This window comes from Elgaria multicarinata, chromosome 2, assembly GCF_023053635.1.
Source record: "Elgaria multicarinata webbii isolate HBS135686 ecotype San Diego chromosome 2, rElgMul1.1.pri, whole genome shotgun sequence".
In the NCBI taxonomy this organism is placed as follows: domain Eukaryota; kingdom Metazoa; phylum Chordata; class Lepidosauria; order Squamata; family Anguidae; genus Elgaria; species Elgaria multicarinata.
In genome coordinates this window covers 175,794,309-175,938,487 of record NC_086172.1, presented here as the reverse complement: position 1 = coordinate 175,938,487, position 144,179 = coordinate 175,794,309, and the positions used below count along the sequence as shown (strand labels likewise).

General features: G+C 43.2%; 1 protein-coding gene across 1 annotated transcript; it reads right to left on the bottom strand.

The window, feature by feature from the left end:
• Positions 1-30,511: 30,511 nt before the first annotated feature.
• PELI2 (pellino E3 ubiquitin protein ligase family member 2) lies at positions 30,512-130,192 on the bottom strand. Its single transcript, XM_063118206.1, has 6 exons — positions 129,843-130,192; positions 89,298-89,427; positions 50,934-51,035; positions 45,660-45,857; positions 43,539-43,727; positions 30,512-40,102 (listed from the first exon to the last, which is right to left on the bottom strand). The coding sequence occupies exons 1-6, from the start codon at positions 129,917-129,919 to the stop codon at positions 39,536-39,538; spliced, it is 1,263 nt and encodes a 420-aa protein (XP_062974276.1). The 5' UTR covers positions 129,920-130,192; the 3' UTR covers positions 30,512-39,535.
• Positions 130,193-144,179: the final 13,987 nt, after the last annotated feature.

Here is a 144,179-nt window from a genome sequence, read left to right as displayed (position 1 = left end):
ACAGCTGTGTAGACATCCATTGTTAGGGGACTGTTCTACTTTTTGTAACATTTAAAAATCATCTTCATCATAAAAAAAAATAGTTCTGTAGAAGAGATTCAACTTTTGTCACTTGGTAAATGATGGCTGAGGTCATCAGAGGGGATGCTTCATGGACCTATGATCCAAGTGGAGTCCACCAGGAGAAGAGCCTTCAGTGTGGTGGCCCCCTTCCTATGGAATCCCCTGCCTTAGGTGACCATATGAAAAGGAGGACAGGGCTCCTGTATCTTTAATAGTTGCATAGAAAAGGGAATTTCAGCAGGTGTCATTTGTATATATGGGGAACCTGGTGAAATCCCCTCTTCATCACAACAGTTAAAGCTGCAGGAGCTATACTAGAGTGACCAGATTTAAAAGAGGGCAGGGCACCTGCAGCTTTAACAGTTGTGATGAAGAGGAAACTTCACCAGGTTCTCCATGTATACAAATGACACCTCCTGAAATTCCCTTTTCAATACAACTGTTAAAGATACAGGAGCCCTGTCCTCCTTTTCATATGGCCACCCTAACATTGATGCCCATGACCCCCATGTTGGAGACCCCCAGGTCTACGTGTTTTAGGGAGGGGGAGATTTGTCTTCCATCAATATTGCTAGTTGCTAACCCCCTGGTGGGGGGGGGGGAATCAAGTCCGAGAAGATCCATCATACTCCGAATAGCTATGCTCCAGGGACTGAATCCTTGATGCCGCAACATAGGATGCTTTTACCCTGCAGTTCTCAGTTTTCTGCCTACATCTCAGCTCACTGGAATTGAGCCTGTTTGCTATTATTCTTTAATCCAGCAAGGTGGCAGCAGCCCATGTGCTGGAGTTTTGTGTGTGTGTGTGTCCTGAAAATGCTCCATGCATTGCAGAGGCTGCAGAACTACTTCCCTGCGAGCTTATTCAATGTTACCTTTTCAGAATGGAAAAAAAAAAACTCAGTGAAAATGGTGGGGAGAGAAATCCCATCACGTTCCTCAAGGGATCATGAGTGGCAGGAACGCTGTATAAAAAGCCCCCTTCCAATACGTAAGACATCATTAATAAATCAGTGGCGGGGAGATGGATCACAATTTGGTCACAGATGAAAGACGCCCATCAACATCTCTCTCTTTCTCTCTCTCTCAACTTATTAACAAATAAGGGCCCTGGATCAGGCATACTAATGCCCGGAATAACGACGCCCTGAGACCGATTAAAGCATAAATCAATTTTGTAAATGGATTTGGCCCCCTCCTTGAAATGTCAGGAGAGACTCACATTTTTTCCTTTGCTGCCAGTTGCTGCTCTATTCCTGTTGCAGAGAGAAGGTGGGAGCATGTAGGCTCCCGTATTTGAGGCAGTAAGCCTGTGTGCACCAGCTGGGGAACATGGGTGGGAGGGTGCTGTTGCACCATGTCCTGCTTTGTGGGTCCCTGTGCGAACAGAGTGCTGGACGAGATGGACCCTCAGTCTGATCCAGCATCAGGGCCCTTCTTATGTTCTTAACTGAGCACTGTGGTGCTTTGAGATGTACCAGCTGCGCGCACCAAACTGTCCAAGTTAAGTCCAAGCTACTGACGGCTCGTCTGAGCAGCACCGACCTACGTTTCTGCTGGGAACTTGCTGAAGATGCCGTGTCAGGGATCTCCATTGATTGGCGTCGCTCCACATTGTGCGACGGCCACATATATTTTTAAATTTTCATTTAATTGGAGTTATCAAGCACACCTCATCTCAAGACCTTGGGACACGGATTTATTCTACCTTATCACTGAGTGCCGACACAAGCCTGAATAAAAAGCACCTTGCATCACTTCTGGGAGACCCACGCTAGATTTCCATTACTGCTTTACAGCGGTATTGAAGTGCACTGATAACTGTAGGGGCACACGACGCATTCCACATAACGAATTCATTGTGTTATTTCCTGCTTTTTATTCCACATTATCAAAAATACCGGAACAAATCTTATCGTGTGTCCTATGAGGTATAACTGTGCAAGAGGGATATAGCATTGCAATGATGGGAGTGTAATGATTTGACACTCGGGTGACCACATGGAAAGGAGGACTGGGCTCCTGTATCTTTAACAATTGTATTGAAAGGGAATTTCAGCAGGTGTCATTTGTAGGCATGCAGCACCTGGTGAAATTCCCTCTTCATCACAACAGTGAAAGCTGCAGGAGCCCTGGACTCCTGAATGATACAAAAGAGGGCAGGGCTCCTGCAGGTTTAACTGTTGTGATGAAGAGGGAATTTCATCAGGTTCTCCATATATACAAAGGACACCTGCTGAAATTCCCTTTTCAATACAACTGTTAAAGATACAGGAGCCCTGTCCTCTTTTTCATATGGTCACCCTACCTTAGCTAGACCTAAGGATTATCCCAGGCAAATGGAGGGGTCATCCCTGCCTGCTCCCGGGATCCCCTGTGTGTCATTTGGATGCACAGGGATGATCCCAGGGCAATCCTGGGATATAGGCCTGGTCTAGCCATGGCCCATGGCTTAAGTTATTTATCTGTGGAGCAAGATCTAGAAAGACGCACCACTGCACTTTAAAATTTCCCATGCCAGGCCTGCCCCAGATTCCAAGTTGTGTTTCCCACTCGAGCGGGGGCTACTTTTCTCTCTCCTTTTTCTTTCTCTCGCTTCAATGATGTGTTGGGCGTAACGCTTTAGAATGACGCATGTAGGTGTATAGGCAGCGGAGGCTGGTGGCTCCAATGTCAGTGGGGTGGTGAATCCGCTCCGAGTTTCAGTCAGAACCAGTCAGAACTCTAAAGGAGCTTCTCCAAGCTGTGGAAGCACCTTAGAGAACCCCTTAAGAATTCTGGCTGGTTCTGACTAAAAGCCTGAGGGGATTCGCAGCCCCACTGACATCGGGGCCACCAGCCTCCACTGTGTATAGGGCTCCTTCAATCAAGCACTGTGCAAAACAGTGTTCCCAGTCATGTGGAGGAGCCCTACACAAGAACATATATATGTGCAGAATCTCCTTTCACACGTATACTTGGGGATACTTGGCTCAGCGATACTACAAACGAGAAGGATCTAGGAATTGTTGTAGATCGCAAGCTGAATATGAGCCAACAGTGCGATATGGCTGCAAGAAAGGCAAATGCTATTTGGGGCTGCATTAATAGAAGTATAGTTTCCAAATCGCGTGAGGTACTGGTTCCTCGCTATTCGGCCCTGGTTAGGCCTCATCTAGAGTATTGCGTCCAGTTCTGGGCTCCACAATTCGAGAAGGACGCAGACAAGCTGGAGCGTGTTCAGAGGAGGGCAACCAGGATGATCAGGGGTCTGGAAACAAAGCCCTATGAGGAGAGACTGAAAGAACTGGGCATGTTTAGCCTGGAGAAGAGAAGATTGAGGGGAGACATGAGAGCACTCTTCAAAGACTTAAAAGGTTGTCACACAGAGGAAGGCCAGGATCTCTTCTCGATCATCTCAGAGTGCAGGACACGGAATAACGGGCTCAAGTTAAAGGAAGCCAGATTCCAGCTGGACATCAGGAAAAACTTCCTGACTGTTAGAGCAGTACGACAATGGAACCAGTTACCTAGGGAGGTCGTGGGCTCTCCCACACTAGAGGCCTTCAAGAGGCAGCTGGACAACCATCTGTCAGGGATGCTTTCGGGTGGATTCCTGCATTGAGAAGGGGGTTGGACTCAATGGCCTTGTAGGCCCCTTCCAACTCTGCTATTCTATGATTCTATGATTGTAATGCCCAGTGCACAACTGCTGCGGAATGAGGAGCTAGCAGGTGTGACACACACACACACACGTTCATTGAATATATGTGGGTGGTTCTTTGAACACCCCTTGAAAGAAGTCTGAATTGTTTTATGGTTACCTTTTATGGATTTTATCACTTCGACACAAGCGACTTTGGATGACAGTTTTGGAGAGGAATGACAAAAAAGACAAGACAAGACAAGGAACGTTCAACAAATAAATTGCTTAATTAGCAGCTTTGCAAGGTTAAGAATTATAATTTGGCTAGTGGCAAAGGAAATGTCCCCCAACCCTAAAATCAAGGACTGGGGGAGAAAGCTTCAGACCACAGGAGAAGGTTTTCATCCCATTCCCCTCCCTCCGCACCCCCAACCCCCATGCGTGCACACCTTCTCCTGCTTCCACATCTTCTACCCTGAACACTGACATTCCAAGGTCTCTTTTTTGGGGATTCTGCCAGCATTTTATAGGCCTGCAAACGGGGAGTGCAGCTTGCCGTCACCCCCTCTGTCGAAGAGGAGCTGCAGACATGCCTGTTTGAGCTGAGATTACCTGTTTGTGTGTTATATTATTCGCTGGAGCAAAAACTAATTATTTGGTTCGCTTGCAATGTCGTTCCCGGAGAGGCTAACGCTTAGACAATTACTTCATGAAATCCAAGAGCCTCGAAATTCAGGAGAAAACTGTGGGGTGGCGGGGGTGGGTGGGTGGGCTTGCTCTGCAGCGTTCCTTATTTCTAAAGCAGCTCATCTCCTACATAAGATAAGGCAAAGGGAGAAGCTTTAGAAATAACACACACGAACACACACTATTTTATATCACACGCGCACTGTTTTATTTTAGAATCATAGAATAGTAGACTTGGAAGGGGCCTCTAAGGCCATCGAGTCCAAACCCCTTCTCAGTGCCGGAATCTACATTAAAGAATGTTTGACAGGTAGCTGTCCAGCTGCATCTTGAAGGTCTCCAGTGTGGGAGAACCCACGACTTCCCTAGGTCATTGGTTCCATTTTTGTACTGCTCTAACATGAATTAATAATAATAATAAATTTATTTTTTGCCCGCCTCTCCATTTTGATTGAGGTGGGGAACAATTATAAACAATAAAATACATAATAATTAGAACATAATATACATTGTTAAAAACAACCTAAAAAACATCCTAAAAACATTTTAAAAACATCCTAAAATTCCACTGGGTAGGCCTGCCAGAAGAGATCAGTCTTTATAGCTTTCTTGAATGCTAGTAGACTGTTAAGTTGATGAGACTCCTCCGGCAGGCCGTTCCACAGTCTGGGAGCAGCAGAAGAGAAGGTTCTCTGGATAGCAGTTGCCCTCCTCTGTACCCCCTCTGGCTCGTCTGCATCCTTCTTGAAGTGTGGAGCCCAGAACTGGACGCAGCACTCTAGATGAGGCCTAACCAGCGCTGAATGGAGGGGAACCAGTACCCCACGCCATTTGGAAGCTATACTTCTATTAATGCAGCCCAAAATAGCATTTGCTTTTTTTGCAGCCATATCACACTGTTGGTTCATATTCAGCTTGTAATCTACAACAATTCCAAAATCCTTCTCGTTTGTAGTATTGCTGAGCCAAGTATCCCCCATCTTGTAACTGTGCCTTTGGTTTCTATTTCCTTGATGTAGAACTTGGCATTTATCACTATTAAATTTCATTCTGTTGTTTTCAGCCCAGCACTCCAGCCTATCAAGATCACTTTGAAGTTTGTTTCTGTCTTCCAGGGCATTATATAGAGTGAACCACAATAGTTTTTCAGTCTGGGGGTGGGTGGGGGGGTGCCCAAGACCAGCCTTCCCCAACCTGGGCTAGATTTTATTTATTTATTTAATCGTTCATTTCATTTCATTTCTACTCTGCCCAATAGCCGAAGCTGTCTGGGCAGTCCACAAAAATTAAATCCACAAGATGCAGCATCAAATATAAAATACTAGCTCGACTTGCACAGACCATCTGCGTGCTAGTACTTTATTGCTCAGTATCATACTCTTCTAGCTTTTCTGCAGAGGCCCGTAAAAGACAGGCATGAGGCCAACCAGGAGTCCATTGGTTGTCCATTGGCTGACCGGGAGTCCATTGGACTCCCCCCTCTCTCAGCCACTCCACCCTGTTCCCTCCCTGCCCCTGCACATCATTCCCCCACCCCGAGCTCCAATTGAGGTCTTAAAGGGGAAAGTGGGTCATTCGTGGACATTATAGAAAAGGCCCCAAATGGAGTGGATGGTGGTGGTGCAGAATGAAATCCTTTCCCCTCCTCCACTCCAATCGGGTTCTTTAAGGTGGCGGGGGAATAACGTACTTTCTGCAGGACTCAGAAAGCTGCTTCCTCCCACACACACACTAGGTGTCCTCTTTTTTGGTTTCCCAAATATGGTCACCCTACCTTCAAGAGGCAGCTGGACAACCATCTGTCAGGGATGCTTTAGGGTGGATTCCTGCATTGAGCAGGGGTTTGGACTCGATGGCCTTATAGGCCCCTTCCAACTCTGCTATTCTATGAAATTCCCTCTTCATCACAACAATTGAAGGTGCAGGAGCTATACTAGAGTGACCAGATTTAAAAGAGGGCAGGGCACCTGCAGCTTTAACTGGTGTGATGAAGAGGAAATCCCACCAGGTTCCCCATATATACAAATGACACCTGCTGAAATTCCCTTTTCAATACAACTGTTAAAGATACAGGAGCCCTGTCCTCTTTTTCATATGGTCACCCTACTGCACATAGAAGAGTAGCACCCCAAGGAGAAGGCTCAGCTAGAGCTGACTTGCTAGTTTTCCATGTGAAGAGTGTTCAGTCCTGTGTACTCCCACCTGCAGCTCAAAGTGATACAGCCCAGACATATGTTTACTACCACAGTGAGAATTGGGCCTTCCTCACAGGACTGCTGTGATAATATTTGTGAAGCGTTTGAAACACTTAAAATGCATCCTATAAATGCTGTTTTCTGATGGTTCTATGGCTTTATAAATTTTAAAAAGCTTGCCAACAATAATCATCACACACACACACATACAAACCCAGGCTTTCTTCAGTATTCGATTGTGACCCTAAATCCATCTCCCAGTTTAGCACTTTCACAGATGGATAGATTTTAACAGCACACACAGAACGGCATCCCCTCTGAAGGGAAAATGTTTGATAAATCCTCATTCTCATAGATTAACAAGACAATGTGGAACTAGGCAGTCGGGTGAAAATTGCAGCACCCTGACCATGGACCTATCTTCACGGCGCCAGGTAGGTACCACGTTTCCCCAAAACCTTCCACTTTCGCTCCTGCAGGGTTGCTCAGGGATTATGGTGGTCATCCGCCACTCCACCATCCCTCCAAAAGAGACAAGAAAAAATGTTGAGTGAGGAGGAGGAGGATCATAGAATCATAGAATCATAGAATAGTAGAGTTGGAAGGGACCTATAAGGCCATCGAGTCCAACCCCCTGCTCAATGCAGGAATCCACCCTAAAGCATCCCTGACAGGTGGTTGTCCAGCTGCCTCTTGAATGCCTCTAGTGTGGGAGAGCCCACAACCTCCCTAGGTAGCTGATTCCACCGTCGCACTGCTCTAACAGTCAGGAAGTTTTTCCTGATGTCCAGCCGGAATCTGGCTTCCTTTAACTTGAGCCCGTTATTCCGTGTCCTGCACTCTGGGAGGATCGAGAAGAGATCCTGGCCCTCCTCTGTGTGACAACCTTTTAAGTCTTTGAAGAGTGCTCTCATGCCTCCCCTCAATCTTCTCTTCTCCAGGCTAAACATGCCCAGTTCTTTCAGTCTCTCTTCATAGGGCTTTGTTTCTAGACCTCTGATCATCCTGGTTGCCCTCCTCTGAACCCGCTCCAGCTTGTCTTCGTCCTTCTTGAATTGTGGAGCCCAGAATTGGACGCAATACTCTAGATGAGGCCTAACCAGGGCTGAATAAAAAGGAGCCAGTACCTCACGTGATTTGGAAGCTATACTTCTATTAATGCAGCCCAAAATAGCATTTGCCTTTCTTGCAGCCATATCGCACTGTTGGAGGAGGAGGAGGAGGAGGAGGAGGAGGAGGAGGAGGAGGAGGAGGCAGCTTGGGGGAAGAAAATAATTTATTTCCCCTAATCTCTTCTCCTCATGGCAAGGCAGCACAGGGCGTTCCGCCGGCCATTCCACTCACCAGCCAGCCGCCTGCCCTGGTGGAGGGTGACCAATCGGGGTCACCATCCGTGGGGAACGCCCCCAGAGCAGCTACGGAGCAAGGACAGACAGGCGGAAGAGCCATGCTGCCCTCGCTCTGGCTGGAAAAGTCGGGCTAAGTCCCCAACTTTTTAGCTGCTTATCTTCAGCTCTTTTCCCCGGGGTGGCTTCGAATCTGTGACTGCGTCATCTAACCGCCACTGCAGAGCCATCCGGGGGCAAGGAAGCCATTCAGAGCCATCCGGGGGCAAGGAAGACGTCAAGGCAGCCCACATATCTCGGTAAGCACATTGGCAGCAAGAGCAAAGTGATTCTTTGGCTGGTCACTCTTTGGGGTCGCTTTAATCCAGAGATGGCAGCCCCCGCTTGGCTCACAGAAGGCAATTGGCGTAGAATGCAATTTCCCCGGCCACTCGGTCAGAGCTCCTGACTGTTGAGCGCCGTGTCCGTGGTGCCCTTCCCTCCAAATTAGCTCATCCCCCCCCCCCCCCCGAGCTGCAGGGCTTAAAAGCAATTGCTTCTCAGCAGCTGAAGATGCAGCTAATCAACCAGGGCAGGTGATGAAAGAGAGAGGAAGGATCCTGACATCAATCAAAACTTGAGGATGTATCAGATGGTTGGAGATGGACCATTTCTTAGAATCCAATCTCAAGAGCTGCACCGGTTCACTCTGCAAGTCAAACACTGGGGGAAACGTTGCCGTCTTTCGCCAGAGCACCTCTTTCACGCGTTCCCATGCATCCTGTGATTTCTCTACCCTTGATTATTCCACACCCTGGGGGTGGTTCGCACATCCATGTTCATCAAGTGATGACTGTGATGGCTTGGTCTAATTTGGGAAGCTCTAACACCGCAAACAGAGCTCACATTCCACCTGGCAGGACTTGACGGCTTTTCAGTTGAGTCAGGTCACACATCCGGACGGCTGTCAGCAAGCCTACCGTAGGCGTGTCTGATGGATCCATCCGGTGGATAGAGCTCACCCACCCCCTGGACTTTGGCTCCCATCCCCATGAGCTGGCCTGACTCCATCTACATTGAGTGCAGGGCAGGTCGTGGACTTTCCCTGTTAGTTTTACATAAATAGAAACTTGGACAAAATACAGCTGCAATTTGCACAAATTCTATTTATACATTTTTATTTTAAATGTAGACAAAGTGCTCAGATTTTGGGGGAAACTCACAGCTCTAGATCTAAGGTCACAACCAAGGCAGCTGGACGAAACTTGGCCCAATCCAGTTCCAGTTTGGATTCAGGGTTCGGGCCAGAAGCCGTGTATAGCCCTACCAACTATGGAATACTTGACTCTTAAGATTTCTGTAAGTAGAGGGCTATTAGTGTGGGTGCCTTCAGGTGATCATAGAATCATAGAATCATAGAATAGCAGAGTTGGAAGGGGCCTACAAGGCCATTGAGTCCAACTCCGTGCTCCATGCAGGAATCCACCTTCAAGCATCCCTGACAGATGGTTGTCCAGCTGCCTCTTGAAGGCCTCTAGTGTGGGAGAGCCCACAACCTCCCTAGGTAACTGATTCCATTGTCGTACTGTTCTAACAGTCAGGAAGTTTTTTCTGATGTCCAGCTGGAATCTGGCTTCCTTTAACTTGAGTCCATTATTCCATGTCCTGCACTCTGGGAGGATCAAGAAGAGATCCTGGCCCTCCTCTGTGTGACAACCTTTTAAGTATTCGAAGAGTGCTATCATGTCTCCCCTCAATCTTTTCTTCTCCAGGCTAAACATGCCCAGTTCTTTCAGTCTCTCTTCATAGGACTTTGTTTCCAGACCCCTGATCATCCTGGTTGCCCTCCTCTGAACATGCTCCAGCTTGTCTGCGTCCTTCTTGAATTGTGGAACCCAGAATTGGACGCAATACTCTAGATGAGGCCTAACCAGGCATAGGTGATGGGCGGAGATGACTCATCTTCCTTTCTCCCTCTAGACCAGGGGAGCAGGTGAGAGAGGTCTGCAGGTGCAGCAGAAGTTCAATCTACTAGAAATGAATCTGAAAAGGGGACAGAAAGTTGACTTTGTGCTCTGTAGGCACAATGGTCTACCCTAGACATCTGATAGGGAGCAGGTATCAGTTGGAGTGCCAATGCTGTGACCCCGCCCCATTTTATGTTCAACCTGTATATATGTAAGGGGGTTCATCTTATATCGCAGAAACCCCCCTAAAGCTCCAGGAACCACGTTCTAAGCAAATTGAACCCTAGGGGAGCGCTGGAATTTCTCACTGCTCGGAACTGGGGTTCACCAGCACAACACAACTATTTCTCCATCCTTCCTCTTTGAGGAAATGAGAAATTCATTCAAGCCTGTTTATTTGTATTCAGGCCATCCTCTTCCCCCGCCCCCAAAAGGTGATTGGTGCTTTCACATATTCATTATGATCAGGCATTTTTGCCAGCGAAGGACGACGGTGACCATCTGTTGGGTGGCTGGGATTACACACAAAGGTATGTGACTCTTGGTTCCATCTTCATCCTTCCTACTCGGCCTAATCTGTTGGAGGAGGGCTCCTTCAACAGATCTCAAGCCTTGATACTTGAGGAAGAGCCTCTCCCTATATATGCCTGCCCGAGACTTAAGATCTGATGGAGGAGCCCTTCTTTGTACCCCACCAACACAAGACATACACTATGGTGGGACATGAGAGAGGGCTTTTTCTGTGGTGGCACCCCGGCTGTGGAATGCCCTCCCCCTGGAGGCCCGACTGGTGCCAACGCTGACTTTATTCCGGCGCCAAGTAAAAACATGGCTTTTTAACAACGCCTTTAATGGTTAAATTTACCAAGCTCACACATTGTTTTAACTGATTTAATTGTTTTTACTGCTTTGAAATTCTATATTGGTTTTAGCTTGATTAATGGTTTGATTTGTTTTTAGCTGTGTATATTTATTGTTTTATATTGTATGATATTATCTGTACGCTGCCCTGAGATCCTAGTGATATAGGGTGGGTTACACATGTTTTAAATAAATAAATAGTAATAGCCAGCCAATTTACAATAGGTATTTTCTCCTTGTCCTTTGCATCTGACTATCTAAGTCCAAAGGAAAGCGGGGTACCACCAAAATCATCTTCCTTTAGTTTAAAGAATTTTTGGTCTCTCTTAAGTTATTCATGACGCTTGTTCAAGGATGGATTATATTATTATTATTATTATTATTATTATTATTATTATTATTATTATTATTATTATTTCTTACCCGCCTCTCCATTTTGATTGAGGTGGGGGGAAAGGAAAGGAACCTCTCATGCAAGCACTGAGTCATTACTGACTCTTGGAGGGATGCCAGCTTTCGCTGACGTTTTCTTGGCAGGCCTTATAGAGGGGTGGTTTGCCGTTGCCTTCCCCGGCCGTTATTCCTTTCCCCCCAGCTAACTGGGTACTCATTTTACCGACCTCGGGAGGATGGAAGGCTGAGTCGACCCGAGCCGGCTGCCTGAAACCAGCTTCCGCTGGGATCGAACTCGAGCCGTGGGGAGAGTTTCAGCTGCAGAAACTGCTGCTTTACGAATTAAGAACGTAATATACATTGTTAAAACATCCTAAAACCATCCTTTAAAAAGGCAGTTCCAGTCTTTCATCATGCACCAGAATGCTCACATGTTCTGCGTATTGGTGACGCTGCTTTAAAAAGAAAAGGAAAGCAAGAAAAGCCAAGGATTTGTATGATATTGGTTCTTTAATTGCCTTAGCGACACCAATCAATTCTTAACCTGACATCAATTCTACCGCAGTCTGTAACAGAACTCTTGATGAGGGGATGTACAATAACCTAGGCCAGGAAGTCAATCGCTTATCAGACACTCTAATCAACGTGAACATGCTGAGATCTGTGGCAAGGTCACGTCTACCGCAATTTTCATTCATGCTCAGCTGCTCCCTCCCTGGATACTCTGAATGTGTTAATTAACACCAGCCTCTTTTTTTACCCCCTTGCTAATTATTTGATGCAACCTATCCTACCTTATGACTGACAGATTTCAAACCTTTTTTCCTCTACGCACTGATAAAAAGTGGTGGTGGGATGGGCAGGGAGACATCCATGATTTCATGACATCTTTTAAACTAGGGTGACCATATGAAAAGGAGGACAGGGCCCTTTAGCAGTTGTATTGAAAAGGAAATTTCAGCAGGTGTCATTTGTATATATGGGGAACCTGGTGAAATTTCCTCTTCATAACAGTTAAAACTGCAGGAGCCCTGCAGTTTCATATGGGTGACCATATGAAAAGGAGGACAGGGCTCTTATATCTTTAACAGTTGCATAGAAAAGGGAATTTTAGCATGTATCATTTGTATATATGGAGAACCTGGTGAAATTCCTCCTTCATCACAACAGTTAAAGGTGCAGGAGCTATACTAGAGTGACCAGATACAAAAGAGGGCAGGGCTCCTGCAGCTTTAACTGTTGTGATGAAGAGGGAATTTCACCAGGTGCTGCATAGAGCCCACATAACACCGGTCTTAAAGGAACTGCACTGGCTGCCTATACGCTTCTGGAAGGAATTCAAGGTGCTGGTAATGACGTTTAAAGCCCTAAATGGCTTGGGACCTCGATACTTGAGAGAGCGCCTCTCCTTATATATGCCTGCCTGAGACTTGAGATCTGTTGGAGGAGCCCTTCTCTGCATCCCACCAATGCAACATATAAGTTATGATGGGACAAGGGAGAGGGCCTTCTCTGTGGTGGCCCCCCGACTGTGGAATGCCCTCCCCTTGGAGGCCTGATTGGCGCCAACATTGATTTCATTTTGATGCCAAGTAAAAACATGGCTTTTTAACAAAGCCTTTGATGGTTAAACTCACTGGCACATTGTTTTAACTGTTTTAACTTCATCAGGACTCGATGGCCTTGTAGGTCCCTTCCAACTCTGCTATTCTATGATTCTATTGCTTTTAAATGATATATTGTTTTAACTTGGATTATGGTTTAATTTGTTTTTAACTGTGTATATTTATTGTTTTATACTGTATGTTTTTATCTGTATGCCACCCTGAGATCTTAGTGATATAGGGTGGGATATAAATATTTTAAATAAATAAATAAATAAATAAATAATGCATACCAATGACGCCTGCTGAAATTCCCTTTTCTATGCAACTGTTAAAGATACAGGAGCCCTGTCCTCCTTTCCATAGGGTCGCCCTATTTAAACGCCTCCTGAAAACACATCTTTTTACGCAGGCTTTCCCTGGGCTGTAACTGCTGCTGGATTTATTTTGGTTTTACAGGGCATTTTTTTAATGTTGAAAGCTTTATATTATGCTTAGTTCTGCTGTGTTTTGTGGTTTAACTGTGAAGAGCCTAGAGGGCTTTGGCAATTGGGCAGTGTAAAAATGTAATAAATAAATATTTCTGACTGAAGGGGCTCATTTCTAAGATCTTTGTGGGCAAAGCTCCACCTGAAATGCAAACTTGATTCATATTCTTACTGCTGTTAATAGAACGGTGGTAATTCTGCTGTTATCAGAATGTTCCACCCTATTTGTGGGCAGAGAAATTGTGGCCAGGGGAAGGAGACATTCTCCAAGAGAAGGAGAAATTATCAAACCGTTTCTCGGAGGTGGAGCTTACAACTAGCAGTGGTTGTAGGACGACTTCTTTCTTTTTTCCTCAGGGATTTTGGTTTTTTGTGCTGCCGCTGCAAGTGGCAACATCAGCAGATGTGTGGGCAGCCTGGTCACCATCTTCCATTCTTCACCATGACCCATACTTGGGGTCATTCAAGGGCATTGTGGGAGGTTGGGGGTGGTGGAGACGGCCACCACAAAAATGGTGGAGAAAATTAGGCAGTGGCCAAGAGAGTAATGTGTACTTTTTCTTTCTGTTCTGCATTTCCCTATTGCTTTGTAGCCTCCCAGGCTGCCCACACTTTCTGATCCCAAAAAAGCCCTATGGGAGGAATGTCTTCCCTGGACTTAAATTGTAGCATAGTGAGTGACAGACAGCAGTGAAAGACAGCAACCTTGGAGACATTCCTTGGCCATCTCAGAAGTAAAGTAAGCACAAGAACACCGAACCCAAATTCTAAAATTGAATGAGACTGGTCAGGGGGGAAATGCAGAAGAGACTTTCAGCACAGAAGAGCTGTTCTGGAATGGTCCAGGATGGGGCAGATGTCCTCCTTCACTGGCGTAGAGGATTTCCACCATCACCGAGGTGCATATATCTACTGCTTGTGGTGCTCCTGCCAATGAGAGGCCAGAGTGTTCCAGGGGCAGATGGGATCATAGTATCATAGAATAGTAGGGTTAGAAGGGGCCTATAAGGCCATCGAGTCCAACTGCCTAGAGACCTTCAGCTATTGGGTGGTATAAGAATGCAATAAATAAACAAACAAACAAACCCCCTGCTCAGTGCAACAATCCACCTCAAAGCATCCCTGACATATGACTGTCCAGCTGCCTCTTGAAGGCCACTAATGTGGGAGAGCCCACAGCCTCCCTAGGTCATTGGTTCCATTGTTGTACTGCTCTAACAGTCGGGAAGTTTTTCCTGATGTCCAGCCGGAATCTGGCTTCCTTTAACTTGAGGCCGTTATTCCGTGTCCTGCACTCTGGGAGGATCAAGAAGAGATCCTGGCCCTCCTCTGGGTGACAACCTTTTAAGTATTTGAAGAGTGCTCTCATGTCTCCCCTCAATCTTCTCTTCTCCAGGCTCAATATGCCCAGTTCTTTCAGTCTGGGAGGTGACTTTCTATCCCCTAGATCCCAAGCACTTCTGAACCCCTGTGGGGGGTGGTTTCAATGGGGAAGGAGGTATTTCAAAAAGATTCACCACCAGCCACCACAAAAAAGGTATGCCAGGAAGGCAAAACTTTTGTAAGTGGGGGAAGATGTAATTGATATGTAATTTATTATAACATTTATATCCCGCCTTTTTCTTCTTGCAAAGAACCCAAGGTGGCTTACATGGTCCTCCTCCACTCCATTTTATCCCCACAACAACCCTGTGAGATAGGCTAGGCTGAGATCACCCCCTGAGCTTTATAGCCAAGCAGGGACTAGAACCCATGTTCCAGTCCAACACTCTAACCACTGCACCACACTGTAGATTAGATGGAACAGAATCATGACCACAAAGTCACAATTTATTCCATGGGATTAAAGGCTATATATAAATATCCTGTTCTTCCCCCAAGGAGATGGCTAACAATGGTCATTACAGCCTTCCCCAACCTACAGATGTTTTGGACTTCAACTCCTATCAGCCCCAGCTACCATGGCTACTAGTTAGGAATGCTAGGATGTGTCATTCAAAACACCTGGAGAGTACTAGATTGGGGAAAGTAGGATAATGTAATAGAATTTCTATGTTTAGAAGCTCTTGTGCCTCTTCAAAACATCTGCCAGCTGCCGTGTCTAGCTTGGGTCAAGATTCCCAGGGGAACTGATCTGAAGCACTTGCACTTACAAGAAGGGCAGGGCAAAGTCAAGTCCGATGAAGTTGAGTCAAGTCGGGCTATGCAGGATAACAAGGCAAGATCAGATGTGGCAGAGTCTGTCAGGACCTTGGACAGATTAGTGCTGCCTAAAACTCACTCAAGAGGAGCTGTTGTCTCAGCAACATGCAGAAGTCTTCTCAGGCTTTTATGAAAGCTGGCTGGTCTGGGCCTGCTGGTAACTCTGCTCCCTCTGAGGGGTGGCCTCTCTCTTAGAATGTAAGCCTATGCGGCAGGGTCTTGCTATTTACTGTTTTACTCTGTACAGCACCATGTACATTGATGGTGCTATATAAATAAATAAATAAATAATAATAATAATAATAATAATAATAATAATAATAATAATAATTAAAGGGCCATTGCTTGATTATGCAGCTTCTGGCTCCTCTGGTATGGGGATGATAAGGTCTGAGTCTGAGAAGTCTGGACTGGAAGTCTGGACTGGAAGATCCTGGGGTAACAGACAATGTCTCACTGCATGATGCCTCCTGCACCTTGGAGTCCTCCTCTGAGCCAGACCACGGGGTGGGGTGGGGGTGGAATAGAGGCCACAGGACATGACACTGTTGGGGAAAATGAAGAGGGAAGGCCATCCCATCCCAGATCTGCCTGAAAGCTTTGCAGGAGCATCTGGCTTGGACAAGATAATGGCAGACTAGATGGACTATGGACTACTCCCATGCCACCATTCTGAAGTTTATGCAACACATGACCCTGTAGAGTATTATGCATCATTCATGTTAGGGCCGGTACAAGCAGCTCTGCCGTCTGCAAATCCTGAAATGAACGGTGCACGCAGCCTGGCCTCGGGTGGGATTAACCCAAAGCAAACACTCTGTGGAGGGCAACGTTATGATGTGATCCGCAGACCACTTCGGGCTCATAAATGGCCTCTGCCTCATTGGCGTCCATGCAAGCAAACAAACTGGGCCCCCTTCACCGGGCTTGAAGATCGCTGCCTGGAGGCTCCTAAGTCACACAAATCTATCCCGAATGCCTCAGAGTCCATTTCGCATTCTTCTTGCTTCAGTTTTATTGCTGGAAATATTTATATCAGGCATAAAGAATCACGAAGAGGTGGCAATAAGGGGAGGGGGGGAAGCTATTAAATGCAGAAGCAAGGGACCCTTCGGTTCCTTGCATGAGTAATTTTATGCTTCATGTGCGGGTTTTTCTCCAAGGAGAAGGAGGAAGAATGGAGCATAACCGGGGGGGGGGGGGGGGGGAGAGACAGAGAGAGAAACAAGACATGGCATCAGGCTACTGAACAACCTGTTCTATAGTGGGCAGCAATAGCTATAGAAACAAAGCCGAAACAAAGCTCGTGCCAATTTTTCACAAACTTTTGGGGCGATGTCAAAAAAGACCCCACTCCCATTTTCAGTGACATTTTGGTACTCCTTTCAGAAGTATTTGTTTATTAATTGACATTCCCCCAAAATTCTTAACTAGGGACATAAGGATCAGACCAAAGGGCTACCTAGTCCAACATCCTCTTTCCCACATGGCCAGCCAGATGCCCCAATAGGAAGCCCACAAGCAGGACATGACAGCAATAGCACTAGAGTGACCCTATGGAAAGGAGGACCGGGCTCCTGTATCTTTCACAGTTGTAGAGAAAAGGGGATTTTCAGCAGGTGTCCTTTGTATGCCCGCAGCACCTGGTGACATTCCCCCTTCAGCACAACAGTTAAAGCTGCAGGAGCTATACTAGAGTGATGAAATACAAAAGAGGGCAGGGCTCCTGCAGCTTTCACTGTCGTGAGGAAGAGGGAATGCCACCAGGTGGTGTGGGCATACAAAGGACACCTGCTGAAATTCCTTTTTCTATCCAACTGTTAAAGATACAGGAGCCCTGTCCGCCTTTCCATAGGGTCTCCCTAAATAGCACCCTTCCACCCATGATCCTCAGCAGCTGGCATACATAGGCAACATGCCTCTAATGCTGGAGGTAACGCACATACAGTCATCAGGGCTAGTAGCCATGGATCGCCTTATCATCCATGAATGTGTCTAATCCCCTTTTATAGCCAACGACATTGGCAGCCGTCATTACATCTTCTGCAAGCCAACATCACAGTTTTAACTACGTGGCGTGTGAAGAAGTGCATCCTTTTGTCCTCCTCGAATCTTCTACCACTCAACTTCATTGGATGACACCCACACCCCAGCTTGTAGTATTATGAGAGAGGGAGAGAGAAAAAAACCTTCTCCCTATTCTTTTTCTCCATACCGTGGCTAATTTTCTAAATCCCAGTTACACTCACCACCACCATAGTCACCCTTTTTCTAAACTAAAATGTTCCGATCACGTCACCATAGCTTCGCATCTCTTTGCTCGGACGAGATGCCATTCGGGGTCTCTTTCCACCCGTCATTTCCAAGCCACAGCCCCACGTTTTCCTTTTGCATCCAACGTACTTAGAAACAACGAGGCTCGCCTGGCACCAACACTGTTATCTTTCAGGCGCCAGTTCAAGACTTTTCTCTTCTCTCAGGCATTTAACACCATTGAACAACGAACGCTAAGTTGTTGTGTGTTTTTTAACGGACCCCAGAACTGTTGTTTAAATGGATTTGTTGTTTATTCATTCAGTTGCTTCCGACTCTTCGTGACTTCATGGACCAGCCCACGCCAGAGCTTTCTGTCGGCCGTTGCCACCCCTAGCTCCCCCAAGGTCAAGTCTGTCACCTCCAGAATATCATCCATCCATCTTGCCCTTGGTCGGCCCCTCTTCCTTTTGTCTTCCACTTTCCCTAGCATCAGCCTCTTCTCCAGGGCATCCTGTCTTCTCATTATGTGGCCAAAGTACTTCAGTTTTGCCTTTAATACCATTCCCTCAAGTGAGGGAATGGTATTAAAGTGGCTTTATTTCCTGGAGTATGGACTGGTTTGATCTTCTTGCAGTCCAAGGCACTCTCAGAATTTTCCTCCAACACCACTGTTGCTTTTGATGGTTTTAATTTTTATATATATTTTTAATGTTTACTGTTTTTAACTTTTGTAAACTGCCCAGAGAGCTTCGGCTGTGGGGCGGTATATAGATGTAATAAATAAATAAATAAACTGGCCTCTTCTTTCTTTGTTTCTTTTTTCCCTTTGGCAGTTCCTATCATCTTGTCACTACTGGTGTCTCCCCTGTGTCAGAGGGAGCATGTGTGTTAAAGGCCCTTTCTACACCGAAGGGTGTAGAGGGCTGGAGACTGGGCAATCCCGGACTTACCTACTTCCGGGATCATCACATTGTGTCTACACAGCCATGTGACATCCTGGATGGGAGGTTAAAAAAAAAAGCCCCGACCCGGCTCCCCACCGCACCCCCGATGGCCCTGGACTCCCCCTGTCCTGGCTCCTTTCCTCTGATGACCCCCGCTACTCACAGGGAGGAGGAAAGAAGCCAGGAAGGGCGGCCACACACCTCCCACAGTCTCGGGATGAGTACTTATCCCTGGGAAAACCCGTGCTCATGTGTCGTCGTCCCCCGCCCCCGGGAGTCCCTGTGCATCATTTGGATGCACAGTGACCAGCCCGGATTTTCAGGCTGGCGTAAAAACTAGGGTGACCATATGACCGGATTTGCCCGGATTTGCCTGGGTTTTTGATGACAAATCCGGGAGGGAGAGGGGAAATCCCCCAAAGAGCAAAAATGCTTATAACTCCGTCATTTTTTAAGATAAAGCCATGAAACTTGGCACGATGGTAGCTCTTAGGAAGGGCTTTAGTTATACCAAATTTGAAATAGATCCGTTCATCCATTGATTTTTTTAGGAATTCTTTAAAAATTGAGTTTTTAAAATTATTTTTAAAATTGTCATTTTTAAAGATAAAGAGCTGAAAGTTGGCACCATGATAGCTTTTAGGTAGACCTTTAGCCATACCAAATTTGAAACAGATCTGTTCATCCATTGATTTTTAGGAATTTTTCAAAAATTTGAGGATTTAATTTTTTTAAAAAAAAAATGTTATTTTTAAAGATAAAGAGATGAAATGGCACCATGATTGCTCTTAACAAGGACTTTAGCTATGCTAAGTTTGAAAAAGATCTGTCCATCCATTGAGTTTTAGGATTTTTAAAAAAAGTTTGAGGTTTTAAAATTATTATTTTTAAATAATTTTAACATGGCGACCATGTTGTCCTCCTTTTTGGTTTCCAAAATATGGTCACCCTAGTAAAAACGGCCAAAGAGTGTAAGAAAATGAAATTGGAAACTATTTCTTTTTTTGCCTTGAAAGCATTGGCCTATAACATTCGTTTTGCCGTACATGCAGCCCTATGAAATTTCCCTTCCAGCTAGACAGGAAGGCAGACATGTGAGCATCACGGAGGATAATGCACGGACAGCGTTCAAGAGGAAAGACTCCGTCCCACGCACGCTGGTCGCCTTGCGCTTGATTTAATGTGCCGATGGTGTAAGAGAAGTTGGCCTCCTCTCTGGATAGAGTGAATACAGACAGCTTAATTTATCATGCCTGCTGTTGGGGTGGGTGGGGCGGTTTCCCACAATTTAAATAAGCTGTTAAACAAATGTAACAGGTAACGAATAAACCTTTCCCTTGATTTTCCTTTGATAACTAAAGAATCCTCCTCGTTGCAGCTCCACTGGGGTTTGTCAAAAGGGAACCTTCCCTATATGGGCATGATGAAGACAGAAACAGGTTTTTTGTTAGTGGGATTGATTCACTAGCAATAAAAAGCCAACCAAGTGGACCAACAGATAGTACATGTAGGACCTTTATTAGAAATTAATTACCAAGGGCAGTACCCTACAGGGCGCTGTGCTGATTCCATTCAGCAAGCGAAACCCACCGCTTGTGCAAGGGAGATTTAGCGTTTCCAGGAGCACCCAAAAATGAGCAAAAAGCACTCATTTCTGGAACAGGGCAGATCAGCGGAGCTCATAATCTCTTCATTTCAGGGTTTCCTAAAAATGTCCACCCAGCGTGCGGCTGCTGTAAAGAAGGCAAACTCCATGTTAGGCATTACAAGAAATTTTTATTTATTTATTTATTTTTATTATTGCATTTATATCCCGCCTTTTTTCCTTCAAGGAACCCAAGGCGGCATACATAATTCCCCTCCTCCTCTCCATTTTATCCTCACAACAACAACCCTGTGAGGTGGGCTGGGCTGAGAGTCTGTGACTGGCCCAAAGTCACCCAGTGGGTTTCCATGGCTGAGTGGGGACTAGAACCCGGATCTCCCGACTCCCAGTCCAACACTCTAGCCACTCTAACCCACCAGTATCCTACTGCCTTTACACAACTCTATGGTGCGACCACACTTAGAATACTGTGTACAGTTCTGGTCACCACGCCTAAAAATGGATATTATAGAGCTGGAAAAAGTGCAGAAAAGGGCAAGTAAAATGGAGCATCTCCCCTATGAGGGAAGGTTACATCAAGTGGGATTGTTTAGCTTGGAAAAAAGAAGGCTAAGGGGGGATTGTGCAGGGGGGGAGTTGGACTCGATGGCATTTTAGGCCCCTTCCAACTCTACTATTCTATGATTCTGTGACAGAGGTGTACAAAATTATGCATGGTATGGAGAATGTGGATAGGGAGACATTTTTCTCCCTCTCTCAAAATGCTAGAACCCAATGAAGCTGATTGGTGGGAGATTCAGAACAGATAAAAGGAAGGACTTCTTCACTGCCCCTAGACGTGATGGCCACCAATTTGGATGGCTTTAAAAGGGTGTTGGATGAATTCCTGGAAGAGGAGGCTGTCAATGGTTCCTAGTCCTGATGGCTATGTGCTACCTCCAGTATCAGAGGCAGTAAGCCTATGTACACCAATTGCTGGGGAACATGGATGAGAGGGTGCTGTTGCACCGTGTCCTGCTTGTGGGTTCCTGGTCATCAGCTGGTTGGCCGCTGTGTGAACAGAGTGCTGGACTAGATGGACCCTTGGTCTGATCCAGTTCTTATGTTCTTAAGGGTCCTGCTTGTGTAGTGGAATTGGAAGGGGATCTGCTTCTGCAACCACAACAACAACAACAAAAGAGGGAAACAAAAAAGACTCTGTGTGTGTGAAAATACAATTTTCTAAGAATTATACATAAACTTCAAGAAATCCAGACCAAATATTCACATAGGCATCCATTCGCAAGTGGCGTCTATATACCAGGAAACTTTAGTTTAATGTAGTTTTTCCCAATCTGAAGCCCTCCTGATGTTTTTGGACCAGAACTCCCAACATTCCTGACCATTGGCCATGCTGGTTGGGGCTGCTGGGCGTTAAAGTCCTAAACATCTGGAAGGCAGCAGGTGAGGGAAGGCTGGTTGGATGCATGGTTATGCCTCAGATTCCTCAGCTGTTCATTTAGAAGAGGGCTGGGCAACGTGGGATCCTTTGGATGTCATTGAATTGCGATTCCCAAAGTCAACGGTGAAAGACAGTGGGAGCTGCAATTCAACAGCATCTAGAAAGTCACCAATTGCCCAGCCCTGATTTAAAGAAAAACAGTGAGATTTTAGCTCCCGTGATCGTGGGGGGGGAAAGGCTTCAAAGATGGCAGCAGCTTCTGTTGAAGGCTTAGAGCAGATGGGGCCTAGAAGCAGCTTCCAGCAATCAAATAGGCATATTTCCTTCGCCATCACTTTATTTATTTATTTTTATTTATTTTATTTATTTATTTCATTTCTATACCGCCCAATAGCTGAAGCTCTCTGGGCGGTTCACAAAAATTGTTCACAAAAATAAATTAAAAAAATTTATTTTATTATTTATTATTTCTCCATCAGTTCTGGTTCCTCCTCAAGAATTCTACTTCCAAAGCTCCTGCTTTGACGTTTCTACCCATGGACCTGATGGAGAAGCCATCCTAGTGATCGGTGGCACTGGAAGTTACAAAATAATGAAGCCAACAGGGAAGGTGCAAAAATTAAGAGCTCTTCCACATCTTCTTGGGTAGCAACTATGACTTCCAGTGGGGTCAAACTTGTCCTCCTTCCACACACGCAAACACATTTGTTCAAATATCAAGCCATTTGGGTTTTGTAACTTAGGTACCAAAATGTCTTCGCCCAGCCCTGGCAGAGATGCACGCCCAGGACCCATGGCGTCTCACCACTCCAGACTTGCAGATGTTCTTCAACATTGGAAGGGTGGTGTCAGTAGATAGGAGGGAAGGGCACCACTCTGCACAGGACTGGGAAGCTCCCGAAAGAGAGTGTGCCTGCAAGTCATGCTCCTTCATTGCGTGTTTGCGTTGTAATGTGCAATGGAGGAGCACATCCCTAGCTGTCTTCTCAAGAAGCATCTTCTCAAGAAGCATCTCAAGAAGCATCTTCTCAAGACGCACAACCTCTCTGCGTTGGCTCCTCCCCACATTGGAAATATGCAGCTTCGTTATTTATTTCCGTCTGCTAGCAGAACACTGGATATTTGGAGCGCTCTGACGTCAGAGCATTCCTTCAAAGGGCATGGCACAAGAATTTTGTGTCATATTTTGCAGATGACACAAAATTGGCTGGGATAGCTAATACCCTGGAAGACAGAAACAAACTTCAAAGTGATCTTGATAGGCTGGAGTGCTGGGCTGAAAACAACAGAATGAAATTTAATAGGGATAAATGCCAAGTTCTACATTTAGGAAATAGAAACCAAATGCACAGTTACAAGATGGGAGATACTTGGCTCAGCAATACTACAAACGAGAAGGATCTAGGAATTGTTGTAGATCGCAAGCTGAATATGAGCCAACAGTGCGATAGGGCTGCAAGAAAGGCAAATGCTATTTTGGGCTGCATTAATAGAAGTATAGCTTCCAAATCACGTGAGGTACTGGTTCCTCTCTATTCGGCCCTGGTTAGGCCTCATCTAGAGTATTGTGTCCAGTTCTGGGCTCCACAATTCGAGAAGGACACAGACAAGCTGGAGCTGTTCAGAGGAGGGCAACCAGGATGATCAGGGGTCTGGAAACAAAGCCCTATGAGGAGAGACTGAAAGAACTGGGCATGTTTAGCCTGGAGAAGAGAAGATTGAGGGGAGACATGATAGCACTCTTCAAATACTTCAAAGGTTGTCACACAGAGGAGGGCCAGGATCTCTTCTCGATACTCCCAGAGTGCAGGACACGGAATAACAGCAACTGGTGTATATAGGCTTACTGCCTCTGATACTGGAGGTAGCACGTAGCCATCAGGAAGCCAGATTCCAGCTGGACATCAGGAAAAACTTCCTAACTGTTAGAGCAGTACGACAATGGAATCAGTTATCTAGGGAGGTTGTGGGCTCTCCCACACTAGAGGCCTTCAAGAGGCAGCTGGACAACCATCTGTCAGGGATGCTTTAGGGTGGATTCCTGCATTGAGCAGGGGGTTGGACTCGATGGCCTTGTAGGCCCCTTCCAACTCTGCGATTCTATGATTCTATGATTCTATAAGAGCCATGCTGGATCAGACCAAGGGTCCATCTAGTCCAGCACTCTGTTCCCACAGTGGCCAACCAGCCGTCGGCCAGGGACCCAAAATCAGGACATGATGCAACAGCACCCTCCCACCCATGTTCCCCAGAGACTGGTGTATGCTGGCTTTGCGCCCTTTTCACATCCTACCTAGATTTGCTCCCCTAAAAAAAGAAAAGAAAAGCAGAAGTGAAATGCACTCATGATTCCTCCTTTGCAGCTTTCCACAAGCCTGTCAAAAGAGAGACAAAGTCGAGGAGGGAGAGAAGCAGAGAATAAGGGAGCATTTACTCAGGAATATTAAAAAGAAAGAAAAAGAAAAATTGACAGGGCAGACCAGGAGTATAAACTCTTTCCCTCCCACCCCCAATCTCGTTAAGCATGCTGACTTAGTCATTTCTCCACTGCTGTGGAGGCGGCCATCATCATACACTGTCTCAGGCAATGAAAGCCAGGTTATTTTAGGGAGAGCGTTAGCATTTCACCCTCGCCACATTTTTGAGACAAGCAACCCATCCATAGCCTCCCGGATAGCTACTCACGGGCTAACGCAGGGGCAAGCAACCTGATTCCCTCCAGATGTTTTGGACTACAACTTCCATCTGCCCCATCAGTCCTCTGGCCATAGGGGTTATGGGAGTTGTAGCGCAAAACATCTGGAAGGCACCATACTGCCTACCCCTGGCTTCATGAATGCACTGTAGTGACAAAATGCAGGTTAACAGACTTGGATACAGCAATGCACCTGCAAGAGAAATTTGAGACTGAAAGAACTGGGCATGTTTAGCCTGGAGAAGAGAAGATGGAGGGGAGACATGAGAGCACTCTTCAGATACTTGAAAGGTTGTCACACAGAAGAGGGCCAGGATCTCTTCGCCATTCTCCCAGAGTGCAGGACACGGAATAACAGGCTCAAGTTACAGGAAGCTAGATTCCGGCTGGACATCAGGAAAAACTTCCTGACTGTTAGAGCAGTACGACAATGGAATCAGTTCCCTAGGGAGGTTGTGGGCTCTCCCACACTAGAGGCAGCTGGACAACCAACTGTCAGAGATGCTTTAGGGTGGATTCCTACATTGAGCAGGGGTTTGGACTCGATGGCCTTATAGGCCCCTTCCAACTCTACTATTCTATGATTCTATGAAAAGGCCCTAGTCCACGCCTCCTCCCATATGTACCTGCCCAGACCTTAATATCATCCACAGGGGTCCTTCTCCGTGAGCCCCTGCCAAAGGAAGTGAGGCAGGTGGCTACTAGGAGCAGGGCTTTTTTGTGAACTGCCCAGAGAGCTTCGGCTATTGGGCGGTATAAAAATGTAATAAATAAATAAATAAATAAATGACACTCCCTTTTCAATACAGGAGCCCTGTCCTCCTTTTCATATGGTCACTCTACCTAGAGGGCCAGACTGTAACCTCCCCCTTCCCGATGGCCAAATCTGCATCCCCTTCCCCTAAATCCTCCCAGAGTGCAGGACACAAAATAACAGGCTCAAGTTAAAGAGAGGTCCGCCTGGCGCCTACACTGTACTCCTTTCGTCGCCAGCTGAAGACCTTTTTATTCTCTCAGTATCTTAACACTTAATTTTAACTTAAATTTAAAGTTTACTGTTCTAACTCTGTATTTTAATCTTATATCAATTTTGCTGAATGGTTTTATCCTGGTTGTGCTTTTTATACTGTATTTTGTAATTGTGCTTTTAACATATATGTTGTTTTATTATGGTTTTAATTTTTGTGAACCGCCCAGAGAGCTTCGGCTATTGGACGGTATAAAAATGTAATAAAGAAAGAAAGAAAGAAAGAAAGAAAGAAAGAAAGAAAGAAAGAAAGAAAGAAAGAAAGCCAGATTCCAGCTGGACATCAGGAAAAACGTCCTGACTGTTAGAGCAGTACGACAATGGAACCAGTGACCTAGGGAGGTTGTGGGCTCTCCCACCCTAGAGGCCTTCAGGAGGCAGCTGGCAACCATCTGTCAGGTATGCTTTAGGGTGGATTCCTGCATTGAGCAGGGGGTTGGACTCGGTGGCCTTGTAGGCACCTTCCAACTCTGCTATTCTATGATTCTATGATTTTATGATAAATATAAGAAGTCTGCAGATGACAGCAGCATACAGAGTGAGAAGGAGCTGTGTGTTTAATGCATGGCTATGCAACATGGCGAAATGTTGTGCCGTGACTTGGCCGGCCTCTCTCTCTCTCCAATGAAGCCTTGGAAGGCTCATAGCTGCTGACCTCGCTAACCCCCTCCATGGGGAGGCCCTCGCCCTTCATGCTCCACTGGCAAGCAGGCAACCTGTAGCCAGCTGGCAGAGGGGCTGGTGTGGCAGGTTTCCACACCACAGGCGGTGACTGAGAGCTAATATCCAGTATGTGTACATGAGATCTGACAACAATAAGGACAAAAGTCCTCTCTCTCGGAAATTATAGGCGGCAGCAGGCGCAGTTTTATCCAGGGTTTACGAGCTGTCATCAGGTGCATTCCCATCAATTTGTAGATAATTGCCGTAATCTTCAAAGGGATCCGTTTTGGCCTCTGACGTTCTCGACAGCTTGCATCCACCTTACCGCGGAGGCGATCCTCCTTTTCCCATCTGGACCCCATGCCCAGACAGCAAATTAAATGAGATGGTTTTTTAAAAAATAATAATGATGATGATGATGGCTATGATGATGTACTTATTTAGGTGCTTCCATCTAAATGCCATCCCGCTCTGCAATTTTGAGAACTGGCAGGTAAAGGAATCCCAAATTATTGTATTACCATACACAGCTGAGGATATTTGTATCTTAGTTCATAGAATCATAGAATAGCAGAGTTGGAAGGGGCCTACAAGGCCATCGAGTCCACCCCCCTGCTCAGTGCAGGAATCCACCCTAAAGCATCCCTGACAGGTGGTTGTCCAGCTGCCTCTTGAAGGCCTCTAGGGTGGGAGTGCCCACAACCTCCCTACTTAACTGATTCCATTGTTGTACTGCTCTAACAGTCAAGAATTTTTTCCTGATGTCCAGCTGGAATCTGGCTTCCTGATGGCTATGTGCTACCTCCAGTATCAGAGGCAGTAAGCCTATATACACCAGTTGCTGTTTACATTCCCAAAAGCCCGTTTGATAGTTTCCTTATCTTAAATAAAGTACTGGAGCTGGCCTAATAATGCTGGAACTAGCCTATTTTTTCCTTAAGTTTAAATTTTATTAAAAACTTTCCCAGATGTATGAGTTATACAGATAATACTAAACCATCTCCCCTCCTCTCCCTCATCCCAGATAGCCCTAAAAAGGTAATATATGCCCACCCACCCAGATGTACAATCAGGTTTTTCCAGGTAGACATTTCCTGGCAGGGAGAGTTCATGAAATTATACAGCAAGGGTGCGGAGCCAGGACTGAGCAGCTTGGGTCTCCCCAGGTGGCCACGCCCCCTTCCCCTGGCTCCACCCCTCCCCCTTTCACCATATAAAACCGGTCTTAAAGGAATTGCACTGGCTGCCAATATGTTTCCCGTCAGAATTCAAGGTGCTGGTAATGACATTTAAAGCCCTAAACAGCTTGGGACCTCGATACTTGAAGGAGCGCCTCTCCCTATATCTGCCTGCCCGAGACCTGAGATCGATCAGAGAAGCCCTTCTCCATGCCCCACCAACATGAGATATGGTGGGACATGGGAGAGGGCTTTCTCTGTGGTGGCACCCCGGCTGTGGAACGCCCTCCCCCCAGGAGGCCTGACTGGTGCCAGCACTGGCTTCATTTCGGCGCCAGGTTAAGACAAGGCTTTTTAACAAAGCCTTTGATGGCTAAATCCACCAACCTGCACACTGTCTTGTTCTAATTGGATTTTACTGTTTTAAAATTTCATACTGGCTTATAAAATGGGGTGGGGGAGATCTACAGTACAGTGTGAGTGGGGAAGGTGTGTAGCACCAGACCCTTACTGGTGCTTCCTTCTCCAACATGCCATGTCCCACCTCGCTCTTGGCCAGGGTTAAGTCCCATCATAGCGTTCCACCAGGAGAAACAAAAATGCTGGAGAGAAGCAATTTTCGGGAGAGGGATTAGGAAAATTGCTCATCAGAACCTGCCCCCAAGCCAGCCGCTAGGGGCAAGGGCAAGGCGTGGTGGCTATTTTTGTAGTGCAGATGCTCCTCATGACGGCCCCCCATAGCTATAACCCCAAGGAGAGCCCCCAAATGCAGGCAGATGGCTTGATCCATGTCAGCAAATGAGTTCTGGCTGCTTTCATCTCCACCAGGAGAAGGTCTTGGGTAAAGCGAATGGGTCCAAAATGCCCTTTCAAGACCAAGCCATGCCAAAATACTTTTGATTACAACAGGTGGGAAATACTGATGCTGAGAAAATTCACTCCCCGTCTCCCAGTTACGACGAGGGTTGCAACTGAGTTCAGAGGGAACAGTGAAATCTGAGGGAGGTGGCAGGTGATGGAGCTGCACCGCTATGGGCCCTGGCCCAGCTACACCAACGGGCTCACTCTCCCTTTAGTTGCATTTCTAGAGGGCCCTCCTGCGAAACCAGCATCTTTAGATCCTTCACCCTTAAAAGCGCACCTTTTTTGTGTTAGGTGTCAAGACCCCCTGCCCACATGCACATCTGCGTGCCCCTTTAAACCACATCCCCACCACCACCAAAAGGTATTTATCCTTCTTGCGTCTTTGCTTGCGCCTCTCAAGAAATTAAAGCTACGAAAACCAGTTGTTCTAATAATTTCTCCCCATGTTCCCGTTTGATCTCTTTGTGGTATTATTCAGCATTTTACATAATAATCCTATTAATAGGAGTGATAGGCAGCTTAACACAGTGTGAGGTCACCCACGCTAGAAGAGCGGGACTGGTATTAGTTAATCACAGGGAGAGAGAAAATGAGGACTTTGATCAGAGGAAGATTTAACACACACTAAAGCGCCTACCTGATCAAGCCAGGGATATTTTATGCAAGAGAAGCCAAGAGACACAGACTATAGGCCGTTGTGAGAAACCTGGAGCAAGTTACAATGTATTTTTTTACTGTTTAATAGTGCTGATAGGCAAGGAGCATAGCTGGCAAGACACGTTCAGGAGTATGCAGAATTCAACATCCTGAGAATCTGTGGCTTCCAGTCCTGACGTTTATGAGACAAGTGGCCTCAGGCGGGGAAGAATAAACAGTGAACGCATAATTCCGCCAGATATGACGGTTTAGCTTCTCTCAGTACAGAATGTGAATGTTCAGTTTCACTGAAGTGGACAACTGTTATGGATATTGATGTCGATGGTTTGAAAGAACATAAGAAGAGCCCTGCTGGATCAGACCAAGGGTCCATCTAGTCCAGCACTCTGTTCACACAGTGGCCAACCAGCCATTGGCCAGAGACCAACAAAGCAGGACATGGGGCAACAGCACCCTCCCACCCATGTTCCTCAGCAACTGGGGCACACAGGCTTACTGCCTTGAATACTTGAGGTAGCACACTTCCATCAGGGCTAGTAGCCATTGATAGCCTTCACCTCCAGGAATTTATCCAACCGCCTTTCAAAGCCATCCAAATTGGTGGCCATCGCTACATCTTGTGGTAGTGAATTCCATAATTTAACTCTGCGCTGTGTGAAGAAGTCCTTCCTTTTATTTGTCCTGAATCTCTCACCAATCAGCTTCATGGGAGGACCCCGGGTTCTAGTATTTTGAGAGAGGGAGAAAAATGTCTCCCTATCCACATTCTCCATACCTTGCATAATTTTGCACACCTCTATCATGTCTCCCCTTAGTCTCCTTTTTTCCAAGCTAAACAATCCCAGCTGTTGTAACCTTCCCTCGTAGGGGAGATGGAGGCGGGCATGAAGGCAGGGGAGCTTCCAGGGATGAGCAATAAGGACTCCACATGTAGTTCAGCATCTCCAGCTACTTCCCCTTCTCCATGTTCACAATATTTTTCTTCTGTATTCTACAGGATCAACCCCACCCCACCCTCCCCCGGTGAGGCTAAACCAGCCTCTTCTTGGTAGCAGCACATCCTTTCGGCAGCTCTTCAGGGAGAAAAAACAACACTCCAATCTGTGAGTTGACAGAAGCCACACCTGAGCCACTGGGCTCTGCTTTTCGGGGCAGGGGTTCCTCAGAGGCGTGCTTTCCAAGCTGGACAGGAGAGTTATTTCCCCTTTGGCCTGGGTTTCCTCTCCACCCAGAAGAAGCAAAACCTCCCCCCCCCCCATTCTCCCACCTTTCCAGTCCCCTTATGTTTAACTATTGCTCCCAGGTGGAAGGGAGGCACTTATAATCAGCACCCTGTCAAAATCTTCTTGCTACTTCTACAGCTTTGACTATTGGGCTAAAAGGATAACTTTGGCCATTGAACTGGACGGAAATATTAATAAATGAATATACTGTTTTAACCAATGTTAATAGCCTACACCAGCCTTCAGCTGGCTGCCCTCTAGATGTTTTGGACTACAGCTTCCAGGATGAAGTCCAAAACATCTGGAGGGCATCAAGTTGGAGAAGTCTCTCTCTCTCTCTCTCTCTCTCTCACACACACACACACACACACACACACACACTCACACACACACACTCACTCACACACACACACACACAAAGTTATAACAACTATTCACTCAATAGGTGTCAGAGTATGACACTGACTTTAAGCATTATTCACAAACCAAATATTACATTTCTCTGATAATACTAAAGGCTGAAAAAGAAGCAAAAGGAGTCAAGTGATAATACTGGAATACCTTTTTAATTGTTTTTCCTCTCCTGTAAAATGGCTTGTACTTCCAAAACACACAACAGTTAAATTGTGTTAATATCCATTCACATTGGTGTATAAAAGGCCAGATTTCACAAACATAGAACATTTAACAGCCGGCAACATACTGAAGTAAACATTGCCATTTCTCTCCACCCCACCGCCCCCCTTTCAGTGGACTTGTTGGAAACGAGATGCAGTTTTGAAATAAGATCCATATATTTAGGACCAGTTTTGGATAACTGCACCATATGACAGCTCCTTTTAAACCACACTTCTTATTAGATAAAAAGTTACCCCAAATGCAGAGGTGACAGAGAAAATTCAGGAAAAGGGTTAAAATAATATGAAGACCTTTAAATGATTTGGATGTCTTATTTTGCCAGGATGAATGGCTTGCATTTTATTTTACAATACTTAGCCAACGGCTAACCCAATGGTTTTTAAACCGTGTTCCTAGAAACCTGAGCTTAATATCAGGGCATTGTCACCAAGATCAGTAATAACAGGCAGTTACCCCCAAAAGATAGCAGACACAGTATTACCACTCTTTTCCCTCCAATTCATGGCAGGGGAGTCCTGGGCTCATTCAACTGCAGGGCTGGGCAACTTATGGCCCTCCAGATGTTTTGTCCTACAGCTCACATCAACCTTTACCACTAGCCATACTGGCTAGGGCGAATGGGAGTCGTAGGCCAAAATACCTTTAGGACCCACAAGCTGTCCCCCGCTGTTCTAGAGTATAGTCTCCATTTTCATCGTACAAGGAGAACGCCCAATAAGCTAAGCTTGCACTGCAATCAACATCTTCCGGAATAGTGAGTTGCACGCAGAAATACAAGAGGTCCATCCGCGGCCATCATTCCAATGTATAAAGGGCTCCCTGAGGGAAGGAAGCTTGGACACAACTAGGTCAACCCAACTAAAGACCACCTGAGCCCAAGTTACAAGGAGATTTGGAGATACTTCATACATTACTTTTGCCCTATGCAGATACGGGGAGGCAGGTGGGGGGGACGACTCCTCAAGCAATGGGCATGCCACCATGTCTGAAGATTGAGTTCATTTTACCATGTACTGGAATGCTAAGAACTCCTCAGCAATCAATGGCTGCTCCCCAACCCACACGGCAAGACAGACACAAGTACTGCCTTACACATGATGGTGTACTTGGAGTTATTTTCCCTAAACCTGTGTAAGGGAAACTGCAAGTGAAGCAGCAAAAAACTCTTATGTCTGGCTTAGGTTTGTTTTGTTTTTATTTTAAGCATATACTTTACTTGTTGGCTTCTCAGGATCATTTACAAACACATCAAGACCTAGGATTATGCTGTAGTTTCACCCTGGTGCTAAGATCCTGAGGAGGGTGTTAGAATGGCTGTCTGAATTATTGGCATGGGTTTGTTGAGGGCTTGCTTCTGACATCTTTTCCAGATACATGTCAAAGTTCTGGCAGAAGCCACAGGAATATCTGTAACTCATTGGAAAAGAGCAAGAACACAGTCCCTGATTCAAATCCTGACATTTCCATTACAGCAACCTTGTGCCATCAAGGCTGGAGGAAGAAAGACATGGGCAAAGACCCTCTGCTTATTAAATCAGACCATCCTTCCCCAAACTGGTACCCTCCAGAGCTGTTGGACTACAACTCCCATCACTCCCATCCAGCATGGCTTGGAATAGAGAGAGATGCAGTCCAACACTTTGTGGGGGGAGCAGGTTGGGTAAGGCTGACAGTATTAAGCAGGTATCTGAGAACTTATGCCAGAACCAAGTCAGAGTCGCCATTGATCTAAAAAAAGATTGAAACAATTCACAGGGAAGAGACACCATGGCAAATCACTGCTTTTTTTCAAGGACATATTCTGGACGATTGTTCCAGCCATCAGTACATTTAGCTATCAGCCACCTTCTATCATGGCTCAGAGTGTGTACCCAAATGTCTTCTTGTTCGCCTTTCCACCTCACACCAGTCCTGTGAGGTAGGTAGGTCTCTTACATAATGTTTTTTAAGACACCTTTGCTGGCTTCAAATCACCATGTCTCTAAAATCCCACACACTACCCACTGGCTGCCTTTACTCCTCATTCTGGGTCCTTTCCCCAAACATTACATGCATTTTCTGTGTTTGCAAGATTAACTTATTCATCAAAACTATATGACAAAACACATTATTGTTGTTTTTCTTTCTCTCTTTTGCAAGCAAGACTTTCAGTGACGCCAACAAGAATTTTTCATAAGGGGCCTTTAACTCACTAGTTGTTTTATTTGAAAGGAATACGGGTCCCTGGTTCCTCCAGGGGGAAGTATAATCTTAAGAGCAACTTATAGGATTGTTTAATAAATCAGGGTTGTTGTTGTTGTTGTCTTTAAAGGAACTAAAGTTGCTGTCCTGCTCAAGTCCCCCCACCCAAACCATTAGGATTATGGAGCTGGTATAATTGGGTAAGGCACACCCATTTTTAACAGTCCATGGAGATGAAAGAATGCTTGACTAGGAAAACAAGCTATTATGGATTTCCCCAATCATGTTTCTAAAACCGGGTGAAATGGAAGTGTTAAGCTTCATGGAACATTCAGCCCTCGTAAATCCATTTAGACAACAGGATGGTTTAAAATACACTTTCCCCTACAGACATTATTAACTGCTCGTGTGCTTTTACCTAGAAACTGCGACAGAGACAGCATCAGTGGGAAATAGGGGTTTAGGGCCAAAACATCTGCATTTGTCTAGAGAGTAATTAAACTAGAGTTCTTTCTTTTTTAAAAAAAAGACTAATTCACATTACTTTGTTTTTGTGTTTTTAGAGAATGACGCACTCAAAATAGGTAAGACTATCAGTTAATGAACCAGCCAACATTTGCAAGGATGTAAGCTATAGGTCAGCAACTTGTGACCCTCCAGATGCTGTTGGTATGCAACTCAAACCAATGGTGAGGTACCATGGGGGTTGCTGTCCACAAATTGCAGAACTCTGCAATTTGCATAAAACTTTCAGTGGCAGAAAAAGATCCTGAAATTTACATAACCCCTAAACCAGCAGCATTTACTTACCTATGGTAGTGATAATTAGAATTTGCAACTTGTTTGTGTGTGTGCATGTGTGTATACACACACACATACACAAATGAAATGGTTTCCATCTTTGTTCAACAAAATGGAAGACAATCCCCACTTTGACTATCCCTTGGGTTTCATTATCATTAAACAAGAAAAATCGACAGCAGAGGAAGTGTACCTTTGCCCCTGTGATTTCCCCTGAGTCCTGCCAAGTAGTGCCCCTCTTAAAAATAGCATGACAAGTGGTGGCCACCATCCTCTCTCACACTACTGCGGGGCTCCCTGGGACTTCAGAAAAAGCTAAGGCACCCTTCTCCTGAAATTTGAATTGGAGACACAGTTAACTCTTAGACTGGGAATACTTGCTCTTTAGGCTGTAAAGACCAAAGTACTTCACCAATATAAGGGTTATTGAATTCTGGAGCTGGTAAGTCAATGCCAATGCAGAGGCATGGAAGAATTTCCTCATCTGAGGGTGACTAGAATGAGGTGTTGTCCAGAACCTCACAAGAGCTTCTAATTTCTTAGAATACTAGAGTGCCCTTCATAGAGTTTGGAAAGACTGTGCTACAAGCACAGTATTATGGCTATTGAGGGTCGGGAAAAGAGAGGTTGGATGTGTCCATTAAGGGAAGATAACACTTATTTTTCTTAGGGGAGAAGCTTCAGTTCCCTGCCACATTCATAACTAGGAAGAGTTAATGTGAGGCAAATTGCTGGAGACAGATTTAAGCGGAGGCATTGAAAAGATACATAATGCCTTAGCAAAGTATTAGCCAGCTTTTTGAATATTCTTTGAACCTATGTGCACTATAGACAAACACACACAAAAAGAGACTATGTGCAGGCTTTGAAAATAGGAAAAGACGGAACGGATTCAGCAGCATTCTCTCCCGAACACAAAATTCTAAGTCATGTGTATATTAAAAAGAGTTTTGTTAAAAAACACACACCAAAAAACCCATAATCACCAAACCCTAGTCCGAAGAAGAGTCGAGGTGACGTTATGAAGTCACAGAAGAGGTGATGGGGGAAAAGCAACATTCATTACAAAGAAGATGCAGAAAGGTGCTCAAAAAAGTTGATTAAACCGAGCAAACTGTTGGGGACTAATAAACTTTTCTCCAGAGTAACATTGAACGTCAAATGCCTCAGTTTGAAAATAACTAATCTAAAGGACACATTGGCTGGGGGTAATAGTGGTTGTAGTCCAATACGTCTGGACACTGCCAGGTTGAGGATGTCTCACGAAGGTAATGGCCATTTGGTGGGCAGGGGCTGGGAACTCTACTCGTATCGAGACATCCTTAAAAAAAAAACTCATGCAATGCCACTTACTGACATGTTTTTGCATTATACTTGGCTTATTACTCCAGAGACACTGCAGATTGCCAGTGCCTTGCCTCCATTTCCTTTCCCTCGATCCAACCCCCAAAGTACGTTTCTTCTAACCATCTATATCAGGCTACCCTGAGGCACCGAGGTACCATTGTTTCACAATTAGCAATAGGCAGAATCAATATGCATTAATGTACTCAGATGTATTTGCTAAATAAGGACCACAGTTCAAGGGCAGAACATGAACATCGAATGTAGACCGTAACATTTTCCTTTCCAACACCCCACCCCCCAACACACACACACACTAAACAAACCCTCTTTCCTGTGCAAGGAAGGTCAGACCTGCATATAGGCAACAAACAGAGTTTTAAAAGATGAGACAAAAGACACACTTTGAATTAGGAACTATACTTCAGTAGGTTCTATACACACAAAAATGGACTAAGTGGCTGCTGCAGAAACCTTACTTATGGAATATATTATTGCTGACTGTTCGGGAGAAAGATATACAAAGAAAAAAACGTTGCAAACCCTCGAAAAACAAAGCTCTTCCAGTAAGCTTGGATGTAAATTAATTATGGCAGGGAAACTTATGGATGGGCAAAAGAAACTCTCCGCAACACAAATAGAGACCAAATCTAATTAATCCAGAAAAAAAATCATTGGATTTAGAATGTTTCAGAATAAGGAGGTACAGAAATGGGGGGAGATCCCTAACTCTGTACAGAAGGCCTTTGATGGATTCATTCAGAGACAACTTGGCTCCCTTGACTGCAGTATTCCTTGGGTTAATCCTCATCTGAACATGGGTCCAGATTCATAATGGAATTTAACATTTACAGTTAGGGCAGAGTAACAGAGATGTTACACATCACTTGGCTATCCAAGGAGAAGACAGGGGGAAATCTAGGCTTAAACTAAAAAGTGAAGGAACTATGAAGAATTAAAACTAGTCTAGCTTGGAAGAAACCCTGGCTATGCCACACACCAGAAAACCTTTAGGCAGATCAGAGTTACTAATTCAGAACTGCAGAGCAGAGTCTGGGAATTCCTTCAACTCTGATAGCCTTTTCTAATATACTCTTTGTGACTTCTTCCTCACAGGACACTACAATGAGAATAGGGTGATGTTGACACCTTTGTTAAAGAGGTGAAATTAAATATTTGTTATTAGATCTTAGAGTAAAGAGGGTTTCCCACCAGCAGTCTTTTGAAACGTGAGGCATATCTGTCATTTTGCAGGACTTTGATCACAAGAAAGGATTCAGAATTCCACATTGGGTCTGTCCAATGGATCCTTCAAAACATCTAGAGCAGCCTCCATAGTATTAACACTTTTGGTGGTGGTGGTGGTGGTGGTATCTCTAAGGTATATAATTGCATATGGAAGAAAATCTAATTGTGGGAATATTTAATGCTTAGGCAGGGCCTAAGTCATTTCTGGTGCAGTTTTGTGCCCTTGAAGTTGGCAAGCAAAGCAGTTTTAAAACTTTGATTTTATGGCATTTTGCCAGTCAGCAGGTGGCCTGTAGATAACAGAGCCTGGAGAATTGACTGCAGAATTAAAAGGGGCCTGAGGCACCTATACTGTTGTGGATCTTTCAAGCTATGGAAATCAGGGCTATTGGAACTAGAGCTACATGTTTTTCTTGCGGAATCAAAGGCAAGGAGCAGTTTCTTTTAAAGGCACCAGGACAAAGTGTTTTGAAAACAATTGGCCCTATTTCCCAACCTACTGAGCAGAGTAGGCAAGCTACCGAATATGGGGTTTGAGAGAAAATGCTGCAGAGTGAGTGAAACCTTTCCGAACAAAACAAAGTGGTGTTTCAACTTAAAAATGTCAAACCATTTTATACAGCAACATTGTATTAAACAGCAGATTAAAAACAACATGTCCCATCAGCCAGTGGGCAATGGACACTGAAAATGTTTAAAAGGTTAACTATAAAACAATATTACATCCAAAATATGAACAGGCCAATTCAAGTATATACACAATATATTAAAATCATATAAATTATATATTTATACAAAGGACACAAATATCGCAAGGGATTGCTGTGAATTTAACAGAAAAGTGATCCAAACTGCCAGGTTCACTTCAGATGTGCAATGAGCTTCTCCAGGGTGTGTGTGTGGGGGGTGCCTTTTTCATGCTAACATGGAAAAACGAATGCTTCCGATACCGTGAGTACAGAAAAAGCATAAAAATTATCCAAACACGAATGGAAATGCCAACATGGTAGAGAGGGCAAAGTACACTTGAAATCTCAGCTACTAATTTTCAGAGTGAGCAGTTATTTGCCTTCTTTCTGATCCACACCCACTACAAATCAAGAGTTTCAAGTCACCTAGGGCATGAATTAATCCTGGATATTTAAATGTGACATTTGGTGTTTCTTTCAATTGCGAAATAAAAAAAACAACACTTTAATAATTGACACTATTCAGATTGTAAGAGAGAGAAAAAGGACAGATGGCAAATTGAAAAGTCAACAAACCAACAGTACTATAACTATTAAATGATGTTTGCACATTAAGGGTAGCATCATAGAAGCAAATTTAACAAAACAGCTTATTTTTAATTATTGATTTCAAAATAGCTACCAAACACATGAATCACTACGAATCCTTCTGCAGATGGTTAAGACTCAAGAGTGCCCCAAACTGACTATCAGATCAAGTGGCTGAATCCAGCAAGGAGCTTTCACCCCCACCAATTCTCTCCTGCCCCCACATCTTGCACAACCATCAAGTTTGCAACCCAAAATGAGCAGAAATGAGGTCCATTGACTTGCCTCTTTCCAGAAATGAGTGTTTATGGTCTTAGGAAGCAAATGCTCATTTCTGGAAGGAGGCAAGTCAGGGGAGCATGAATAAAGGAGATCCATTGACCTGCCTCTTTCCAGAAATGAGTGTTTATGGTCTTAGGAAGCACTAAATCTCCCTTGAGTAAGCGATGGGTCTTGCTTGCACAAGGGAATTGGTGGGGGTGGAAAAGAACCAGGGCGAAGGGTGGGGAAAGTAAGTGCTCTGTTGGATTCTGCCCAAGGCCAGCAGCACATGTATGTTCTGCAAAAACAAGAGAAAACCTTCTCACTTGCGTGACAAGTGAAGCCACTTAAATAACTGGATTTATAAGAAGTTGCTACATTTCAGTTTGCCCACAGGTCCAAGGCATGCAAGGGCAAGCTATACCAAGTGGAAAGAAAGCCACAAGGCAGAATTAGAAATAAACAGAAAACTGTCAAAATGACAAAAATTACTGGATATGTGTATTAAAAAACTCAAAGAAATACATCCAGATGCAAAACTGAAAAGAGCTGATTATATATTGTGCCTTACCATCACTGGGTTTTCATAAAAGGTACTTTCATGCATCACAAAGGGCCCATTTCTATGTCACCACATTGGCGAAGGAACTACTTTTCCATGGCTTCAACCCATCGTGCTGGGTAACAACTGAAAAGGATGGAGCCATGTTGGCAGGGCCAGCCTAGTTGGGAAGGACATGTGTAACAGACCAGAAACACCTGGCAGGGCCATTCAAACATACAATGATGGCTTGGGATGAAGCCTGAGAAAAGTGGCTAACTCTATGCCACGATGGCAGTGGATGATGGGCCCCAGAGTTAGTTAGAAATTGGCCCAATGCTGAGCCTTACAGGACAATTCTGTGTTGGGTGAGGTCAGCAAAACACAGGCCAGAATGGTAGTACAGTGTTTGCCAGATAGTTGAGTTGACTCAGAACCAAACTCTGAAACGATCTTTTTTGCACACCAAGAACGTGTCCTACAAATTGGCTGGAACAAACAACCCGTAATTTAAGTCTTCCCACATTATATTTTACAGGCATTGTTAAACACAGGAACTTCTGTCAAAAAAAAAAGACATATAATGGGAAGTGGCCTGCAGACCGTGATCCCCAAATTTCAAGTAATTGCGTCTTTTTTTGGACAGTTGCATTAGACCATACTGAAGAATCCCATCATGCTTTGTGCTATGGTTCATGAAACCAGCTGTTTGTGTTCACGGCTTGGTTAATGCATGTATCTAGTGAACATTCACCTAGGTATGCCCACACATTCGGTACATCCGCCTTGAGAATGAACTATTCAAGTTAATTATATTGCAAATTAAAAAGCGAGAGAGAGAGAGAGAAAGAGACAGGACAGACGAATTACATTCTGTATGCTCCTTTTAGGTTGAAAAAATATGTGTTTTAAAGGCTTGTCAAAGTTTAGAAGAAAAGCATTTCTGTTAAAAAATCCAAGATTAAAAAAATCATTAAGACATTGGTATTTTTTCTTCTGATCTTACAAATATTACAAATATACTACAATTTGACCAAGAAGATGTCATCATGAACATGCTGCTGTTAAGCATGCAATGCCACTGATCACGGTTTGGTTCCAGGTATCAATGTACCTTCACACCCCACAATACTCTCAGCTGCTACCCCCTCCCCAAAAAGCCCTGATTAATAACAATCCTATAAAAAGGTAAAATCTAGAGTTAGTGGCAAATTCTTTATCTTCACAGTAAATTGTTAACAAAGTGAGCTTTATTGTGGTCGTCTGTAAAAGGCCATCATCAGTCAATTGGACCCTGAAAAATAAGTTTGACGCAGTTCTGGTCTCCAGTCAGCTGGGTAGCGCAGAAAGGGCAGGCCGCATGGAACGCGTGAGTCCCGTGTGGCAATGGGATTTGAGACCAGTATTTGGCAGACTTCTCGGAGCACACGTGCCCGCAAGGAGTGAAAGCATACGTGGGCGGGCCAGCATCAACATAAAAGCCTGCCTCGCACCCAAGCCAGAGAGGCACGTAGGGACCAACGGTTCTGCACATGGGGCACTCACGCTCGTTGGCTTCCGTGTCGCTGCGATGTCCCCAGTTGTGATAGCCATGAACATGGCCGCAGCTGAGGTAAGCCCATGGCTGTTTCTCTTCGACCACTTCCTTGCGGTTGATGCTGGGGAAGGCCAGCGTGTTCAGCCCCACGGGGCACTGAGGCCTCGCAGCATTGATCTCTTGCCGTAGAGCCTCAATGTGTTTCTGAGTCGGTGTGTGGAATAAGCCATCTGCCGTTCTCCACAGGAGGGTGGCTCCGCAAAGATCGATGAGGGAACCATCTTGGAGGACGTTGGTTTCATTTTCTACCTGAAATGGCAGGCAGAGATGTAGAATGATTTGCCAGCTAATTCATTCTGAAGCGCCCCCACACCCCATCAGAAGCAAGGAGTCTCCCGGCATCCTCTTCCATTAACTCCTTGTGTATCTCAATGTTTTATGTAAAAAAACGCTGAGGCAAGGGTTCCTATGTAGCAAGCGAATGTAGATTAAGCCAGAGCAACAAGGCACACATGCATGCCTTGTTAGCCTGGCATATCCAGTTCCTCCCTCACCCTTTGTGGACTTCCTCACTGCCAAAATTTAAATTGTAAGTTCCTTTGGGCAGGGGCTGCTCTCATTTTGCTTATGCCACTCTATAATGTATCATGAATATCGATGGCCCTGTATAAACAACAATCTTTACACGGTAAGATTGTTCAACAGATCCCATGTGGTAGCCATGATATTAAGCTGTAGCAAGGAGTCCTTGAAAAAACTGACATTTATTATTTCAGAAAGTCAGCTTTGTCAGATATATGAAATGGTTCCCTAAGTTGGAAGGTATATTCACACACACACACACACACACACCGAAACTGGTCAAAAAATGTACACACTGGAGCCCCAATACGCATCAGATTAGAAATAAGTACATACAAAATCCATCCACACAATTAAACTTATTAGGGACTAAGACCAGAATTTCTTCAGGATGCATCATACATTTCACGTCCAAAGCTAAAGCTTTCCTGAAACTCTAGATCCTTTGGCATGTAATTCATCAACAAGAAGTTCGGATTTAAATGAAGCAGAAAGGTCATATTGCAGACTCTCAAATACATGGTCAGAACCATCAATCACAGTAACTCCAGGCTCAGAAGAATGCAAAGCAGCATTTTCTGCCTCGTGGTCAGGAAGGACATGCCACTTTTTTTGGTGCAAGATGCATCTTTTTGCCCTTATAAGGCTTCAGGAAGGGACAGGACATTACACCACCATTAAGCTAGTCTGCGACACACTGCAAAGGCAAACTGCTGTGAGCTCCAATGATCCACACTTCCCAGTACTATGGCTTCAGTTATGCATGCCTTGGAAACATCCAGGTTAGATTATTGTAACATACTTTGCATGGGCTGCCTTTGCTTCAGAAGCTACAAATGGGGCAAAATACAGTGGCGAGTCCTAACTGGAACCCACTGGCAAGAAGCACCTAACCCCATTATTGCATCAACTTCATTGGTTCCCTATTTGCTTCCAGGCCCAACTCAAACTGCTGTTGTTGACCTTTAAAGTTCTGAATTGCCTGGGATCAAAATCTCTTAAGGCAGGGATAGGCAATGTGGTGATCACAGGCACCAATGTGCCCCTAGATACTTTCCTGGGTGCCCATCAAGACGTCCTACCAGCCCTGTAGCAAGTCTTCCACGTTAGGTAGGGCAACCACATTTCTAGATGAGGCATGGAGAAGGGGAGGCACATAGCGCTAGCCAGTCCTTTGTCCAGTCCCCCCACTCACTGGTGGAAAGTATGAATGAAATTTAATCCGTTGAATTGTCTCACCCGTTTTTGAGAGATTCCTCAGGAATACCAGACTCAAAAGCTTGTCTTTGCCTATAGCTATAGTCCTGTAGTCTGTCCCTGCATTTTGATTCTTCATAGACCGAACTACTTTGGTAATGACAGTGAGCTCCCGAGCGTGGCTTTTATGCTGGATTCGGTATCTCAGTTTTAGATTCCACCCAAAAAACAAACTTGTCCATAGTACAAGTACAGGAAAGGGAGGAGAGAAAATAAATAGTTTAGGGTATCTTTCTTAACTCGAGGGTCCCTCCTTCTAGTCCTGTTCCTGACCTTTATATTTTCCTTACTGCTGGACAATCAAGGGAAAACTTTTTTAAGTGGTTGCTATATCAAGGACTAACTAAGCAACTGGAAACTAATTGTGGAAAGCAATTGGATTTTTCTTTTTTTACTGGTTGCTGGATTGATTTTTCTGCCCAGAAACCCTGAAAAGGCCTCATGCGGAGCTGCACACATTGGGAAAAATCAGACATTAGGCCTGTTACAGCCTAGGTGGCCAGCCAGCTAACTGTAATGGGCACACCAGAGTTTCTATTCCTCTAGGGCTGTTTTCATCCTTTGCCATTAAGTACTCAAGAAAAGGAAGAAAAATAACCAGTATGATTGTAAGTTTAGTGAGTGCTTTAAAAGATAAAGAGTAACTTAGGGTAGGGGTTTTTTTCCAGATCACTTTAAGTTATCTCTATTTCACCCTTCAGCAATAAGCACCCAATCCTGATGCACTCATTATAATTACTACAGAATAAACAAACTCTTACTTCTTACTGCAGGCAAACAAACATGCTTCTTTATTGAGGGCTAGGCAGAGTGCACAACTGAAACTGAAAAGCAAAGCAAAGAAAAGTCCAAGGAGTGGAGTCTAACTCTAGCCATTAATACAAAGTCCTAATATTTAGTTCTTCAAGGGCCATCTTATGATACGGGCTAGGTTTTTTTTCAGAATCACTTAAGCAATTAAGTTGTTGTTGTGAGGATAAAATGGAAAGGAAGAGGATTATGTATGCTGCCTTGGGTTCCTTGGAGGAAAAAAGGTGGGATATAAAAGCAATAACAACAAATAAAAAATATAGGATGGTAGTGACCATGAAAAATCCACCTTCAGTCAGGGAAAGTCTTGAGTGAGCAGGCTTTGGGGGGCTTTTCTAGATGAGGCTTCTGTTGTGCCCTCACCCAGCCTTTTTCACAGAATTCTTCAGAGTGTCCAAAAATTGCTCCTGTTCTTAAAACACACTAACATTCTTTAAATGAAGGCTGTCATTGTCTGTCATGTCACAAATTAAAAGGACAATTTCTCCCAAAAACACACACACACACAGGTAGCTGGGACTGCTTCGAAGCGAGGTGGGAGCCTCTAGTTGCTCTTCCCTTAATTTCCCGTGAATGCCTCTGGGCAGGTTACTTGTCCTTTCTGACTAGCCATGCCCACCCATGGCAGCCATTTTATGGTTGTGCCCAGGACACTTTCTCAAATTCCTAAATGCCTCCATGGGCCCAAAAGGACTGTCTTCTCCATAATGGACCATCTGCCTGCACTTAGGTTGGCAACTGATGTCCTGCTCTGCACCCCTCTGCCCTCCAGAGGTGAAGCAACTGGAAACATAGGATGACCCCCTTTCGGCTGCTGCAACCAGGCTACGACAACCACCCCACCTTGAAGGTCTGCCTGGCCTCTTCACGTCTGGTGTTAATACACTTTTGTTTTTGGAGGCCTTTAGGCCTTAGTGCTTTCATTTGCTCTGTTTTTCTGCTGGGTTTTAGTGTTGATTTTTCCCCCTTATGCTGTTTTGGTTTTATTTTTAATTATTGTTTTTTGTTTGATTTTTAAATGGGAATTATTTTGGACATTGCTGTTAGCAGAAAATGGTTTTAAAATAAATTACTTCTCATAAATTTTCCAACTTACTAGCTTGCCTCTTTGCTGAGCAGATCTTGTTTCACGTAGGGTATACACGTCACCACAGACTGAAATTTCCCGCCAGACTCCAGGTTTAGATTCTTCAGTGAACCCTCCTTTAGGATGCATGACTAGAACGCCATTAGTTGTTAATCCATCCATGTGTCCATCAGGATTCTTCCACTTTGCTGCTTTTTCCTAAATACAATACCACAGAAAGAAAGAAAAGATAAATTACTCAGCCTTGAAATGCTAACTAGTAAGGACCTCCACTTATCCAACCACAGATGTGAGTTTCCCAAAGGAAAATAGACGTAGGAACGGCAGTATGTTTAAAAGTACAGCTACTCCTACTTCTGCTAACAAACTAGGTCATCTCCTTGCCAGATAGAAAACAGGAGATATATTCTTCCAAACTCAGATCACCCAGCTGATATCAGTTCTCTATTCAGCCATACAGATTCAACAGACTTTCCCCACAACTATGGAAAGACCTGGCCATAGCCCTGCATACACTGGAAACATTCATAGAATCATAGAATCATAGAATAGCAGAGTTGGAAGGGGCCTACAAGGCCATCAAGTCCAACCCCCTGCTCAAGGCAGGAATCCACTCTAAAGCATCCCCGACAGATGCTTGTCCAGCTGCCTCTTGAAGGCCTCTAGTGTGGGAGAGCCCACAACCTCCCTAGGTCACTGATTCCATTATCACACTGCTCTAACAGTCAGGAAGTTTTTCCTGATGTCCAGATGGAATCTGGCTTCCTTTAACTTGAACCCGTTATTCCGTGTCCGGCACTCTGGGAAGATCGAGAAGAGATCCTGGCCCTCCTCTGTGTGACAACCTTTGAAGTCTTTGAAGAGTGCTCTCATGTCTCCCCTCAATCTTCTCTTCTCCAGGCTAAACATGCCCAGTTCTTTCAGTCTCTCTTCATAGGGCTTTGTTTCCAGACCCCTGATCATCCTGGTTGCCCTCCTCTGAACACGCTCCAGCTTGTCTGCATCCTTCTTGAATTGTGGAGCCCAGAACTGGATGCAATACTCTAGATGAGGCCTAACCAGAGCTGAATAGAGAGGAACCAGTACCTCACGTGATTTGGAAGCTATACTTCTATTAATGCAGCCCAAAATAGCATTTGCCTTTCTTGCAGCCATATCGCACTGTTAGATAAATGTATTTTTCAAGTTAGATAAATGTATTTTTACTTTAACTCAGCTCTGTGATCTGAGATTGGAAGTCATTCTGTTGATGTGTTAGCACAAGTAATAGTAGTACCTTTTCTCTCTCCCCCATCTTCTCTACTTATGCAGCAAAGAACCATTCTAATATCTCCAGGTTTAGCACACAAGTACCAAGTGAGAAAGTTAAAAGTCATTTAAAACATTTAATGTAAAGACATTGCAACATGCAGTGTTATATTTTAGACACTGGGCAATACTATGACACAACTACAAAGATGGTGAGACATCTTGTCTTGAAGGACAACCATTCCGACCCTTTAAAAACCTTTGAACTAAAGAGCTACCTTTGAGATGATGAAGATAATTTGTCTGTCTGAGAGCCTTCTGTGTGTTTAGGATAATACTGTCTGCAGATAAATGAGTTACCCCGGTCTCACCATGGAGCAGGGATAAGGGGGGAGGGAAGAGAGGAAATGGGAAATCTCCCTCTAAAATTACACTAATCAAATCAGACAGTGATCTCTGATGAGGAATGCACAACTTTGGCTGAGCTTCATAATCAAGCATTGTTTCTAGTAGACAGCAAGACTAGACTGTCTCACTGCCTGCTTCAAAAGAGGCAAAGGGTGTCCCTTTTGAACTGACTGCCTAGAGAGAGGTTTTACAAGGAAGGAGTAGCAGGTATGGAATGGAAAGAAAGGGAAGGCAACACATAAGACAACCCTAAGAGGAATGACGATGCTTGACAGATACCGAGGACTGACAAGTGAGGGCATTTACAGGGAGCTTCCATGGCCGAGTGTGGACTAGAACCCAGATCTTCCGACTCCCAGTCTAACACTCTAACCACAACTCCACACTAGCTCTGTCATGTGATAACATCATGTTTGTTTCCCAGCTTGTATGGAAGTTTGTTTCCCAGCTTGTATGGAAGTTATATGTACTTACCCCAAGGAATATGTTTTTAGAAGAATCGAATCCTGCTGCAAAGATTCTGGCTGTATATGGTGCATTCCTATCACAAACAATGCGGCAGGCAAACCTCGAGATAGTGCTTTGGGTGATCTGAGTTTCATCGCTGTTTTGGCTGCCAGAAATTGTATCCGTTACAACAAAATCTATGGGACTCTCTGTCGATCTGCCAACCTATAAATATAAAAATATATAAAATGATTTACAGACATCCCCTTAGTGAAGCCTTTTGGAGAAACAACTGTAAAATGTGTGAGCAAGTGCAATATTAAATACACAGACTGGATTCAAGTTCCACAGGAAACAGGTACTTTCGCATGCATGCAACAATTATGAACAAGTCAATTTTACAACCATAGAAGGCATGATTGTTTTTACCTACATATGGAAAAAATAACACAAACTACTACTAAAACAAGTGTCAGACATTTGCATGGAAGCATATGACTTTCATGAAGAATGTGACTATTTATTTCGATGTACGACCCAGCCTGAAGTTTGAAAGGCTAGCACCAAAAGTAATACTCCAACAGAATAGAACCCCACTGAATACTTTTCTTCTGGGCTGATGCAGTTTCAGTAACACTTCGCCTCACACTAACACACACACCATAGTTCAGTGATGGAATACACCAGTCTTTCCCAACCTGGCGCCCTCCAGATATGTTGGACCACAACTCACAGCTGCCTGGAGGGATGCTGGGAGATGCAGTCCAACACATCTGGAGGGTAAAGGTTGTGGAAGGCTGTAATACATCCCTTAGCATGCAGAACGTCTCATATTCCATTCTTGGCACCTGCAGTTGAAAGAAACTCAGAGATCAGGGCTTGGAATGGGACACGTGCCAGAAGCCTCAGAGAGCTACTGCCAGTCAAACTAGGTAACACTGGGCTAGATGGACCAATAGCCTCATTCAGTAGAGAATCACACAACAGTAGAGTTGGAAGGGGCCGAAGTCCAACCCCCTGCTCAATGCAGGAATCCACCTTAAAATATTCCTGATTAATGGCTGTCCAGCTGCTTCTTGAAGGCCTCTAGTGTGGGAGAACCCACTACTCCCTAGGCCATTGGTTCCATGTTCTACTGCTCGAACAGTCAGGAAGTTTTTCCTGATGTCCAGCCGGAATCTGGCTTCCTGTAACTTGAATCCATTATTCCATGTCCTGCATTCTGGGATGATCGAGAAGAGATCTTGGCCTTCTTCTGTGTGACAACCTTTCAAGTCCTGGAAGAGTGCTGTCATGTCTCCCCTCAGTCTTCTCTTCTCCAGACGAAACATGCCCAGTTCTTTCAGTCTCTCTTCACAGGGCTTTGTTTCCAGACCCCTGATCATCCTGGTTGCCCTCCTCTGAACACGATCCAGCTTGTCTGCATCCTTCTTGAAGTGTGGTGGGACAGCTTACGATTAAATGCCAATTTCCAGAATATGATCCCCCCAAATCAATTCAAAGATGTATTTGTCTATCCTATAACTTTGATTTTAAAAGATCCACCCCACAAACTAGCATTCTGAGATCCTGAATTACATTTAAGACTGCCCCCCCAAACAATATCTCCTGGTCTTGATTAAATGCTAAGAAAAATAATTCACAGAGATGGAGCCAGAAACATAAATATGGCCGCACAAAATGTTAAATGATCCAGCTTTCTGTTATTTCCCCCCCTCTCCAGTTGTATTCTTGCAGCATCAGTATGCCAACAGCTGTACTTAAAAGATTCTCTTATAAAAAGAAAAGGTATCAGAAGTGTGTCATTGCATGAAATCTATTACAGATTGTTCAGCAGGGAGAAACACTGAGGAGCAAAATGAATGTGGCAAGCACTGAGTTTCTGGTACAGCTTTTAACTGCAGTAATTGTAATATAGATTTGTCTTGCCCTTGAAGAGACTAATGTTACTTTTTGGAGATGTGCCATAACCCAACATTATGAGCTTCCTAAACATCAGCACTGAATATCAACAAGCTTTTGTTCTTTGTGCATATAAGAATCAGAAGGAAACCTGCAGCAATTGAAGTATTAAATATCTGAACGACATGGATTCCCCCCTCCCCCTGCAAAAAATCTTTCTCTTCATGTTTTGCATTTGCTACCAAGGTGCAAGGCTGTGCTTGTGTTCCTGGGACATTTTAGTTTCTGAAACACTTTTCTAGAATTTAATAGGATTCTCTAATTTGGCCATTGGGGTCATTGGATGAGGCACTCCCTGGTGGTTCCACCAGTGACTGAGGTTTGTTTGGAGTCCACTAGAGCTTTTAATGCATTAGGTTCCTCTCTATGGAACACCCCATAGTTGATGCAAGCAGGCATCCACATTGCTTTATTTAAGGTGTCTGCTAATGACTTTTTATTGAACAAACCTTTCCTGATGAAAAGGCCACCCATAGTTATTTGTACAATTTGATTTTAAATGTTTATTCCTTTGTATGTTGACATTTTTGTTAATGTTCAGTGCGCTGGAATTTTTTGATGTAGAGCAGTTTATAAAAGTTGCAAATGAATAAATAAAATACACTGCAATGAAGTTCTGTTGGATTTATTATTAGCTAGAAATAGTTGCTGTGAAAGCCAAAGTTGTAGCTTTCCTACTTTATTCTACTAATATGCCAATCAAGCACCTCTATAAAAAAAAAGGTGAAAATGCAATATCTGTACCTAATGATGTGAGTCATCAAGTAACCTTTAAGAATCTTATGACTTTGTGGGCAAGGTGAGCAAGAGCTCACTAATATTTGAATAAACTGTTACGTGTATCCCGATACTATAGCCCAACCTGACAACCAAGAGCAGCCCAGCAGATCAGATCAGAATGCTGGGCTATGCTACAGGAGATCTAGATACACACCATAGCTTAGTCATGGATTTATTGAGATACTTTTGGCAACTCACCCTCTGCAACCACAAAGATTGAGATAAATGCTAATGTATTGTGTACAGGGCTCCTAGGTGGAAAAACCAGAGACAAATGCTATAAATTAAAAATGCTGTGCAGAGGTAAAAAGAAAAAAGAAAAAAAACCCTCAGTTCCCCTCTGCAAGTGTCATAGTAATAAGAATTGATTTCTGGATCTTTGCTCGCTTTTTATTTTAAGTGGCTCCAATTACCTAAGCTCATCTAGAAAACTTTCTGTGTGAAGTAGCTTGCAATACTCACAAATATCTACTTACTACTGTTGTAAAAAAACTCAGCTGTACTTCTAAAAACCATTGTACTCTTCCAACATTTTCCAGAAGAATTGTCTGAACAATCCATAGTTGAATTAGCTCCTTATATTGTCTGTCATTCAAACAAGTGCAAAGCAGTTACTTTACCCCTTGAAGAGATTTTTTTGGGTCAAGTGGGGTGAGCAATGTGAGGGGCACATGGGCAGGAAGCAAGAGGGTGGGGCGGTAGTGATTTACAATGCAGAACACAGTACTTCTCCCTGCTGAAAGCACTGAAAGTCTTTCAGCATGTGAACTGTTAGACCAGCCCTAAAAAGTTATGAGCCTGCAAAATGTTTTACTGGTCTGCTAAGGAATTAGTAGCCTGTGTTTCCATGCTGGCCATGGAAGAGGGAAGCCCCCTCACTTTTTTTGACCAGCATGGAGATGCAGACTATTTTTTAAAAAAAAAAAAATCCCTTCTATCAAGTGACTGGTGGAAGAGAAGTCACAACTGGGCTCCCTCGGCCAGACCATTACATTTCTGTGCTGATTGTGGAGGAAGAGACTTTTTCCTCCTTGGCTAGCTAATCTATCCCTTCTCCACCAACCTGTATGGAATTCTTGGTTGCCTTTGGCTACAAAAGGCTGCATCAGATAATATCAATACAGTTTAAGAACTTTTCACCAATTTATGAACCTTGCATTTTCAGTAGAAATCAGTACTCTCAGAAAGCCCACATCTGCACAGGATTGTATATTTTGTGTTGCATAAAACTTATTTATTTCATTTTTATACCGCCCAATAGTCAAAGCTCTCTGGGCGGTTACACTGTAGATCAGTTTCCATAGGGAGCATCTAACATTCTAACACTGAAGGTAAAGAGGTGCAGTGGACCTGGTCAGGGCCTGAATGGGAAAGCACTGGGAGCCTTATGAAGCAGAAGCAGGATATAAAAGTAACAAACAATGCTCTTATATGTTCTGTGCTTTGAAAGCACAAGATATCCGCAATCTCTATGAAGAGCATACATTTACCGGGAGCAGGGGAAATGTTTGTCATGAAAAGAATGAAGAAAAAGCACAGTCCACCTATTGTATAAACAACCCAAAAGTACTTCTGCATGAATGAAAATCTGCAACAGTATATTTAAGTAACAGCTTTGTCGGTGTTCCTCATGAAAACGACATTTTGTGCATCTGTAACTCAGGATATTTACTGCAGGGATGAACATGCTATCAAAAAGATCTAGAGCGCATCAGTAAATTAAAGTATAAATAATGCAGCCACCACTAGTTTCCACTGGGAGAGCTTTCAAAAGAACAAGAATGGGACAAAGTCCATGCTCAAGATTATTATTCTAAAGTCTATGGAATGTCTCTGCTCTTTTGTCAACAACAAAACTCCGTGGTGAATTTCAAAAGCATGACACACTGAGCAAAAAAAGAGGTATAACAGTTCAGAGTGGGGCAGGCCAATGTAGGAAAAATTGGCATTCATTATTCAGTATTATTATTCAGAATACGTAAGGACTGCTTCAAATTTCCTACACAAAGCTCTTCAGTGGGGTGTGTGTGTGTGTGTGTGTGTGTGTGTGTGTGTTTACACATCTGGTATGTAGTCACAGATTACCAGTACATAAGCATCCACTTTGCCACACATACAGGAACTGGGAAAACACACATTTGGCAACAGCTTCCTAGTATGCCCCCCATGCAACTCAACAGATGTCTATGCAATAGGCCCATGTTTGGGCATGTTTTTTCCCTATCCTGAAACCACAAACTTCTGCAAAGAAGCAGTTAAGATTCTACTTCACAGACCGTAACAGATCTTTATACAGTGTTATTTCCTACCAAAGTAGCAATGCTGAGAATCTGCTCTGTAGCTAGGACACCAAATACTTGTGACAGCTCGACTGCAGTGTCAAAAATGTGTGGGGTGGGGGGATGGGGGGAGACAACTACACTGAGAATTACACTTTACGTGGCACAGTTTCACAACAGTCGGGACATTGTTACTTGGGTGTGTGGATGGAAAAGCCTTTGGGAAATATATTTTAAAAGCCCACAAGCAGCTGTTACTAAGTAACTTAAGGACACTTACCTGAAACATATCTGTATCTTTATCATGGGTATATTCCACTACAACCGTCTGGTTTCTTGACAGTGTGTAGGAGATACTGTGCTGCCCTTTACAGCTGATGGCCTGTGGAATAAAACAGTTCCTGTTTTATTTAAGCAACACCTCGGTCAGGGGAAAGCACATTACTACAGCACTTGGGAATGCTATTACAAGCATTAACAACTTCTCCCAATGCATGCTTCATTTTCATTATGCACTTTACAGCAAGTACCTAGGAGAAATGTAGCTATTATTTCAGTTGCAACTCTCAAATCACAAACAATCCCTTACATAACCTTTCCATGAGACTGAGTGAAACTCCTTCCTATGCAAGATGTGATCATCCATGACTATGATTCATGCTATGGGGTGAAGAATAAAAATATCTGTGCTTCATTAAAAAGGGGGGAAAAGTTAAGTTTTGATTTTTATATCTATTCCACAAAGCCAGGAAAGGAGCAACTGCCCTATTCCAATTTCAGCTCCAAAATAATGTTTCTGCTTTTTATGCTGGGGACATCTACCCAGAAAACCTTCAGTGCAGAACTTCATATATCAATTCCCTTCTCAAAACCTACTTCTACAAACCCTGTCTTCAACTTCCTTTTCTTATTGTAACAGTCACTTGCTGTCTTGATGGGTAGCTTTTGTCTCTTTCTTGCTATTCCATTTCTAAGATCTCTCTCTTCTTTTCACTCGGTATTAAAGCACTATGAACACTGCCAGGTTAACAATAAGAAAAGGCCAAAGTTTGAGACAGATGAAGCTTCAGTGCTCTCTCTGTCTTTTTAGGCGCACACCTGTTTTATCACCGAAAAAGGAGGCAAGGAGAAAAGAGAGAGAACCCACAAGGCTGTTTTATGCAAAGTCCATCAAGACCAATACTGTAGCCTCTAACTGGCAGTGGCTTTCAAAGATATAGCGAATATATTTTCTTTTCTTGCCCTGTCAAAGAGCCCTTAACTAGAGATATCAGGATTGAACATGGAATCTTCTGTAGACAAAATAGGGATGGCATTTGAGAGGTCAAAAAGGATTTGATAAATTGACTAAATATTGATCAAATAATAGTCAAGTATATTTTTAAACCATTATTAGAATAAATGCTTTCATCAACAGGTTTTATTTAAAATATATTAATGTAATGATTGATTTAAGATTTAACAATGACAGATTTCTATAAATGTAAACAATTTACTGAACACTTCTTCTCTTTGGATTTTAAATAGGGATGTGCTCCGCTTCTAATCGGACCGGTGAATTAGAAGCGGAGTGGGGGGCTTCGCCTGCCCTTAAGGCGGAGGCGAAGAGGATTGGGGGGCCAGCGGAGCGTGGTGAAGAGGATCGAGGTGAAGGCGGATCCTTCGCCTCGATCCAGAGCTCCGCCAGAAAGGTAAGTGGGGTTTACCGGGCCCTGCCGCTGTCGCTGTCGCCCATGCGGCGACAGCGGCAGGGTCCGGTAACCCCCCCCCGCCCTCCTCTCCCTTACCTGCCTCCGTCCACGGTCCGTCGGTGTCTTCAATTGAGCCCGTGGTTCAACCAGGAAGTCAGCCCAGACTTCCTGGTTGAACCGCGGGCTCAATTGAAGACGCCGATGGACCGTGGACGGAGGCAGGTAAGGCCCCCCTCTCCCTTAGTCCCTTACCAGGCTCTGCTGCCGTCGCCGCATGGGCAGTGACGGCGGCAGGACCTGGTAAACCTGCCTCCCTCCTCTCCCGGCCTTACCTGGCGCCACTCCCCTTCACTGCGGAGCTCCGATTCGGAGCCGGAGCTCCACGGCAAAGAGGAGCGGAGTATGGGCGGAGCGGCGCGGGGGGTCCGTGCACACCCCTAATTTTAAACACGAGACACAGCCTAAAATAGTAGTATCTTAACTAAATTAAAACAAAAATAAGTATATTTCACTATAAACCATTAAAACAGAAGTCAGTTTTTTAAGGCAATTTTGCTAAGTAGACAGCAGACCATTTCTTTAAGCTTCATCAAGGCTTCATGGAATGTGTAGTCAATTGGGAATAACTGATTGATTTGTGTCTCCTCTCCCCCGCAAAATAATAAAAGGGGAGTAATGCACCAACAGTGGTAACAGACTGACAGAGATACTTCGAAGCCTGAACACTCCATAAAAGAGAATACAGCTTGATGGTTGGTTCACATTATCAGTTATCTTGGAAACATAGGTAAGTTAAAAGAGCATCTGCCAACAGCCTCACATCATCATCATCATCATCATCATCACCAGGTGCACACTTAAGATGTATTACAGTGTAAAGTGCAAGCGTAACAAGCAATTGGAGAAACACACACTTCATAAAGTCACACAAGTTCAAGAGCACTGACACTACAACCAAATTAACTGCTGAGTAATGTATGAAAAGTCCACAAGTGTCATGCAAAAAATTAGAGGGCTGTTTACATAATGTGGGTTAGGGGACCCACAAATAATTCAATTCAGAGACACAATTAAGATTTTGAGGTTAGCAAGGATGTTTTAGCTCCAAGACCAGCACCTCATCACAGGTTTCTCTTTCAGTGGTTTTAGCAAGTGAATTCACTGGACACAAGCATTTGTGAGTGTCATTCTGTGCATGGTGCTGAGGACCAACGACATGAAAAGTTCATTACAAGCAGAAAGAGTGATGTGTGCATCTGAACTGGCCTAGCAGAAGGGTCTCAATCCAAAAAAGGTCCCTCTTCTTAAAGACTATGCTCCTTGATTTCAACTGCAGTAATAAACTGGGATCAACGAAGGGTTGCTATCTGTACAGGTCACAGAAAGACTGGGCTTTGATGAGAGGTTTAGAGATGATTTGCCTTGATAGGGGTGAGAGGGTATTTGAAGCCCAAGGCAGGGGTGCAGAAAACGTTGGCCAGCAAAAGTGAGCAGATTTGGGGAGGAGCATAAGAACATATAAAAACCAATGCTGGATCAGACCAAGGGTCCATCTAGTCCAGCACTCTGTTCACCCAGGGGCCAAACAGCTGTTGACCAGGAATCCACAAGCAGGACATAGTGCAACAGAACCCTCCCCCCATGTTCCCCAGCAACTGGTGTTCAGAGGCTTACTGCCTCTGAAACTAGAGGTAGCACATAGCCATCAGGACTAGCAGCTATTTATAGCGTTCTCTTCCAGGAATTTATCCAACCCCCATTTTTAAAGCCATCCAAATTGCTGGCCATCACTACATCTTGTGGTAGTGAATTCCATAGTTTAACTATGCACTGAAAAAGAAGAAGTTGCAACATCCTTAAAGAAGCTATTATCCTATCCCACAAGGAAAAGCAAATTGCAACCAGACACCAGTTTGTGATTAGAGTAAGGGATCTGAGCAGCTTTGCCAGGCATTTGACCTAACTTTGCATACCCATGGGGAAGATGGCTTGTTAGGATTTGTCTTCCAAAGAAGAGTGCCATGATCCTTATAAGCTCTAGATCCTACAATGGAAACAGTGTAGTGAGCAAGCATACAATGGTCTGTGTAAACTGGAAAAAAATTACAAAAATGTTCTCTGCACAGAATGCGGGTTCAATAAAGTGGCTTTTATTTTTCTAAATTTTTTTTACATAATATTATGGATTCATAATTTGGGATCATTAACATAAATGCCATTGTTCAAGCAAATTTGACTCATTTTTCTCTAGGGAACTAATTGGGGCAGGATACTCCTAATAAGTTATTTTTAGCTCCACTGCCTAAGTTACTAGAATGGAGTTCTGTCCTCATTAGATTGTGAAAAGTCCACGGCGACCTTTAACACAAATCTAACTGATGTATGAGCTGACATTTTCTTGGTGAAAAATTCACGTATCCAATTAATTCTATATACTATGCACAATGGTATATACTCTACTATATTAGCACTGTTTAAACTCCACTCCTGAAATGAACATTTGGTTTCTGTTAACAGTAAGAAATCTATGAATGCTATTTATAAGTTTTTATATGCCAGGTGTTTAACAAGTTCATTTACTTGGAATGTCATCTAGAACAAATACATAGATTCATTGCTAATTATTGCTAACAGATGTTGTTTTTTATTTGGTCATTTTGCTTAACAAATGAAAAAGCTGGGGAAATTTGGAATAGTTCGAAACTGTATTTTGAACAATCACCTCATTTAAAAAAAAAAAAACCTCTATGATTTGCAAATTGACTTACAGCTTCTTTATCCATGACAGTTATAAATTTGCTTCAGAGTTTATTGATTCCAATTACCCAGACCCCATTTAAAAAAGAGAGAGCTTTAGACAATGTCCACAATATGTGTGTGTCTGTGTGTGGTGGGTAAGTGGGTAACCAATCCTATGCATTTTTCTGACTAAATATGCATAGGAATGCACCCCAAAAGAATCAAGTTAATGAACAAGAATTTCCAATACATTATGTAACAATTAGTCTAAGTACTCCCAAATGTTTCCAGTGTTTGTGCCTGCAAGGCTATTACCAATCAAAATCAAGACCCCTGCCCTTTTTCTTTTACTAACCTCTTAGGACTAGTTCTCAATTAGATGGTAAATCTGTATTAGGACTGTACCCACATTTCTAGGCGGTGGGGAAACAGCCTATGGCTGCTAAAAGCTATTTAATATGAATGATTCTTACTATTTTAATTAAAAGCAAGAATTTATTGTGATAAGGAAATACATTAAATAACATCTTGCCACTTTATCCTGTATCTAAACTTTGGATGTAGGAAGCCAACCAGGATGGTTTGGGAGTTAAGATATTTTTTTTCTTAACATTGTCTCACACTGTTAATAAACAGTCCATTTTAGCAAATTCTTTCAGCCAGTCTCTTTCTTTGCACTTTTCTTCAAATTCCTAAGGCGTATTACAGAGCCCAAAGTTATTTGGATAGTTTTGCATCAGGATGGACTTTAAGATTTTTATACTGTATTTTGTATTTGTGTTTTTAACCTGTTGGTTGTTTTATTATGGTTTTAATTTTTGTGAACCGCCCAGAGAGCTTCGGCTATTGGGTGGTATAAAAATGTAATAAATAAATAAATAAATAAATATCAACAAGTTTGTCTATTTTATACATGCTTGTCCATGAGCAACACCCCATCCATGCTTTGCTCATGGCCGGTCATCCAGCCTTACATAACTAAATATTAAATTGTAATGTTACCTTGGCGGCATGAGAGGTGTGGCAGTGCCATTTCTTTCTAGACTGTTGGGCTAACATGAGAAGACTTGGATTAGGCAGGTACATTGCATGCTGCAGGTCTTCCCCATAGCAGTGACAAAACTGAGCTAACGCGGTCAGTGGAGGTGGAGCCAGGCATGGACCTCTCATATTGCTCCAGCGGCACATGATGGACTGGTGTCACTGTGACTCCTATGCCACCAAGCTACTGCAAGAACTCAGCCTGTTACCCTGAGCAAACATGTGGCACAATCCAAGCATAAAAGGAAACAGATGCATTAACAAACCTGACCTCCTTGTTTAATAAATGCAGATGGAAGGGGAGATGGGATATGAAATGGATGGATGGATGATAGACGGATGGGAGGGGGAGTATATTGTCATCACAATATATGTAAAGAAGATTGCTACTTTGTTAGTGTAACACACACAAGTTGAAAATTAATTGAGCAGAATTACTGCTTCTATGTGGGAAGACTACGGTAAATCTGGGAAGTGAAATTGATCTGTGTTGCTGATACAGCCATTAAGTGTAATTTTCTGGTAACCTTTAGCAAAAAGAACATTGCCATGGAAACCTCATGGGATTTGAGTGCTGAGAAGGAAGCCCATCTTAAGCGGAATATTAGAAACTATTTTTTAAAAGGTTCCCATCTGCTTTTTCCACATACCTTCAGTGTCTTTCATGCAAACTGATAGTGATTTACATGAACAAAATAAGGTCTATTTAAAAAAAAACACAACTCAGTTATGCACATGCATTTTCCAGATACCTGGAATGTTTTCAAACTGGCAGGTAATTTAATATTAGCATAATTTTCTAAAGACCAAAATTAATTACTTTGAAGCAGGCTATGTCTAACTACTCACTGTTTTTACAAACATGTTTGACAGTGCGAAAAATTATCTTCCTGAGCTTTTCAGCACTCATTGTGAAAATGTTCACATAGGACCTGTTCAGGTGACATGCTAAGCCATGATTAGGCTGCTAACCCTTTTGCGGCAAATGGATAATGAGGGGGTTTAAATCGTGGTTATGTAGTCACCATGGTTAGGAATGGTTCACATGACACGCTAAGCCATAATGTTTAGCTCAAAGTGCTTAACCACCATGGTTTAGTGTGTCATGTGAACAAGATCAGTGATGTCAACACACAGCCAAATAAAGTTGGCTCTGACCTCTTTGTGGCTAATTATTTAAAGTTATCCACACACCCTGTGACAGAGGCTCCTAACTCTTTTGATTAACAGATTAAATTAAAACTGATTTGATAAGAGTGGGGTCCAATAAAGTTCAGTGTTTTCTTGGGCTACTATATCCAGTGCCAATAGCCTGAAAATGCACAGGGAAAGCCCCTCCTCCTCCCTCCCAATCCCCTTTCCTTTTGTGTCATGTCTTTTAGATTGTAAGCCTGTGGGCAGGGACTGTCAAGAAATACTTTTGTAAGCCGCCATGAGAGCCTTTTTTGGCTGAATGGAGGCATAAAAATACTTAAATAAATAAATAAATAAATAAAGCCCCCATGGCCAAGTAATCATTTATGGAACAAGAGAATCACCCAGGCATCTTGGCATTTCTTTGAAATCTTCTGTGTAACTATTCGCATTCCCAAAGAGGCAAGTCACTTTAATCAGATGGCATAGTTCTACTGGGACACTCTCTCTTCAGGCTGCATGCCTGAATGCTCTCCATCCACATAAGGAAACAAACTCTCCACCCTGCTGAGCTGCATCATGCAATTGTTCTGAATGTGTAAGTGGCTTGCCCCTTTGGAATTACTGCCCATAAAACTTCAAAGGAAGTTCTGGCCACCTAGGCATTTCCTTTACTTGGACATAAATGACCAATTTGGACCACAGACCATATTCATTATTCTGATAACTACTCTCCAACCATGTATGAATAAAACTTCATACAGGTACCATAGTAGAATAAGCTGTGACAACAAGTTATGGACAGACCATAGCAAATGACAGCTCTACCAGAGCAAATGGTTTAGCGCACATAAAAATTGGCTTTGAGCACAGTGGTCACCAACTGAAGCACATGGAAAGCAGGTGTGAAAGCCAGGGTTGTATGCCAATATTACCTTTAGTTACCTCTGTCAATACATGTCCCAGAGTTGGCAACAAATAAAAACAGAACACATAAGAGTGTAGCTTTCATACTATTGGCCCCAAACGGCTGTAATACCACATCTTTTGTTATATTCTACACAGGCTTTTTAAAATAATAATAATAATAATAATAATAATAATAATAATAATAATAATAATAATAATTCTTACCCACCTCTCCCTCTGGATCGAGGTGGGGAGCAACATCAAATATAAAAATACTATAAAATATATACAACTGATTAAAAACATATAAAAATAATATTGTTGCCATTATACCGCCCAATAGCCAAGGCTCTCTGGGCAGTTTACAATTAAAACCATAATATACCCAAAAAAAAAAATTATCAAAATATAAAACATTAAAAATGTCATATAAAACCAGAATAAGTAATAGTCCAGGGAAAGCTTGTCTAAAAAGCTATGTTTTCAGGAGGCGTTTAAAGGACGTTACATTTTCCGCCTCCCAAACCGCATGAGGGAGGGTTTTCTAGAGGGTGGGTGCTATCTCTGGAACACAGCAGAGAGCCCCTATATGAATTAAGTGAAATGCCCAATTTGTTAGTACACATACGTATAGCTGAAAGCTGGAACCCATGGAGAAAAAATGAATTAACAGTTAATAAGTTTTGTAAATACAGCTTCCAGATAACCAAGCAAGGCAGCAGTACTTAATGCAAACAACACTGTGTTCCAGTGCATGCCAGCATTGGCATGGTATACAAATGAGATGAGACTCATCTCATAACTGTATGGTTTCCAGACACTATAAATTGAATCTGACACAAATTGATTTTGTATCGACAGCCAAAGTCTCTCTAGATAGCTACCTTGAGAGAGAACTTTAAACAGCTGCCCAGAAAAATCTCTTGTGAGAAATGAACACAGACAAGAATGTAATCCTTGCCAAAAAGCTATTGATTGTTTACAGAATTGGCATCCCTTAATGCTTTGGGACAGCAAAACAGAAGAAGGAAAAAAGTGGGTTGAAGGCTGCTTTGTTATGTAAACACTGAACCATGGGAAAAGTTACGTGCCTTTTGATTTCAAGAATTGCCTATCCAGCATTTCTCTCATACTCTACCCCATTTCCTGTATCTTTACTGATCTGCTCTCAAGTAGGTAATACCCCAACTTCAACAGAAGCTCCAGCACTCAGTTAGGCTGCCTGCCAATACATTAGCCAAGGGTTAAGAAGGGAAAATCTTTTCTTAAGCCCTAGTCTCCTCATTCTGCACAGTATTAGCAAACAGAAAACAAGAAATTGCTACCTTAAAATGCTGCTCTTTATGTAAGCACATAAAGTTAGAGCAACTAATATCTCCATGGTCCTTGTTCTAAAGAACCAGACATGTTCTTTTTTTTCTTGTTCTTTTTTGAGCTGCACACAATATAAGCCTTGCTCTTTGCTTTCCAGCTATACACTAGCATCAGCTAATACTGCTTTTGGCTATATCTTCACCATATGGCTAAAAGCCATTTTATATTGAACACATATTCGGAACAGTTTAATAGTAAGGATTTTTGGTCAATTTTGTTATGGAGTGCAGAAACGAGGTCTCCTAAGTCACATAGAAAGTCATCTTATACTGAGGGCATTTTAGTTTGGGACAGAAGAACGATTTTGTGAAAAGTCTCAAAATGCCACTGATGCACTTGTTTCACTGTTCAAGAGAAGGTTGAAAACTCATTTGAGTTAATGTCAAAGTGACTTGCCCATCAATCACCCTGCTTGGAATCGGTTTTTCAAGCTACTTATGTTCTAGAAGTTATGCTCAGGGTTTGTCAACTCTGCAATATTGGCTGATATAATATAAGCTATTTTGAGATGTCTGGTTACACTGAGTAACAGGAAAATGGATATATAATGAATATTAAATGTACTGCCTATCTATCAATTCAACACTGAAGTAGTCAAGTCTATTTTGACTCTTGCATAAATGAGAGAGCTTACAAAAGCTTCACCCCGCGTGCATGATAGGGCAAATAGTTTCCACTGCTGGATCTGTCCAAAGTCCATCTTGTCCAGCGTCCTCTTTCTAAAAGCAGCCAAGCAAATATGTCTGGAAAATCCCAAACAGGGTATGAAAGTAATGACCATCCATCTTGTTTCTTCTTAGACCTGGTTGTTAATGAGAACTTTAGCCATGATGGCTTTTACACATGCATTTTGTTAGCATCATCCTAGCACCTGGTCTAATATGTCTTTTGTTCTGAAACATTGCACAGTCAAGGGACTTGTAGCAGTTAGGACCTCATCTTATGCCAACTACCCACATTTATTGTACTTGAAGATGATGACCTGTGTGTCCTCTACTGTAATGAAATTAGTAACAGTTGCTCTCATGTGAGTATGCAAATAATGGGAACTCAGAATAAATGTGAACACCTTCCTGACTTCCAGATCATCACCCCAGTCAAGCAACCAACAAGGGCAGCATAAATTGGCCAATCTAAATCCCTGGTGGGAAATGTGGCCTAATCCTTAAGTGCCTTTACCTCTAGAGAGATCAGCAGATTAAAGCACTATTTGTGTTCTCTTATGGTCTCTCTTGTTCTGGAAACCTCAACATGCTTGTCCCACAGATGTCTGGCGTTTGTGACGCTTTTATCAGCCAGCCTAAATTCAATCATGAAGCCAGGAGTTTAAAGGAAGGCTCCAATTCCTTCCTCACAGCCAAGCTATTGAATCTTTTATTTAACCCTATCATGAGTACATCCAAAGTGATTGTCACCTTTGTGCACTTTCCTCCTTTTTGCCTATACCCTACAACTGCCCTTGAGTCCAGAGCCTCTTGGAGATTTTTCCACAGAACCCAACACACATAAAAGTACTTTTCCATTGCTTTAAGATCTGAGGATTCAACCGGCACACTTCTCATTCCTCGTAATCCACTCCTAGCAGCATTCCTCCCTCTAGGGCCAAAACTACATTTCCAGGACCAGAGCCTTCCTGTTGCTGTTTGTGTTGCTTGTACTGTTTTGCTGCCTTGTGTACCAAGATAAAGCTTCACCCAATCCTGTATTAAGGCAGTATCTGTTCTAGTGGTACTGCTAAATCACATCGAAAGCTCAGATAAATGCCTGAGGTACTCAAATGACCTCCACATTGTATGTGCAGCCACAATCTTGGGGCAACAGATGTGTGTATCACTCAAAACACCAGGGACTCCAGTGTGACTATCAAGGATTGTAGGCTTTAAACCCAGTGGTTTACCAATCTTAGAGTTCGGGGTGTTCTGCTAGCGTTTCAGCTATAGTTTTTGTGGGATATCATGCCAAGTGTAATCAACACTTCGCTAGCTTCCCTTTCTTGCCTCCTTACCCTAGTTGCTTTGCCTCTTTCCATATTTGTTATATCTCTTTGGGTGAATCAGTGTCCAAGGGGAGGAGAGGCATTGCTTCACTGCCCTCCATTCCAAATTCTATTTTGGAATTGCATTCTGCACCGGATGAGGCTCAGGGGCTCCTAAGAACAACTTAGCCTGCTGTCTGTCCCCCATCACTGTCTCTCTCAACCTTTGCCTCACTTTCTCTCTCCTGATATTGTTCAAAGTCTATCTAGAACTGAGCTGATTTATGCTAGAGATCTCTGCATCTGTAAAATCTGCAGGGCACAGTGAAAGCCTGAAATGTAACACCCTGAGAATAAAAGAATAAATAAAATAAAGTAAGATTTTAGCCCTTATAACTGTAGATAAAATTTGGAAACATGCTGGATTGGATGAGACTCCAGTTATTCTTGTTTAACTTCCATTTATTTCAATGGGCCTATTCTAAGTATTACTAAGTCTGGATCCCACCCATGGACAATGTGTGGGACTACGGAAACAGCACTTCATGCCTCTCCAAAGCCTCCCTTTCCCCACCATGCTTCTATCCGCCTGTTGCCTAAATACCCTTCTCTTCATCTTCCTTGCTCTCTTAACAAATCTTATAGCCACCACCTATGGCATTTTTACACTTTGAAGAAGGAAGGAACACAGATGCAGGCATTCTCGTAATATAGCCTGTCCCCAGAATTAGACTTGCTTGACATGTCAGTTTGGTGCAATGAAGAAAAGTGAATTTAAAAAGTACACATTGCCATGTTTTATCTACATGAGAGAAACTGCACAGATATCAAAGGCATAAATAAAAGACCCACACAGTCAGCAAATAGGCAAACCTAAGCAAACAGGTTTCATTACTGCTGTTTCAAAGCTGTTTCAGCACTCCAGGCGAGCTGGCATAAACAGATACGTAATATGCCCAGTGTGCACTAATGAATCAGTAGCAGAGTTGTCCAGGCGTTTTTGGTGTGGGTGTGGGAGTGTTGTTGTTTTTTAAAAGTAATTGGCATTCTAAATACAAGTTAAGAACAGGCAGCAAACATTTCTCAAGAAAAACTACAATATCTGAGGCTCCCAGAACTTTGCAGCAGCTGCTTACACTGTGCTTCATGTCAATGTGCTAATTACACCCTTGTTATATGACATAACTGCAGGGAAGTCTCCTGAACGACATTCGCAATAACACCTACAGAGATGCCTAGGCTGCTCATGGGTAACTCACAACAAATATTTGTTCTGCAGCAGATATACCTTGTGTAACCAGGTGGAGCTGAAAACTACACATCCATTTTCAATCAGAAAAACTGAGTTAAGGATTTGCTTTTAAGGTATCTGGAAACAGCCAAACTTTGCTTCATAGACTGGCATCTGAGATACTCTTTAGCACTCGAATTTTCTTAGCTTTATTTTCCACTTGGTGGATTTATACACTTGTTCTTCCTCCCACATAGATACAGCCTGTCCTTAGTTCATAATTACAGATAATGAATGCCCTGTGCTTCTAAATAACTGTTAATTTAGCACAAGTTGTACTTAATCTTGTTTCACTGAAACCATTGGTAGGATCCAAAACCACATCCATGCAAGTTTTGTGCCTTTATCTAGCCTCTTACAGCAGTTCTTTCAAAATACCTAATGAAACATCCTGCCAAATCAAGGGTTGTGATATCTGATAGAGGTAACCGCTTGTAGCCAGATTCTTTATGGTTAAATTTTCTCTATTTACAAATGAAGTTAAGGTCACACATAAATCAACAACACAAAAGCAAAATAGGCTTACTAAGAACTTCAAGAGTAGGTGTCAACCACTACTCATAAATACACAAAGCTTTCCAGGTTTTTTGAAAGGCTGCCAGGAGAAGGGTAGGGGGGGGAACCTTGGCAGGACTCACTCTACCCAAAACATGCCTTGGGGAAAAGATCAGATGAAAGTATTAAGAGCTTCTTTATTTTCCGCTAGCATGAAACCAGTTGGGTTCTTGCCCAAAACAAACTTTGCTCACAAAGCAGATGCACACGGTTGTTCCTGCCACTTTACCTACATGCCAAGCTGACCACAAGAGAACATACAACCTTGCACAGCATGGCAGGCCATGACTCACCCAATTATATTTCTGCCTGCTGATACCTACTCTGATTTGAGGACACGGAAGGGACAGACACTGCCCATTCCTTATGCAGCAGATGGACTGGGCTAAAATGTTAGACTGCCTCTGCTCTGTTCGTCAAAAGGGGGTGTGGCTATAGTTCCATGGAGGTTTGCAGGAGTGGGACAGAGCTTCATACATAGCATCCCTTGGCAAAGATGCACACGAGGCAAAATGACAATCATGCACAGCTGCCACCACCCAACTATGATGGTGTTTGATGCTTGGGAAGGTTGCAGAGTGCACCATCAGTGAAAGGCTTAGGGCAGGGGCAGGCTGCAAGTGCAATCAGTTGCTAGGCAGATCATAGAAACAAAGGACTGAAGGCTGGAGGAGAGCAGTGGGGTTTTTTACCACTCTTGCCAAGTGACTCTGTAGGCAACAACAATAACCCACTGTGATGGTCACACATGATGTGTTAAATAACCAACTCTGCAGACCATTGGCTATCTGAGTGGGTTATATTGGCCAAATAAACCACTGTGGATTAAAAAACTCATCAAGTTACATGACAATCCACAATGGGTTAAATAAGTCATCATTGTTTATTAAACCTATCGTGGGATATTGTGACGTCCGAACCCCATCAAAAGCTAAACTTACACATTGAGCCTTTCATTTAGTGCAAGGATAAATTATACCTTAGTATTACATCTGAATGGATTCTTTGGCTGCAACCACAACCACTAACAAACATGCAAGTTTGCCCTCAGCTGCCCCAGAAAAATTCATGGTATAGACACATAATACACAATTCCATGATTTTTTAATTTAGCATTATTGTGAACCCCCCTGGGGTGGTGTTGAGAAGCAAAGGAAGGAGAAAGACAAACACATCACTACCAACACCAACACTTGGTGGAGGAAGCCAACTAACAGACACAAATAAAACATCAGAAATGAAAAGCAACAATATATCAAAAGACGAATTTCAAGACTAACTTCCTACTTTAGTAGAAGATCCATTTTTAGCAATTAAAATTACAAACTGATCAAAGTGAAATTCTCACTGTCAGAACAAACAACTTCTACTTCTTGTAGAAAGGGAAGACAAGGCTGGATACTCTTCCTCCTTCAACAGGCAAATTAGAGCAGTGCAAATAGAAAAGCAGATGAATACACTGGATATGAAGTGGGAAAGCCTAAGCAGAGTGCCCTCCAGATTAGCAAAACATGAGACATGTAGTTGTAAACAGATTTAGTAGCAGTATAATCACATTGCTGTCACGTTATAAAGAGATCTGCTTTAATGCTGTGGAGAGAAGGATTAAGGTTTGTAAATTTGAAGTCTTTCAGAAATAAGCCTCTCTAAAAGATTATATCCTGGCTTTTATGAAATGAGCAAGGGCTCTACGGTACACAAGGCCCCAGCAGCAGGTAGTAATAGAACCAGAGGGGACAGCTCAAGAATGAATGATGCACAGAAAAGACTTTATTATCCATCGATTGCTTACAATGTATTGACTTCCAAACAACAGATTGTTCGTCACGACAGTTATTTCAGCTGCCGCTGATTTACCTTAAAAAGACTCATCTCACAACATATAATTCACAACAGCTTTCTGAAAACAGTGTCAACTTGACCAACTCTGCTTGTTTTCACTGCTGCACCGTGAATATTCACTTCGATTAGCTACTAGGGATAAAGCAGGGATTTAAAGCTATGGCAGCTGCTATGACAAACATTTGCAAAAACAAATAAGCCATAGATCTAAAGAGCAGCTTTCCAGACATGTGCTTTCACTGAACTGCAGTTGTTTTCATCTCAAAGGTCATGTTAAGTTGTACCCCAATTGGCTAAACAGTTTTCAAATTGTGCCCTTTTTTCCCAAGGGCAACATTTGCAACCCTTTTTTCAACCTTTTCTACCCCAGGTAACTAAGTAAAGAGGGCACAATCTTTGTCCTAGCTGTATATCTCATAGCAGCTCTAATATATACTGGAATTCACCTTCATGACCAAGGCAGAGTGCCTGTGCAACCCTAACATAGCTCTTTTTGCTGCAATATTGTGCTAGATATGGTTTCCAAACCAAATGCCCACCATCTGCTTCACTATGTTTTATCCCCCAACTATATTGTATCTAAAAGGAGAATAATAAGCACCATTTTCCCTGTGAAAGCGTTTATCAAAGTCATTGAGGGCTAAATTCGCCAAGGTTGCACATAGTTTTAATTGTTTTTATTGCTTTTAAAATTTATACTGGTTTTAGCTTGGTTAGTGGTTTAATGTTTTTAGCTGTGTATATTATTTATTGTTTTATGTTGGTGAAGTGATTTTATCTGTACGCCGTCCTGAGAGCTTAATGATATAGAGCAAGATACAAATGTTTTAATAAATAAATAAAATTAAAAAATTGATTGTAGGTCCAATCTCAGTTATTCCCTCCCCACAACATCCAAAACTCATGTCATTCTTGCTTTGTGGTCATTTTCCAGGTCTATCTACATACATGTCTACAATCCCGTAGCACCTCATTAAGGCATTTACTACTCATCTATGGCAAGTGGAAAATTGCCCACTGGTTGACAGTATCCTCCCCTTCTGCATGCTCCTCCCCTCCACATTCTTTCACCATCCAAAAAAACACTACTCTGGCATCATCCTGACTGGATCTCTGGATTCCCTACAGTGCTCTTTTCTAGGCTGAGCAAAAAGAAGTACAGCACTACAATGATTCCATGCATTGCCTCTCCTGGCTTTTAAGGCTAAAGGACTGTGTACGGTTGCAGTACTTTTCTCATTCTGGAAAAGGCATCTAAGCCAAGTCTTCCCCAGCCTATGCTGCAGTATAGGATTATGGGAGCTGTAGTCCAACATAACTGGAGAGCACCAGGTTGGAAAAAGTCGCCCTAAGCCTTATTCCCAGCTGTAAAGGGCCCATCTGTAGGTGCCTGGGAGTTTCCAATTCTGGCTGCAGGGCATCAGGTATAACTTCTGAAGCATGATCCAGCAATTTATCCATAAGTATTAAAGTCTGCATTTAAAAGTTAAGATGTTTCTAATACTCACGGTCAGAAAGGTCTTTGGGTAGAAGCTGCTTATGTAATCAAAGTTATAAGAATTATCTAATGGTATTAAGAATTGTAAGACTCCTTCATTTGCCATTTTCCCTGTTCTTATAAGGGAAGCTTTCTTCTCCTTTTTTAAAGTCACTGACAACAGTCACAGTCTGCCAGAAAAGTATGAACAATTGTTCAATTTTTCATCCAGAATCTCCAGTTCTAATATTCAGGACTCAGTGTTTCTGTTTATGCACTGAATGCCTTAGATTTTGTTTACTAGTTTGGAGAACTGTCTTGTTCTTACCATGAAGACCTAAAATAGGCGACATCAGAACAAGAACAGTTCAGTAAAAGACAGTCACAGCCTAGGCTGAAGACATTTTATAGTACCAGTAAAACTGCAATGTAAATAATGGGTTAGGTTTTTCCCCTGTCTCCAAAAACAGATTTAGTTTATTTGTAGCAATGTGGATCAGTAAGGGGAGCATTCTGCCATTTATCATACAGATGACTTATCTGGCTGGAAGCTAGTATTAGAAGAAGAAAATGACAGAGAAAATGACAGTTTTGAGCAATGGCAGCTATAAGGCACAGCATGCATCCTACACTTTTCTCCTTAAGTGAAGCAGCATCTAAACCTAAACGATTTCACCAAAGACAGGAGACAAAAGGGGGAAAATGCTTAGAAACAGTGTCCAATGTGTATATGGTTTTTATATTTTGCATTCAGCCTGCTCCCATTCATGTTTTCTCATACACATTCCACTGCATATTTAAAGCTACCTTTTCCAGAGTCACACCATTGGTCCATTTATTTATTTATTTATTTAGAGTATTTTTATCCTGTACCTCAGCCAAAAAGGCTCTCGGAGTGGCTTACAATTGATCGGTAAAGAAGACAGTCCCTGCCCTCAGGCTTACATTCTAAAAAAAGACATGACACACAAGGAAAAGGGGATGGGGAGGGAAGAGGGAGAAAATAAAAAGAAACTGAGACTGTTCGGGCTGGTGGGAAGGCCCTGCTCCGTCCTCTCATCTCCCAATGGAGGAGCAGATCAACAGCTCCTTCTTCTTCTCCACAGGGTGAAGATGTTAGCCCTGTGACGGGGTGGGGGGCTCCAACTGAAGCAGGCTCCAATGGTCTCTGTCTGCTCCAGTCTCCCTCACTTCTTCTTCCCCACAGGGTAAAGATGACAGTTAGCCCTGTTGGGGGTGGGGGTGTCCAACTGAAGCAGGCTCTGATGGTCTCTGCCTGCTCCAGTTTCCCTCACTTCCTCAATTAGCCCAATACTGTCTACACTAACTAGAAGCTGTGTCTCCAGGATCTCAGGAAGTGATAATTGCTCATACTGAGACTGAATGCACACAAACTCTACCAATGAGTCAGGGCCTCTCACATGGGCTGGCATAACTGAGAACAGTGGAACCTATTTCCCAGTAAGTGCACATAAAACCATCTCATTAATAACTACCACCACCCTAAAAACCCAGTACCATGTAAACCACCACTTCTGCATTACAGGCATATAAGAGGTTCACAGGAAGCTTCCTTATATTGAGTCAGACCATTGGTCCATCTAGCCCAGTGTTGTCAACACTGAATGGCAGCAGCTCCCCAAGGTTTCAGTTACGCAAGACATCTTCAACTCCATAGACATTAAAAATGTGAATACAAAACTGTTTAAAATAGTATTCAGATCAACCTTATAAAAAGCACAACATTGCTAGAAGATTCCTCACACCCTTAGTAACTTAGAACCCATTGGTTCTTCCTCCATTTGCAGTCTTCAACGAAACCTAACAAGTATGTTTTCTTAGCACCAAACCTGAGGTGCAGTGCAGAATGGGTCACTATTATTATTATTATTATTATTTATTTATATAGCACCATCAATGTACATGGTGCTGTACAGAGTAAAACAGTAAATAGCAAGACTCTGCCGCATAGGCTTACAATCTACGGTGGCTGCTTCAAAACCAAAGAAACACAGAAACACAGAAACACAGAAACACAGAAACACACACACACACACACACACACACACACACACACACACACCTATCAGAACCATATCAGTTTCCAGGTAGTAAACAAGGCTGAATTTGCAATATGAGGATTTCAAAGACAAATCTGGCTATTCTGAACCAGGTACAGATATCTTTGAATTTGTTCTAGTTCAAAATTAGCTTCATGCCCACTGCTACCATGCTTTCCCTGCCATTTTCTCCAGCCCCTTCCTAAACAAGCTGCGGGGGGCGGGGGATAAGTGGGGACAGGGGAGGGCTCAGTAGTGAAGTAAGAGGCCTTTCTGGACCCTCTTTAACCAGAAATATCATTTCCTGCTAAGTAACAGCTTGCTGGCAAGAAATGCCACATCGGAGCATGCTCAGTAGCATTATATTTAACCATTTTCCAGAAAAGCTTAGAAAACATTTTTAAAGTCAAGATAACAAGAAGTTCACTCATCACAAATGGCTGCATTTAAACAAGTAGAGATTTCTTCTCAATGCGTATTTTACATTTTATTTGCTCTTTATCCAATCCGTTGAAATAAGGCAAGACAAAAGTGAAACCTAATTTGTGGATAAATAATTACATCCTTGCACAAGTTAGAGCATTATTAATAATGTAATTATGCAGAAAATGAAATGAAGCATTAAAACTCATTGAAAAGCAGTTCTTCGCTCTTGCATGGAGTTCAAATGGGAACCGCAGCATGAAAAGCAAGTCAAATGTTTAAGTTACTTGTTCTTAAGCAAGATCAGGGGAAAAGGAAAAAGCTGCTGTTAGTGAAGTTTAAACTCAAAAGATGCTTCTGTTAAGCTAGGGGACTGCAAAGGGCATGAAGTGGATTTCACAGCTGATAGCCTATAACCACTTCAGGTATTTACTAGGGAGGCACCAACTAGAAGTGCCATCACTTGATCAGTGTACATAGCGTGATGTGGAGACACTGAACATACAAGATATGTATATATACACACACACACACACAGAGAGAGAGAGAGAGAAAGTATACTGAAATGTTATGCCACTGTGGAAACCAGCACAATGATTACATTGAGTAATTTCATGACTGAGCAGAGGTTTTAATAGGCAATTCTGAAAACTGACCAGGGCAAGTTCATTAAAGTATTTAAGTTCCTTCTATAATGTAGCAAACACTAATGGTTCTATTTTGCAACAAAGCAGAATTCTGCTGTCAAGGTATCATAAAAGTTTCAAGATACAGATTCAGTTTGCTTAATTAAAAACAAACAAGCATCCAAATAGAGAACATTTTGGAAGGGCTGGGGTAGCAGAGGACAAAAGACAGATGCCCTGGGCTACAGAAAACACAAGTAAGCAAAGACTAGAAGTCACAGGAGACATCAGTGCAAAGCTCCACACTGTATGACTCCTTTTGATTATCTATGAATTGTAGCCACTGTCTATGCTTTTTTTAAAAAGAAAAAAGTTGTTTGATTATTATTTTTTAACCACAAGAGATATGAGTTATTATTTAAAATTGGCAAATGTTAAATTGTCAGCAAGTTACATTCTACATTGTTTGGGTATACATTCTACACTGTTTGGATATACAAGAATAAGTGCAACTTTGTCCAAAGAACCACAGAGCTACACAGATTGTAGCAAGAGTCCAAAGACTCTTTTTCTTTGCATCTGTTGTATTCTTATTACTGAGGGAATTAATGGTGGCCTTTTAGCTGAAAACCTGTTTGAACAGTATGATCTCATTTTGAAAAAGATAGTCCACTGTACAAGAATAGATGAAGGTTAAAAAGAGTTTTCTGAAACCTTGGCACGATGATCGGTCTAGGAAAGCTATAGGCCCTTCTGAAATAGTAACACTGATTATGAACAGCCATTCCATAGCTAGACAGACTGAGAAAAAGAAATGCAGCTAGACTAAGCATAGCATATGCCAGCAACATTTATAACATCTGCCCAGGGCCAAAGTTCTCATGATGCCAAGTATAACTCCGTTTCACTTACTAAAGAGTGCCACAAATCTGACACCAAACAATTTTGGGCAAGTATCCAGTTGCATCACCACTGCATCTGTAGGGTGGTTTAGCTGTTGTATAATGGATCAATCAACTCCCTTACAAGAATGTGTTTGTCTGGAATCCAGTTTGTAAAGTTTCAAAACCTAGCATTTTGTAACACATATTTGGACCAGTTCAAGAATTTGTTTATGTTCTTGACTATTAAGTTCCTGACTATAGGAATATGCTAATCCTGAGGTCTACTACAGGGGTAGGCAAGCTTTGGGGGCCAGTGGGTGTGTTTGGCAATTTGAGAAACTCTCCTGGGCACTACCACAACATAGCTGCCATGGGAGGCGTGACTAGTCACAAAGGACAAGTAAGCTGAGTAAAAGGCAGAGGTGGGGACTAAGTCCCAACACATTTTTCCCCTTCCTCCTCCCTCCCAATCCCCTTTCCTTTTGTGTCATGTCTTTTAGATTGTAAGCCTGTGGGCAGGGACTGTCAAGAAATACTTTTGTAAGCCGCCATGAGAGCCTTTTTTGGCTGAATGGTGGCATAAAAATGCTTAAATAAATAAATAAATAAATAAATAATAAACACATCAAACAACTCTTGTGATCCTCATCTTGGAATGTTGCCAGACAGCAACCTCTGATTACTTGCATCAGCCCTGCAGTAACTAAGGCCTTTGGGCATTAGCTATAGACAGCTTTGCCATTCTACCATAAACATCATGCTAACATAAAACTCCAGCTCCTCAGCTACTAAGTCAACCTTCCCCTCAAAAACAAATAGATTATGCATCCACCACCCCCAAAAGAGTATGTTGTGAATTTAACTTTAATATTAATAATTAGAAACTCATGAACAGAATTTCCTGTCTCAGTTTCCTAAAAGACTTACATCAATGAAATGAGAGAGACCTAGTAGTCAGAATTAACAGAACAGCCTGTGCACACACAGTGATGACAAAAGGTCCTTTAATACCTAGGGCATATCCCCTTGCTGTAACCAACAGGAAAATGGTGTTGTGTGGCAAAAAGGATCTAATTCTACACCAGCTTGGAGCAAGTCACTTTCTCCTAGCCATTAATTTTCCCTGGCCATTAACTATCTCTTGAGTAAGAGGATGAGAGAATTTCAAACCTAGAATTGTGAACCGCCCAGAGAGCTTCGGCTATTGGGCGGTATAGAAATGTAATAAATAAATAAATAAACAGACTGCTTTTGGATTCCTTAACTAGACAATTTGTTTTAGACATTATTTTACAACATTTAAAAGGCACTATACTCATATTTGTATCATAATAATTAAACTTCCCCATCAAAGACACCTTCACAAACTTTCCTAAATATTAACAAGATAAACCAAATCTTCAATACCAAAAAGACAGGAATCTGGTCTCCTCACCTGTTCTCGCTATTTATACTACAGGATAGGACCCCTACACTAAAGCATTATATTAATAATAATAATAATAATAATAATAATAATAATAATAATAATATACAATCCCATAGCTGAAGCTCTCTGGGTGGTTATATACATACAACACAAAACCCAAGAAAATCATTTTGTGTCACTGGTACTAGGTGTTTATTTTAGTAACAGTTATTCCTGTTACTAAAACATCTTGACATACATGAAATTAGAAAGATACCATTTGATTTGCACAACATCCAAATGTTGCAGGAGTACATACGTGTGTGTGTGTGTGTGTGTGCGCACAATAGTCTTTATAACACTGCAGGGATTTTCTCAACGTAATCAGGAACTTAGCTTCTCCATTTCTGGACCCACTTTTAATGCCCACGTAAGAGGTTAAAGATTGTGGCACTTTACAAATAGGATATAAACCACACAGCAAAACCTCAAGCAGATGATGAAATTTAGAAAATGGTTGACCTCCACACATACTCCGATCAAGTCAAGTGGAGTGAAGAACAGGAAGAAATCAGCAATGCCTTAAGTGCTCTTTCCAGCTGTTTTATTTTTTTAAAAAAAGAGAGTGGGGAGGGAGAGACTGTGGGGCTGCATAGCTCCTCACTACAGAACACAGAATGCTTAAGCAGGGATACAGAATAAAAAGCTGCAAATATGAAAGAGGCTCTTCAAAGTATTGTGAATGCCAGAAGAAACTGCAAGAGGGAAGTGTGTTGGATGTAATTTTCACCTATTCATCTCAATAGGAGGTCTGACATTGACTTAAATTGGATGATAACTACACCATTTGTAGGATAAAGCAAAAGACAAGAATCGCAAGAATGCTGCTGGAATTTCCAGTTTGCTTTCTTTCTACCTCTTCAAGCAACCAGAGAGAGTGAATTTAAAGCCATTCTCTTCCCCCTCCCCCACCACCACCCTCTCTCTTTCTCTCTCTCTCTCTGCATTTTTTCCCTGAGCTTACAAGCCCACGCAAGAGCCATCTGAGAATTTAATCATGCCAACTCTGGCCCATTTCTGGCAGAACAGCAAAGCTGATGGAGTCACTGAAAGCACCTCTACCTGATGTTTTATTGATTTAACTATTGTAAGTAGCTTTAAATGCATACTTCAAGTACAATTTTATTAATGAAATAAATGTGTAGCCATTACTTATTTGTCACAGGAAATTATGATGACATCCTCTCTTGGCATGGTGGGGGTAACATCACATTTGACCAGCATTTAAACACAGCAGTATTATGTAACTAGGAAAATATTATCTTCTTCAGCTACTGAAGGAAAATGAAACTTCTTCTTAAGTCAGTAGCAAAATATTTGTTTTGTTTTGTTTATTTATTATTTATTACATTTTTATACCGCCCAATAGCCGAAGCTCTCTGGGAGGTTCACACACGGAAAAAAAAATCCTAATCAGCAGCTAGTTTTCCTGAGGGAGTAAACAAATAAAAGGATGGAGGGCCCTGGTCCCAATGCTGATCAACTCAGACTACCTGCTGGTAACTCCTGTCGCAACAGCTACAACTTCCTCTTCATCCTTTTTCCTTCAAGTTGGCATCCTTGGGAACTGGCAGTATTTGCCCAGAGTTCCCTACCTGCTAACACAGAGGTTGACCTATGTCACTTTAAGCCAGTGGTTCCCAAAGTGGGCAGTACCACCCCCTTGGGAGCAGTGGGATTGCATAGGGGGACATTAAGAGGCAAGGGGGCAGCAGGGGGCGTTAGGAGGCAAAGGGGTGGCAGGGGAGCGCTCGAGGTGGTCTTTTCCATACCAGGAGTCTTGGTTACAGAAGGAAATTTCTGATCGCTCTCCTGCACTATGGAGAACAGTTCAGAAGCTCCTGGTTGCATTTCCAACATCGTATTTGGTGGAATGTGGTTTTAGTGTGGTCTGCCTACTTCTCTCCAAGCAAAGAAATCGACTCCAGATTACTAAACGTGGTGATTTAAGACTCATGTTAACTGACTTTAAACCAGACATTGGGAAACTGGTGTCACTTCATCAAGCCCATCCATTACATTAAGAATTTACAGAATAGTGAGGTACTCTTACCCTAGTTACTAAATGTGATATCTAATATTCTTGCTAAATGACTATCAGACTTTGAAAAGATGATATCACTGGATCAAGTTCATCAATTATGTTTAATTGAATAAACTAAAAAAATGTAATGGGATTTTGAAGCAATATTCAATTAATTGTTACTGTTTTGAATTTTATTGTTATTATCTTCCTTAGTGGGTCGTTGAAAACTGCTATTCTGAATAATGATTTTTATAGTGTAGGGTAGAGGGCACTGGGCATGAGTTTGTGGAACCAAGGGGGTGGTTGGTTACCTGAAAAAGTTTGGGAACCACTGCTTTAAGCTATGATGGGTTAATAAGCAACTCACACTAGAGTATTTTGAAAATAAACTACTGTTCTCTCCCACAGGATCAAACTAATACACTACTGTGTGTAGTTTATTAAGCTACTGTGCAAAATTTTATTTATTTTATTTATTTATTTATTTATTACATTTTTATACCGCCCAATAGCCGAAGCTCTCTGGGCGGTTCACAAAAATTAAAATCATCATAAAACAACCAACAAGTTAAAAATACAAATACAAAATACAATATAAAAAGCACAACCAGGATAAAACCACGCAGCAAAATTGATATAAGGTTAAAATACAGAGTTAAAACAGTATAATTTAAATTTAAGTTAAAATTAAGTGTTAAAATACTGAGTGAATAAAAAGTGAATAAATTTATTTATTTATTACATTTTTATACCGCCCCAATAGCCGAATCTGAGTCATTCCCCCATCCCCTGTCCTACTGCAGTCCTCCCACTCCAGCAGTGGTGCTGTTTCACCCACTGGCATTACATCAGCCTGTTTTAACCTTCCACAATATCCCAATAAGAGGGGAGCTGTTAATTCAGCACTTCCAGTATCACCCTGGCAACAGGGTGTTGGCCCTAGAGTGCTGGAGGTATGCAGGATTGGGACCAAATTTCATACACAGCCTCCCCTAGTTAAGAACCACCCAATACACCGTGAAAACCCAGCACAATTACACACAAAGGAGCGAAAACCCTGGCACACCAAAAGGGGGTGGTGCAGATAAACCCTTAGAAGTTTGCAGGATCAAGACAAAACGTAATACACAGACTGTCCTAGCAGGGATGCACATGAGGCCCATTGAAAACCCATTGCACTAACAAAGCCATCCAAGTGAAAGTGCCTTTTCGCCAAAAAGGAGGTGGCGGCTATAGCTCCATGGAAGTTGCAGGAGTGGGACAAAATTTCATACACAGCATCCCGGCATAGATGCACATAATGCAAAATGACAATGCTGCACAGCTGCCGCCACCCAAATGAGACATTGTTTGACACTTGGGGATGGGGGGGGTTGGAGAGTGCACTGCCAGAGGAAGGATTAGGGTGGGTTCAGCCTAAGAGCACAATCATCAGTTTCTAGGCAGATCATGGAAGCAGAGATGTGCCAGCTGGTGGAGAGCGGTGAAAGTAGTTTTGACTGCTCTTGCCAAGTGACTCTGTAGGAGACCAAAATAACCCACTGTGACTGCCACACAACATAATAACCCACTCTGCAGACCATGTGTTATCAGAGTGGGTTATTTGAGGCAAGTAAGCCATCATGGATTAAAAAATCTCCCGACAAACAACACAATAACCCATGATGAATTCCGGAAAACAAGCAGCAAGTACATTTCAATGCAAGGAGAGACAACAGCCCTTACGAGTTTGTTCAGCAGGATTTGGTTAAGAGGAGTAAAGACTGGAATGTCAACTGAAGGAGAAGATAGATAAACAAGACTTCTAGAGGATAACTCTAAGTCTGTTGCACACATTTGATAAAGTGGACGCTAGTCCATGAAAGTTTCTACCAGAATAAATTTGCTACAGAGCTCTTCGTTGTATAAATCAGATCGTCATTACTAACCTTGCACACAGGTTTTCCTCAGATTGCAGCTTTACAGTTATATGCAAGCAGATGCTAAAAAGCTACAAATAATCAGAAGTAAATGCTCGTACTGCCAGCATTTAAAATCCATGCAATCTCTCCATCTACCTTGTCAAAAAATACTTTTAATGAAACAAAGTTCTACTGTGAACAAAAAGTGTGGGGTGGGTGGGTGGGTGTGTGTGTGTGTGTGTGTGTGTGTGTGTGTGTGTGTGTGAACCCCAGATAGAAGACCTGATTTCAGATCATGTCTTTCATATGTCCACCTTGAATTCTGGGGGGGGGGGGGAGGGCGGAGACGACAGAAAGGATGACCAGACTGTGGAATGGCCTGCCAGAGGAGACTTGTCAACTTAACAGTCTTTTAGCATTTAAGAAAGCTATAAAGACTGATCCAGTGAAATTTTAGGATGTTTTTACGATGTTGTAATAATGTATACTATGTTTTTAATTCAGTTCTATGTATTTTATTCTTATTGTTGTTCCCTGCCTCGATCCAAATGGAGAGGCTGGTAAGAATTATTATTATTATTATTATTATTATTATTATTATTATTATTATTATTATTATTATAGAAAGGAGGGCAGAATCCCTGACATGTCCAGTTAAAATGATCAAGCAGCATGAGAATGATTTCTGGAGAGTCACTGCCAGTTAGAGTGGAGATGGACAAATAATCTGAACTGGTATTAAAGATGAGCAAATTTCAGTTGATGTCTCTTTGCATGTGTTCATCCCTATGTTCCATCCAGTTTCCACATTAATCGGCAATTGTTTTTAAAATCTACATAACAATTTGCAGTGTTTAAATAGCTATTTTGAATGTGTTCTCTCTAAATACACGTTAAGTGTATTCTTGAGCCAAGAACTGTGCTGGAACATTTGGGAAGTGTGAAAGCCAGTGAATTCCAATCCACACATTCGTCTAGGGGACACTGATGAGTTCTGTTGGCACTGGAATTCACAATGATTGAATTCCTTAAGCATCCCTATCTGGTATAAGGCAGCTTCCTATGAGAGTTTGATCCTAGTGCGCTAGGAAATGTCCACCATTATGATAGGTGAGGTATATACAATCGATCTCTATACATAAAGACATTTGCACGAATGCGCATACACATGGAATTCCTATGGCTGGCCTGTCCAATGAGATGGGTGGAAGGCAGATTTTGCTCTCGTTGCAATGATGTTATCAAGTACAGCACAAGTGATTCACAACCGATCACATACATGGGAGAAAGTAGAGGCGGGCACCCAGAACTCCACTGGGATGGGGCTAAACTGCTTATTGTCCCTACAACCTCCAATAATTCAGAATCAGGCCTGCTCCTCTCCATATCACTCCATCCTGCTTCTTGATCATGGTACAATAGGATGTTGGGAACCAGCATACAATTGTGCACACGGAAGTTCTAGTTTTTGCCATACTTCAGAGCAGATGTAACACATTCAGCTTTCTATATCCAGACCAAAGATAACTACTACAATTCCGAACATACTGGCTCACATAAATAAGAAACCAATGGCAACTTGTCATTTCCAACCCAAGGAAAACACTGCTGACAGTGATTAATGACATGGCAGAAGAATGAAAGCTCAGAGAAATCTATCTTGCATCTTGTTGCCTTGGTTTCTGCTCACTGCCTCAGCTTCTTCCACATTTCAGAGACTGATTTCTGAAATTTGTATTGAACACAAAATTGAGAGTTTATTGCTAATGGTTAGGGCATATTTCTCCCTTGTGAAGGGTTTTGCATTGATATCCAAGGTCTCCTGCTGGTCTAACTGCTATTGAAGTAATTCCCATTTTCTGCTGATTTCATGGTTCAACACCACAGACATTTACCTTCAAATACGAAACTTTGTCAAATGCATTATTCATGTTTATGAGGAGATGCAGCTAACAATTAAGAGTGTGAGCTGAGAAGCCTCTGATTAAAATTTTACCCTAGCTATAGCTAGGATCTCTCTCTCTCTCTCTCTCTCTCTCACTCTCACACACACACACACACACACACACACTTCTACAGTTGCTCTAAATGTTGTGGGAATAATAAATGTAAAATGCTGACACACTATATACATGTTAAGTATTATTATCTAAGTACACAAATTCACAAGCTTTGACGAACAAGCTAAGGGACTGCATAGCTGCCAAGGCCCAAGAGCTTTCCTGAGCTGTACCCTGTGTCAGTAGCTCATACAGCCTAAAACCCAGTCCTTGGAGGCTTTTGCACAGCTCTGTCTGATCTCTGCAGAACATTCAGGTCTAGGACCAAAATAGAATTTTCACTGAAAAACTGAGGTACTTTTTATGAACAATGTGCCAACGTTACGAGCTGGAAAAGGCAAATACCCACCATGAAAGCATGTGAATACGCACCCGATTCCAAACTAAGCTGAGGGGAGCTCTCCCATCACTAGTTACACATCTCTGAAAAAACTGGTTGCAGTTGGGAATGAGGATGATTACATCAAAGGCCATGTAGAAGTAGAGTACCTGTTTGCCTATATTTGCTTGGCACTAGGCAAGCTGTTAGTTTAGACAACTTTTCTAGCGCCAAGAAAGCTTACTGAATTACAGTAAAAAAATGTGCTTTTAGTAAATAGTGGTTTATCTGACAATATGTTGCCTCAAATTGAATGTCAAGGCAAGCACAACAGGTATTTGAAATAATTTCTGAAGGACCATCTGTTTACAAAGCAGTGAGTTCCCATAGATCCTCCATCACGGTCACAAAGTTGCCTCAACTAAGAGTGGAGATTTGCTTTGCGCCCTTCCTGAAGCTTGGCTGCCTGAGCTGGCTCAGTAAGAAGAGCTCGACAGAGCTGAATCTTAATGATAATTTTTCAGGTAGACCAACTTCTTCCCTTGATCGGCCACCATTCTCTATATACAGTTACAAATTTTGGAGAGGTTATGTTTTTGGATAAGTCGCAGCAGACACACTCCATCTGATTATGATGCTCGTAAGATGGTACATACCCAAGATCCCACTCTGCAAGTGTAACTAATGTGTTTGGAAACCAGGATTATAGAAAGAATTCAGAATGATCCTGTTCAGAGGACATGCTAAGCCACGGCGGTTAAACATTTTGAGCTAAACATTATGGCTTAGCATGTCATATGAACCATTCCAAACCATGTTGGCTACATAACCAGTTTAAACATGCTCACTAACCATTTACTGCAAAACATTTAACAGCCTAACCATAGTTTAGTGTGTTGTCCGAACAGGCCCAATATATACTCTGAGATAGGATGTTAAAAAACCACTTTCTATTTTATTTATATTCCATCCTTCTTTCACAAAATGTAAAGGTAACATAAAAGGGATCCCAGGCAGTTCCCATTCCAGGTATTAACCAGACACAGACCTGCATTGCTTCACAAAACATGTTTGTTATTTATTTACAATATTTATATACCGTTCAATATCTAAAACAGATTCCAGAGTGGTGAACACAGGTATAAACAGTAAAAGAAAGATTAAAAACAGCAAATTAAAATTGTTCAATTTAAAAACAATGGAACCAGAAAAACAGTGGTTAGTCAGTTGAGGAAGGCTTTTCGAAAGAGTGTTGTTTTCAGGAGGTACTGGAAGCAGCCTAGTTTTGGCACCTGCCTGACTTCTAGGGGCAGGGAGTTCCAAAGAGAAGGGGCCTCCACACTAAAGGCTTGTCTCCTGGTGGATTCCAATCGGGCCAAAGGTCCATGTGGAACCACCAGAAGCATGTCATCCAATGACTTCAGTGATTCGGCAGGTTGGTAAGGCAGAAGGCACGCTCTTAGGTGCTCTCTCTCTCGAGTGTTGGCACCTGCCTGACCTCCAGGGGCAGCGACTTCATCACATACCTTCAGATCATGTCCTTCTAAGCATCCAAGAGAAGATCCTATTTTCAGCTAGGCCAATGTCAAGATTTGAGTCAACATACATTACATTTCATGATAAGTAGGTTCAAATATCCACAAAGCATTGTCAAAATAGTCCTCATTACATTCTTGAGCATCCTTCACAATGGCTAGGGTGACACTATCAAAACCCACAATAGAGGAATATACACTAACCTAAGCTTTGGCTATTGGGCGATATAAAAAAATGGAATAAATAAATAAATAACATAAGCTCAGGAATGTACAACCCTGACTTTTGATAGGCATGACTTCCATGAAATTTGAGAGTCAGATTAACTATCAACACCAGAGAACAAGAGTGGTTTCCTCTAAATGCAGGCATGTATGCGCACACTGAGAAATGAGAACCTTAAAAGAGTGTAGGTCTGTTTCCTCATTCACCCACCACACATATGTCATACACATGGAGGAGGGAATGGGGACTACACCCATCAGCAACACTCTCAGTGTGCCCCCACCCACACAACATCTGTGTATTGAGCATGATTTCAGAAATAGGAGACTTTGCATATACAGCTGTATATGCAGCTTTCCTTCCCAATAATCTGTTGAATCCAAAGATGGACATGGGTCAGAAACATAGTCCCACTTACCCCTCCAGAAGGATGGTATACGTATGGAGAATGAATGAAAGAACAGCCCTTGTGTCAAGGAGTTTGCCTCCCCATTGCCTCTGGCCATGACTGTAAGCCAAAGTGCAATGGTGGACTAGTTGACTTGAGCACCCAAATGGAATGGTAGTATATAGAACTAACAAATAAAATAAATAAATGGGACTGTAAAAGAAGACATCAAAGTCTTAGTGAACAAAGCAGATTTTAAGGAGTGTCAGCTATATTCATAAAGTCCTTTCTTTTTACATTTTCCTTCCCCTGCTCAAAAACATCAATTTGTACTAAAATCTATAAAGAAATCTGACTGCCAGTTCTGCTCCTTTGATCTACCCAAATTTAGCGCAGAAGACCACACATTCCTGCATTCTCTCTAGTCATGCAAGAATAATTAAATCTATATGACCATGGTGTGTGTTGGCCAGTATCAACAGGAAACCTGATCAGGACCTGCAGCAACCTCTTCAATGATCAGACGCTAAGGAAAATCAGGGAAAATAAAAAGGCGACTGGAAAAGTCAAAAATGTTCCTCTCTTTCAGAGGGGGCAGGTTTGAGAGAATCCTGGGCAAAGTGTCCTCTGGTAAGATGTCGTCTCCTCCTCCTCCTCCTCCTTCTCCTCCTCTGCCAGTAGGCCCACTCTGCTCTTGTGGCATTACTTCAAAGTAGCTGGGTTTAGCCATCCTTTTAATGGCCCATAATACCCCTGAGCAATGACACTATGTCAGGGGGATTATAGGAAACTAAAATGTTAGCTAGGTCCTGCCACTGTACACCGGTTGGAGTGCCAAGCCAGAAAAAAGGGGACAAGGCAGGCATTAGCAGTGCTGACATTAGACCTAATAGGACAGAATAGAGGGTGCCAAAGTTTCTCTCCATATTATTCAGAAAATGGAAAAGAGGTTTCAGGAGAGGCATACCTAACCAAATAATTTTGTTTAACCTGTAGCAGGCTCACACACACAATAAGGTCCTGACAAATTAATTTTTCATTTCTTTATTCCTATACTACCTCTTCAATAAAAATAATAATAATCCAGGGGCTAGGTTACAATAGGTCCAAAAATAACACCAAGAGCAGCAATCAACAATACTGTTGACAACAGTAAGAGGCAGTACTAAAATTATCACAGCAAAAATAAAAAATGCATACCTAAAAGCTTAGAAAAATGAGAAGGACTTCATCTGTCATTTAAAAGCCTAGTTTAGGTGCCAGGCAAGTCTCCCAGAGACGGAATTCCATATGAACCACAACTATAGAGGCCACCTATTATTCACCTCCACAGAATATCTTAGCATACAGGCAGGTAGGAGAAGACATTGCCTTCAAGAATCCAGCTCCCAAATTGATTAGAACAACAAGAGGACAATGCTACCTTTGGAAAGAAAGCTTGTTTCTGCTTCATCAGGAATTAGGCAACCTGGTGCCCTCCAGATGAGTGCCCTCCACTATGAGACAACAAGTCTCACAGTGAACCGCCCAGAGAGCTTCGGCTATTGGGCGGTATAAAAATGTAATAAATAAATAAATAAACCCTAAACATTGCCCAAGCTGGCTGAGGCTGATGGATGTTGTAATCAACACATCTGGAGGGCATCATAAAAGGATGCTCTAGTGCTGTCACCAAACACACGTCCACAAAAGCCTTTATGCCCTCAAGTATCAAACACACATTTATTATTTTTAATAAATGTTCTGATACCTTTCATTTACACTGCAGTTACAACCCCTGTACATTACAGACATATTTACTACTACTGCAGTAAATAAAAATGACTGCATCCATATTTGAATCCTTCTAATATCAACAAAGAATCTTTGGCTGTTTGAGAGACTCTTTTCCCCATTCTCATAAAAAAACATGCAACTGCATTTCAGATAGTTATCATTTGCAAAAACAAGATAGCCCTACTAAGTTTCTCCTCTTCCTTTCCAGAAGCACTGGTTTTATTTTTCACCTCTCTCAATCAAAATGGCCTTGCAAATAAGTCCACAGAAATCACCACATTGCCTGTCCATATCTACTTGGATTAGTCATTTGTGACATATTTTCCTATACAAAAAAAAGTAAGTAACCAACCCTTCCAATTTCTGTATGCTTACCTGCTTGGACACCTGGAGGCAATTCTTACAAAGCAGGTGGGTGGCTAGTTCTGAGAACAAAGAAGTTTGTTTGAATTCTTTCCCTTGAGTTTAACATCTTAAATGCACTACAGCATTTAAGAAGCACAAACATACAAGGTAGCTGGTTTATAATGCTAACCAGCTGGAAGCTACTGCTAAAATGCCAACATTTTTGTGAACTGCCCAGAGAGCTTTGGCAATTGGGCATTATAAAAATGAAATAAATAAACAAACATTTTTTTAAAAAAGGGGGGGAGTATGTACTATGTTTCAACATAATGCTGTGACGTCACTATGATCCCTTATATGTTCTAACTGATTCATACAATTATTTACTAGGAAACTCTAGCATTATTTGGCAGACAGCCTGGAACCATATTTTAATGTGTTTTATAGTTTTAACCTATTTTAAATTATATTTTGCAAACCGCCTTGAGTGCCACTTTTTCATAGGAAAGTGAGGTATAAATCAAATAAATAAATAAATAAAATGCATCGGCTTCAATTGTTTTGAGCAGTTGTTTAAATGGCCTTACTAAAGCTTTCCATAAGGACAGAGGACTAGATCCAACATCACACAAGCAGTCCACTTGTGCAATGGTACTTTCCCACCTTCTCCCTCCTGCACAATTGCAGGGCCCTCAAGAGCAAACTTGAGAGTACATAGGGGGAGCTGCAGGGGAAGGGGAATATTAAACCCAACATTAATAAGTAACGTAAGTACAGACATTGAACACAGCAGTCTGTATATCCTAGTAAACAGGTATAGGATCTGGCTGTAACTCTGCAATCCTCTTACTAGCACTCAATCAATTTTTATTTATTTAAATTTAAATTATCAATGTGCAATAGGATTACTATGAAATTACACAAGAACTACTATTTTTAAAAAAGAAAAGACATCAAGAGCTGAAACTGACTCAGCTTGTCAATCCCAACTGCCACCTTCCTTTCTCCCCTTGAAGAAAGAGCATTTGGAAACAATCAATCAAGGGAATTCCCTTCAGATATTGGAAAGAGAGGGATGCTTTAAAGAGTTAGCTCTCTGGTTTTCCAGTCTGGTTGTGAAACTGACTAGAAAAATAATGATCAAAGGGCAGATTTGGCATTGCCTAGAAAAATTAAGCAATCATGCTTTCTAGTCACATTGTGAAAAGCACCAGAAAAATCAAGGGGTGTGTTTGATACTGACAAGAAAAAACAAGAGGGCATATTTCCCAGCCATGTTGTAGAACTGATGAGAAAAGGTCACAATCAACTTGCTCTGTGCTGGTCACACTTTTTTAAAAAAAACAACACATAAAAACATAACAGCCATGCTGATCAGGCCAAAAGCCTATCTAGTTCAGCATTTAAACAGTGGCCAACCACATGCCTGTGGGAAGCTCACAAGAAGATCACACTCATGCATGTGCATACACACACACAACCACACACACACACAGCTGGATGCTAAAATGGTGCTGAGAAGCAACCACTTCATAATGTCAAGAGAAAAAGTATGCGGAAATCATGAGGGGTCAGGAAAGGGGAGAACACAACGATTCCTGAAGTGTGCACAATCAGAGGGAATTCTACACGCTTAAAGTGGAAGAGCAATGACTGTCAGTGCTAGGAGGTCTCTATCTGGAAGCACCATAGATGCGAAAGGCTAATTCTAAAAGAGATTTAATGTCAACTTAGAAGGTATTTCCAAGAACAAATCATGATTTCTCGCTCCTCTGCATCAGAATTTGGAAACCATGTTACTATGGAACATGTGAAAGTAATTCCTAGCTCTTCTGGTTTAGTTTCAGGCCTGTTAAGCTCCCAGAAAACGTGGCTGTTCGTGTGTGTTTTTATGCTTTCAAATCTGCTTTTGCTCTTCGGAATGAGCACTAGCTGTAACCCATTTCATCACTGTTCTCCGGGCAGACATCCAGAGGCCATTACCTTACACCATGTTTTAAAAAGCACAAAAGCTCTTTCATTAAGGTTCAAAGAAAGTGCAAGAGAGCTATGTTGAACCTGGCATCACCTTCCACTTCCAAGTTCTGAAATGCAAAATAGTGAAGGATTTTAATTACCATCTCTCACTTAACTTTTATTGTCTTTGTAAGAACAAAAGCAGTACTCTGCATTTTAAATTCAAGGTGCACAAAATGAGATGACGATGAAGCCGTTTTTAGCTAACAAGGTGCTTCAGGCATGCTCAATAAGCACCTGGCAGGTGGTTAGCTATTGCAAAATCCAGGTGTTAGAAATATGGTATTGGATACATTTCCCTGTGCTCCATTTCCTTCTTGTACCATGAAAACTGAGAGTGCGCACAAGCAAGGGTCATGCACAGAAATGTTAACTTTAGTCCCAATAGCTAAAGCTTTGGTAACCATTTTGACAATACAGCTGAACAAAACAAGAAAAATGCTGTAGGTGATGCCCATACTGACCAACTCTACTACATGAATGGATGTGAAATGTTTATCTTGCTGTTTGCTGTGCTCACAATTTGCATCTTACCTGCGTAACAGAGTATTTAAGAAAGAAGTATTATTAGCCTGAGCCTGGATTTGTGCATTATAATGCAAAGTCATCTATCCAAATGGCCTGAGGGATTTGAAAAGCTTTTATTTATATACAACTCATGCTAACTCAGACATTATCAGATTCTTACAAGAGCGTTCCAGGGGTCAAGTCCTTACAAGACATAGACACATACAGGCCCTCCCTCCTCCCTCCCTCCCTCCCTCACACACACACACACACACACATAAACACACACACGCGCGCACACACACACAAAACAGCACTCATACTTGACTGAAAGTCAAAAGAGCAATTTCATTGCAGGTAGTATTTATTTATTGTGGGAACTGTTTAAACAATTCAAGTTAATATATTTATTTAGCCAATCATTTATGGAGTATTCTTCCACTTGCTACAGCTTTCCACTTCTCTCAGTAGTAAAGGTATTAATACACACACACACACACTAACAAACACACAGAGACTTAGCCTATCAGTAAAATCCAGTTCATTCTTTCTATATCAAGATCATAGCCACTTGTTTCATGTGTTTATTCAGATTTGACATCACAAAGGATTCCGACTTCTCTTAATCAGCTCTTTAAGTTTGTTACTGATGGTCTTTTCAATCTTTCCCTCTTTGATTCCTCTGTGCTCCCAATTCCCCTTCTGAGCCTGTTCAAATGTTGCTTCCCCCTTGAATCTCTAATGGACAGTGAGATTAGGAGCAGGTCTCAGACTCATAAGAACAGCCCTGCTGAATCAGACCAAGGGTCCATCTAGGCCAGCACTCTGCTCAAACAGTGGCCAACCAGGAACCCACAAGCAGGACACAGGTGTAGCAACACCTCCCACCCATGTGTCCCTGCAACTGGTGAATATAAGCTTACTGCCTCCGATACTGGAGGTAGCATATAGTGTCGAGGAAATCAAGCTAGGTGGTTCTTTTACTATGCCCCTAGGTGTAGGAAAATGGCCTATAATCCTTAGCTATATAAACCATAAAGTTCATGACTTCCTGTTCTTTTAAAACATATTTTTAATGCTGCAACTGCTTTTAGAATTAAGTTGATGCTGAAACTGTGTGACAAGACAGGCGGTGTCCACCCCGGCAGTTAGAGGGCGGAGGATGTCTGCAAGGCAAGATAACCGAGAAAGTAACAGATGGAGATGTTTTTCCTGTAACTGTGGCAATGTAGTATCTTCTAGTCAGAGAAGCATTCAAACTCTGTACATGCCTAAATGCTTGGCTTCTCATTGGTTGTTGTGTTTCAGAGCTGTATTATGATTGGTGGGAAAGTTCTGCCATTGTATCTAAGGGGAACTGACCCTATAAATATGTGAGCCTTTCCTAAAATTCTTGGGCAGTTCCTCAGGTCTTCTGAGACTGTCACTCTGCAGTGCTGCTTGTAATAAATCTTCTAAGGAGAGAGAAATTGTGTCTTGAGAGTCTGTGACAACCACTCAGCGAACCACAGGAACCCGTGGTTCCGGGTCCCACCACAATAGCCATCGGGACTAGTAGCCATGGATAGCCTTCTCCTCCAGGAATTTATCTGACCCCTTTTAAAGCCATCCAGATTAGTGGCCGTTACTACATCTTGCGGTAGCGAATTCCATAGTTTAACTATGTGCTATCTGAAGAAGAGCTTCATTTTATCTGTCCTGAACTTCCCACCAATCTCCCATGCAAACATGCAAGCATCTAGCAAATTCTACAACAGAAGAGATACCACAATCCAATAAGCCTCAAATTTTCAGTAATGTTGGGCAGAAAGCCTTCAAGTGCTTCATTTTTCTGCAGAAAATTTTCCATTTCATAAGTTTATTAGTAACAATGAACTGCAAATAAAGTATTAGACAGGCTTGGAAATTTCAAAGTTGTATTTAATGCTTTTCAGGTGATTATTCCTAGCAAGAATGCAAGAGAATATATATGTGTCATTGAAATACATATAAGTTGCAGTGTGAAATGGAACTAATAAATGGTGGCAGCAAGAGTGAGGCTGCCATAACAAGCATAGGGGAAGAGAATAGAACTCTTGTTGAAATAGATGAGTGGATGTCAGCATATCATGCAGGTCTCAGGATTGCTAAAATTAATTAATGCAGCCTTCCCCAACCCAGCACCTTCCAAATGTGTTGGGTTACAACTCCCAGCATCCCCAGCCACCCAGGTTGGCTGAAGGAAACTGGGAGTTGCTGTCGCAACCTATGTGGAGGGCACCATGTTGGGGAAAGTTGAATTAGCATGTCAATGTTTTTCAGTACCTTTCTCCACACTGGTCAACTATGCTACAATCAGAATTGGGGGAATGTGAACATTTCTCTGGTCTTTCTTAGCTAAGACATCATAGCAAAAGTACAGCTCTACCACATTCAGCTCTGCAGTGCCCATAGTATACAAGCACAGTCCTGCTACAAGAACTAGCATCTTCCCTTCAGGAATCTGACTGCTTTACTTCTTTGACCCTCTCCCTGTAAGTAATTTCTCCAAAGCCATGACACTTCCTGGGCATGATTTGCATAATCACTGCCCAACCACAACTTGTGTTGTCCGAACCCAGGGAGCATGGCTTCTTGGAAAGTTAAACAACCATCAAATAACCCTACAACAGCCCATGGGTATTTGCCGTGGCTCACATAGGCCACTGTGGCTTGTTTAAGCCATGGTGACTTGTTGTGATCATGCAAACCAGGTGATTACCTTGTCAGCTAGATACTGCCATTGGAGAGTCTAGTATTTAGTAATACTAAATTGCCACGGATAACCTCTAAAAAGGGAAACCAGATGTTACAAAGTTACTTCCTTCAGCAAGTAGGAGAATGCCGGATAACAGAAGACATGCAGGATACAGATGCAATAAACAAATTCTGAATCAAAAGGCAGGGCCAGTCAAATTGTTAAACCCCTGTAGTAGAGGAAGGCCAGGCCAGAATCACATTTAGACAGCAACACTTTAGGTTTTTTTCTAGACACTTTCAGTCCTTTCTTCTACTGTTGTCCTGGCTATATTACACAGACAGAGAGAAGGGCAAACCTCTTCCCCTCCACATTCTGACTCAGTGCAGGAGTTCACCTTTCCCTGCCTGCTCTCCTACCAGTGGGATGAGAAAGAATGGATTACAAACATGTTTAGATCTAACAGTGGAGTTTTATTACTCAGAGGGAAAAGCATTCAAAATTCATGATGTATAGCTGGCTGTTGTTCAGGCTCATAACATTCCAATAGGTATTATTAAATGGTCATCACAGTAAAGAATGAAAGCTTAATTTGAGAACTCTTGTTTCATATCTACATTGCTCCTTCATTTAGGATATTTTATGTGTGCTTACATCTGCAGTGATAATTTCTTAACTCAATAATTTCATCCAGAGGAGGGACTGAAAATGCTTCCTGATTGTGGGTACCAGAATCATCAAATTGTGTGCATCTGGACAATAAGATGCCTGGGACTTTTTCCAATACTGGGCCCACTATCCACCGTGTCATCCTGACACACGTAGTATTATCAGTTTTCTGAGTTTGTGCCCACATGGCTCCTGCCTTAGGTACAAACAGAGAGATTCCACTTGTGCATGACTTTAGAACAGCATATAAGCCAAAGAGTACACTAAGATGACTAGTCTGTTTGCAAAAAGAGAGCAAAAGTATTCCTTCGCCCACAGCATTAGCATAATAGACAATTAGCTAATGAATGGAAAGTTAAATATAATCTGTACCAAGGGAGATCTATTCCTTGTCCAATTAAAACAATTAACCATGAGCAAGATTTTCAATAAAAGGGGCAGGGTCCAGTTTCACTTGACCATCTGTGATGACAAAAAATTCTGAATATAAAATACTATTACTGGCAGAACAGAGGAGCCAACAAACATCTTAGCAATGAAGCAATTACTTCCAGCTCCAGAACGACAGCACCACAACTAGAAGGACAAGTAGATGGCAGCCACAAAAACTCCATCACCACCACCTTGCAAGATCAGCACTGCTTTCCAAACACAGATAATTGGTCACATACCTTGGATGCTTGAGGTGTTGAAATCACATGAACCGTGCTGGGTTTGACACCATTTGCTTTGGGTCTCTTATAGAGAGCAAACCTGCTTTTCCTACGCCCCCGATCACCATTAGGGAGGGAGCCATTGTACCTAAGAAGAAGACAAATACAGAAGTTATTTCACGCTGCCGGACATGTAGTGGAAGAGAAAGTTTAAAGTGATCAATGGAAGCTAGAAATGTGAAGGGCAAGGAGGAAAAGGGTTTCTTTTTCATTATTTGTTTTTTCTGGCCCTCCACATCCCTCCATTTCTGAGACATATGAGCCAAGTACTACTTCCACTCCAAGCCATCTGAAGAACTGGCTGGGATTCATGACTCTGTACTACCCTTTACTAATCTTCTTGCTATTCTAAGCACAAGGTTTTGCTTAATCCAAATACTATGCCTAGTTAAATTCTGTTAAATCAAGCCAAAGCACCAAGCGTCAGCTGTCACGTATCAACAAAAAGCTTCAAACCTACTCAAAAGCCAGACCAATGAGGTTTCATCTAAAAGCTCATGATTAATTTGGAATTAAGATTCTAATGTTTCCAAAATCCCCCAATAAGCACAAATTTGCCTGACTCTAGCTCTAGAGCAACCTGAAAACAAGAAACCTAACCTTTATGTAGAGTCTGAAACTCTTTGCACTGGCGCTTTTGAAAACCATAGATTTCATCTACTCCTGGAAAGCATTCTGTCCTTGTTATGAATTTTAACACAAGCTAATTTCAATAAGGCACAAACAGCATTCCAGTAGAATTATTTCTATTAGTAGCAACCATATTAAAGTCTGCAACAACCAAATGCAAATTTAGCTATAGAATCATGGTATCCTAGCACTCAGCTCTGAAAGTATTATTTTAAGGTTTACCCCACACACACACACACACACAAATGACCATTTACATTGATTTCCCATCAATTCCCTTCATTTCAATAGTGTTTACATACAAACCAAATCAAAATGCTTAAATTTTACCCTTCCCTTCTTTTCATCATGTAGCAGTTCTTTAGGGAACATGGATAAATCAGAAACCACAAAAATGATTGTTTCTGTTAAGACCTACAAGTTGGTGCAGATGCTGTTTGTTTGCTTATGCTGGACTCTTCCCCCCCCCCCCACAGGGCAAACTGCCATCTTGGCCCTGTGGGGAAGAAGAAGGACCGAGGGGACAGGAGCAGGCAGAAGTAACATCGGGGCCTGCTCCTGCTGGACTCTTCCCCCCCCCCCACAGGGCAAACTGCCATCTTGGCCCTGTGGGGAAGAAGAAGGACCGAGGGGACAGGAGCAGGCAGAAGTAACATCGGGGCCTGCTCCTGCTGGACTCTTCCCCCCCCCCACAGGGCAAACTGCCATCTTGGCCCTGTGGGGAAGAAGAAGGACCGAGGGGACAGGAGCAGGCAGAAGTAACATCGGGGCCTGCTCCTGCTGGACACTCTCTCTCTTTCTCTCTCCTCCCTCCCTCCCTCCTTGACTCCTTTTCCTTGTGTGTCATGTCTTTATTAGATTGTAAGCCTGAGGGCAGGGACTGTCTTTTTTGCTAAGTGTAAGCCGCTCCGAGAGCCTTTTTTGGCTGAGGAGCGGGGTATAAGTATGATAAATAAATAAATAAATAAATAAATGGAGGGAGTTTTTTTAACCAACGGTTGGTTATTTGGCTGAAATAACCAACGCAAATAACCAACGCTGTGCAGAGTTGGCTATTTGAACCACCGTGGCTATCGTGTTGTGTGGAGGTCACCACTGGTTATTCCTTCGCCACTGTTGGTTATTTCATCAGCCTCAGAGTCGCAAGGCAAGAGCAGTCAAAGCGGCAGGTGCAGCTCTAGTCTAGCCAGTACGATAAATTTTCAACAGCAATGACTGATGGGCTACTAGCAGGAGGATTGAGAGGGGAGAGAGGGCAGGAGATGAGTGAGCCAACTCAGCATGGACTAATAATCAACTCAACCCTGATCCTAATCCACACCACAGTTCATTATTATCATGTTGTGTGGGGAGTAACTGCTATATAAACAACTGTTGAGTTGTTTATTACCCCACCGTTGATTATCATGTTGTCCGAATGCAGCCAGAGAATGAGTGTTGAAGAACACCACTGAAGCACAGCCAGCTTTCTTTGCCTGAATTCATATTTTAAAAATGCATATCCAGCTTTACCTTACAAGTAACTCAAAGTGGCCAACAAAACATATTATTTTTAAACATCAAAAAGCCAAAAAGGATACATAGTAGCATAATAGAAATAATTACTTCAGCAGAAACTAAAAAAAATCAAGCAAAACAAGGAATATCCCATACAGAAGAGCAACAAAACAGAATGAATTGGTTCCAGATACCTTCTTAAAGATCCAGGTTTTGTTTTTTGGCATTCAGTGTTGGAGCTAGACTTTATCTTTGCAGTATAAAGCTGCTTCTCTGTGGATTCTCCTCACGCCACTCTGGTAATGTGTGGATGAGGCCAATTCTATGGACTCCTCCCATTCTAATATTGGCTGGCTGGGAGAGGACAATATTCAGATGGAAAGGAATTATGGCATTGGTCCCAGCCATATGTTTCCAGGACATGCAGGTTACCAGAGAGGCATGAAAAAGGGCATAGGGATGTAAGCTCCCACACCCTGGCTCAAGCCTACAAGATAAAGAGGGTGTTTTCTTTTTACCATTGGTCTGAAATTATTCCATGGCTTCCCTTGCTTCCCTTGAACACTGCTATTGGCCTTACCTTTAGATTCTCTAAAATAATAATAGACTCAGAATTATAGATCACCTAACTGAGCTATCAAAAACCATGTTGCAAGTAATGTCATTGTTCATGGGATTTTAGATTCAAAACTGGAAAGGTATGAAACTACTGGAGCTCCAGGTGTCAGGTTTCAGTAATCCTTCGAGTAGTGAAAAGACATATGAAACCATTTGAAGAATTTTCCACTAAAGTAGTTATAGACAAAAAGTCTACAGAAACAGCAACCCTTGTGAAATATGCAAGGCAGGCTTCAGCTTGCCAAAGAGAAAAAAAAGCAATCTGATGTTTCAACTCCCCACCCCCACCCCCACCCCCACTCCAAGCACCTGAAGACTTAAATTCGGCTGAATACACTTGCAGAAGTTGCCATAGAATGGCAGGTCCTTCTACATTTCTTCAAACATCCTTCAGCTTTTAAATGTTATCACATGCACTCTTTAGCAATACGGATGTTAATCTAAAACATCAGAATTAAGTTGCACAATCACTCCATCAGTAACGAAACGGTATTTTACTGTTAGCTCTTCTATGGGTTAAATCCAAGATGTGGCAGTGCAGTGGGACTTTCTCTCTCTCCTCCCTACTAGTGCACCACCCAAACATCTGCTTCAAAGCGTTTCCTAGCCCTTTGGAGCAGATTTTGAGGGTGTGCTGTGGAGAGGGAACTTCCCACTTGTGGTTCCACTATAAATTTGTGTCCTACCCTTCAATGTAAAACACACACACACACCTTTTCCAAGGTGACTTACAAAATTATTAACTCCTCCTAGTCGCACATTTACGCTTTAACTTTCAGTTCAACAACAGTGCATTGGAGGTTCTAGCTGGGAAGGCTGGAACTCCATGTCTGTAGAATGCTTAACACAAGTGTGATGGGCCTACTAAGGTCTATTAAGACAGTGTTTCACAAACGTTTTGAATTCAGGCCCAAGCTTTCTGAGCTCATATAAATATGGAGATTCTTAAGACAAGAGGGGTATACTAAAAATGCCTAACTTGGGCTTCCGTCTAACATCTTGCCTGGTAGCCATATGCACTCTGTTCTGCTCCTCCTTCACGAGCCCACTGGGAATCTATGCTAGCTGCAGAGGAAAGGAAGTCTCTTCCTCGACAACCAGCATGGAAACACAGCAAGCTGGCAGAGAGAGGGAGGGAGGGAGAATTCCATCCCACCTCCAACAGTCTGCTTAGTAGGCTTTTTCTTCTCCCGCTCCCCAAAGCCTTCTAAGAAGTTAGTAGCCTGTGTTTCTGTGCTGGCTTCAGAGGAAGGGATTTCCTCTCCTCTGTGGCCAGCATGGAAACATAGTCAGTTTTGTAGGCTTATTTACAAGGCTGCTGTGTACAATATATTCTAAAGCTACCTTTTTGTTACACCTGTTTTGCAGAAAAGTAAGCACTAGCATCTTTTATATGCAGTAGGAATTATGAATCTGAACAGAAACATTCGTTCTCTGCAGTCATTTTATCAACATAACTGCCCCACCTTGAATTCCCATTGCTCCCCAAAGCTAAAGTATACTTAAAGAGTCTTTATCCGTGTTTATTTGTTCTTTTTATCACTACAAGCTACAGAGACTTCAAAAACTGGTTGCCTGGAAGGCCTGCAGCTGCTAGCAAGCTTTACCATTTAGTCCTTTGAAGGGGGGGGATTAAAAAAAAATGGAAGCACTACAACAAGACAACCTATTGCTGGCTTTCATATGTCATTAATATTGGAATGACATTTAGCTTGTAATTTAAAAAACTACTAAAAGCTTTTCAGTTCAATTATGCAAGGCGTTTAAAATCCTCAAGCATTTGAGGCTATGCTCAGCTATTTATCTTCATAGCAAGAGATACCCTGTTCACCATTTCAAAAGATTAAACTTTAGTTGCAAATAAAAAGTGATGGAAGACCGTAACATTATCATTTGAATCAGTCATTTGCTCCTACATATAAGACCTGTGGCAGCCATTCAATACATGTAAATGAAATAATTGTTCTGTTAGGTTTAGCCACATGGATGATGTGTCTACAGGCACATTATTCTCTACAGACTCTTTTTCTATACCAGCTCCTGAGGTGAGCATAGGTTACTCAGTAATTCAAAGGTGCATTCCATATGCTGGTGATTAGAACATAACAAGAGCTATGCTGGATCAAACCAAGGGTCCATCTAGTCCAGCACTCTGTCCACACAGTGGCCAACCAGCTGTTGACCAGGAATCCACAAGGACACAGGTGCAACAGCACCCTCCTTCTCATGTCTCCCAGCAACTGGTGCATATAGGTTACTGTCTCTGATACTGGAGGTAGCACATCACCATTGATAGCCGTCTCCTCCAGGAATTTATCCAACCCTCTTTTAAAGCCATCCAAATTGGTGGCCATCACTACATCTTGTGGTAGTGAGTTCCATAATTTAACTATGCGCTGTGTGAAGAAGTACTTCCTTTTATTTGTCCTGGATCTCCCACCAATCAGCTTCATGGGATGATCCCAGCTTCTAGTATTATGAGAGGGAGAAAAATGTCCCTTATCCACATTCTCCACACCATGCATAATTTTCTACACCTCTATCATGTCTCCCCCTACCCTCCTTTCCCCCCCCCAAGCTAAACCATCCAGATGTTGTAAGCTTCCCTCACAGGGGAGATGCTCTAGCCCTTGAGCATTTTAGTTGCCCCTTTCTGCACATTTTCCGGCTCTACAATATTTTTTTAGATGTGGTGACCAGAACTATACACAGCATTCTAAGTGTGGTGGCACCAAAGATTTGTATAAAGGCAGTACGATACTGGTAGTTTTATTCTCAATTCCTTTTCTAATAATGTGTAACATGGAGTTTACCTTCTTTACACTGGATTAACATTTTCATCTAGCTGTCCACCACAACCTCAAGATCCCTTTCTTGGTCGGTCACAGCTAGCTCAGATCCCATTGGGTTATACTTGAAGTTAGGATTGTTTATTTATTTTGCCTCAACATGCATTGGATTGTTACAGAAGTGTTGTGAGTACTCTCCCAAATTGGTGCCAGGGGACTTGCATATTTAGAACATTCCCATTTCCCTGAAGGCAAAGCGCTGAGACTAAAAGGTTTGGGGGCAAGTTACTTTTCTAACTACAAGGCAAAGGTGAGTGCTGAGCTCCAAAAGACTCTTTTGAACCCACATTTTTGTTTTTTACTCCAACACTAATTTCACAGAAGGCAAACTACTGAAGCATAAGGAACTGAGTACAAGGCAAAAATGGAGGTGTCAGTTTGTCCCTACAATGCACAACTAAATACCCATTTCACAGAAAGCAAACTGGCGATGCTCAGAGAAAAACAAATGCACACACACACAAACACCAGGCAAAAACAACGACACACACATGCACACTCAAACACAAGATCCAGGCCACATACACGGATGTGGGGCCCAGAAGTATTACTGGAAATAAAGATGGTGCTGGATGCTGGCACTTTACTTTGCGGCATGCTAGCCTCCCAGTTAAGGTTCTTTTAATTTTAAAAAATAAAATAAAAAAATCAGGGAGCCTGGCACATGTCAAAAGCCAGTGTGGCGTAGTGGCTAAATTGTCCGACTGGGAGTCGGGAGATCCAAGTTCTAGGCCCCACTCAGCCATGGAAACCCAGTGGGTAACTTTGGGCCAATCACAGACTCTCAGTCCAACCCACCTCACAGGGTTGTTGTATTTATTTATTTATTTATTACATTTTTATACCACCCAATAGCCGAAGCTCTCTGGGCGGTTCACAAAAATTGTAGTGAGGATAAAATGGAGAGGAGGAGGATTCTGTATTCCGCCTTGAGTTCCTTGGAGAAAAAAAGGTGGGATATAAATGCAAAAATAAATAAATAAATAAATAAATAAATGGTGTCCATGGGGCACACTGGAGCCCATGGGCACCACATTGGAGAACTCAGCCATATGTATAGTAGATAAGATTTAAATGCATCTTGTCAGCTGCTTTGTTGCTCTCTCTGCTGGTAAAAGCTGTATTTATAAAATCCGACTCTGTAAATTTTCCAGTAATACTATGAAAAACCCCATGAGGGGTTTTTAATAATCCCCTGTAGTAATTAGATACACTGCCAACTAACTTAATATAGCAAATTCTTGAATACTTTTCTGACTATGGATTCCAATCAGCAAAACACTTTAATAATGAGAGACTAAAGACTGCAGTTTGCTTACCTTTAAGTGAGCAATCAACTGTGCAGCCACAGAAAGGGGGGTAGCTGCCTTATAGTGAGTCAAGACACTGCTCATCTAGGCCAGTACTGACAACACTGACTGGCAGCAGCTCTCCAGGGTTCTTTCCTTGCCCTACCTGGAGATGCCAGAGATCAAACTTTGTACCTGCATACAAAGCATGTGCTCTACAGGCCCTCCCCAATGAGCTGCAGTAGAACTATCTAGAGCTCAAGCTAGGGAGCTGGCACTGACGCCTCTTCTTTCAAGTTTTTTTTTAATCCTTTGAACTCAATTCTTTCATGACACAACTACTCCTTGTAAACACAGGAGTCAGCAACAGCAGGGATAGATGGGTTTGTAACCATACATGTGACCACTCGAAGAGCATCTGTTACAGTTAAGCATCCAGTTTTTCTGAAAGCAAACATATCATAAGCTGGCAGTATGGCAATCGGTACCGGAGTTTTCACGAAAACATGCTGTTGAAGATGGATCTACCAAAGACTACATCTCATGCTTTCATCATGTTCAAAGTATTGTACATAAATAGCAGTTCACAGGATGATAGTTCATATATTTAAATGCTCCTCTGAAGAAAAAAATATATCCAGCATATAGAAAACTAGTGTATGAGGGAAAAGGTTAGTTTATTTAAAATGTGTGTCCCCAATATCTAGTCTTTTATGTGCAGGGAGGTTTTTCTAAATATGAAAGCTCATTTAATTACAGCAAGCATGGCCACATGGTCGGCTGTTTCTGTAGACCACCGATCTGTCCAGGAACAACCTGATCAGATCACATGATCTGCTGTTTCTGTAGACTATCTAAGGCCACTGCAGTGAAGAAACTAAGACCATCTCAAGCTGGCACCCGGAGTACAAGCTCTGCAATTAAGAAGACCACACTGTATTTGGGAGTGTCAACAAGCAAGCATTTGACTTGAGGTAATCCAGAAGAAATATTCTATATGCTTGATAATTTTATCTTTAATAATGCTTTTCATCAATTTAATCACAACAGACGTTAAGCTTACTGGCCTATATTTTCCTGGATTTCCCTCCTACCTCTTCCTGGATTCCTTTTTTAAAATTGAGGTTACATTGGCCATCCAATTTCATGAAGGATAAGGATATTTATTTATAAAAAATTGTATGCTGCTCCATATCTGAAACAGATTCCGGGGCGCTAAACATAAGTAAAACAGTAAAAGATAGAAAAATTAAAACAACATTAAAATTATATCAATCACTACTAGCCATGACAGCTGTCTATTATCCCCAGTATTAGAGGCAGTGTGCCTTCTAATACAGGTTTGCTGGGGAACATGAGCAGGAGCGGGCTATTGCGCTAATGTCCTTTTTTTAGGCTTCCCACAGGCATCTAGGTGCAACGAAAATGCTAAACTAGATAGGCCTTTGGTCTGATCCAACACGGCTCTTATGTTCTTAGAAGCTGAACATAGGAATCAGTTTTAAATGTCTCCACAGAACTCTGAACTTCATTCATCTCTGCATACTACAAATAGCTGTCTTGTCACTGTTTATCAATTGGGTCAGCATGAATAAAGAGCATCAGATCTGGAAACAGCAACCAATATGCGCCACTTGAAAATCTGCCACAGATTTGCCACATGAAAAAGAAAACCAATCAAAAGTTAGAATCAAGATGCTAACAACCGATTGTGTAAACTGTACTCAATCAGCGTGGGCTTATCGGTGATCCATTAGACCTACACAAGTATCCATGCTTTTATCTGTTCTACACTTCTTCCAGAGGCAGATTTTTTTTTTTATGCTTGCAGCTTTGTTCAGGAAAGCAAGGCCAAAGTAGAACACTTAGAACAGGAAGTTGTAGGATTTTTGTTTTAACATAAAGTCTATGCTTCTCATATCTCTCTTAAAACAGTATTTTCTGATATTAGAGATTTAAAAACAGTGGAAATATGCCCATAATAAAGCCTGCAGAAATTTTTTTAAATGCTGTTTCTTTAAATTCAGTGCCTGCTCCCAAGGAAGCCATTGCACTGATGAGGTTTCCTATCCAAGTACTTGCCTAGCATAGCCAAGAAGATGATCTGAGCACTCAAGAGGCCACATTTTAAGCATTTCATGGAGAACAAAAACCTTGAAACTTGACAACATGATCTGGTATGATATACTCATACATCTTATTCAGTTATATCAGATGTTCTCAGGCTAATGGTTCCCATCTATTACAAGGTTATGTCAAGGTAAGGAAGTGAAGAGAGCACAGAGGGCTGAAGCCATATATTAGCAGAAATGGTAAATTACGGAAGGATTGGCTTCCTATGCCATTTGAGAACAAACAAGCCAGTATTCAGTCTAAGAGCTATAAGTAAATGCAGTATTTTGTGTGACTATAAAAAGAAGCATGGAATTTAAGCACTGGATAACCAACAATTCGCCAGATGATGCTGCACACTCACTTCACATAGAGTGGACCTGAAAGCCAATGGGGACTGAGCTACAGCAGCAGTTCCTGGTTCCTATAAATTTATTGAAGTAAAGATGGATGTTAACTATATGAAAGACCTGAGCTGTAGGCTGCTATAGGAAAGTTCTAACATATAATTCATCTCATTATTTTGCCTTTTCACAAACTTTTATGAAAAAGGGGGTGGGGGTGGGGAAGAATACTGCATTCTAGTGATGCAGTCATCACCTTCTATAATATATTCAGAACATGACCTGCCAATTTTGAAACAAAACCAGCATCCCACTCCCCTCCCCCCACATTTCTCTAGAAATAGAAAAACCAACATGCCCAAGTTCCTGTACGATTACCAAATGCGCTCATCAGAACAAGCTGCTTCTGTATATCCTTACTGACTTCCGTTCACTTTTAAGGGGAAAATCAAGCACACGCACACACAGACACACAAGCATGCACACATGGCTTATACAGGAGGGGGCAGAATCACTACAGAAAGCTTCATTCCCATTTCCCAAGAGTTTTTGGAAGTTAGTTTGGCTCTCATGATTGGAGATGCCTCAAAGCTACAATACGGTAGACCAGCCCCTCCCTCCGTATGGTCTTTCCATTGTCATACAAAATTTCAGCATTTTAATATTCAGGTTTTATATATTCAATAGCAATGTGTTTCAAAAAGTGAAGTTACCAATCTTGGACAAAAACAACAAGGGGTTCTAGGAAAGGAATGCACCAAACATCTGCACAGAACAGCCCTGAACAATATTATAGAGGGGGTAAAGCCCTACTACAGGAGATTGAAGATTTTAGTTGCCATCCATGCTGGTGCCTCCTTTTTCAATTAGTCTAGGAATGTATACAGAGTCAGACCTGAAATGGAAGCAACACCTTCTCCCATAAGTACCTGCCCGGACCTTAAGATCATCTTCAGGAGCCCTTCTCCGTGAGCCCCTGCCAAAGGAAGTGAGGCAGGTGGCTACTAGGAGGAGGGCTTTCTCCGCTGTGGCACCCCGGTTGTGGAATGAGCTCCCCAAAGAGGTATGCCTGGTGCCTACACTGTACTCCTTTCGTCGCAAGCTGAAGACCTTTTTATTCTCCCAGTATTTTAACACTTAATTTTAACTTAAATTTAAATTTTACTGTTTTAACTCTGTATTTTAATTTTATATCAATTTTGCTGCATGGTTTTTTATTCTGGTTGTGCTTTTTATATTGTATTGTGTATTTGTGCTTTTAACCTGTTGATTGTTTTACTATGATTTTAATTTTTGTGAACCGCCCAGAGAGCTTCGGCTATTGGGCGGTATAGAAATGCAATAAATAAATAAATAAATAAATAAATAAGCAAGTCATCTGTGTGGCACTGGAAGAGCTCTCAGGAGCCACATTCCAATTGTGGGCAGGGCTGAAGGCACACGGGGCAGGGGCCTAAAACCTGAAAACATCAGCCTATTTTAGTTTAAACCTTGCTGCCAGTAACAAAAACTTAGGAGAGGCATTTGAACCTTTTAGAATGGAATTATTATTATTATTATTATTATTATTATTATTATTATTATTATTACCCGCCTCTCCCTCTGGATTGAGGCAGAGAATAACACTAAATAAAATATAATACATAAAATTAGTTAAAAGATCATATAAAACCAATACAATATTAAAATAACAATCACGGCATCTTAACATTCTTAGGTTTAAAATGCACAAAAAATGCACAATTGCCAGGAAACCAAATGACTGGTTGATGGGGGAGAGGGGAGTTGGGCCTTCTGAGTCAATCTAGGACCCCTGTAGGGGCAGATTTGACTCCCAGATGTGAGTTTCTACATCCCTGGTTTAGTAACTGGCCATAAGAGCTTTAAGTTAAAAAAAAATGCTGGGTGTTTTTTTCTTAATTTTGGTCTCACCCCTTTTGCCTTGCCCACCACTGGAATGTGGCACCTCCTCCAAAGTAGAACTTGGCTCTTGGGTTGAAAAGAGGTTCTGTACCTTGGGTAATCCACTTCTTACATCCCTCCACTGTATGAATTGACCACTAATTCCTACTCTTTGCTTTGTTCTTTAACCAGTTGTCAGTCTATAAGAGAACCTCCCCTCTTATCCCAGGATTCTTTGGTGAGATATTTTGTCATTCTCCCATAAACACTTCTGGCATGTAGATGCCATGAACTCCCAGTAGGGCACCATAGAATCATAGAATAGTAAAGTTGGAAGGGGCCTATAAGGCCATCGAGTCCAACCCCCTGCTCAATGCAGGAAAGCACCTTAAAACATCCCTGAGAGATGGTTGTCCAGCTGCCTTGTTGTTGTTGTTTATTCGTTCAGTCGTTTCCGACTCTTCGTGGCTTCATGGACCAGCCCACGCCAGAGCTTTCTGTCGGCTGTCGCCACCCCCAGCTTCCCCAAGGTCAAGTCTGTCACCTCCAGAATATCATCCATCCATCTTGCCCTTGGTCGGCCCCTCTTCCTTTTGCCTTCCACTTTCCCTAGCATCAGCCTCTTCTCCAGGGTATCCTGTCTTCTCATTATGTGGCCAAAGTACTTCAGTTTTGCCTTTAATACCATTCCCTCAAGTGAGCAGTCTGGCTTTATTTCCTGGAGTAGGGGCTGGTTTGATCTTCTTGCAGTCCACGGCACTCTCAGAATTTTCCTCCAACACCACAGTTCAAAAGCATCTATCTTCCTTCGCTCAGCCTTCCTTCTGGTCCAGCTCTCACAGCCGTAGGTTACTACGGGGAATACCATTGCTTTAACTATGCGGACCTTTGTTGTCAGTGTGGTGTCTCTGCTCTTAACTATTTTATCAAGATTTGTCATTGCTCTCCTCCCAACAAGTCAACGTCTTCTGATTTCCTGGCTGCAGTCAGCGTCTGCAGTAATCTTTGCGCCCAGAAATACAAAGTCTGTCACTGCCTCCACGTTTTCTCCCTCTATTTGCCAGTTGTCAATCAAGCTAGTTGCCATAATCTTGGTTTTTTTGAGGTTTAACTGCAACCCGGCTTTTGCACTTTCTTCTTTCACCTTCCTCATAAGGCTCCTCAGCTCCTCCTCACTTTCAGCCATCAAAGTGGTGTCATCTGCATATCTGAGATTGTTAATGTTTCTTCCTGCAATTTTAACTCCAGCCTTGGATTCGTCAAGCCCAGCACGTCGCATGATGTGTTCTGCATACAAGTTGAATAGGTAAGGTGAGAGTATACAACCCTGCCGTACTCCTTTCCCAATCTTAAACCAGTCTGTTGTTCCGTGGTCTGTTCTTACCGTTGCTACTTGTTCGTTATACAGATTCCTCAGGAGGCAGACAAGATGACTTGGTATCCCCATACCACCAAGAACTTGCCACAGTTTGTTATGATCCACACAGTCAAAGGCTTTAGAATAGTCGATAAAACAGAAATAGATGTTTTCCTGGAACTCCCTGGCTTTCTCCATTATCCAGCGGATATTGGCAATTTGGTCTCTAGTTCCTCTGCCTTTTCTAAACCCAGCTTGTACATCTGGCAATTCTCGCTCCGTGAATTGCTGGAGTCTACCTTGCAGGATCTTGAGCATTACCTTGCTGACATGTGAAATAAGTGCCACTGTACGATAGTTGGAACATTCTTTAGTGTTTCCCTTTTTTGGTATGGGGATATAAGTTGATTTTTTCCAGTCTGATGGCCATTCTTGTGTTTTCCAGATTTGCTGGCATATGGCATGCATCACCTTGACAGCATCATCTTGCAATATTTTAAACAGTTCAGCTGGGATGCCGTCGTCTCCTGCTGCCTTGTTATTAGCAGTGCTTCTTAAGGCCCATTCGACCTCACTCTTCAGGATGTCTGGCTCTAACTCACTGACCACACCGTCTGAGCTATTCCCGATATTATTATCCTTCCTATACAGATCTTCCGTATATTCTTGCCACCTTTTCTTGATCTCTTCTGTTTCTGTTAGGTCCTTGCCATCTTTGTTTTTGATCATACCCATTTTTGCCTGGAATTTACCTCCGATGTTTCTAATTTTCTGGAAGAGGTCTCTTGTCCTTCCTATTCTATTGTCTTCTTCCACTTCCGCACATTGCTTGTTTAAAAATAATTCCTTATCTCTTCTGGCTAACCTCTGGAATTTTGCATTTAATTGGGCATATCTCCCCCTATCACTGTTGCCTTTTGCTTTCCTTCTTTCTTGGGCTACTTCCAGTGTCTCAGCAGACAGCCATCTTGCCTTCTTGGTTTTCTTTTTCTTTGGGACGTTTTTTGTTGCCACCTCTTGGACAATGTTGCGAACTTCTGTCCATAGTTCTTCCGGGACCCTATCTACTAAATCTAGTCCCTTAAATCTGTTCTTCACTTCCACTGCATATTCATTAGGAATATTAGTGAGCTCATATCTAACTGATCTGTGGGTCTTCCCTATTCTCTTTAGTTTGATTCTAACTTGTGCAATAAGAAGTTCGTGATCTGAACTACAGTCAGCTCCAGGTCTTGTTTTTACTGTCTGTATAGATGTCCGCCACCTTTGGCTGCAAAGGATGTAGTCAATCTGATTTCGGTGTCGGCCATCTGGTGAAGTCCATGTATAAAGCCGTCTTTTTGGTTGTTGGAAGAGAGTGTTTGTTATGCACAGTGAGTTGTCCTGGCAGAATTCTATCAGCCTATGTCCCGCTTCATTTTGTTCTCCTAGACCATGCTTACCTGTAATTCCAGATGTCAATTGACTGCCCACCTTAGCGTTCCAGTCTCCTGTAACGAAAATAACATCTCTTTTTGGTGTATTATCCAGTAGGTGCTGCAGATCCTCATAGAACTGATCTACTTCTGCTTCGTCAGCATCTGTGGTTGGGGCATATATTTCGATCACTGTGATGTTAAATGGCTTACCCTGAATTCGAATTGAGATCATTCTATCGTTTTTTGGATTGTATCCAAGCACTGCTTTAGCCACTTTATTATTAATTATGAAAGCTACTCCGTTTCTTCTGTGATCCTCTTGTCCACAATAGTAGATCTGGTGCTGATCTGATGTGAAGTAGCCCATTCCGGTCCATTTCAGTTCGCTGACACCCAATATATCTATATTTAATCTTGACATCTCGCCAATAACCACGTCCAATTTGCCCTGGCTCATAGATCTTACATTCCAGGTTCCTATGGTGTGTTGACCTTTAGAACATCGGATTCGTCGTTCACCACCAGCACCGTCGGCTGCTAGCTGTCCTTTCGGCTTTGAGCTAGCTGCGTCATCACGTCTGGGGCTAGTTGAACTTATCCTCTGTTCCTCCCCAGTAGCATTTTGACCATCTTCCGACCTGGGGGTCCTATCTTCCGATGGTATACCGACATATCTCTGGTTGTACTGATCCATTTAGTTTTCATGGCAAGAGTACTGGGGTGGGTTGCCATTACCTTCCCCAGGGATTGTATTTAGTCTGACCTCTCTGCCATGACCTTCCCGTCTTGGGTGTCCCTTCACGGTTTAGCTCATGGCATCCTTGAGGTGCTCAAGCTCCAGCACCACGACAAGGTAACAATCTCCTTTGCCTACTGAATCATTAAGCATAGCAATCTACAGGGTCTCTGCCTCAAGAGGTTAACACCAAATATTTCACCTACATTTACTTGTGCTTAAATGCACACGTTATTAAAAATAATAATCTATTTTTAATAAATTGTTTATACTGCCCTTCATCTTGCGATACAAAGGTGGTATACAAAATGTAATCTAATCCCTACTACAATAAAAAGGCCAAAACAACATAAACTACAGCACTAAAAGGCAGGAAATACATAAGATAGACAGTTCACATCAGCCAGCTTATAAACCAGACTAAAATGCCTGGAGAAGCACCAAAAAGAAAATATTATTATTATTATTATTATTATTATTATTTATTTATTTATACAGCACTATCAATGTACATGGTGCTGTACAGAGTAAAACAGTAAACAGCAAGACCCTGCCGCATAGGCTTACAATCTAATAAAATCATAGTAAAACAATAAGGAGGGGAAGAGAATGCAAACAGATACAGGGTAGGGTAAGCAGGCACAGGGTAGGATAAAACTAACAGTAGAAAGTAACAGTAGTCGTCTGCACAACATCAAGTTTTAAAAGCTTTAGGAAAAAGAAAAGTTTTTAGTTGAGCTTTAAAAGCTGCGGTTGAACTTGTAGTTCTCAAATGTTCTGGAAGAGCGTTGCAGGCGTAAGGGGCAGCAGAAGAGAATGGACGAAGCCGAGCAAGGGAAGTAGAGGCCCTTGGGCAGGCGAGAAACATGGCATCAGAGGAGCGAAGAGCACGAGCGGGGCAATAGTGTGAGATGAGAGAGGAGAGATAGGAAGGAGCTAGACCGTGAAAAGCTTTGAAGGTTAACAGGAGAAGTTTATATTGGATTCTGAAGGGAATTGGAAGCCAATGAAATAATGCCAGTGGCAGTTGCAATTCCATGGGCACCTGTAAGAACAGGTCTAAGAAGAAACTTCTAGAGGGGGAAAGTTACTACCCAAGACTAAATGTTGTGTTTTCATATGTTTTAGATATGGATACAGAGAAATCACTGAGGGAACAATTATTGAAGATCTCTAGGAGTATAAATGAAGGCACAGCAAAAAAAAACCACCAATGAATGAGGCAACAGCAATTATCTTATTAAGAGCAAATCAAATACCATAAATGTTATGAATTATCAGCAATAGGGATGCCTCAATAGATCAAGCTATTTATGCAAGCACTTCCCTGCTGGACTTTATATGATAATGAAAGTTTATAGGACTGTGTAAAGGCTTTAATTACAACTGTAATTACTCGCTTACTCTGAGCAAACAGAATTCTGTAACATTGATTGAGGTCACTGCTGAACTACCTTTTTTTAAAAAAAAAAAGAAAAAAAAGAACAGATTTTAAACTTTACCCAGGCTATTCTGAGATCCTCGTGTAGGGCGCAATATAAATATTTTAATAAATATTTTTGCATTACCCTTATTAGTGACAGAATGTGACAATTTAGCAAAGCAATGAAAAGAAGACAGTGTTACAGTGCACAAAATTCAAATACTTAAAGCAATTCTCACCTAAAGAAATAATAATTCATAAACTAAATAAGCAGCAGAAACACAGGCATTTCTTCATTTTCATTTATTCTGCTTTTTCTTTCATGCTCGAAGTAGCAATATATACACAGAACAAGGGTAGGGAACCTTTTTTGGCCATGGGCACATTTGGCAATTCAGAAATCTGTATCAGAGAATTCTAGCTTCTGCTAAGAAAATATGTTTTTAAAAAAGTTAGAGGGGTGGGGCACCTTGGTGGGCTCCAAGAAAGGTGTCCGGAGGCACCTTGGTGCCCATGAGCACCACACTGGCTATCCCTGCTACAAGGGTGCAAGGCGGGTGAGTATTGAAGATAAACAGAAAAAAAGAATCCTTATTTTTAAAAATAGGTCATAAAGCAGCTATGGTTTGTTCTTTCTCCAAAGAAATAGCTGAAATCCTACAGATACTCCAGACATCTTTTATGGGATTAGAAAAGGATTTCCAATAGTTCATATTTTGACCTGCATACAAACAAACCAAAAACATTTGGAAGCCAGAAGAGATTGTGGACATTAAAGGCAACTTGAGCATGAAAATCTTTTTTGGATCTTCAAAGAAACTGAAAGATATACACTGAAGGGAAAGAGAGACCTACTCAGGATGAGGCCAATAAGAGCAGAATATGGAGGAGGAATAGGAGGTACGAAGTAGGTCCTGGTTTGCCCCTTTATCTACCAATAACTAGGCAATTATTGCCTCCTCCACCAATAACTAGGTCATTATTGCCTGGCAATGTCAGCACTTCCTTCGTCATCTCTAGCTCTCTCAGCTTAGGAATAGGAGAGGCTAGACTCTCTCTATGGCTGGGACTGCATGCTAACCTCTCCACTCTTTGGCAGGGAAACATGAAGCTGGGCCCAGCATGACCTAGCCCTAGCTGAATACCTTTCAGGGTGCAGAAGACTTATTGAGCCATTTCCCTTTCACATGTCTTCTGCTAAGTCTTTTGTAACCCAGCCTGGCCTCGTTACAGAGCATTTTATTGCTAGAAGCCACAGTCCAGTTTTGTGCAGGCCCCACAGATCAGTGTTAGAATACATGCTATGCATTCAGAAGGCCCCAGGTTCAATCCCTGACATCACAAATTTAACACTATCAAGTAACAGGTGACATGGAAGACTTTCAAAGAGCTACTGCCAGTAAAAAATAGCCAATGCCCAGCTTGGTGAACAAGCAGACCTTGCTCTGATCCAGTATGGCTCTTCTAGTCAGAGCTAGTATAGGGCAGCTTCCTATGGTTTTGTCCACAATATTCTCAAGCTCCATGGGACCTACCCAGGGTACTGCTACTTCTTGCTACCCATCTGTGTCTGTTCTTCCAGCTGCTTGACCCAGCCTATGAAATACTACCACTGCCTCTCTCAACTCTAGCCCCAATGACTTGACTGCATTCCATGATGAGTCTCCATAAATGCACCTCTTTTACTGCCCCCTCATTGACCCAATAAACTCCCTCCACCTCCTCTGCCCATTTTTTTATTATTATTTGCCCCTCCATGGTATTATAGGCCCCTTCCAACTCTACTATTCTATGATCCTAAGGCATGAAGAGACAGGTAGCAAGCACTCCAAGTACCACAAAGCCAGGACAGTCATAGTTAGAAACAAGGCATGCAGGACAGTCACAGTCAATGTGAAATCAGCCTGCAATCCCATGTTCTGCGCACCCACATTTTAAGTGCAACTGTTCTTAATTATAGGCAGCCTTCCTCCCACAACTGTTTCTGGGGCTTTACAAAACAAGTACAAAATGTATTCATTGCATTTATTGAACAAGCCTGGAGACCCTTTATCTTCTGTATTAAAGTACAAGGTTTCTTAACACACACACACAAAGCTCCCACCACCTTCTTAGCAGTACAACTGCAGTACTTTTCAGAGCTACAAATGCCTCATCACTGTGTTATTCTAAAAGGCCTCCACAAATTTGGTCACTGAGAATAGCAGCCCCCTGGCTCAAATGCAGACCAGAACACAGATACCCTTCTCCCAGTTCCCTATGAAATGAAGAGAAAATTGGGGGTGGGGGTTATGCCACACTGAGCTTTACAGCAACAGAAGCTTCTTCCTGCTTGAAACTTCAGCACATCATTAGGGGAGGAGAGGGAGTAGTCCAGTGGTTCCCAAACTTTTTCAGGTCACCGCCCCCTTGGTTCCACAAACTCATGCGCAGTGCCCCCTACCCTACACTATAAAAATCATTATTCAGAATAGCGGTTTTCAATGACCCACTAAGGAAGATAATAACAATAAAATTCAAAACAGTAACAATTAATTGAATATTTATTCAAAATTCAATTACATTTTTTTAGTTTATTCAATTAAACATAATTGAAGGGGCTGTGCTCCTCTGGATCCTGCAGGTCTGGGCACCCGGGCTGAGCAGCAGCCGGGCGGAGGAGCTGAGAATGAAAAAGGGGCCTGGGAAGCACCCACCACAGGCTTGCCGAGGGAGGGAGGGGAAAGAGAGCAAACGCCTCTGTTTTGTAGCTGGCGTGGTGGGGCACACCAAGCAGGGTATGTCTTTTCATTAGTGTTTTGGTGCTTTTGAAACATTTCAATTCACCGTTAAAAGAACTCTTCTTAAACGGTATTAATACATGTGTGGATTCTTCCCCTAAATGGCTTGGGACCAAACTAACTTCTCCCATAAAAATGTCCCTGGGTTTTAAGATCTTCTGGAGAGGCGCTTCTCAGAAAAGACCACCTCGAGCGCCCCCCTGCCGCCCCCTTGCCTCTTAGCACCCCCCCATGCAATCCCACTGCCCCCAAGGCAGTACTTTGGGAAGCACTGGAGTAGTCCATCTCTCACAATAAACTTTGGAGTAGAAGCAGCAGCAAGAGCATTAAGTCCCTGTCACTCTTCCTCTGCACATGTCACAGGATTTTGGGAGGGGAAAGCTGGCTGAGAACTACAAATAATGACTATTGAGCCCAATTTTGGGGGGCCCTGTTAACAAAAAAGATTGTAGCAACAATGACAGTGACCAAGAAAATTTAACAGTTATGACTGCTAACTTCTCCTGCTGGTTTTTAACAAGTGAAGCTTTTCCCATACTGCATCTCCATGATAGGAAAAGATTCAGTTGTTGAATTTCTGTCTTTTAAGACAACACAAGAAATTTGCTAGGAAAAGTAATGTCTCAGCCCTACTGATGGCACTTTAGAGTTGCCCTGAACAGCTCTGCTTTCATTCCTGGGGTTATCTAAAAAGATTCTGTGCATTACAGAAGCATTAATTGACTAAGACACAAGCATTTCTTGCTTCAGGGCTGTTGTAGCATGCAGTCTTGTAGATTAGAAAGCAAAGATAAATTTTGATTAGAGGGCTTGCATGATTCTCCCCCTTTGAACTCAGAAGCAAAAAAAAAAATATTCCAAAGCTATGGGGCACAAAACTTTTCCATCACATGGCTTGCTTCTTAAACTTAACAGTAATCCCCTAGATCAGTGATTCCCAAATGTTTTACTAAGAACGGTTAAATACAATTTTGCCTTTGTGGTTTCAAACTCTTGTTCTTGAAAAGAAACCTTCTCTCACCCTTTATGTGGTGCAGAGCATAACAAGGGCTGTGTGTATCCCATGATTCAGTGCAAGAACAAATGTAGACCACTGAACTAGTACTGGCCACAGAATGCAGTGTGCCAATTATTAGAGAGAGCCAGTGTGGTGTAATGGCTAAAGCGTTGAACTGGGAGTTGGGAGATCAGGGTTCTAGTCCCCACTCAGCCATGAAACCCACTGGGTGAATTTGGGCCAGTCACAGACTCTCAGCCCAGCCTACCTCATAGGATTGCTGTTGCGAGGATAAAATGGAGAGAATTATGTATGCCACCTTGGGTTCCTTGAAGGAAAAAAGGCGGGATATAAATGCAATAATTAAATAAATAAATAAATAATTCCTAGAGCTGTGCTCAAGTGGCCTCTTAAAATTCCCCATCTATTTGTGAGCAATGAAATTGAGGGGACAATTTCACCAAATTTCTTCAAGGGGAAGACAGTTTCCCACAGGTAAGGCTTAGCATTGGCAATGCTTGTAGCCCAGCTTCTTTCTTTTCTCCTAAGTTTTTTTGCGCTGCCATTCAAGTGGCAACAACATCCACTGCACTGGTAACCTGACTCCCATTTTGCATCCTCCACAATGCAGCATTATGTCTAGCTCCAGGGAAGAGGCAGAGTTAGCACTGGAGGCCATGAGTGGTAAAGCCTACAAAGCCATGTCCTACATAGCAATGCCAGTAAAACTCATAAGTCGAATCTGCTGTGTTTGTAATGCTCCTAAGTGTAACAAGCTTCATTATTCAAATAAGAGACTGTGTCTGCATGACATTTTTCCTCAGTCCTTTCAGCCAGAAAGGAGCTTCTCGAACGTTCTTACTACTTTTTTTTTTTTAAAAAAACTCCTTTTGGACTTGTAGTAGCATGGTTGTCTCTTTTACAAACTGAAGATAACATTTCAGCCCAAGAGGCGCTTCTTGGTATGGTCATGTGTCCACTCTAAGTGGTGTACCATGGCATGGTCACATGACTATTTCAGGAAGTGCTTCTGGGCTGAAACGCCATCTCTGAAGACAGTGAGCCATCTCTGAAGACAGTGACGTTTGCTAGGAATGCACATACATGGCATTTCATGGAAGAAGAGGTTAGGAGGGGAGAGATACAGCCTTGGGTGGCTGGTGGGCAAAGTGGAGCTCTGTACTTCTTTAGCAGTTCATATACACAAAACAAGTGCTCAGAGTGGAGAACTTTCATAAGAGATTGCACAGAGAAATTCAGAAACTGGTCAGCAAATTACGATTTCTGTTGGGGTACATTTGCTCATCACTGGTCCTAAGTTATTTCACATCTGTTTAGAGCGAATATTAGACATAGAAAACACTAAGAAATAAATTGTTCTGGTTTCTAACAATCATTAACACCCTTGAAGCAGATAGGTTGTGTACCAGGAGCACTCAGTGTGTTATTGAGACTAAAAGTGCAGGTGGGGAAAAGTTAAGAACCACTATTATAAAGCACACATACAAAAATAAGATTCTACAAATAAATATGAGAAACAAAAATGGACCATTAAGATCTAACCTACATGTTATAGAGGAGATCCATTATCAAATCTACCATCATTTTTAAATTAAATACAGTCACAGGGCTACCAATTTTATTGGATAAGGGTGCCAGGAAAAGGTATTTAATCCTTTCCTTCCTCCCTTACACAGTTTTCAGAGTTTTAAAAAGTCACATACACCTTGGCTGCTATCCCACCCCCCCACCCACTCCGCCCTCAGCATTGTGCCAAGGCAACCATGGGAGTGGCTACTGCAGCTACAGAAGGAAAGAAAGAGAAAGCACTGCCAAATGCTTAAGGCACCTGCTGAGTTTTCCAAAGCAGCAAGTTGGGACTGGGCACTACCAAATTAAAACCATGCACCTGCTTCTATGAGTTCCTTCTGACTCAAAAGATCACATAGTCCTTGAGGCAGAAGATGGAGCCCTGCATGCAGCCAGACATAGCAGTGCCAAATCCTGGCTTTTTGTCTCAGGATCCAGGAGAAAAGAGAGAGAGCTTCGGCTGTGGGGCGATATATAAATGTAATAAAATAAATAATAAATAAATAAAAGGAAAGGAGCACCAGAGCAGAAACAGTAGAACACACCGCTTCTAAGGTACAATGAAAGATGCACTTAGAGTAGACCCATTGAAGTGAATGGGACTTAAGCTAGCCATGACTAATTTAAGTCCATTCATCTCAATGTGTTTAAGTAGGACTAACATTGGATACAACACTATATATCAATTAATGTGAACATCCTTTGAGAACTAGTTACACGGATGTATGAGGTTTTACCTTCTTCAAAACGTGTTCGGCTTAGTTGGTGGTTTTAAAAAGGATGTATACTGCGCCTTTCCTCACCCACTGCACCTCCTGTCACCCAGTGTTTCCTCACTGCCACGAGGGCAAGAGTATACTTAAAACAAGAAGTTTGCAGCTAAAAAAATTAACCAGCTAGGTCAAGCCAATGTGTGAAATTTGGGCCAGCTGCTTTCCCCTTAGGGTTGCCAGATCACAAGGCTGCAATGACAGCAGAAGCCACAACTGGCAGAACTGCCCTGTCAGCATCTAGACTTCATTTAGACTCTGGTGGGAGCGGCTTCTGCTGCTTGAGGCAAGTCACTGAGCTTAGTAGTTATGCAGCTCTTTAAGTTGCCTGCCAGTCCGAGGGAGTTCACAATCCAGAACAAGTGAACAGGAGCTGCAAACCAAGAGTTTTACATGGACGTTTAGCAGGGAAGTTTGGGGGTGTGTGCTGATACTAGGCAATTCAATCATTAGAGGCATAGACAGCACAGTTTCTGACAGGTGAGTACATGGTGACTTGACAGCCTGGTGCGAAGGTTACAGACATCACATATTGTCTAGATATCCTGGTAAAAAAGGAAAGGAACCTCTTGTGAACCGGTATAAAAATGTAATAAATAAATAAATAAATTGTGCAAGTACTTGAGTCATTGCTGACTCCTAGAGGGATGCCTGCTTTTGCTGACGTTTTCTTGGCAGACTTTGTAGCAGGGTGGTTTGCTATTGCCTTCCCCAGTCGTGCTGGTAAACTCCCATGTAAAATTGGGGTGGAATCACCTGCCGTGGTTCATGCTGACACCAATGATATGGGGAAATGGGGCCAAATTTGGGTTGCTAGATTGCCATGACCCCCAAGGCAGTTTTATCTGAAAGGTTACCGCCTCCAAGTACAGGGGCAGCTAAACAGGCAAACCCACAGAGTCTCATTGCATGGATGATACAGTGGTGTAAAAAGGACAGGTTTAGATATGTTAGGCACTGGGAACATTTTGGGACAAACTGGTTTTGTGCAAAAGGCATAAGCTCCACTGAACCAGTATAGTAACATAGAAGAGCCATGCTGGATCAGACCAAGGGCCCATCTAGTCCAGCTTTCTGTTCGCACAGTGACCAACCAGCTGTTGACTAGGAATCCACAAGCAGGACACAGGTGCAACAGCACCCTACTGCCCATGTTCTTTAGCAACTGGTGTATTTAGGCTTACTGTCTCAGACACTGGAGGTAGAACGTAGCTATCAGGACTAGTAACAATTGCTAGCCTTCTCCTCCAGGAATTTAACCAATCCAAAGCCATCCAACTTGGTGACCATCAATACATCTTGTGGTAGTGAATTCCATAGTGCTGTGTGAAGAAGTACTTCCTTTTATCTGTTCTGAATCTCCCACTAGAGATTCCCAAGAGAACCAGACTCCCAAGAGAACTGGAACTCTCCAAAATGAACTCCAAGAAGATAATTTATTTTTTCAGCTGGCCTAAAAATAGCCAAGGTGGCATGTTGCTAACAAAAAAATATATATAGTAAGCTTCCAGGGTCAATTAATTTAAACAGGACACATCCATGTATGTGAATATGTAGTAAACTCTAATAAAAACATTGCAACTGACTGGTTGAGCTGGTATGACAGCTTGGAATGTTCAGTTGCTCAGGAAATTTAGAACAGTTTGCAGTCCAGATTCTATAAGGAAATGGAAAGTGGTTAATTTTTCTAGGATTAAAACCCTCACACGGGAAATGCTTGGAACAGGATTCCAGAAGATAAGGACACTAAGATCACACTTACACGTAAAAACAAGCTATAGTTTGCCATTACATGACCTAGCCTTGAATTATCTCTTCCCCTTCACACTCCAATTCAATTGGCTACTTCCTGGTAAGCACAAACCTTAATTTACCATTACACCTGAGCAGGCAAAATGATTTATGCTTGCCTTCCAAATCACAATTACAAACAACAGTTTGATTCCTGATTTGGAGAACAAGCATAAACCAATCTGCCAGCTCAGGTGTAATAATAAATGATGTTTTGTGCTTACCAGGAAGTAGATATTTGGAGTCAATGGGGCAGGATGGGGAGGGGTAGAAGGAGCATGTAAGCATGAGGCCCTGACATGTAACAACAAACCACGGTTTGGCATTGTGCGTGAACCAAGAGTGAGGGATGGGGATGGTTAAGAAAAGGTGAAGCCTAGAATATAGATTGATAAATGGAAACTTGAAGGAAGGTTAGATGAAGAATTAAGCTTGAAGAAGACAACAAAGGTGTGGCAAAAATGGATATTCAAATACTGGATCCTGAAGCAAGTTCATAGTATTTAAGATGTATGCTCTGGAAAATGTGAGACAGGAGAACTAGTTAGGCTGGCTACAAGTGAATGGCCAGAAAAGCAGGAACCTAAAGTAAAAATGGATGATAAGATATGTCATTGAAGAAAGAAGGCACCAAGGTTACAGTAGGACTGAGATAAAACCACAGGTAACACACAAACCCTCCTACCTCTAGGCCAGTTTGGAACGAAGCACTTCCTTCTCTCTTTCCTGGATCTCCAACTATTGAGCTTCATTGGATAAGCGAGATTCTACTATTATGAGGGGGAGTAAAGCTTTTCCCTACCCACTATCTCTATCATGTCTCCACCCACATATACCCTTTTTCTAAGCTAAAGAGCACCAAATGTTGTAACCTTTCCTCATAGAGAAGTTGCTCTAGCCCCTTAGTCATGTTAGTTGCCCTTTAATGCTTCTTTTCTAGCTCTACATCCTTTTCATTTTATTTTTAGGTAGGCAAGACCAGGCGATCCCCTCCATCTTGCCTCACTCTGTCCTCCTTGCACATCAACAAAATAGAGTCATATGCAGGGGAAAGAAAAACTTACCTGCTTTCATGTCAGAGATAAGAACAAGTGCCCCTAGCAAAATTAACTTCTTTAAAAAAAGTTATGTTTGGGAAGAGTTAATCTCTCTCTCTCTCTCTCTCTCTCTCTCTCTCTCTCTCTCTCTCACACACACACACACACACACACACACACACACACTTTGAAGAGGCTCACTATAAGCATGTCTACACCAGCCCTATATCCCAGGATCATCCCGGGATCGTTCCTGTGCATCTAAATGCCATACAGGGGATCCCGGGAGCAGGCAGGGATCACAGAATCATAGAATCATAGAATAGCAGAGTTGGAAGGGGCCTAGAAGGCCATCGAGTCCAACCCCCTGCTCAATGCAGGAATCCACCCTAAAGCATCCCCGACAGAGGGTTGTCCAGCTGCCTCTTGAAGGCCTCTAGTGTGGGAGAGCCCACAACCTCCCTAGGTAACTGATTCCATTGTTGTACTGCTCTAACAGTCAGGAAGTTTTTCCTGGTTTCCAGCTGGAATCTGGCTTTTTGTCACTTGAGCTCGTTATTCCATGTCCTGCACTCTGGGAGGATCGAGAAGAGATCCTGGCTCTCCTCTGTGTGACAACCTTTTAAGTATTTGAAGAGTGCTATCATATCTCCCCTCAATCTTCTCTTCTCCAGGTTAAACATGCCCAGTTCTTTCAGTCTCTCTTCATAGGGCTTTGTTTCCAGACCCCTGATCATCCTGGTTGCCCTCCTCTGAACACTCTCCAGCTTGTCTGCGTCCTTCTTGAATTGTGGAGTTCAGAACTGGACGCAATACTCTAGATGAGGCCTAACCAGGGCCGAATAGAGAGGAACCAGTACCTCACGTGATTTGGAAGCTATACTTCTATTAATGCAGCCCAAAATAGCATTTGCCTTTCTTGCAGCCATATCGCACTGTTGGCTCATATTCAGCTTGTGATCTACAACAATTCCAAGATCCTTCTCGTTTGTAGTATTGCTGAGCCAAGTATCCCCTCCATTTTCCCAGGATAACCCTTAGGTGTAGAAAGGGCCTATGGCAAATACTGGGAAATCCTGTTCTGAACGAAAAATGAAGATAAACCTACAACATGGTTTTAAAATAGTAAAAATACTCTACTACACATATGAGTAGAAAATTTCATGTGCATTGCTTGATATCATCAGAAATCATTAGATGAAACACATTTTCAAAAAGGTTTACACTGCATTATTTTAATATGACATTTCATTCTGCTTAAACAGCAGCTATGTTTGACCTTTCCTGGTAGGTACCTTGAAATTCTTGTATGGAAAGGCATTCAATAAATTACACTGAGGTGTATACTAAATTCACAAGTCTAGTAGGACAGTTACTCCTGCACCCTGCTGCCCTTGCAACTATTACAACAGTATTGTGCAACTAACAGATAAGGCAGTGCACAAACTACAGATTATCAGAAACATATTAGGCAAGCCTACCAGCAACGAGGCAACTAAATCAGGAATTTAGGCTCTGAGTGTCTCAAGAAGTTAGTGTAGAGCATGGCAATAAAGTTGCCTGGCAGGGTATAGAAGGTAATGTGTCCGCCATGTGCTTAAAAAAGATTACACCTATTCCTTGTTCTTTCTGTTAACATAATGAAAAACTCACTATGAACCCAATTTTTCATTTGTTGAATCTGACTTCACTGTTTGAAAAGGCAACGCAGCAAAACCTCTTGAAGCTGCTTGCACCATCTTGTTTTCCTATTCAGATTTTGGGACAGCAAATTTAAGGCCTACTTGCATTGTAACCACTACCTGAAATTGGTCAGGGCTGTTTTACTACTATTATTTATACAAGTCTTGCTCAGCGTAGGCAATGCTCCCAGTTAATTCCTTACTCAAAAGGAAGCCCAGGCAGAGTCTCTAATTATCCAGAAGCACATATACATGAACAATTAATGTAGGGTGACCCTATGAAAAAGAGGACAGGGCTCCAGTTGCATACAAAAGGGAATTTCAGCAGGTGCCATTTGTATATATGGAGAACCTGGTGAAATTCCCTCTTCATCACCACAGTTAAAGCTGCAGGTGCTATACTAGAGTGACCAGATTTAAAAGAGGGCAGGGCACCTGCAGCTTTAACTGTGGTGATGAAGAGGGAATTTCACTGGGTTCCCCATATATACAAATGACACCTGCTGAAATTCCCTTTTCAGTACAACTGTTAAAGATACAGGAGCTCTGTCCACCTTCCTTTTCATGTTGTCACCCTAATTAATGTTGCTTCCAACGGTCTTCATCAATCTTTAACTTGTTTAACCTGGAAAGTAACGACAAGAATTAGTCCCATTTTGTAAACAGAGGATACAGAAACTGAGAAGAGCCCATCCAGCAAGTTCTCAGATAAACCAGAGCTCGAACCTGGGTCAAAATTCACCACTCTAAACCCTAGATCACACGGGTTTTAATCAGACAATAGAAAAGAGTGTGTCATTTACAAAGCATTACATTCAAATAAATAAGAATATACAAGAAATACTCAGGGCAGGTTCACACTATCACAGAGTGTGATCGTGTGTCCCAGTCGCGAGCCACATAATTATCTTTACTAGATGCAGGCTTTGTAACATCTGAACTCCGCAAGGCTGTGTTGCTGGGGTGGTTTACAAATGACCCTGAAACCCTAGAACAAACCATGAGTTTTAGGGTGGTTTGTAAACCACTTTAGCTACCCACCCCTGCTGTGCCCGGCAAGGCTAATTATGCTAATTAGGCTGCTTTTGACTAACATGCGCAGGGAGGGAAAATAAGCCATCGTGATTGTTCAAACCTGGTCAGTTTTGATAGTCATAGGGTGATCAAATAGTAACCCAATAAATAAGGTAACCAACTATATGGAAATATTGCTTCTCAGCATACACGGTTATACATGACACAATGTCATTCTGAACTTCAGTTTTAACATGCAGCAACTGAACATGTTAACATTAACAAAAAAAATAATACAAAAGATTCTATGATTTAGTCTTGTTGTAACTGCCTTACACTGCATTTTTCAAAGGTACTGGAGTAATTGCAAATTCCAGTGAAGCTGGAGCCTGTGGACTTCTTCTCCAAAACCCAGCCTCAGGGCTACAATGCTTGTACAAGATTGCGCAAGCCAAGCTTATGTGAAAACAATACTGTTGTTTCTGCCCAGAGGCAAAAATAAGTTCAAATCCACTCTTAGATCTTTTCTAAAATTCTAAAATCACAGTTCAAGAGAACAGCTAGAATAATGTTTAAAAACCTCTGTTAGGCAAGTAAGAGACAGGCTGTAATCTTATACACACTTAGCTGAGAGTAGAACCTACTGAACACAATCTGACTTACTTCTGAGTAGGCATGCATAGGGTTGTACCTTAACTCTAGGAACTTGCCCACAAATATTCCTATGATTGTCCGCTAAAAATAATTACTGAACAGTACCCCACATTTTCCTTCCTGAACAGATTCCTACATGGACTCTAGGAGGGACATAAGAGCAAACCAGATCTGCTTGGGAAAAAAACCCAAACCTTTTATTTTTGTCTGCTCAATTTATTTTATTTTATTTTAAAAAGATATGCTCTTGGGAGGCACATTACTGTCTGAAAACACATGTTTATGTAAAGCCAGAAATAGAATGACGATATTTCTATCTCTGAGAAGAAGGTCCTGTGAAGCAGAAGTCTTGTTATAAACAGATTCTTTCCTTGGAGTTAGCTGCAGGTTTTGTAATTTCCATTTATCCTCAGGCCAACTAATGCAAATGTACCCCATTTCTTTAAACAAAACAAAACAAAACAAAAATCAGGAAGGGAAGCTAAGATGCCTTTTTTAATGGTGTGCTGATTTTAATAATGCACTGGTTTCAAACATTTGAATTAGTTGTATGTATTTTATGGTGTTATTATTTGTGTCGGAAACGACTGAACGAATAAACAACAACAAAACCCGCTTCGATCCAGAGGGAGAGGCAGGTAACAAATAAATATATTATTATTATTATTATTATTATTATTATTATTGCTCAGCGTTTTTGAAGTAACTGCATTCTTTACTGAGACCTTAAGCTTAAGTGGCTCTGAAGCCACCACAGCTGAAAAAGCACCTGTACCTGCTCTCTCTGGTTGTGGCACAGTAGTCAGTACTATAGAAATGGGTTTGGGGGGAGGGGCAGGTGAGCAGATGGTCCCACCTCCAAGCAGGAGACTGGATTGGATGCCCCCTGGTCCCTTTCCAGATCAATAAATCAGATTCACAGAAGCAAAGAGGAAGGGTAAGGGGAGGAGAACAAGTCACTTTAAAAGTCTTTCCAAGCCAGAGCAATGGAAACACCGTATCCAAAAAATTTTTTGCTGTTTTGATTGCATGCTAATTATTCAGTATCAGTTAAGATGTGGCAATTTGATCAAAATCATTACATAGCAGTAGAAGGTGTTTCTGGTATTTTCCAAAACACCACCTAGAAAGTGGGGAGGGAAGAGATATTCCGAAGCACAGTTAGAAGTTCTGCTGAACCAGCCTTTAAATGCATATTAGCACATTTCAAACTGCAGTATCTTTTATCTGTATCCCAAAGATCCTTTATTAGTCATTACAAGTACATCTTGAACATATTTTTAAATCCAGCCTAAGAGGACAGTTTTGCTCAGAAAGATTCCTATAATTCAAATACTGATTAAAAGTGTAAAGCTTTTAATCTAGCTTTACAATGGAAGAGCGTGCAACATTTGCCCACTCTGATCACACTATTTAACCTTCTGTGCTCCTGCTAAAGCTCCCAGGATCGAACCCTGGTAGAGAAGAGATTGATGAACTGATTGCAGGTCAGTGCACAAGCAGTTTTTGGATGATACAGATTTTCTAGACCCATTTCAAACAGGTTTTAGAGGGGGATACGGAGTTGAGACAGCCATGGTCGCCTTAGTGGATGATCTCCGCATGAGTATTGAAAAGGGGAGTGTGTCCCTGCTGGTACTTTTGGACCTTTCAGCAGCTTTTGATACCCTCGAACATGGTATCCTTCTGGGAGCCTGAAGGGTTTAGGAATCGGGGGCACTGTGCTCCAGTGGTTCCAGTCCTACCTCTCAGGTAGATTCCAGATGGTGATGCTTGGGGATAGTTGCTCCTCAAAAAAGGAGCTGTTGTATGGCGTACCACAAGGTGCCATCCCATCCCCAATGCTGTTTAACATCTACATGAAAACACTAGGAGAGATCTTCCGGAGGCATGGGGCGGGGTGCTATCAGTATGCTGATGACACCCAAATATATTTCTCTATGCCTTCAATAACAGCATCAGCTAAGGATAGTGTGTCAAACTAAAGCTGAATCCAGACAAGACGGAGGTGCTTGCTGACAAGGGCTCTGACCTAGGTTTGGAGATGTGTCAACCAGTTCTGGATGGGGCTACACACACCCTTAAAGACTGTGTTCGCAGTTTGGGGGTGCTTCTGGATCCGTTGCTCCAAATGACAGCCCAGATAGATGCAACAGCCAGGAGTGCCTACTATCAGCTTTGGCTGTTGCGCCAGTTGCGACCTTTTCTAGAGTTGGAAGACCTAAAGACAGTAGTGCACGTGCTGGTAACCTCAAGGCTTGACTTCTACAATGTGCTCTACATAGGGCTACCATTGTACCTAGTTCGGAAACTTCAACTAGTTCAAAATATGTGGGGCTGCCCTTGAAGCTGCTCCGGCAGCAGGAGCTAGTGCAGAATGCTGCAGCTCGGCTGTTGTCTAGAGCTGCCCCTTTCCAGCATATAACTCCTCTGCTGAGGGAACTGCACTGGCTGCCTATTCGCTACCAGGCCAGGTTTCAGGTTCTTGAACTTTTGTACAAAGCCCTAAACAACTTGGGACCAGGATACCTGAGAGAGCACCTTCTCCCTTACCAACCTGCCCGGTCACTAAGGTCATCCGAGGGCCTGCTCCTGGTGGTTCCACATAGATCCATCCTCCGATTGGAATCCACCAGGGGAAGAGCCTTCAGCGTGGTGGCCCCCCTCCTGTGGAATTCCCTGCCTCTGGAGGTCAGGCAGGCGCCAACCTTGTACTCCTTTCGGTGCCTCCTGAAAACATCTTTATTCCAAGAAGTCTTTCTTTAACATGCAGCCTTGGATTTCTGTTTTTGCTTCTTTTTAAATTTTGTTTTAACTGTTTATTCTGTTTTTAATTTCATTTTACCTTGTACACCGCTCTGAAATTTTTCAATGGGGAGCGGTATATAAATATTCTAAATAAATAAATAAATAAATAAATATGGCAGCCAGGTTGATCACCAATACATCTAGGGGTGAGCATATCACCCCAACATTAAAATCACTCCACCGGCTGCCAATTAGTTTCCTGGCAAAGTAGAAAGTGTTGGTCACTATCTTTAAAGCCCTAAATGGTTTGGGTCCAGGTTACCTGCAGGATCGCCTTCTCCCATACAGTCCGCCCCGCACACTCAGGTCCTCTTGGGAGAACTTACTTCAGTCAGCCAAAACTAGGCTGACATCAGTTCCCCAGAGGACCTTTTCTTCTGTCGCCCCTGGACTGTGGAACGGCCTGCCGGACGAGATTCATAAAATTAACTCTCTATGTGATTTTAACGCAGCTTTGAAGACTAGCCTTTTCCGGCAGGCCTACCCAGACAATGTAAAGTCAAGAGTTTTTTTAAGATGTGTTGATTCCTGTACTAATGTTGTTCCCCACCTCAATCCAAAGGGAGAGGCGGGTAAGAAATTATTATTATTATTATTATTATTATTATTATTATTATTATTATTATTCCAGGGCTCAGTTCAGGAATTTCAGGTTTTAGTTCTGTAATACATGGAGTAATGTGTTGGTTGCATGTTGCATAGAACACATCAACTATGGCCAAGTCTGAAGATGAGAAGGAGATAAGATCCAAAAGCAAGTATTAAAGTTACATATTCCAATTCCTTAAAGATCATGGACATAAAAGATTGGAGCAGAGGCCTCCTCTTTTCGCTTTGCTCTTGTGGTCTTACTGATTAACATGCCACCACTGCCTGCTTATAGCCAATTTCAATAACACAGGTGAACATACATGTCAGTATTTAATTAAACTGAAAACAATAACTGTGGACTGATACAAACACTACCAGCTACCAGGAGCAACGTTTTTCATGTCGTATTACAGCACTTCAGGAAATTAAAGTCAGAGGTTAAGACTGTTTCTTATCCCTGAAAGGTTGCTAAAGGAGGAAAGAAGAAAATCAGGATAGGTGTCACCAACAATGTAGAAGTGATCTTCTGGCACCCTGTCTGGTGAGGCTGCTAATGAGACTGACTGTGTATGATTGTCATGACTGGCAGACTGGATCCAGATGTGCAAATGCTCTGGGGTCTAATTCTTGAACTGAGAATTCTCAGCTTTGGCTAGTTTTTCATTTGCACTGCTACTGCTGGAGCACAGGATACTGACTAGCATGCACTGGTACAAGCAGAGGTATAACAGTTACCATTTTAGCTGGACTATAGAGATGGAAGGCAGATTCTAAATCCCTTTGAAGTACATGGGCTCTGCATCAGAATATTATGCCTAAAGAACAAAGGCTAAGCTTCTCAAGTGTCCATTTAATATACTACATCTTCTGTAAAAATTGATTATCTGAAGGGGATAGAATACTGGCAATGGGTATCGAGTGGTAGAGCAGTTTGCAAAGAGTGTGTCACCTAAATATTTAAGTAGCCCCAAAGGAGAAGAACAATTTCAGGTCAGTAGGCCACTGTAAGTGTTCTAGCTTTTTAAAAAGCACCAAGACAGAACAGTCCGCTTCAAACATTTATGTGTACTATAGAAGCAAACTATAGGCTTGTGTGTCCATTCAATTTAAACCAGTGTTTTGGGCAAGGGGCCGGAGAATCAAAATATGTGATAATATTTAAGTTGCACTGCATGAAGCAGCATTATGCTGTATGCAAGAAAGAGCATAATAGAATAAGATGCTTTGGCCCTATGAGGCATTCGTGTTTATTCTTGCATCGTATGCCTGTAGGAAATGGATTTCCATCTCTGCTGAAATTAAACATACCACATCAAATCAGTTGAATGAAAAATATATTTGCAAAGTCAGTTAGTGTTAGAGTGAAACATGGCTTATTTCATTCACCTGCTAATATATTGGCCCGCTAATTGAGAGGCAGAGCAGTCTGAATCAGAAATTAAACCCAGGAATTAAAAGAGAGAGAGAGCCCATCTGGAGCTACGTTCGGTTACCACAATAGCCCATGATGGGTTAATAAGCTACGCACAGTAGTTTGTTTTTGAAATAGCCCATGATCCCCCACCCACAAATGGGCAAATGGGCTAAATAAGCTACTGTGAGTAGCTTACTAAGTTACTTTGTGTAATTTAACTCACCCCCCCTCCCACGACCTGTACTGTTGCAGTCCTCCCACTCAACCAGTGGCGCTGTTTCATCTCTAAAGAGCTGGAAGTTTGCAGTCAGGAGGCACCCAACCTAACATTAAAAAAAAAAACACAACCAATCACCAAGGAGCAAAAATCCCAAGTGCACCAAAAAGTGGGAGGTGGCTATAAAATCTTGGGGCTTTGCAGGATAGGGACAACACTTCACACACTCTCATAATTGGGAGGCAGCCAATCCAACAATGAAACCCTGCACAAAATGAAGACCCCAGGTGCACCAAAAAAAAAGGGGAAGCACCAATAAACTCTTTGAAGTTTGCAGGTTCGAGATCCAACTTAATACGCAACCTCCCCTGGTGTGGAGGCATCCAATCCACCTTCAAAACCCTGCATAATTACACCCAGGGGTGGCAAAATTGGGGGGGGAGCATCCAAAAGGAATGGCACAAGTAAACTTTTGGAAAATAAGCAAAAATAAAGAAGACAGCCAAAATGCATATTTTCACCATAGCTTAAAAGTGCACAACTGCGCAGGTATGAATTTGCACAAATGCATCTTACTTGGCGACTCTATAGGCAAGAAAATTAATCCACATTGCCTGACAGAGGACACAATAACCCATGGTGGGTTAAATAACCCCTACTGCAGACCATGGGTTATCAGAGTGGGTTATTTTGAGCAAATAACCCATCATGGGTTAAAAAAAATTCCCGACAGATGACACGATAATCCATAATGGATTAAATAATCCAACGTGAGTTATTTAACCCATTATGGCTTATCGTGTCATCCAACCCCAGTCAAAGTCTCTCAGTCTCTCTCACATACATACATACACTTCTACCCATTTACCTCCCTTTGGGAAAAATGCAACTCCATTGGACACTCTCTCTAATCACACAGATCATCTTTCAAAGCTAGTCATTTTGACTTGTCTGCCTTAATTTATAGAAACATGTATTTTATTCACCACAATATCAGCCATATAAAACCATACAAGAAAACCTTCCCTGAACATGAATTCACACATCACTTATACTCACAAAGAATTCATGCTGGACTACTGAGAAAAGGCCATTAAAGTGTATTTGCAGCAGTAACAAAATTGCAATGCTTTAGACACCACTCTGTGAGCAGATTAACAGTCAAAGCAATCATAGCTACAATAAGATGCTTGGGGCGGGGGAAACATGCACAATTATTTTTCCCTAAGTGTACATCCACATAGGGAACTATCCCTATACAGCAATGTGAGATACCTAGTGAAGAGTAGACACAGTTCAGTCACATTATTTCATTTAATATAGGTATAAAACAATTCTGCTCAGTATTATAACTATCATACTTTTTAAGTTACTTTCAGCACAACCAGTCTTTGCTATTTAAGGAAAAATAACAATTTTTAAAATGACTAAACAGATCATCTTACTATATCCATAAGTCAGCAATTGTCACAAGACAGATGGTTATGATACATTAACACCTCCAAACCGCAAACCATTCAAGTTATTTCTAATCCTCCAAGGATGTGATTATCTCATTCAAAACCTTGTTACCTGGAGTTCTTCATTTTCAGGCACTAGTAATAGCATAAGATTACACAAATATTATTTATTCTGTCTGTTTTTTTAGAACACTGAACAGCTGTTCAAGCTGTTCTGTGATTATTTCCTACTAATGATCCTATTCTTGGGGAGGGGGTGAGAATAGCATTATGCTATTTGTGGCACTGCTAAATGATTAAGCATCTTGAAAAGGGGTCTGAGAAGAGACAGAGAAAAGTGTTTTGAGTACCATCAATAGTTTTCCTACCAATGGTTTTGGCTGTCCCAGGCCCTCACATTCGGTCCACTCAATAGATTTTGCACTATGGAATCCTAGGGCTAAGATCTCAGTTTTTTAAAATGTGGTTTGCTACAATCTAAATACAGGATAGACATGTCACTGGCACAGCTGAAGGAATACTCCACTAAACATGTTTCTTTAATGTTAATTTTATCAAAGCTAGTGGCTGGTACTTTTAGAGCGGAATCCTATGGAGGAAGTCGGAGGCGCCGAGTTTGCTAATGCAGGGTGGGCAATTTCACCTGTCTAGTAGCAGCAGTTCAGAGAGGAAGGGAATAAGGTTGAGACAAGAATAGGAAGCTACATAAGCCAACTTCTCCAGTCTCTTCTCCTCCCCACCCACCCCAGGAACACCCCCTTACCCCCATCTCCGTGCTCAAGGTTTCTGAGTGCAGAGAGGTAGCTGGTGCAGTTCTCTACACACTGGCTCCAAGGGGGAAGGAGAGGGAAGCATAGTTTATTGGCTCAGAGGTCAGAGCCCTGTCTCTGACCTCAGTGCAGTAAACCAAACAATCCTATGCCTTCCTCCAGACACTGTCTAGGAGCCACAGGATCGCTCCCTTATATGATAATTAAAACGTATCCATTATTTATTTATGCATTCTGTTCACACCACTCTTTTCCTCCTCCAGAAAGGAGTCACCCAAAGTCACTAACAAAATAGTTAAAAAACATAAAAATAACCAGTAATTACAAAACACAACAAGAAGCAAAAACACAAACAACCAAACCTAACATACAATCTTTAAAAAAAAAACATTCATGGTATAAGAAGTCCCAAATGTTTCAACAAAACACTATTGGGGGTAGGGATCACAGGTCATAAAACAAAAACCTATTTTCAATATTGCAGGTTACTGACAAAGAGGAATAAAAACTCTTTATTATTTCATAGGGCAACCCAAAAAAATCTACTGAGCTAAAGGAGGACACATTTATTCTTAGACAGCAAGCAAAAACATCCCATTATAAATATTTAGAAACAGAACTAAAGTTCAAATTGCAGCCATGTGTCCTGCACTTGTATACTCTCAACTACTATTAAAAATCAAAACCGCTCACGTCTTTCTATGCTTCCAACTTTGTATCAACAAGCAGCATGAAATGAATCTATCCCACCTACTTAAATCTTAGGATTTGATACTAAATAGGGAATTCCAGAAATGACACAACCTGAACAGCAGAGCTGAGGACCCCCTCCGTTTTCAGCATGTCACCACTCCAAGTAAACTACTCTGCTGTTAGCAACTTAACATGGATTTTTCCACCTGAAACTGCTGAGATAAACAGCTTTGCCACAACTCAAGCCTTTCAAGTATTTGAAGTCGTGTTACATTTTCACAGTGATTGCTAGAATAATCCATTCCTTAGTAACCAGATTTTGACAGATTCCTTGTGCTGCCAAATACAATGTCACGTTAAGAAAACCACAGCACAGCCTACAGAGGTTTGCCTAGAACCGAAAATTCAAGTATGAGCAGGTTTCTGCTACTGTTTTTTGTTTCAAATCCACTGATCCTGCTGCATCCTTCCCAGGATGTCCAACAACAGCTAAAGATTACTGCAATGTACTCAGTGGCATTATTTCATAGAGGGGGTAAGTTTTCTGTGCAACAGCCTTTGCTTCACAGCCAGTTTTCATGCTTTGTTTATTTGATCAAGCAAGTTCACTTGCCTGCTGTACATTTTATGCACTTTCAGCTATCGAGATTAAACGCACTTGCAGGGTTTGCTGAGGCTCAGTGAACAAGGGCTTAGATGCCTTACGTTCAGCATCAGCTTCTATGGCACTCAGCAGAGAAACTCCAAGCTGGAACAGCAGGGCTGGTGCATAACACCAAGCCGATTACATAGATAACCGCCGCCCCCCCCCCCCCCCGAATTGGCAGTGAAGGAGGCGTGTCCTCCATCACTTATATATTCCATCCCGCCAAGCCACCCAGTGTTCATCATCACCCCCACCAAGCATCTGGGGGAAACAAAACAATGTCTATTCACAGTAATTAATACACTGCTGGGAGTCAGGAAGTGGATGGCACGAAGCCTTTAATTACAAAAGCACCGCAGCAGTAGCCATCTGCAGACTGGGATCTGTGCAGGAAAGGGTAATCTCTTTTTGCACACTCCTCTGTATGTGACGAACTTAGAAAAAGAGTTTGTGTAGGTCTCTGCTGCTATTGTACTGCATGCTTTAGAATCTTACACGTTTCAGTTTGCGTGTTAAAGAGCTATCCAAGCTGGAAGCAACTCCTATGTCATGAGACACCAATTGATGGCTCCCTTCCCCACCTCCCACCCTAGCCTTGAAACAGTACATACCACAGAGAGCCCTCAGCCCTCTGCTCTTTAGGATGTTCCCATGAAACAAGCCCAGCTATTATGCCTGGCAATCCAGGAGGCTCGGCCAAGAAATGGGAAGAAATCCAGCCCTCAGATACATATTAGGCCAGAGGAAAACACAAGCTCCAAGGAAACCGCCTAAGCTGAGGAGCAGAGATTAGCCCAAACAGATGTCTTCCAGCACAAGCTGCCTCAAACATATGCAGAAAGCAACCCCTTTCCCAAACAATAGTAGGGCCATGCAATCAGTCCCTGATCCCCAAACCTAGGAGCACAAACTACTACACTAGTTGGCCAATGTTTAGAAAGTTCCCTACACCACCTCCATAGTTCACCCTAGAGAGGTTTTCTTCCTTGGTATTCTCCCCCAACAGTTCCACCCCAGGGGGAAGATGGAGAAGACTGTGGGAGAGGGATGTGCAGCCAGCAGGCAAAGAACCTGCCAACTCTCCATGAATGGGGACTCCAGTAGTAAAGCCAAACATGAGTGGATCAATTTTATGGTCCATCTCCATTGGTTAACTTTCAGCACACGGCACATTGGGGCATGCTAGCACCTGCCTTCCCCCCACCCCCCCTACTCCCTTCATTCTCTCCTACACACACACACGCCACTCCCTCTCCTCAAGCACACAATTTAATCCTCCTGCCTCCACCACCCAATCCTACTCAGAAATGATAGTACCCCCCACATACCCACCTTAGCTTTTTCCCTTGCAGGGGTCTCCCCAGCCACCAACCCCTCTTTGTTCTCCTCCCTCCCAGCTGCCCTTCCTGACTTGCGACCTCCAGCAAATATATCCAGGCCTGCCAGATGCTTCGCCCCCGCCCCCCCCCCCTCACACACACTTTCCCTGCATTCAAAAATAAAAAAGAGAACTGCCCTTTTCCAAGTCCTCTGAACAAGCTGTGGGGAGCCCACTCCAAGCACTCCCACATCTGAGATGCACAGCGAAATAAAACATTTTTCTCTTGCATTCTTTACACACACACACACACACACACACACACACACACCTTCCCCATCATTTCAACGACCTCCAGTGGGGCACCAGGCCAGCCCCCTTCCCACGCCAGAGTTTTTTCCAAGGAGAAAATCTTGAACTCGCTTCTCTTCCTTTCCTCCCCCCCCCAACCCCTTTACACACATACACTTCACATCTGCCTTAAGGAAGGGAGACAGGAAACCCCACCACCAAGAAAACCCTGGCCCCATCTATGAACACACCTCTTCCCCACCCCTCCACTCCACTCCAGCCCCTAGAAAAGGCTCTTCTCAAAAGTCTCAGCTCCCTATATTGCCAGGGCCCCTCCACCACCACCACCTCAGAGCCCCTCTTCTTCTCCTTCTTCTCCCCCCAACAATCATGAACCCCCTCGGGGTTTAACAAAGTCCGAGACATGCTCTCAAGAATACCTTCCCCTCCTCGCCCAATTCCGAGGGCCTCCCTGAGAGGAAGGAACCCCGAATTAGGGGACCCCCCCCATCTCTCTCTCTCTCTCTCTCTCTCTCTCTCTCTCTCTCTCTCTCTCACACACACACACACACACACACACACACACACAGGCCACCCTCCCCCCACTGCGAGAGAGGGATTCCCTGCGCGCTCGCCTCGGGAGCGCCGCATGGAGAAGCCCCCTCGTCTCCTCAGGGAGGGCGCTGAGCCCCCTCTCGAATTGGGGCTCAAGGGGGGGGCTCACACTCACGCAGATACACACATTCTCCTCACAAATGCATGTGCGAGTGACTGTTTCCAAATGCTCTCCTCACAACAAGCCAACACACACACCCCACATCCCAACCGGCCCGTTCAAACGAGCCCATCGTGGCCCCCCCTCTCGAATTAACGCCCCCCACCCACAGATACACACATTCCCCTCACAGATACGCGCGCGCGTGTGTGTTTCCAATGTTTTCCTCACAACAAGCAACACACACACATTCCAACCGGCCCGTTCAAACGAGCCCCTCAGCACACCGTTGCCCCCCCCTCAAATTAACGCCCCCCGACCCACAAATACACACATTCTCCTCACAAATGCGTGTGTATGCTTCCAATGTTCTCCTCACAACAAGCAAACCCCCGCATCCCAACCGGCCCGTTCAAACGAGCCCACCGTTGCCCCCCTCTCGAATTAACGCCCCCACCACCACACGCACCCACAGATACACACATTCTCCTCACAGATACGTGTGTGTGTGTGTGTGTTTCCAATGTTCTCCTCACAACAAGCAACTCCCACATCCCAACCGGCCCAGGTTGCCCCCCCCTCTCGAATTAACGCCCACCACCACCACACGCACCCACAGATACACACATTCTCCTCATAGATACGTGTGTGTGTGTGTGTGTGTGTGTCTGTGCGTGTTTCCAATATTCTCCTCACAACAAGCAACTCCCACATCCCAACCGGCCCACCGTTGCCCCCTCTCGAATTAACGCCACGCATCCACCCACCCACCCACCGATACACACATTCTCCTCACAGATGCGTGTGCTTCTAATGCTCGCCTCATAACAAGCAAAGCCCCCCCTCACACAAACACACACACACACCCCAAACGGCCCGTCCGATCGAGCCCCTCTCTCAGCCCCCCACCGCCGCCCCTCACTCGAATGAACGCCCCTCCCCCTAAACCCCCCTAAACGCGCTCTCCTCACGGACAGGACCCCCCTCCCCCTCATCAAATCGCCCCCTCCCCCCCCACACACACACGAGGACGCGCGAGTGCGTAGCGTCCCCACGACCCGGGCGCGCGCTCGCTCCTTGCCTCACTCACCCCAGTACCACGAGCTCCCCATATTTGACGGGCTCCTTGTTGGGCGCGCAGTGCTCCTCCTGGCTGGGAGAAAACATGGGGCCGCCGCCGCCACTGTTGTTGTCGCCGCTATAATCCCATGCGGGGCAACAACAACAAATAAATAAATAAATAAATAATTTTTTAAAAAAACAACAACAACAACCAGAATAATTTAAAAAGAAATGTAAAGGGCTCAGGAATCCGTCCGGAATCTCCTCAGCGTCGTCGTCGTCGTCCCTTTTTCGCCCCCCCTCCTCTCATAAGGAGCGCTCGGTCGGGCGAAACGGGCGGCCGCTTTTGCTTCGCGCGCCCGCCGGCGCGGACTCTTCGCCTCCGTCTCCTTTCTCTCAGCGAGCACCCAGCGACCAACAGCCACAACGGCCGGAGGGGGGCCGGGAGAGACCAACTAGCGCCTCCCCCCACACACTCACTCACTCACAAAAAGGAGGCGTGGAAAAGGCCCTCCCCTCTCCGCCTTTCCAGCCTTCCCTCGACACTCCTCTTCCACCCCCCGTTTGCGTCAAAACCCGCGGTGGTATCGTCCGGTCTGTTATGTAAACATAGAGTAAGGCAAGGGAGAAGAGGAGGCTCTTAAAGGGCCCGCCGCCCCTGTTTAAAACCAATGCTTCCCTTCAGCAGCCGTGTTTCGCTGGTGGGAGAGGGAAGGGGTGGTGGAGCGCCCCCTATTGAGGCTACCAGGCTGCGGCGATCCTCTTTCAGAGCGCGATGTGCATTGTCCATCGTGACATCATGCCCTGGTGTGATGGAGAGAAGTGAAAGGGAAAAAATGAGCATAAGAACAACAGAAGAGCCATGCTGGATCACACCAAGGGTCCATCTAGTCCAGCACTGTGTCCACACAGGAGCCAGCCAGCCACAAGCGGGATGTGAGTGCAACAGCACCCTCCTACCCATGTTCCCCAGCAGTGGGTGTACACAGCCATAGTGTGTCAACCGGTTCTGGATGGGGCTACACTCCCCCTGAAAGACTGTGTTCGCAGTTTGGGGGTGCTCCTGGATCCGTCGCTCCAAATGACAGCTCAGATAGATGCCATGGCCAGGAGTGCCTACTATCAGCTTCGGCTGATAGGCCAGCTGCGCCCCTTCTTAGAGTCAGAAGACCTAAAGACAGTAGTGCATGCGCTGGTAACCTCAAGGCTTGACTTCTGCAATGCGCTCTACATAGGGCTACCATTGTACCTAGTTCAGAAACTTCAACTAGTTCAAAATATGGCAGCCAGGTTGGTCACCAGTACATCTAGGGGTGAGCATATTACCCCAACATTAAAATCACTCCACTGGCTGCCGATTAGTTTCCGGGCAAAGTAGAAAGTGTTGGTCATTACCTTTAAAGCCCTAAACGGTTTGGGTCCAGGTTACCTGCGGGATCGCCTTCTCCCATACAGTCCGCCCCGCACACTCAGGTCCTCTAGGGAGAACTTACTTCAGTCAGCTAAAACTAGGCTGACATCAGTTTCCCAGAGGACCTTTTCTTCTGTCACCCCCAGATTGTGGTATGGCCTGCTGGAGGAGATTCATAAAATTAACTCTCTGTGTGATTTTAAGGCAGCTTTAAAGACTAGCCTTTTCCAGCAGGCCTATCCAGATCAGTGTAAAATCAAGAAATTTTAAGATGTATTGATTCCTGTTCTAATGTTGTTAGACATTGGCTGTTCTCTGGAGCTGACCCTTTCCAGCATGTAACTCCTCTGCTGAGGGAACTGCACTGGCTGCCTATTCGCTACCGGGCCAGGTTTAAGGTTCTTGTACTTGTGTACAAAACTCTAAACAACTTGGGACCAGGATACCTGAGAGAGCGCCTTCTCCCTTACCAACCTGCCCGGTCACTGAGGTCATCTGAGGGCATGCTCCTGGTGGTTCCACATAGATCCATCCTCCGATTGGAATCCACCAGGGGAAGAGCCTTCAGCGTGGTGCCCCCCCCTCCTGTGGAACTCCCTGCCTCTGGAGGTCAGGCAGGCACCAACTTTGTACTCCTTTCGGCGCTTCCTGAAAACATCTTTATTCCAAGAAGCCTTTCTTTAACATGCAGCCTTGGATTTCTGTTTTTGCTTCTTTTTAAATTTTGTTTTAACTGTTTTATTCTGTTTTTATTTTCATTTTACCTTGTACACCGCTCCAAAATTTTTCAATGGGGAGTGGTATATAAATATTCTAAATAAATAAATAAATAAATAATAAATAAATTTCACCAGGTTAATATACAAATAGCACCTACTGGAATTCCCTTTTTCTATGCAACTGTTAAAGATACAGGAGCCCTGTCCTCCTTTTCATACGGTCACCCTACTGAATTCGGACGACACGCTAATCAATGGTCGTTTCCCATTCTGTTCCTATTCTCCCCCCCCCCTCCCCAGTTGATTTGTGTGTTGTCTGAACTCAGCCACGGCTTCTCTTCTCACCCACCCTGCCCCACATATAACTCTAGTGTTACGGGAGGGGGCGATCACCCCATGAATCTGGTGGGTGCTAGGTTCAGAGCAAACAAAGTCAGTATTTCCTCACTCATTCACACACACAGCACAATTTAGGGTGCAATCCTATGCATGTTTAAACAGGATAGAGTCCTACCACTTTTTAAACAGTCTAAACATACATAGGATTGCACCTTAATTTAGGGAACTCTCTGCCACAAGATGTAATGAGGATGGGCATTGAAAAGGCTGGGAAGCTGACGTGTAAAAGGGCACCAATGGTTATTAATAGGGTGACCATGTAGAAAAGAGGACAGGGCTTCTGTATCTTTAACAGTTGCATAGAAAATAGAATTTCAGCAGGTCTCATCCCTCTTCATCACAACAGTTAAAGCTGCAGGAGCCCTGTCCTTTTGCATCTGGTCACTCTACAAAAGAGGGCAGGGCTCTTACAGCTTTAACTGTTGTGATGAAGAGGGAATTTTACCAGGTGCTGCTTGCATACAAATGACACCTGCTGAAATTCCCTTTTCTATGCAACTGTAAAAGATACAGGAGCCCCGTTCTCCTTTCCAGATGGTCACCCAAGTTATTAATAATGATGGATAAGCAGAAAGCCTGGGTTCAGGGGTAGTGTGGCTTGAATTCTAATTCCTGGGAAGCGAAGGGCAACTAAAATGATCAAAAGGGTGGTGGAGCAACTCCCTAAGGAGGAAAGGTTACAATGTCCTTGGGCTTTTTAGCGGGGGGGGGGGGGGGGGAGAAAGGAAGGGCTATACTTTACAACATTCATAGCGTGCAGGTGATCCTAACTTTTCATTTACATTAGTGTAAGTGCGTGGAGCCCCAATCAGGATTGGGATCATTGCATGCAGCTGATGGGGGTTAAACCTTCTCACCCAGCCAATTGGGGTTTGATACCAATGGTGTTTTTCCCCCCTATCTTTTGCCCCCACACATCTGTGACGGAAAAGAAACAGCCAGTCGGGAAAGTTTGCTTCTCCTGCATAATGTGGCCCTGATTCAAATCAGGGGATGCACGCTTACAATAAAGTAAATAAAAAGTTAGAATCAGCTATATGCTACGCATTTAGCATAGTGTGCAGTTTAGCCCTAAGGAAGGACAACATCCAGGCATTGTCATCCTCAGGAGCTGGCAGCCCGGCCACAGTGATGCTTCCTTGCTGTTGGTTCGCTTAGTCGCCTTCTCCCATCACAGCACAAATAGTGCCATTATGAACAGCCCCTGAATGAACAAGCAGACAGGGAGGCAAGCATTCCAGGCCATGCACTACAGAAAGTAACGCAGATCCCTAGGTGTTGCCATGCTTCTGTGATGCACGGTTCTGCTGCCACTGCTGCAATGCAGCATTTCATAGAATCATAGAATCATAGAATAGTAGACTTGGAAGGGGCCTCTAAGGTCATTGATTTCGGGAACCAGAAGGTTCGACCATATAACACCTGCTCTGGTCCGCTTGCACTGGCTGCCTGTATGTTTCCGAGCCCAATTCAAGGTGCTGGTTTTGACCTATAACGCCTTACACGGCTTGGGACCACAATACCTGACGGAACGCCTCTCCCGACGTGAATATACCCAGTCCCTACGTTCAACGTCTAAGGTCCTCCTCCAGGTGCCTACTCGGAGGGAGGCTCGGAGTGTGGCAACAAGGGATAGGGCCTTTTCGGTGGTGGCCCCCAGACTGTGGAATAATCTCCCTGACGAGGCTCGCCTGGCACCAACACTGCTATCTTTCCGGCGCCAGGTTAAGACTTTCCTCTTTGCCCAGGCATATGGCGGCACATCTTAATCACCCACATGTTTAGAGTTTTTTAAACGATTTTTAATGCTTTATGTGTGTATGTTCTGTGTTTTAGAATTTTAAATTTTGTATACTTATTTTTATCTCAGTTTTAGAATTTCTGTAAACCCCCCAGAGAGCCCTGGCTATGGGAGCGGTATATAAGTGTAATAAATAAATAAATAAATAAATAAATATATAAATAAATCAAGTCCAACCCCCTGCTTAATGCAGGAATCCACCTAAAAGCATACCTGACGACTGTCCAGCTGCCTCTTGAATGCCTCCAGTGTGGGCAGTGAGCAGCTGCTAAGCACAGTAGGCTCTGAGCACAGAGCTGCTGTGGTTGCCACAGTCGGTCCTGTGTCCCCTAACCTAGCCTGCTGCCTTCAGGTGCATTGGATCCTAAGAACATAAGAAGAGCCCTGCTGAATCAGACTAAGTCCATCTAGTCCAGCACTCTGTTCATACAGTGACCAACCAGCTGTTGACCAGGAACCCACAAGCAGGACACAGATGCAACAGCACCTTCCCAGCAGTAAGTGATGTACAATATATAGGCTTATTGCCTCTTATACTGTATCACCACCACTGCTGGTGGAATGAAATGGTGGGGGGAGGCACCAAAATATCTTGGTCTGGCTCTGAATAAATGTGCACATATGAGGTGCTCAGGAGAGGTGGGTAGTCATCACTATTTCTTGTGTTCAAAGAGTGTGCTTGTTGGCTAAAATAAAAACCAGACAGTCCTGTCCAAAATCTTACAAAAGTAATGAACAAACACACAGCAAGAAGGAAGAGGGAGGGCAGATATGTGTTTTGAGGCCCAGCAGCTTCCTTCCCTCGTCCCACCCCCTCTGTCACAAGAGAGGGAAGGTGCTTATCTACTACCAGCAGCTGATTGGAAATGTGCTTTCTCCTGCTGAGCACAGAAAAAGGCTGCCTTTCTCAGTGCTTAGCAGGGGAAAGCACATTTCCAATCAGCTGCATGGCAGAGAGTCTGGGGCTAAGGTAGCTGCTGAATTATTCATTCCTGCTTACTTCTGAGCCTTGCCCTGCTTACTGCTGAATAGACATGTGGAGGCTTGCCCTGCTTATTTGTGAGTATACTTGATACTTATGCTTACTTCTGAGTAGGCATATAGTGGCTTGGTGTTTGGGCTGCAGAGTGGTTCCTTCTTACTAAGCAGACATGCAGAGCTCCGTCCTGCTTACTAGTGAGTAGAGATGCTGTTGATGTTAACTTCTGAGTAGACATGCATCCTACTATAAATTGTTAACAGTGGAATTTTTGGAGCTGGGTTTTTCAGCCACACCTACTTTTGCCTTTGGCCCTGGCCGCTTTAGGAACATAACCCCTAAGCAGAGGCATCCCTCCCATGAGGCAGAGCGATGCACCCACCTCAGGTGGTGGAGCAGGAGGTCTGGCTTTGAGTGAGTGCTTTGGAGAGCCCTGCTAAGCACTCCCTCTGCCGTGGCATAAGGGTTAGAGGAGTGTGCGTGATAAGGTAAGAAATGGGGCACTGGCCTACAGTTCTGGGTTGAGCCGCAGGCTGAAGTGAAGCTGGCGACGGGCCGCGACGGACCAGGTAAGTGGTATGCGCGGGGGGGGGGGGGCTTACCTGGCCCTGCCACTGCTGCCACAGTTCATGTGGCGATGGTGGCGCAGCCAGGCAAGTCTATGGGTGGGTGGGAAACGGAGCTCCGATTCGGATCTGGAGCTCCGTAACGAAGCGGATCAGGCCACGAAGAGGATCAGGGGGTCCGTGCACAGCCCTACTTTTTAGTAAACAGAAAAATCAAGAGAAGAAACATGCACCTGGCTATCACACATACTTTAGGTAGTGCTTCGAAAGTAGAGATGTCAATTTAAATCCAATGCTGGGCACTTGTTTTGGAGATCAGGCTGTTAAGTGTGCAGCTGAGGCAAAGGGAATTTTCTTTGGGCTTTAATTTATCGCCAATTGGAAAAGACAGTTTAAAGACTCTTGTCTCCACCACTTGCATTTGATTTCATCTTCTGAGACCAAAATAAATGTCTTCACTGCTAGGTTCTTTGTTCTTTGGGGAGTTTTATTTTATTTTTATTTTTTTTAAAAAACACTTTTTTATGAACAATTTAAAGTGAAAATGTTTAAAAGTCCATGTCTCCACTTTGGAGTCATTTATATGCCGTTTTATCTTTGCAGCCTTGACAAGAATCCTGTGCATTTCAGCTTTTTCTCTTTAGGGAGTTGTGTGCAGGGGTGGGTGGCACTCTGTGTGTGTGTGTGTGTGTGTGTGTTTGCTTTGCTTTTCTCCTTTTTTAAAAGAACGGTTTTTTCTTCATCTTTCTCTTTTTGAGACTCCCAGATAAAAGCAGCCGATCAACTTATTAATGCCTTATAGGCTACATGACAGAGAAGTCGATATATTTTGAGCCTAGTTTATTCTGCCTTTCAGAACCGAGTGTCTGAAGTTGTCTTGTATGACTTATTTATTTGGAAACTGAAATCAAGGTTTGGGCTGGTTAATATTCAAATCAGCTTGTGAAATTCTCCTCCTCTTTCTGACACAACTTAGGACTCACTGCCTGCTTGGCTTCATGGTACAGTCCTCAGCCCTTTCTTGTCCAGACGATGTAGCCCTTCCTGTCACTAGACCTGGTCTGGTTTTTTGCCCTAAGAACATAAGAACAGCCGTGCTGGATCAGACCAAGGGTCCACCTAGTCCAGCACTCTGTTCACACAGTGGTCAACCAGTGTGGTGTTGTGGCTAAAGTGTTGGACTGAGAGTCGGGAGATCTGGGTTCTAGTCCCACTTGGACATAGAAACCCACTGGGTGACATTGGGCCAGTCATAGACTCTTAGCCCAGCCTACCTCACAGGGTTGTTGTTGTGAGGATACAATGGAGAGGAGGATTATGTATGCTGCCTTGGGTTCCTAGAGGGATATAAAATGTAATCATCATCATCATCCAGCTGTCAACCAGGAACCCACAAGCAGGACACAGGTGCAACACCCATGTTCCTCGGCAACTGATGCACTCAGTCTTACTGCCTCTGATACTGGAGGTACCACATAGCCATCAGGACTAGTAGCCATTAATAGCCTTCTCCTCCAGTAACCATTGATAGCTTTCTCCTCCAGTTGCATGGCTTCATCACGAAAGTCCCTACACATGAATAGTGCGTGAATAGGGCTTTCCTCTTCTACTGCCCCATAAGAGCCATGCTGGATCCTACCCCAGGTCCATCTAATCCAGCACTCTGTTCACACAGTGGCCAACCAGCTGTCGACCAAGAACCCACAAGCAGGACACAGTGCAGCAGCACCTTCCCACCCATGTTCCCCATCAACTGGTGTATATAGGCTTACTGCCTCTGATACTGGAGGTCCTAGCCCCCACTTTTTCCTTGGGCTATGTTTTATTAACTACCTTATTCTTCCACATTCCCTCAATCCCTTGCTTCTCCTCCACCCATCCTTCCCTCAGTATCCCACTTCTCAGTTCATTTCCTAATTGTCATCCTTCTTTCAGCTACTCTGCCTGGGCTCTCTGCTGCTCAAAACTCCTCTGTCTCCTGCCTGCCTTCTTCTCTGTTCCTATGCAAACATCCTAGGCTTTGCCTCTGCCAGCTCAGCACTCATCCTGTCAACAACACACAGCCCCTTCTGTCTTCAGCGCTCGCATGTGATTTCTCCTACTCAGCTAAACTGACCTTTCATTCCCCTCACAGGATATGGCAGTTGTGCTCATTCTATTGCTAATAGGCTTCTTCTTTAGTGGTTACAGCATTCTTGAACTTTCTGTGCCAATCACAGAAGCCCGGTCAGTGGACCTTCTCAAGCAGCAGGCAAATTTATGTATATAGGTGCAAATTTAACTCTCATTTAAATAAAAATACAATATATATCGCCATAGCGGAGACGACCAAGCAGGTGAGCTTTGTACCCAGTTGCTCTGTCTGCTGTGGTTAGGCAATGTCAAGGCCTATGATTCTTTGACTTTAAACCAGACTTGGGCTGGTCAGCCCATTAAACAGAGGACATCTTGAAAGAGAGGACTGTCCTCTGCTGGCTGTCCAAAATAGAGAACTATCAAAAGTCCTTTGACAAAGTCCCTCACCAAAGGCTCCTGAACAAACTTTGTGGTCATGGAATGAGAGGAGAGGTCCTCTTATGGATCAGTAACTGGTTAAATAACTGAAAACAAAGAGTAGGAATGAATGGTACTTGTGGCGCAGAGTGGTAAAGCAGCAGTTTCTGCAGCTGAAACTCTCCCCACGGCCTGAGTTCGATCCCAGCGGAAGCTGGTTTCAGGCAGCCGGCTCGGGTCGACTCAGCCTTCCATCCTCCCGAGGTCGGTAAAATGAGTACCTAGTTAGCTGGGGGAAAGGTAGTAACGGCCGGGGAAGGCAACGGCAAACCACCCTGCTATAAGGCCTGCCAAGAAAACGTCAGCGAATGCTGGTGTCCCTCCAAGAGTCAGTAATGACTCAATGCTTGCACAAGAGGTTCCTTTCCTTTCCTTCCTTCTCCCGATGGAGGGAAGTAAATAGTGGGGTCCCACAGGGATCGGTATTGGGACCAATTCTTTTCAACTTTTTCATAAATGATCTGGAATTAGGAGTGAGCAGTGAAGTGGCCAAGTTTGCTGCCGACACCAAATTATTTAAGGTGGTTAAAACAAAAAGGAATTGTGAGGAGCTCCAAAAGGTTCTCTCACAGAATCATAGAATAGTACAGTTGAAAGAGGCCTATAAGGCCATCGAGTCCAACCCCCTGCTCAATGCAGGAATCCACCCAAAAGCATCCCTGACAGAGGGTTGTCCAGCTGCCTCTTGAAGGCCTCTAGTGTGGGAGAGCCCACAACCTGGCATGTTGGCCTTTGGGAGCCACGGTGTTGACCTGGCAGAGTGGGCATCAAAATGGCAGATGCGGTTCAATGTAAGCAATTGTAAGGTGATGCACGTTGGGGCAAAAATACCAATTTCAAGTATAACCTGATGGGATGTGAGCTGGTGGTGCCCAACCAAGAAAGAGATCTTGGGGTTTTGGTGGACAGCTCACTGAAAATGTCAACACAGGCCCTTTCTACACCGAAGGATTATCCCAGGCAAATGGAGGGATCGTCCCTGCCTGCTCCCGGGATCCCCTGTGTGTCATTTGGATGCACAGGGATGATCTTAGGACGATCCCGGGGGAAAGGGCAGTTGTAGAAACGGCCCCAGTGTGCAGCTGTTGTAAAAACGGCAAATTCCATGTGAGGCATAATTAAGAAGGGAATTGAAAATAAAACTGCCAATATCATACCTCTCCCTTATACAAATCAATGCGGCTACACTGAGAATACTGTGTGTACCACATGTAAAAAAAAAAGTGTTGAAGAGAGATTGTGAAGCTGGAAAAGGGCAGAAAAGGGCAACTGAAATGATCAAGGGTCTGGAGCATCTCCCAACAGCTGGGATTGTTTAGCTTGGGCGAAAATGGAGGCTAAGGGGAGACGTGATAGAGACGTGCAAAATTATGCATGGTGTGGAGAATGGGGATAGGGAGTCATAGAATCATAGAATAGCAGAGTTGGAAGGGGCCTACAAGGCCATCGAGTCCAACCCCCTGCTCAATGCAGGAATCCACATTTTTCTCCCTCTCCCATAAAACTAGAACCCAGTGGGCTCATCTCATGAAGCTGATAGTGGGAGATTCAGGGCAGAAAAAAGGAAGTATACACAGTTCACACAGCACATAGTTAAACTATGGAATTCGCTACCACATGACGTAGTGATGGCCACCAATCACTAGTAGTCAGGATGGTTATATGCTACCTCTGCTATCAGAAACAGTATGCCTATGTACACCAGTTACTGGGGAACATGGGCAGGAGAGAGTGGTTGCACTTGAAGGCTGCTGGTTGGCCACTGTGTAAACAGAATGCAGAACTAGTTGGACCCTTGGTCTGATCCAGCACAGCTCATGTTATTACATTCTCTTAGGACACCTGGCCATGCTATCCTATGCTGAAATCAGTGGAGGAGGCAGAGAGATTCCAGGCTCCAGTTTAGAAGAACAATCTAGAACGATCAAGGGGCTGGAGCATCTCCCCTATGAGGGAAGGTTACAACAGCTGGGATTGTTTAGCTTCGGGGGGAAAGGAGGCTATGGGGAGACATGATAGAGGTGTGCAAAATGATGCATGGGGTGGAGAATGTGGGTAGGGAGACATTTTTCTCCCTCTCTCAAAAGACTAAAACCCGGGGTCATCCCATGAAGCTGATTGGTGGGAGATTCAGGACAAATATAAAAAAGTACTTCTATTGTACATGCAAAGCATAGTTAAACTGTGGGATTCGCTACCACAAGAAGTAGTGATGGCCACTCATTTGTATGGCTTGAAAAGGGAGTTGGATAAATTCCTGGAGGAGGAAGCTATCAATGGCTACTTTTACTGACGGCTATGTGCTACCTCCAGTATCAGATGCAGTAGGCCTATATACACCAGTTTATTGGATGGGGAACATGGGTGGGAGGGTGCTGTTGCACCACGTCCTGCTTGTGGGACCCTGATTGATAGCTAGTTGGCCACTGCATGAACAGAGTGCTGGACTAGATAGACCCTTGGTGAGATGCAGCAGAGTTCTTCTTACGCTCTTATATTCTTAAGAGCAGGAGCAGCATAATTTGGCTAAAACTGGTGGAGGTTTGGACTGGCTTTCATTAATTGGTTCCCCACACCTCCCCTGCATCATTTGAGTCCTGCCCCATCCCATTCACCCCCAGATTTCTGTGGGTCACAATGGGAAAAGAACACAACGAAGGCCGTGAACAAGCCTGCCAAACAGAAGGGCCCACATAACGAACACCCAGTAGCCCACCAGCAGGAGGCAGGAGGCGTGCCTGGGATCAGGGCTTCCAGCCCAGACCTAATTTTGCAGGCCAGCTTTGGCTGAAGGGACTGAAATGCTATTTCGCCCTCCGTCTCCCTGGTGCAGACACGTCCCTGTCATTTCCAGCGATAAGGAGGAAACGGGGGAGGGGGATAGAAAGCAGCTAATCTTCAAACTCAGAGTTCCCCTATCTGCTTCCAGGGAGGAGGGAGAAGGATGAGATTTTATTAAAAACCAGGAGCTGAATTATTGCAGATTTATCTTCTTTATTAGGCTGAGGCAGCCGCTAAGAAAGCTGGGCCATAACTCACTGTCAGAGTAAACCAACACGTTTTGGTAAACCATGGGAGAAATAAAAAGAAACCAGCCAGACATTCTTCACTGGGCTTCCCGATATCTTCCACGTTTTACTCCAAATGTGGATACCTTGGGGTTTGCATTCCACTCCTGCCCACTCTAAATCAAACTCACTTTATTTCCCATACGTGCACCAATAAACAGGATCAGACACATGCAAAGCAATCTGGCCTAGAGTTTTGCTTTCAGCGTCTTCTCACACTTGAAAGCTGGGTACCAATAGGACCGTTGACAATGAGGATGGATAGAGCGGGCAAATTTGGGACCTGTGTCCACATTCCCCCCTCCTCCCCAATAATAACTGAATTATTTGCTGCTGGGAACTTTATAAATCAATGCCACCAGAGACTGAAGTGTGAAACCTACAAACTTCCTTCAGATTAACTATGCAACTCTCGCCGTAACTGGTCTCAACAACATGGCTGCCGCCCTAGCTTTTAAGCTTCTATTGGTGCACCACTGAACTGCTTCCCTCCTTACCTGGAATACTTTGGTTCCTTCTATCATTGTTCTCAATATCTGCTCTAGCTCAGATCCTGTGCCAAGCTCCTTAAATTCCACTGTTCAGTGCTCCTACTTCCAGTGTCACCTAGATCTGGGTTTCCTTCCAGTCATACAGATCATAGATGGACTTTATACAGTGGCCAGGTGTCCTTCTTTACAGAGGGCAATCCTCTGTTCTGGGCAGCTGGCAAGGAACAGTCCTCCGTTGAAGGCATCTTCCATTGTAACGGGCTGTCCGGTCCCAGTGGTTTAAAGTTAAAGAACCGTAAGGCAAGGGATCTGCAGGGCCATTGACGTTGGACAGCGGACTGAGCAGCAGGCACACAGGTCACCTGACCACAATCTTTCCCCACTATTGTAAGACATGGAAAGGAAAGGAAAGGAAAGGAACCTCTCGTGCAAGCACTGAGTCATTACTGCCTCTTGGAGCGACGCCAGCTTTCGCTGACGTTTTCTTGGCAGGCCTTATAGCGAGGTGGTTTGCCGTTGCCTTCCCCAGCCGTTATTACCTTTCCCCCAGTTAACTGGGTACTCATATTACCGACCTTGGGAGGATGGAAGGCTGAGTCGACCCGAGCCGGCTGCCTGAAACCAGCTTCCGCTGGGATCGAACTCAGGCGGGGAGAGTTTCGGCTGCAGAAACTGCTGCTTTACCGCTCTGCGCCACACGAGGCTCTTGTACTTTTATTGAAATTACATTTATTATTTCCAAATTTACACCTATACATATGAATTTGCATATTTATTTATTTATTATATTTCTATACCGCCCAATAGCCGGAGCTCTCTGGGCGGTTCACAAAAATTAAAACCATTCGAAGTATAAAACAACAGTATAAAAATGCAAATATTATGCAAATCAGTTTTCTCCTTTGTCCTCTTTTTGGGTGATGCATTTCCTTTCCTCTTTTTTAAGCAATGCATAAATGACCCCTCCCCCCGTAGCTGTTTCTATTCCACTCTGTCAGGAGCCACCCCACGGGGGTGTTATAACTAGGAATCCTCCGTTCTGTAAGTAGCTGCCCTGGATGGTGAGCCACCAGGACAGCACTTGGGAAGACTATCCTAGTCAGTGAAGTGTTCTCAGAGATATATCTACACAGGCTGTCCATTGGCCCTCCTGGGCAGGAGTAGCTCTCTGTTGCACCGTGTCCTGCTTTGGGTCCCTGGTCGACAGCTGGTTAGCCACTGTGTGAACAGAGTGCTGGACTAGATAGACCTTTGGTCTGATCTAGTCTCAGTGCTCTTCTTATATTTTAAAGGCTTCCTGTCCGGACTGGTATTTTGCCTGGGCAACAGCAATCTTCCTAGCTCTGGTGTATTGGCCACTGCTGCTCCCCTCCGTCTTCTCTTCTCCAGGCTAAACAGGCCCAGTTCCTTCAGTCTCTCTTCATAGGGCTTTGTTTCCAGATCCCTGATCATCCTGGTTGCCCTCCTCTGAACCTGCTCCAGCTTGTCTGTGTCCTTCTTGAATTGTGGAGCCCAGAACTGGACGCAATACTCTAGATGAGGCCTAACCAGGGCTGAATAGAGAGGAACCAGTACCTCACACGATTTGGAAACTAGCATTGCTGTTGGGATTTCAACCTCCTTATGCTCCCTTGACTCTTCTTACAGATTTCCCAAATCCGGATCCTTCCAGATAGTATGGACTACAACTCCCATCAGCCCCAGGGAACAAGGTCAATGATCTGAGGTGATGGGGTTGTAGTCCACAACATCTGGAATGACCCAGGTTGGCGAAGGCTGTTCTAGAGCTAAAATGTAGAAAGGGGAAATAACAGTTAATGTGATCGAAAATACTAAAGAACCACGTAGCATGCAGACTACCATGTTGCACATTGCAGTTGGAGATGTGCATTTTGAACAGCTAAAACTGGTATAGTATTATAGGATAATCAGGGTTTTCTGGTATCTCCTTAACCAAAACGAAGAAGCGCTCTCTTTAATTTTCAATCCTGTGTCCAGATGTGTCATCAAAATAGGGGCTTGTTTCAAGGACCTAAGAATGTCCCGGTTTTCCATCTGCAAAATATTGGAGGTTATGTGGGTAGTAACAACAGGAGATGCATTGTCAAGTTCGAAATGTGAAGCTAACGTGGTGACGTCTGAATCAGGGTTATTTCAAAGAAGCATGAATATACATCCTGTTTTGGAAATTCATGTTACAAAACCCAGACCAGTTCTTAGAAGACAAGATGATGATTGCAAACCCCACCCTTTTGCATCAGAGCTGACTCGGCTAAAAAAAAAAAAGAGAGTTAAAGCCATTTCGCTGGTATTCCTCTCATTACTTGGGGATTCCGGCTTGGAGATAACCTCAGTAGCACAGCTGTCCAGCCCTGGGT

Excerpts from the sequence above, each read along its gene's own strand:
- PELI2 (XM_063118206.1), bottom strand. The coding sequence starts at position 129,919 with ATGTTTTCTCCCAGCCAGGAGGAGCACTGCGCGCCCAACAAGGAGCCC. Across the intron at positions 43,728-45,659 it reads CTAAAAACATATTCCTTGGG|GAAAAAGCAGCAAAGTGGAA; the intron begins GTAAGTACATAT and ends TATTGTATTTAG. Across the intron at positions 40,103-43,538 it reads CTCAGCAAAGAGGCAAGCTA|GTAGAAAATGAAACCAACGT; the intron begins GTAAGTTGGAAA and ends CTGCCATTTCAG.